Source organism: Seriola aureovittata, chromosome 16 (assembly GCF_021018895.1).
Source record: "Seriola aureovittata isolate HTS-2021-v1 ecotype China chromosome 16, ASM2101889v1, whole genome shotgun sequence".
NCBI lineage: Eukaryota > Metazoa > Chordata > Actinopteri > Carangiformes > Carangidae > Seriola > Seriola aureovittata.
The window spans coordinates 21,816,598-21,960,198 of NC_079379.1; the positions used below are offsets into that span (position 1 = coordinate 21,816,598).

At 40.4% G+C, this 143,601-nt stretch overlaps 4 protein-coding genes and 1 long non-coding RNA gene across 9 annotated transcripts; 3 read left to right on the top strand and 2 right to left on the bottom strand.

The window, feature by feature from the left end:
• Window positions 1-241: 241 nt before the first annotated feature.
• On the bottom strand, window positions 242-59,091 carry LOC130183882 (CMP-N-acetylneuraminate-beta-galactosamide-alpha-2,3-sialyltransferase 1-like). Of its 3 annotated transcripts, none has more exons than XM_056399623.1 (7): window positions 58,863-59,091; window positions 24,973-25,644; window positions 22,570-22,763; window positions 10,473-10,652; window positions 8,143-8,188; window positions 5,890-6,009; window positions 242-5,613 (listed from the first exon to the last, which is right to left on the bottom strand). In XM_056399623.1, the coding sequence occupies exons 2-7, from the start codon at window positions 25,261-25,263 to the stop codon at window positions 5,440-5,442; spliced, it is 1,005 nt and encodes a 334-aa protein (XP_056255598.1). In that variant the 5' UTR covers window positions 25,264-25,644; window positions 58,863-59,091; the 3' UTR covers window positions 242-5,439. The 3 variants fall into 3 exon arrangements, with proteins under 3 accessions (XP_056255598.1, XP_056255601.1, XP_056255599.1); XM_056399626.1 differs by lacking the exon at window positions 58,863-59,091 and adding an exon at window positions 37,176-37,251; XM_056399624.1 differs by lacking the exon at window positions 58,863-59,091 and having other exon boundaries at window positions 24,973-25,977.
• A 2,280-nt stretch (window positions 59,092-61,371) lies between these two features.
• Window positions 61,372-92,493, top strand: LOC130184239 (uncharacterized). 2 transcript variants are annotated; one of them, XR_008829949.1, is made up of 4 exons: window positions 61,372-61,456; window positions 62,087-62,125; window positions 70,255-70,440; window positions 92,420-92,493. It is a non-coding gene; the product is annotated as an uncharacterized LOC130184239 (long non-coding RNA). The 2 variants fall into 2 exon arrangements; XR_008829950.1 differs by lacking the exon at window positions 61,372-61,456 and adding an exon at window positions 61,784-61,871.
• On the bottom strand, window positions 87,381-98,244 carry LOC130184238 (CMP-N-acetylneuraminate-beta-galactosamide-alpha-2,3-sialyltransferase 1-like). Of its 2 annotated transcripts, XM_056400118.1 has the most exons (9): window positions 98,102-98,244; window positions 97,617-97,796; window positions 96,060-96,275; window positions 94,543-94,825; window positions 94,208-94,401; window positions 93,844-94,023; window positions 91,503-91,548; window positions 91,293-91,412; window positions 87,381-90,272 (listed from the first exon to the last, which is right to left on the bottom strand). In XM_056400118.1, the coding sequence occupies exons 4-9, from the start codon at window positions 94,783-94,785 to the stop codon at window positions 90,105-90,107; spliced, it is 951 nt and encodes a 316-aa protein (XP_056256093.1). In that variant the 5' UTR covers window positions 94,786-94,825; window positions 96,060-96,275; window positions 97,617-97,796; window positions 98,102-98,244; the 3' UTR covers window positions 87,381-90,104. The 2 variants fall into 2 exon arrangements, with proteins under 2 accessions (XP_056256093.1, XP_056256094.1); XM_056400119.1 differs by lacking the exons at window positions 96,060-96,275; window positions 97,617-97,796; window positions 98,102-98,244 and adding an exon at window positions 95,008-95,222.
• Window positions 98,245-110,599: 12,355 nt separating this feature from the next.
• Window positions 110,600-117,328, top strand: LOC130183795 (CMP-N-acetylneuraminate-beta-galactosamide-alpha-2,3-sialyltransferase 1-like). The gene is made up of 7 exons (XM_056399488.1): window positions 110,600-110,632; window positions 111,907-112,189; window positions 112,331-112,524; window positions 112,693-112,872; window positions 115,016-115,061; window positions 115,152-115,271; window positions 116,290-117,328. Exons 2-7 carry the CDS (start codon window positions 111,947-111,949, stop codon window positions 116,455-116,457), a joined length of 951 nt encoding a protein of 316 aa, XP_056255463.1. The 5' UTR covers window positions 110,600-110,632; window positions 111,907-111,946; the 3' UTR covers window positions 116,458-117,328.
• A 1,212-nt stretch (window positions 117,329-118,540) lies between these two features.
• LOC130183297 (CMP-N-acetylneuraminate-beta-galactosamide-alpha-2,3-sialyltransferase 1-like) lies at window positions 118,541-127,126 on the top strand. Its single transcript, XM_056398587.1, has 7 exons — window positions 118,541-118,949; window positions 120,017-120,296; window positions 121,928-122,124; window positions 122,378-122,545; window positions 123,391-123,436; window positions 123,605-123,724; window positions 124,775-127,126. Exons 2-7 carry the CDS (start codon window positions 120,048-120,050, stop codon window positions 124,940-124,942), a joined length of 948 nt encoding a protein of 315 aa, XP_056254562.1. The 5' UTR covers window positions 118,541-118,949; window positions 120,017-120,047; the 3' UTR covers window positions 124,943-127,126.
• Window positions 127,127-143,601: the final 16,475 nt, after the last annotated feature.

Below are 143,601 nucleotides of genomic sequence, written 5' to 3' on the forward strand. Positions count from 1 at the left end.
CTCAGGGATAACAACTGTAGCTTAAATAATCTCATTTCACTACACAATCATAAAACACATACATCCTGTCGAAACACGGTTCACCATTCAATATTTATGGCAGATGCTATTTCCCCATGGTGTCGCATCATGTCTTTATGTAATTATGTTGATTCTTACAGCACAACACTGATGTGAAAGCAGAGAGTCATTTTTATTTTTCATTAAATAGACAGAAGAAAGAAGAACCTCGGAAACCTGCTGGCATTCACTCATTTTTATTAGGTTTAGTCATTGTGGTCTGTAATGGCAGAATAAACAAACTTATTACTGACTCGAATGAACACCCCCCTCACTCACTAATTAAAGCTGACTAATGGCCGTGTTCCCAATTTCATCCTTTAAAAAGGAAAACAACTGAAATAATGGAAATGAAATGAGTATCTATAAAAGGGAAAAACAGAATCCTTCCAATAGTAGAAAAAGAAGAAATAAGTTCAAGGTTGTCGACCGCGGATATTCTTTAGAATAAAGTTAGTGTCTATGTACGTCAGAAACATCATGCATTCCTCTGCAAATGAGGGACATATTTTATTTATAATTATCTTGTTTTGCATCTGTCCAGTGCAATAAAGATTAATTCATTTAATCTGTCATCAATTTGTAATATCCTCCATGTGAAATAGATTTGGGATGCCATTTCACTTCGCCCACTATGCAAGCTCTACTTACCCATCTCAATTACAAACTCCCATCTCGAAATTTGGATAAAGCTTGTGAAATGTATTATTTATAAGTTATTAACCTCCTTGTTGTTTTCACACATTTCAGCAAAAAAATAGAAGCCGCAATTGTATTTTACAGTATTGTGGGAGTCCACAGATAACTGAATTACTGAATAATGCAAGGTTTTCATTATCCAGCTCTCCCACACAAGAAGTACCAAGCAGCAAGCCAGTGACCTGGACTTCTTCAGGCTGGAGAAAATATACAATGAATATAAAAATGTGATTTTTCAGACAGAGCTGCTTTAATGGGTTTTATATAACTATTATTATTATTATTGTTCTGTAGACCTCACCTGGATGTAAAAGCAAATCCATCTCAGGCATGTTGCAGGTTTTGTGAATAGGTTTAAACATTTTAAAAATGAATACAATTTCTAAAGTTTTAAGTCATTACATCAGTCCCTGGAAAGGACCAATCAAGCCATGTTAATGCTGATACGTGAGATCTTGTCCACTAGGTGACAGTGTCCCCTGCAGAACAAATGCACATCACTATTGTCTTATGTGGCAACTGATATGCATACAAGGTGAACAAATACTGTGGTTTTTCCTCTTCCTATCAGCCTGCTCTCACACAGAGAGGTAAAAGATCACTGACGACACTGACAGTGCAAATGTCCCACTATGGAACAAGGCACATGGAGCAAATCATAGCCTTTTAGAGAAGCACCGCCGAGCTCAGCTCCCGACAGATCTGAAACAACACTTACAGCATTTCAGATCCGACAGATTTTGTCAGCGACAATGAAAACGTGAGGGCAGGAGAAGTGCTTATGTGTTTTCTTGAAGCAATAAAACACAGAATTCAAACATCTACAAGTTCAGCAAGTGCAGTTAATAATTTCAAGCCTGGATAAAAACACACAGTGGCTTCACAAAGTATTCACACCACTTCACTTGGAAATGGATAACAATTTCCATTTTTACCCATCAGTCTACACTCAGTGACCCAGGTGAAAACATGTTTTTAGAGTTTTTTGAAAATGTATTAAAACTGCAACTTGAAGTCTGCCATTTACAAAAGTATTCAGACCCTTGATTCATTATTCAGTTTTAGATTTTTAATAAATTTTGCAGACAAATTCTAAAGCATGTTTTTCTACTTTGTCGTGATTGAAAGCTTGAGGGGAAAAAATGGCAGTTTTATTTATTTAAAATTAAATCTACAAGATATTAAAGTGTGCACAAAGAGAAGCGGTCTGAATACTTTCCGAAGCCACTGTGTCTCACTGCTAATCCAAAGGTTTTTCACATACCTACCCTACATGTACTGTATATACCCAACATTTTCTTCTGTGGCACAAACAAGAATCTCTTAAATGGCTATATTGTTGTATCTATCATGCATATAGTTCTTTCAAATTTACACTGTTTACACAACAATAACATAAATTTGTAAAGTTTACTGACAAATCAAGGAATAACAAAGATAATTACAATGCAGTTAAATTTAATGGTAAAATTAAGTCTTAAAAAACTCCAATTAAAGGCACTTGCATGTCACAGAGTACATTAAAAGTGTGCAGTACATTGTGGATTTTAATGCTAAGGCACCCCTGTGTAGGCTGTGTCATGTCAGCTGTCCATGATTTATGACTGTGCACAACTTGATGAAGAACCTGGTGTCTGTGTGACACCTCAAGCATTTAAAACCTTTCTATCATTTTTCTTCACACTGAGTGATGAAAATCTCATTGATTACTTCACTATGGCTGTCCTCTTAATCCACACCTTGGTTCAGGTCTTCAGTAAAGTCCTTTAAGGCCAAGACACTTAAAAAAAAAAAAAAATCAACCCCAAAACAACTCAGTTTGGAATGAGACATGCAGGTAAGAGAATAACACTGATATTCAATCTTAGATTTCTTGAACAGTTTTGATGCTAAAAGTGACACAGGCTCAGCTGCACTGTAACACTGAAAGCTAACGGGTCATAGTTAATGAGGGATAGGAGCTACCTTCGAGCTGTGGTCAGGTCCGCTCTACTTTTTCAGGAGATCTGTTGATTTTAACAACCTGGAGGGAGTTTACATCATACAGACATGCTAGCAGCTCTATGAGTCTTTGAGCTAAATGCTAATGTTAGCATGCTAACATGCTCAAACTGACAACGCTAAATAAAGCACTGCAAAAATGATTTCTAAAATGTGGAAATTAGTTTGCATTTTAGCACTTCCAGTTCCCTCGTCTCGTAGTCAATGGGTTTTTTTTTTTTTTAAATGCGTTTTTGGTTAGATGGCTGAAATAAAGTCTGTAGTTAACACACAAGGTTTCTGACGAGTGGCTAAATGAGATGCTAACTACAAAATTACATCATCCTTGCAGCACTCTATATGGTAAATTGTTTACCATGTTTACTATCTTAATTTAGCTTATTAGAATGTGACTATTTGTTAATTAGTGCGAAACACAAAGTACATGTAAGACTGATTAGTTTTCAGGTATTTGGACATTTGTTTTGGGCAGTTCGTGGACAGAAAGGCCTTGTTGATGAGGGGAATGTCCAGGTGGTTAAAGCTGACATAAAGTCTATGGTAACTCAGACAATCACTCTTTACAACTGTGGTGAGCTTTTAGAAAAGCACAACATGTCAACTACAACAGCAGACGACCACATCGGGTTTCACTCCTGTCAGCCAAGAACATTTATCAGAGGCTGCAGTGGGCATGAATGTGGATTTCTGCTGAGACAGCAGATGGTGGGGTCAGGATTTGGTGTCAACAGCATGAATCCATAGATCCAACCCGTCTTGTGTCAATAGTCCAGGCTGGAGGCGGTGGTGTAACGGTGTGGGGAATGATTTCTTGGCACACCTTGGGCCCTTAATACAAATCAATCATCGTGTACTCCAGCGGCCGCCCCGGTCTCCAGACCTGAATCCAGCAGAAAAACCTCCGGGATGTGGTAGAACAGGGGATTGGCAGAATGAATGTGCAGCCGACAAATCCACAGAAATGACGTGACGCCATCATGTCAACGAGGAGCAGAATCTCAAAGAAAAGTTTCCAACATCTTGTGAAATCAACGACACGGAGAACTGAGGCTGTTTTGAGAGCAAAGGGAGGATCTACACGGTGGTGTTCCTAATAAAATGCTCGCTGAGTGTATATTCTTTGAGGCTTGTTTTGGTTTGATTTTACGTGTCCCTTGGCCTTGTTGAGCTTTCAGTCAAACAGATGCGTAGCTCTGTGGTGAGATTCAGAATCAGAGTGATGAAAGCAGAACTGATTTTTCTGATACATGCCGTTATTATAATGTAAGACACCGTCACTGCCATTTGGTGGGAATTTATACTGAAGGGATATTTACAGCACAGTCGATGATGTGTTTTGTTGTGAAGCCTGTCGCTTTGCACTTACTGTAAAAAGCTTTCAGTGCAGCCTACACCTTTTAGATCAGCAGACAGTGGTTATATTTCTCTGCATAAATGACAGTGATGAGTTTTGTACAAAAATCCCCTTCGCTAAGTCTATACATCAATGCAGCAATTATGGCACTTTGTCTGACTACAGCTGTCAGTGTGAGGGACCATTAACGCACAAAGCTTCAGGTGGCCACAATGGTCGCCAGTTAAAAGAAAAAAGAACATACAGAGTGTACACATACTAAAGCTTTTTATGTATAGCATGCTTGCCAACCAGACCATTGTCTCGTCTTCTTCTCTGGTCACTCCATGACGTTATTTGAGTGACGGGGCTTTGACACTGTAACGTACCCAAGCACGGATCCACTAAACATTCCCGGTCCCCGTGTGCACTGAGGCATGGTTCGTATCATGTGTGAAAACTACTGAACCAAAACACGGACGTGGACTATTATTTACCATCTGACTACCATCTGGCCCCGAAAGGATATGCTTGTTTGAAATTTGTGCAGACGAAAAACACACACATCCCTACGGGACGCTGCGCACACACACTTTAGGAGGAGGAGCGAGTCGTCCACTAATCGGAAGGTGAGCGGTTCGATCCCCGCCTCCTCCAGTCGCTGTGTCGATGTGTAAGGCCAAGACACTGGACCGCAGATTGCCCCTGATGGCTGTTCTATGACTGTGTGTATTGGTGTGAGTAAATGGGTGAATGTGGCAAGTATTGTAAAGCGCTTTGAGTGGTCTCTTAGACGAGAAAGGCGCTATAATAAGTGCAGTCCATTTACCACAAAAAGTCCAATATTTATGGAATAATTTGAGAGTATTTTCTGCCTTTCCACACCAGAGCGACAACATAAAGAAATGTTCTTTAGTTTAGTAACTCAAGTGTATTCTCCTTCTTCTTTGTGTTTATTGGCAGATTGCAAAACAACTAGGTGCACAACGCCACCTACTGTATCACAGCGTGCAGATACGCAAGTGTATTCGGGTACGGTACTCAGGCATGGTGCAAAGCAATTGTACCTAATATGAAAACGTCCTGAAACAAGTGGCAGTGGTTGTTTCTGTCTTGTCGCGGTCTGTGTCCGGGAACAAAGAAAAACTGTTGCTTTGTCAGTAGAAGTTTGATTTCTCAAACAGTAGCTTCAGTGAAGAACAGAAATCTGGACAGACAAGTAAAATGTTCTTGGAAATCATGGCGATGAAAAAGGTTCTTCCGGTGCGAGGTGAAGGAAAAATAAACATTAAAAGAGCTGCTCGGGTTCATTTGGGGTTCAGCCCACTGCACATACGGGCTGGGTATCATCTGCCTTTAAACATTCGGATTTTGTGCTTGTCTGCCAGCAGCAGGGTGACATTATATTCGTAATCTCCATCATGGACTCCCGTGTGACGGAAAGCTCCGGCCAAATGGTTTTCCTCCCAGTAGTGGTGCCAGTTTCCGTACTGATCAGCCCCGAATCCAAACACACTGACCTGGAGGAGACGAGAAACAGAACCCACTACTGTGTCACGACTGCAGTAAAACATCATCTGCACAAGCTTTATACATTTATTCGTCTATCGATTTTGTTCAGTTTTCCACATGTTTTTGATTCCCTCATTTTCCAAAACAAATTTTTTTATTCTGAAAATGCAATCTCATAAAACATCAAACAAGTTGTCCTTGTACAGTTATTCCACTTCGCTGAAGAATTCAAAGCAGCTCTTGTTTTGTGGAGGTCATGTACTGAATACCGCCGTCCACCTTACCTTGTCACATATGTGGATGGCGAGCAGTAAGCTAAGGAAGCCGGTTGAAGGATATCGTCCGTGACCCTCGAGCCAAGACTCGTACACGTATTTGAAAAATGTGGGACTGTAAATCAACACCTGCAAAAGAATTAATATGACGTTCAGCTTTTTGGTTCAAGTTTGGAATCTGCTTATTATTTTATACTTCCATAAAACACTTGGTAATTAAAAAGAAATAACAGAAAGAACACATGTTCAATATAAGCTTTATAATAATAATAATAATAATAATCTTTATTTAAGGAACACTTTTCTGAACCCATGTTACAATGTGCATTACAAAGAGCAGCAAAATAAGACAAGCAGGTCATACAAGGACACAGAGTCACCAACAAAAGGGCAATCAATAAAAAAATCAATGAATCCATAAATAATTTCGGACTCTAGCCAGTCAATAAAAACAGAACCAATTACAGTTTCACCGGCAAAGATCTATTCGAATCAAGAAATCTGTGCAGTCAATGAAATGAAGTCACCTCTAGTTTTCAGCCTCGGGAACAACTAAGAGACCTCTGCTCCAGGATCTCAGGCTACGAACTGGTTCATATGCAATTAAGAGGACAGATGTATAACATGGACAGAGGCCGTGAAGAGCTGTAAAAGTCAATAGTGTAGGATCTTAAAATCAATTCCAAAAAATGTACCGGGAGCCGGAGCAAGGAGGCTGAAAACGGTGTGATGTGGTCACTTTTCTCAGATCTTGTTAAAAGCCCGGCAGCTGAGTTCTGTACAGTCTGAAGCCGACTGAAAGCTTTTTCTTTTGTTGAGGCAGGTGTAGAGGTTGTTGCAACAGTTGAAAGTGTGAGACAACAGCATGTAAAATTGCTCTGTGTCTTTAAAAACATGAAATAGCATTTTATACTCCATATACCGACAGAAATGTAGTGCGCTTTGTTTTGAGAAGCTTGAGGCTGGAGCTGTTTTTTAATGGTTTGGACTGATCCCCTCGGTTCAAATTAAGGGACACACTTCACTTAGACTGAGATTGAAAAGTGGTCAATGGTGTGTCACTCCCGTTTAAGTGGCATCGGCTTATACAGCTGTTTTTTTTAACATACCGATTCCTAAGGGAACGTCACTTTGACATGTGGCCTGTTGCTGGTGTTCTACTGGCGGATACCTCTTCTTATGCCACTGCCCTCTGCTTCATTCAATGCATGAAATTGCTTTCTACTGCCTTTTATCTTCATAAATAAATGTATATATTTAGCTTCCAACAACATGATTTAATATTGAATCATATAACTAAATTAATCAAACACTAAAAAAAAGGAAAAGAAGAAAAAGAAAAGTGTAGTGTTCAACGACTCAGTAACAGCTGCCAACTATGAATAGATATCTTCCAGTATAACGTTATGACAGAAGTTTCCAGTTTTACACGGTACATGCTGTAACAGCTGTCAGTAGGAGACCAGTGGCATGAGATGTTTATGTGGCACACAGCAGCAACAGACCATAATCAGCAGTGACATGTAAGGCTGAGGAAGTGTCGTATACTGGCATGAGCGGTGAGTGTCAGTCAAACCAAGTGACACACTGTTCTGATGTGCCATACGCCCGTCAGACAGCAGCAACACAGCACTTGTCAAAGTGAAAAAGCCAGTGTTGGAAGCAGTCAGATTTTTATCTAAGAAAAAGTAGAATCATAGTCTTAAAAAGAAAAAAAAAAAAACTGCGTTCAAATAGCTCCTCAGGTAAAAGTATTATCAGATTCTATTATTAAATATTATTACTCAATGTTGTAATTTGTAAATGTGCAGCCAGTTTTTTAGCTACTTTTAATTTTAAGATCGTCACATATTTTGCATGTAAAATCATAATCTGAAAAGTAACTTGTGGCTAAAGATATAAAATAAAAGCAGAGGAATAAAAAATACAATATTTTCCTCTGCACATGTAAAATCTGAAAAAAATGAAAATACTCATAAGTACCTAAATTTTGTACTTGCAAGTTTCCACCACTGTTAATAGCACTATGAATCAGCATGTGATACTACTGCATATCGCTACTGCAAAAGCTGATACACACATCAGGCCATTTGCTTTGGAATGAGATGTTCAATAATCACATATAAGTGGTTCAGGTGTACACACACTTTTGGATTTCTTATTATCAAAAACATCATATTCAAACAAAAGTAATCTTATGTTATCTTTTTTTTTTTTGTTAAAGTTACAAATGTATGCAGGTATAATTCTTGTAAAACTTACCTTATCTTTGTTTGCTCTTATCCTGGACATGACAGGTAAATACGTGCTGTAACACAAAGAACACCAGGGACTTAAAATCTGGGCTTCAGCTGCCTTAAAAATAGCCTGAAATGTTGTTTTGCTGAACACAGTTCTGCGTGAGAGTCTGCAATCACTGGTACCACATCCACAATCACAGTACTGAGGGCATGTCTAAAAATATAATGCCCAGTGTCAGGAACATTACGACTGTCTCGGGAAAGCTGATTGAATATCACGGGCAGATTCCAAAGTCATGTCGAGCAAGTCAAAGTGCTGTTCAGTCGACACGCTCACTGTCTTATTTTTTGTATTTTGCATCATTCATCACATGGGGGACGTGCAGCGTGGACTCGTTCATCATTCCAGGTTGGTGAAGACGGTTCAAAGCTGAAACTTAAAAAAACTGGGAGAGGCTGTTTGAATAAAGGTGTGTGCAGCTCCCGTGAGGTGGCCATCCCAGTCTGCACATGAAAAGCTTCTTTCGAAGCCTCGCAACGGCGCATAACCGCAACAGGAAGCAGATATAGAGGCGGTTCTACATGCAAAACTTGTGTGAGCACCATTTTCATGAAAACAAATCGTATTGAGCTGATAAATTAAACATTTAAACATGCAAATTCTGCACTGCGCCTGTGCAGATTTCATTGACGCCATAATGGCTGAGATGAAATATTATGATTTCATAGGAAGATACAATTCAAACAAATGTTTCCAATTAAAGCAAGGTTAATCAAAGCTATTGCCTCTGCAGCAGTGTGGCTTATTTAAGTTGAAAGATGATATAGACTGTTTAACCAGTTCCTCTGTGATTTGTGTGGCATGACATAAAAATCACCTGTCTTGCCTCTGGTGTACGCTACAGTACATCCTGCAGCCTAATGTTAAAAAGGTGCATCCTTTCACACACGCAGGCTTGACATTGTTCCATAGAGAAGTGCTTTAATACCAGGACGGGTACTATTTAAAGTCAGGTGTGTGAACAGTTACCCCTGTGTCCCCTCACACGGGGGTCTGTCCTTTCATAGACCCCCGTGTTATTTAACAAGTCTAGAAAATGTAACAGAGTAATTCACAACAGCCAGTGAAGATCTAAATGGCTGCGGAGGTAATGCTGACAGTACTGCCAGTAAAGTGAAATTTAATGATGCAGAAAGATTGCTTTGGCAGAGTTGGAAGACAACTGCACATTTATAGGAAAAATTTGTTTGGACTTGCTCGTCCTTCCACCATCTAACACACTGGCGTGTTTCGGTTATTGGCAGCTGCATTAATTGGCAGAGGCTTAATTTTTTGCTCTGGATGTCCAGTAATCAAGCTAATGATTATGGGTCATTGAGAATGAAGCAGCTGAAGGTGAAATTTACTGAAAGATTAAAACGGAGTGATTATCCCTGTTATGGCAGTCTGACAAATATACTGAGTGAGTGTGATTGTTATGGCAATCTGGTATTTGAAATGAGTGTAAATGAATCTGGGAGGACAACACATGCACCATCATGGTGCATTGACGAGTCATTTTCTAGCACAGTGAAAGTTCTTGAACTCTGGTTTCATTGACAAATGGGGTGGTACAGGAAGCATCTCTGCTCCACACATTATTAATTACAATAAAAGCTCATTTATATTTGTTAGTTTTTCCCAATAATGATATTCTGGGAAAGCAACAATGACCATTATTTACAATTACATGAAATAAGATGGACCAAATGGAAATGAAAAACAAAAATATGTGTGTGAATTTTCTTAATTATCACGTCTTGAGTGATGAATTTGTATTGGACAAATTCATTTTATATCTTTCTAGTGTTTTTTCATGTAATTTTTTCATTTCTTTATCCTTTTTACTTTTTTAAATCAGTCTATTGTTTGTTCTTTCAAGATTTTGGTGTCAAAGTGCAACAGGTTGTAAACACAACATTGAGATATTTTCCCCTTATTACAATCATATGGCTAAAGTGCTACCAAACGTTAGCATTAGCGCAACATTAATTTATAGCCATGTTTCCAAGTCCAGTATTAATTTTCTTGTTAAGTCTGTCTTGCTTAGCTGCTAAATGTCTCGATACGTTCACCAGTTACTTGCTAACTTTGACTGTTGGTCGTGTGGTGCTGGGAAAGCTAGCAGACAGTGGCTGCAAATGAGACTGATGAAAAAGTGAAAGTGAACCAAAACCGAATAAAGGTGTGGGCTGTCAAACCAAAACAATGTGTGCGGATTCATCACTACGAACCCCTTTTTACACTTTTGACCCGTTCTTAATATAAAAACACTGACTATAGCAGCTTTAAAGCTGGATAAGTACACTTACTGTTTAATGGTGCCTGTGGTGAGAGCACTAATGATCCACTGCAGGTCCAGAGTCTTGAAGGGGATCAGCACCAGACTGGTGGTGTTGTCCAAGTCTATGGCACTCTCTGGATACATGACATGATGAGTTGTTCTGGCACCCACATCCCCCTCAAAGCCACTGGTGGGAGCCTGGTTCATTCTGCAGGGACATTTTGGTTACTGGGTTATTTTTCTCATGTCCTTCTTTCCTCTTATTTTTTTTACTTTGTCATCTTCATAATTTTCGAGGGACAGCTCAAATTGAGTTTTTTCACCCAGGTTACAAAAATGGCTTTTGTTATATCAATCCCCACAATCTACAAAGGTCACTGACACCGAGACGAGCAGAACCAGGCATGATCGCCATTTTGATGGGGAGGGGAAAAAAACAAAAATACAAAAAGCAATTTGTCCTGTTTTCACCGTGTTTTGGACATCCAATCAGCAATTCAGAACAATCCACTGTCCATTTAGAGCACAACAATTACTGCTTGGCAAGCTAGATGAGGAATCCCTATTATTATGTCCAACAATACTCACTCTGGCTGGAGCAGTAATTGGTGGGAACATCGTTTGACAGTGGCTTTTGGTTTCGTCAGGGGAAGGTGGTGACACAGAGGAGGAAAATCATGGAGTTGACCCCCCGTGTGAGTAGCATCACCTGTTTGGGAGCACTGGTCTGAGCAATGTTACCTTGCTCATTACCGACTCTTGAGATGACAGCTATAGAACAACTTGACATTTCCTGCCGGAGGCTGTCAGGACTGAAAACCACCTCCCACAAGAAGCATTTTGTAACTAGGAGAGAAGAGGCTCTGAGCCTCTCTTCTGATTGGCTGACTTTTTTCAGAGTGATCTAATAGAAATATAACAGATTTCAGGTAAAACACTGAGAGAAACCAAATCCTGCAAGGTTGGGTTGTGGGTCCGGGTGGGCGGAGCTTGGGGGTTTGGCTGTGGGCGGTGACTGCTTTGTTGTGACATCACAAAGTTACATACTCCTAGATGCTCCTCTGTGTTCAAAAGTTTGTCCCTAACTGTGTCTGCCTGCTGGTGAAGCTGAGCGCTGCGAAATCCAAAACAAAAAGAAAGAGCTGAAAGTTGCTAAGACGCTCTGTAGAGCTGAGGCAAATTGCAGAATCAGGTGCTTCATATTCGGCTTTCACAGCTTTTTCTATCCACCTTTCATCTTCAAAAACCAAAAATATTGAAGCCTGCGCCTGATTAAAAAAAAACACGAATTGAAGGTTGAATGAAAGAGAAACTGAATTAAAAACATACATTAAATCAGCTTATGAAAACAAGAGGGAAGTAGAGACATGATGCACAGCTGTCTTTAATGCGACATCAAACTAAAGCAATGGTACAGCTGTGAAGTGTTGGAAGGCCAGGCGGTCCCAGAAGAGAGAAGTGTTGTGTCAGCGGTAATGAAGCTGCCGCACCAGATGTGTCTGTGGGTATTATCGACACAGCACTGATCATTATGATATTGCATCATCACTTGTAGCATTATGGGGGGGGGGGGTGGGGGGGGTTGGTGGTAGGAAGAGCAGTTAGCACAATAATGATGTGTCGTTTTATACGATCGCATCTACAAAAACTCACAGCACAGCCTGTTTGGAAAAGGAAAGGAGGAGGAGAAAAAGAGCGATTGACCATTAACAAGCAATAAGTACTGTTCTTTCTGTCAGCTGTTCGGGGGAAGTAAAGCCGGCTCTGGCCACCGCTGGCAGTGGCTTTAAGAGATGAGCACACTCATCAAAACCAACCAGGTTCGTGGCTCTGACCGAGCTAAAAAAAAAAAAAAAAACTGCAATGTATGGAAGACGAAGATATTGGCAAGAGGTTTTTTACGGTGCAGTATCTCAGTAGGAAAGAACACTTTTTTGACAGCACTATGTTCTTGGGTTCCTCCCCTAATGGTAACTATGGGGGATGTGGGAATTGCTCAGCAAATGGATCCTTAGTGTCCAGAGCAAATGAAAAAGTACGGCAGTGAGGAATTCATCACTACTTCAGCACATTCAGGGATATTCTACTGTACCATCACGTTACTTTATGTCAGTGCTTAAAGGTAAGGTTGGTTTTTCTCGGCTCTTGATTTACGCCTCTGCTATTACACCCATACATTATTAATAACCATTGCGGTTAAATGTATTTGATCACTTGCAATGCTTCAGGGACACTCATCTGACTTCTTCTTCATGATACTGATATGTAAGTAATTACCACAATTTATGCAGGTGTACAGGAGACTAGGCTTTGATGGAACTTTATGTGATGTTCTTCTCAAGTTATACACAAAAGTAATAGACTTTCCCTTAAGTTTCTTATTTCTATTCCTTTTTTCAATCTCCCAAAAATGACCAAACCTAAATCCAATTTAATGTCGTCAAACACAAAACACTGAGGCACAAACTGTCATTGATTCCACACAACACAATGGACACATCTTTGATTTCAACTTCTTGGATTCGCCTCTCTTGAGATTTGAGAAGACTGTATAGGTCTTGCCATCACTCACTGTAGGGGTCAATGCTGCGATAATGCAAGTCTGTAAGGGGTCACTCAAGAAGTTAGCTTAAGTTGTTAAGTGGATTCAGTGAGCTGCTCTCTTCACTTAATCTTGTGGAGGCGTGTGGTGTCAACTGCTCTAAGGAGGCGAACATTTCAGATTGGTCTCATCAATATTCAACTTCTGCTGTAACTCCCTCAACCCTCCTGTCTAGGCGCTGGAAATTTGTACCAGATGGACTTGAAACAAACTGGAGCAGATGTATTGAGAATTTGAAAAGCCCATTTCGCCAACAAGATGGTTTGCTGGAGGCATTTTACCTGGTGTACACAACCGCTCAGGATAACGCAGACCACGACAGTGTCAGGCGGAGGTTGCTTCTTAGATTTTAAAGTGGAATAATTAGGATCAACCCTCGAACGTTAGCTCGTGTAAAGATTTTGATGTGGCTCTCGTATAGCTTAGAGACGAGTACAGGTCTGTGACACCGCTCTGGAGAAAGCAGGACTCACTGTCAGTGGAAGAGGGAAATTCAGAGTGTTCACTTTTTACTAATGACAGATCTCTCAACCAGTGATTTAGAGCAGAACGATACGGGGGCTGCAAGTCTTAAGCTTCAATCAACTTCACTCACTTTTAAGTGACTCTTAAAGGCTTAAATATACAAGTCAGGTTGAACTGTATGAAGGTCTAAAGCAATGATTAAAGTTTTTCAGAGAAAAGTGTTTCACTGCAAACAGGCAAACAGTAATGTCTGCTTGTATTTTCAGACACGGCTTGACCAAAGACTGGGTGAATACCACCAAGAACCTGCGTCAGATCAGATGGACTGCACGGAAAACATTGATGACTTCACTTCAGATGAAATGCATGAATGAAACATCACTGACTGCAGAAGTTTTAATTGTTTATTCCATTTCACATCAATGTATCGTTGCTCAGCTTGGTGTCATTCCTGCGTAAGGAGGTGCGGGTGTAATTTATCAGTGCACCTGCTAGTGTGGATTTTAGGCTGCAGCTTGTGCAAGGCTCGATTACCTTTATACTCTCTCTTAATATCATGGCTCAGTGCTTGGTTATTTACAGATAATATAAAACAGGGGAATCAGGGGTGGGCTGGGGTGGAGGGGTGGAGGTGATCAATTATCAACCATTATCTCAAAGCATTTCCAATGCTGCAATCAATGACAACATTAAAGAAATAATTCTAGTTGATTTAAAATGTAATGTTCCTTAAACTGTAATTTCAAACGTGTGCCCGCTTTTATCTTTTGTTTCATGCCCCTGTGTGTAAATCATTTGTGGATTTGATGGCAGGCAGATCAGTGATTAGCAGCGGCCGGGCTGCAGCGATTGGTCACCAGCATGCAAATATGTTTTCAGACAAGAAGTTCCCCGCTGCCGACTCCTGCCTGAGCGAGCAATAAGCCAAAGCTTTACTGCTCCCAAAAACACATCTCTGATCAGCCACAAAAACTCATTTTCTTTAAAAGTCCCATATTTGACACTTTTCCTGTGTTTCATTTGAAGTGTTGATACATGAGAAGATATATTTGTCGTTTAAAGCACAAACCTCCATGTTGGCTTCATTTTTCAGCCCTGGAGGTTGAGGCTCGGCAATTGCTTTCACTGAATATTGTCCTCTTTTGAATTTTTAACTCAGTGTATTTCTATATATCTCGACATCATTGCAAATGAGGGAAACCGCAATGAGGCTTGAATTAAACAATGAGAGAAATAGGAGAGATTCTGTGTCGACTCCACATGACAGTGGCTGGCTGGATATGTCACTTGCTACTGATTGGTTAGGGCAAAACAAACAAAACAAAAAAAAACCCAACACAATATCAGCTAACATGAACACTAAATGTCAAGCTGAATAATTGAAGACAAAAAAATGACAATGCACTCTGATTATTAGGCTATCGATCAGAGAGTGCAGAGATTCTGTCAGTGTTGGTTAACTAATTAATGGAAACTACTGTTTATGTCTTCATATTCACAGTCATTTGTCACTTTTGACATTAAAGCATCAATGAGATCATCGTGGATTTAGGCCATCTTTGATTTTGCAGTTAGGTCTGATGTCTCAGACTTTTCTCTCTGGGAATCGTCTGTTTTTTTTTTTTTCGTTTTGTGATGCTAATAATGATTAATATCATGTTTAATGTCAGGGCTGTTTGCCTGCCAGCAGATTGTTGGACATTATTTGCCTGATAATTATTCATTTGCCCTCAAAATGCTGAAAGCGAAGAACCACGGTACTCTCTATAACACAGCCCTGTGCTTCACGGTGCAGCCGGATCACGCAGCATGTAATAGCCAACTAACACTTTAAAGGTCAGTGGTGTTTCAGTCCTGTCTCATTTCTTCACATGCTCACCGCACTTCTCTGCTGTTACCACCACTCTCCTCTCTAAGCCGGAGTGTGTCTACGCGGTTCCAGCCGACTGATAATCATGATGAGGAATGAACACTGTATACATTTTTATGAGGTGGGGCCAGAATGAGGCAACAGATGAGATGAAGGCGCAGGGTCTCAGGTGTGGTTTTGAAGCTTGAGGCTTTGTGATTAACAGGATGAATACTAAAGTTGCACTCAATGTGGCGCTGAGTGTCGAACGGTGCCTGTTAGCTACAGATGGCTTACAGTTGTCCTCGAACCACAGCTTACGTTATCCACTCTCTTAAGATGTGGACTGATGTAGACCGAGACAAGAGAAAGGCTGTGTAATGAACTGTAAGTCCTTTAGGTATATAGCAGGATGTTGCAATCGATTCTTGATCTATTAGGTATCCACTATAGAGTTTTGGGTGTAAAACTCATTGCAGGTTTAGCTCTATGCCAGACTGCCAACAACAATGAATGTTTCTTACTGACTGCCTGATTCCCTATATAGGTAAACCCACTAGTGAAACCCTCACCATACCTCACCTCACAGCTCGTTAAAGAAGCCCTCATCTGTTACAATGTGGGAACTCCCTTAACGAGTCTAAGTGCTCGTTACTTAGTATTTCAAACTCATTAAGATTTCATGTGCAAGTCTTTCCTGCGGTGACCTACCTTTGGTTTCACTTTGAAAAAAGTGCAGTGTGGTTTATACAATACAACTAAACTGGGTTCTGTGACATCTTGTGTTTTTTTGAAGAGATGTCACGATCAAGTTTTCTGGCCTCAGTCCGAGTCGTTTAATACTGGGTATATGTCGATTTTAAATGTATTTAAATGTTGATTAAATATGTATCTGACACACTGAAATAACAGCTGGAGCCCATTTATACTGACAACACTGGTTCAGAAATATAAAATTTAAATTACTGATACAATAAATGAAAGTTTAACTGCAGAGTAAGACTTCTGAGATTGACCTGCAGCAATCAGCTAGAGAGAAGACATTAGATTTGATGCATTAATAAACACAAAGCTGATTGTACAGTGGTGTTAAAGAGTTGATCTTCTTTCTGGCTGAGAACTAACAGAGAGGACTTTAACCAGCCAACAGACATGTTTAATTAATGCTAATTTCCTCATGAAATTCACAGCAGTTAGTGACAGCTATGATGTGCCGTGGGCGATGTTTGTCATTTTATCTGGTGAAAGAGACGGTCATTGTTGGCTAAAAACAATTAGCTGCTAGCCTACATGAATGTTTTGTACCCTGCCCTTTGCTAATGGCAATTAGCGACAGAGTTAAGTGAATTCATGTACTTTGCCAACCTCAGTGTTTTGACTCAGACTCTCACCACTCATACAATCTGACTTTCACTTGGATGTGAATGCTGCACTGTGGAGCCCGTCTGTCATAAAGGAGAGCTACACACTGCAACACTAACAGGCCGAGGTGGGCAAAACACAGATTACAGTCAGGAAAGAAGTCGATACCAATCCACTAAAAAATGCCTGGATCAGCCCAGATACAGATCCTTCTCTTTATTACTTTGCGATGCTGGGCTCACTTGTAGCTGTATCTTCAGTAAAACGAAGAATGATTGCCAGAGTTATTCAAAAGCAATATGCCCTAGTTTAAGTAAACTTTCCTTGAACAAATAGTTGATTTTTCAAATTCTGTGCCTGCTAGAAATCTGACAGGCTAATGAAGCAAAGCAGCAAATTGCAGCATAATATGTTAAAGATTGGATTTTTAGTTGTGCATTAGCTACGGGTTGCAGCATAGCTTCAGGTAGCCCCTGTAGCTACACTGTAGCTCGAGTACAGCGCGATACTACCTGATCACGTATGATACAGTTGTTTAGTGCTCCAGTGGTACGATCCATGTAGTAAGTCTACCCTCGACATACCATAGCATCAAGAATGAATCCACCTTAAAGGGGCTATTTGTACGTTTTGCTATCATACGTAGCCAATGTTAGCATTAACAGCTGTTTACTTACCAGTCTTGCTGAGAGCTTCGGCCATCGATGTTTTTACATGACAAGAGCTTATAATACGTCACCTGAACAACTCTACTTCTTCAGGTCAGACTGGACGCTACAGTGACTCGGTATCGGAAAGAGATGAGGCTGGCCAGATCCGAGCTAGCTGGTTAGCATGCTAACTTCAGTAGAAGAAAAAAAGTGATTGAAATAGAAGCAAAACAAAAGGGTGGCTTTGAAGTTTGATGGTCAGCTCACAACATTTCTTCTAGACTGGTAAGTAAACAGCTGTTAATGCTAACGTTGGCTATATAGCAATAGCAAAATCTACAAATAGCTCCTTTAGGTGTCTACATGCTCTTCTCCTTAACATACCTACCTGCTTACTTTGCACTTAAATGATCAAGGCTGATTCAATTTCCTGCAGAAGGAAACATTAACTGCCACTGATGTCGGGGTTTCTGTTTTATTCTTGCTCCGCTCTGTGCACTTATAAACTAATTTCAATTCACGTCACAAAATGGACGTTTGATGGATGGCCTTTGTTTCTTACAGTGCCCTGGTGACACACGTGTGCAGCCCAAGAGGCAATCAAGCTCCTGAACTCCATTGTTCTTTGTGTCACAATAACAAATAGGTTCACTGAGCAAACGACAGATGTGATTGCAGCATTGACCGGGCTCACATGAAAATGAAGTAATTAATTCGAAATTTTTATTAAGGTCTTTTATTGCCCTGCTCCAATTTGATAGAACAATAATAATAAGCAGGAGGAATAATGCAAAAACAAGCTTTGAGGACTTGACTTTTGTTCGAGCTTCAGGGCACTGATTACAAACACAGAGAGCAGCCTATCTGTCCTTAGTCAGAGGTTGTTGGTGAGTAAGAGGCACTTGTGAGGCGTATTGTGGTCATTCGTGGGCCCTCGGGAACATATGATTATGGTAACAACACTCTCACTGAGAAAGGAAAAAGTGCACTCTCTGAATCGTGTAAACAGGTTTAAAGATCATCATTACTAGTTGTGGGGCAAACTCAGAAGACGGCTAAAGCTGGAAAGCTTGCACATTAGTTGTGTGAAAATCCGTGTTTAAAAGCCAATTTCAAACAGGGATTTTGAGTCACAAATGTGATGTGCCTACCTATTACATCTGCTGGCTTTAAGATCCATCTTAATGAAGTTATTTGCAGGGGCTTACATCATCGTGTAGAATATAAGCTTGACTGATCCTCAATTCAGCAGAGTAAATATGAATGATGAGACAATCACACATCCAAGACAGGCTACTTCTTTTCATACGAAATACGCTGGTGTGCCCATAGAGCATACAGACGTACTGAGAGAATGTAATTGCATATGATCATTTATTCCGTGTTCAGAAGAGATGTGAGTGATTTGACTTTCTGAAAAACCTATTCTGGGCAGAGTATTGCCCTCAAATATGATGCCCATGTTTTGTGAAATGTGTATTCTACACCTTAGTCGTGCACTGATTGTTCCAGTGTAGCTAGGGTGACCTTTTGGCTCGGCACCATGCCTTCCAACCAAGCACGACTGCAAATGTGAAGCTCGGGCTATGACAAAGACAGAGAAATCAGCATATTTACATGGCATGCTTCTGCGGGAAACTACTCTGCTAATACCAAAGTAATAACTCTTGTCTCGGTAGTGTCCCTATCATCTGATAATTGAATTGGTAGACAATGCCATGCTGCTGTCACAGTGGAGGCTGGCAAAGAAGATAAGTGCAGTAATGTGGCTTTACACAGAGGCAACATGTCACGGCAGGTTGACAAAGTCATGCCGTGATAAATTAAGAGCCAAGCTAGAATGCTTTGTGAATTTTGCTTTCGGATATTTAAGCAGCGCTTTGGTTACTCTTGATAAGATCTTTGTATCAGCCACATCGTCATGAAGCCATCAATCTTACGACAGTCCTCATTTCACCCAGAATATCTGATAGGCTGGTGATTGTCTCAGCCTCCTCTAAAGCATCCACGCCTTTATTCCACAGACCCAAACTACTTTTCGACTGTGTCTGAAATGAGTACGCTATATTCATTTCATTTCATTTACTATATAACATGTCTGTTATATAGGAAGTAGTAAATGAATGAACAAGGGAGTTCTCTTAGTCAACAAATACTTAAAGGAGCTACTTGTAAGTTTTGCTATAGCTACACAGCTAAGGTTAGCATTAACAACTGTTTACGTCTAGAAGAACCGTTGCAACGTCATTCCTTTACTCTGTCCCTATCGGTGGAAAGCAACATCAGTGTTGACTCTTGTCTCTATCACATATTTGCTTCTACTGAAGTTAGCACGCTAACCAACTAGCTCCTCTTGTCACTTTCCGATTAGTGACTCACTGCAGCCTCCAATCTGCCCTGAAAATGTAGTGCTGCTCAGAGGGCGGCAATCACCACCGCCTGCTCCCAGCAACAAACCTGGCAAAACTTGTAATAAAAGGTTTTTATAATTTTAATTACAGTTTTTCTTGATGAAATTAACACTGACTATATTATTCAATTCATGCAAGAATAGCAACAGCAAATGTCAACACTGTGTCAGCAACACAAGTCCAGCCTACACACTATAACTGACATCTTCTTTCAAAAGTTATTTGCATGTGTTTTCATGTTTATGAAAAGGGTGCCTATAGAAATCTTATATGTGACATGTACAAGTGTTTAAAGGATTCAGTATGAAGAGTGAATCACATATTTCTTTTTATCTCCACTTCTTTTTGTTTCCACTGTTGCAGTATTAAACTGAGTCTCATTTGTTTTCACTGTTTTATTCATGCAAGTACTTATACACAATTATAGAGTGGTTGTGTTCCTCACCTTTATGGTCAACTTTCCAGTACAATTAACTGATCATGATTCGAGACAAGCGTCTCCCGAGCCAGTTTTGTTTGTTGTTTGGTCCAAATTGTTCTCCCTTATCTCGTCTATGTGTCCGAGCTACAGGAGAGATGAAGTGTGATTCCACTATCTCTGTGTCTTCAACTCCATAAAGTTAGCTGCATTTTCACATTTACTAGATAAAAGCATCGACTTTATGTCTAAAATGTACTTTTTTTTTATCTGCAATCAGATACAAACTGGAAATGGGTATGTTGTGTGCTGAGTTTTAAGATAAGATGTCTGAAAAATTTTAGCGAGCATGAGCTTCGGTCTGTCAATTAATATATTTTAGATGAATAAAAAGCATAATTTGAATCCAATCTTAATAGCTTTGATGGCTTGGTTGTGCGTCAAACAACATATCCTTTATACATTTTCATTATTCAAAAGCCACAGAGCTTATTTCTGTCGGTCAAAGGCAGATGCAAAGGCTCCTCTTATGACTCAAATCTATTTTACCACCGCAATCTGCTAAACAAACAAGAGGCTCTAGCCGATAGGCCATTGCCGTTCAATATTCATAATAGTCTATAAAGAAGGGCTTTAGAGGATCTGGGTGAATTGCATTGTGGATATCTGAAAGGCACTGGTTTTCAGTCTCTGGTTACAGCCACTGGACTGTTTTCCTCTTTAGGAATTTGCATATTCCGCCCCTGCAGCCTTCGGCTCCATCTACAGATCAGTATTTATTCTGAGTCTTAACCAAACCTGCAAAAAGACGGCCAAGCCTCAGATCTGTGATTTGTCCAGCCTGGAGATATTGCATGAACACTGAAGTCTTAAATCTGAAAGAGAAGGGTTTTTTTCCCCAGTTAGCTTAATTTTATCATGAAATTAACAGTTTTGCAGCAGATAGCACACCCACACCTCCCCCCAGAGAAAATCTTGTCATGTTTTCCATCTTTTCCAATTCATTCTCTGCAGAGCTGCAATTAGTGTGACAGATTACAGGGAGCGACAAACTCCTCTCTTGTTTCCTGCCGCCCTGAGGCAGGGAACAAACATTTAAATACTCATACTCCATTGTTTTCATCTGATGCTTTGTTAAGATAATTTTTTCAAATATTTATAGTTATATCCGAGTGCAGAATGAAGATGTGTGAAGTCAAACCTCAAACCACACCTCTGAGCTGAGAGCAGGCTGGGACACAGCACAAATGAATGTGACAGTGAGAGATGGGAGCGCTACACTAAAAGCAAAATGAAGGCTTTGTCTAGTGTTTGTCTGCCAGTGAATAAACTAATTATATATAAAAAACATTGTTGTACGCATATAATATGATGGATATGATGCAGCTAGTTTGATTACATATTTGTCTCGGGACTCATCAGTGTTACACACAACAACCAACGGCCTAGACCTTCTCACTAAAACCTGAAGTCAACTGAATGAAAAATGAAAACCAACTTGAGTTAGGTCCAGTCCAGTGAAAGCTCGGTATATGGGGCCAAGTGGTTAACAGCAGCAACCCAAGTTCAATTATTCATGGCTGTATGTCTTCGCCCTCATTTCCCGTCACCTCTGTACTGTCTGCCTTTGAATAAAGGCACAAATGTCCCCAAAGTGAAAAATAGAAAGCCCAGTAAAGAGAACAGAAGCATCAGCATTACAGCTGGAACAGCATAAATGTTGAAGGATAATTGGGGCTATTAGCAGATAGAAAATCTGCATATACTGTGTTTTGATCATTTAAATCATTTTCTAAGTAAAAATGCTGGATGACTTATGACTGTGATACTAAACTGAACATCATTGAATGTTTATCTGGCAATGCAAACACTTTTAGTATGACATATATATACAGTATATTGAGTCTAAGAAATATCTGATAAAAGTATTTTTTTTAAAAACATGTAATTTATGCATTACTGCAAAATGTGAACCCTTCAAGTTGTTGAAATCCCCAAAATTCCCACTCAAAAAAATAAAGATAGCATGACCTTGACAGCTATTGCTCTGACTGAAGGAGTGGTGCCAACATTTCTGCAGCGAACTTCAGGTTTTATCTCCAAATCGAGTGGGTTAGATAATCTGGTTAAACTGTTGAAAATTGTCATTAACTGTGGTGGGAACAGTGTCGTCACAATCGACAGAAATTTGAGCCGAAGCTACAAAAATAAGACTCAGTGTGAAAGAAAATGGAAATGAGAGTTCAGTCCAAGAGCGTAAAAGGATTCTATTGTCAGTGACAAAAATGAGTAAATACCACTGCAAATGTCAAGAGTGTGTGGCTGTGTTATTTTTGCAACCACACCAAAGACTGAAGCACTAACTGACCTTATGATGAAATCACTGGAGTCGATGAGGCTGCCGTACTGGGACCCTTTAAGGTTCCCAGAGTTCCCCACCACAGCGCAGGACCTGCAGCGCTCGGGGCTGGCGTCCATGTAGAGCACCTCATCAGGGATGACTTGGAACAGCTCCTCCACCACTTCACTGAAGTTGGCCGGCTGCCTCTCTGACTGCAACCACTGGTGACACAGCAGAGACAGGCCTCAGAGACAGCCGTGGCTCTAGGGCCACTTTAAGTAGAAGTGATTGAACAAGGGCAGCGGAGCTCGAGACACCAAGCACATTTCTGAAATAACCTCAGGGGCAGCTTAGCTCCGTCTGTGGGGGCTCTTTTGGCCTGGCCTTCTTCGGGTGGCTTTGAACTCGGAGAGACAGTAAATAAATGCAGGAATGTGTGCGCTCCGTATGCTGTTACATATTGTGCTGTGGCGGCTGGAAACGGAACGGATACAGAATGTTCTGCTACAATCTCACACGAGCTTTAATGCAGTTTTGGTGACTCATGGGCTAAATATTTTTATTGCGCCTTTTCCACCGTGCCAAGTCTGGAGAAATCCTATAACAATTTATGAATTTTATTTGATATTGAATATGGTTAATACTTGCTGAAATACAGCTTTTAAAACTCTACTGAAACCCAGATTACTTGATGTACATCAGACATGTTTCGCGTCTGATGAGCTTCTCTTCCTTTACAGCCATTACACTTAGCTGTGGAACGTGTAAGCTTTGACATCTTACTGGAACAAAGAGCCCGGTACACCTGGAGGTCGTGCCCTTGCCTTGCAGCAGCACAGCCCGAGCCATCTGGCTGGACTCGCGTTGATTCGTGACACTTGCCTCATCAAGCTCCCTGTGAGGAGCATTTCTTGAAATGAATAGTGACAGGAGGCAACCTTGCAGTAATTTTTCTATTCTTGCCTCTAATTGGACACGGTGTGAGGTGAATGTGGGAACACCGAAGGCACTGGATGGCTTCCAGACAAAGGTAGTATAATTGTGTGACATACAATTTGTCAATGGGCTTTTCTAATTTAGAGAGCTGTACTTTAATAATTGGATGTACAGAAAGTACAGTATATATTGATTTGACAGAATTAAATTAGCGCTGGTGCCTAATTAGTTCTATAGCTGACGTGAATTCTAATTTACAAGAAAGGGGATTTAAAAAAAGAAATCCTCCACAAAACATTTTAACAACTATTGTATCTATAAATAATTATGGGTTAGATTTTTTATGTGTTGTACTTGGCATTACATCCATTTAGATATTTCCTGTGGAGCTGGACCTGGAGTCTGACATGAGGAAGTAACAGTAAACATCTGTCACTGCAGATGAGCAGTCATTTAACACTCACAGCAATCACACAGGTGACAAAATCCATCACACGGGAGGGAGGCAGAGATAACGACTGCAGTGTCAGGTCGTAGTCAAAACTGAAAACTAGAGTAAAGTTAGTGGATTTTCATGGATATTCATTTTAACTAACTTCAATGAATTTCGAAATCAAAGAGTGAAAATCCTTTATCTCGTTAGCTCTAATTGGAAAGAAACAATTTACTGCGTGTTTTCTTTATCTAAATAAAACCATGAGGTGACCGTTAAAGAAGCACTCCAGCAAATTAGTATTACACCTCCGGAAAATTGAATTTGTACTTGAGAAGCTGATTAAAAAAAGGAATGGGAATCAAAGCAGCACACTGGCTTTCAGTTCCTTACATGAGTCAGACTTTACAAACTACACTTCCTATAAAACAACTCAATCGCATCTTCTGTGAGAGAGAAACTTACATACTTTATGTATTGTTTTAATGTTTAAAGGTATTGAAGGCTACATTTTTTTCCCCTTAATAAGCTGTTGGGAAAAACTGTGGTCAAAACATATTCATGAACAGCGGCATGTTTGCATAATATTTGCAACGTTTGTGTTATTACTGTCGGACTGAAGGAGGCAGGTTGCAGGGGGCCGAGCTAAGGGTTGTGCTATCAGCTATACATTGAAGTTATAATGGTATAAACATCTATCGCTCGCCGCCTCGTCCACAGATTTGGGAGAGATGCTGGGAGAAAACAACAATTTCCATATCCACCGCCTCACTTGTTAAATGTGAACAAATTGTGCGTGGGAGTTTGCTTCACAACTTGATCCTGGTGAAAATCCCTTGGATTTGAAACAATCAATGTGGCGAAAAACAAACACTCCTTGGGAGCTTTACAGCAGCGTGCGTGATCTTGGTTTTTTTATTTTTATATTATTCATGCACAGGCTTTGTTCTCAGCACCTCATCTGCTCTCAGAGGCTGAATGTGGATGTTTCTCTCAGTCCTCTATAGGATCACAATGCAAATCCCCTTAAAACGAACAAAAAAACTCCCAAGAATCCTTACCTGCCACCATTTAAAGGTGTCATCAGAGAGGACGCTGTTCTCTCTGGTCATCAGCGGGTGGACGGACTGATTGAAGTGCTCAGCGAACCAGGGGTCGTCCTCCAGCTCCGTCATGCACTGCTGACAGGCGCATGGCCCTTTGGAGAAAAAGTTGTCCGACAGGTGAAAGGCGTACTTGAAGAAGTAGAGCGAGGGGTCTCGGAAAGTGTAACTGAACAGGAACGTCGTGAAGGTAATAATGCAAAAGAGCACGGCAAAAGTCCTGATTCTCCTCCGCTTGGGTAGAGACATGTCGTCACAGTCAGAATCAGTTGGCCGGGAACTTTGGGAGGGCGACGGACGAAAATAGCATCATGATAAATCTCGAGTCCCGAAGGTGTGAGAAAAAAAGCGACCCTGTTGACCACATCTCTCTGTGGTGGATTGAGCGTAACCTGTTGTTCTTATCCTCCAGAAAACACAGCATGTGGATGGGAACCAATATCCTCAATAAAATCCATCCATGTGTTTCCTTCTTAGATTTTACATAAACCAAAGGAAGGTAAATCCACAGCCGGGGTCTGTCAGCTTGATGCCTCCTGCTTAATCAGATTCAGCCACTTTTGCTGACTGTCGGGATGTTGACTCTGTGAGGTCAGTGACTGATGTGTCATCCATTCTTTAATGATCCATCTAGAAGGCAAATAAAAGGACATTTCTGTGACACTGGGAAACATTAAGGGAAAAACAACCTGTGAACCCTGAATACTGTTTAACCATAAGCAGACAGTGGATGTAAATTCTGCACTGCTCAGAGTTCTTGTAATTTCACAGTACAAATAGTTACAAAATGAAACTGTCACATCAACCCTACAATTTCTTTGCATGGCAGTGTTTCATTTTCAGGGTTTTGTTTATTGCTCTGTTTTTTTTTCTTCTCCTTTTTCTTCTTCTTCTTCATCTTCAAATTACACAGGATGCGTCGCAGTCTCTCAGCTCTTAAAAAGACCGTCAAACACCAGAAATGCCTCCATTGATTGTGAGGATTATTACAGCTCTGGAACAAACAGGCACCAACCTTAATCACCAATCCCACTGTTAGGAATCTGTCAATAACTGGAAACAGCCTTTGTTATCCGAGGTAAAATGAAAGTCCAAATGCACAAATCTTTTTTACTAACTGGGATAATACCAAAATGAGTCACTGGTACAGTGCCCACATTCACAAATACAATTTCAGATAGTGTACATTAGGGAAACAGTTTCCTGTGATTTCGCTCTTTTTTCTGCTGGTCTTCTCCATTCTGCCACTTTAAAGGCATAAAATTTTAAACGTTTTTTTATTTCCCCCCACGCCAGTTGTAGGTGATATCATTTAAACCAGTGATTCCTAACCAGGGGGCACTTCAGCAGTTGCCATATGGAAAGATTGTGCTGATCTAATGTGAAAAACAGACATTTCAATTAGATTTAGGAAAATTACGTATACTGATTCTGCTGCGAGCAGCAACCTCCAGGGCTGGAAACTGAAGCCAACGAAGAACCGCAGTTCCTCGAATGGCCACATGGGGCGAGTCAATCCCCATAGACTCCCATTTTAAAAAAGACATGTCGCAAAAAGTCTCATCAGTCACGACTAGCAGACGGCGGTGAATCCAACATGGACAGCCAAAGGTAACGCCACCAATTTGTCTAACCACTTGGACACAGTCACACTGCTGAATATGAAAAGTGCGTGGCTCAAAAAAGAAGAGAGAAAGTCCGATAAGTGCCAAAGTAATCGTTCATTAATGGTAAATGAGGTAAATGTTTGAAATAATCATGACATTGATTTGAAGTCCTATCACCGAGCCCCGCTGCAGAGCCTGTACAGTCTGTTAGAAACATACTTGTGACCAAGCTCCCAGGATAAAATAGAACAGAGGAATGTTTTTTTCAGACCCCGGCTTTTTCACATCTGACAAAGCAGGCGCACCTCCTGGGGTTTCATATTCAACATTTTTCAAAAGGCCACCTCTCCCTTTAACAGAGCCCGGGTTTAATTCTGATGTGCAGTTGCGTTTAGGCTTCCACATATAGTGCTATATTTAGGTAACAGCAGATCCACGTTGCAGATGAAGTGCTATCATCACCGCACACAGGGTGAGAAATACATCTGAAAAATTAGCCCTACAAAACACTCTACCTGCCCTTTGCTCTTAACAATTTCTGAGCCAGGTCTCCAAACAGAAGATTTGTGGGGAAACTCCATTATGATGAGAGAAAGGCTGCGGGTCTTTTCCTGATTAGAAATTGATCAGGTCATTCAAATTCCACCCTGGAGGGAAGCAAAGAGGATTGTGTTTAAGACGGGGGCGACACAGCTTGCCTGTTGATTTCATTCTGGCCATCGGAGCAGAAAAACAAACTGTACAGCCATTTATCAGCAGCACTGACACAGGCCAATGCACAGGAAGGCTTATAAGTGATCCCGTCTGCTGTTCGCAGCTCCGTAACTCACAGCGGACTGAGGATTTGCATACAGCCCAAGGTTGGTTATTGTCTAAGGCAGCGAGTTTGACAAGGATACCTGGGGACACTTATAATGGACACTTCAATGACTACGCCTACTTCTATAAAGCAGGCTGTTGACTCCACTCAGTTTGAAGCCCGCTGGCAATAAGGGACCAGGTAGATGTGAGCTCAAGCTGAATATATTCTCAAACAGGTGGCGGCGACTCCCCCCCCGCCTTTTTCGACAACACACCAACCGTCATCTCGTTCCCCTGACCTTGTCCGACTGAAGGCTGGCAACCCTGCGCTGATCAAAGTTCGCCAAGCTGAGACAGCAAAGCGTCTGTTCACACTTCAGAAGGGAGAGAGAAGGGGGGGGGGCAGAAAGAGAGGGGGTGGCAAGCAGCAGTGTGTGAGCTTAGATTTTCACCCTAATCTTCAGTTTTGAGAAGTCATCAACTTTTGCAGGGTGTAGTTACAGTAAAGTGTTTTCAGTTTGTGCTCTGTGGAGATTGTCTCTCTCCCCCAGCTTACCTCTGCTACTAGCGGGCAATTTAAGAAGACAAAAATCTGCAGTTTTAAAGGGCTCATATGTCTCGTACAGTTCAGAGAGGTATCTCTGCTGCTGTTGAACCAAGCCTCTCAGTGGGAGTTATCTCAGCAGCAGCAGCTTTGTCTGTAATACACGCACCTCGTTAGATAAATGAACATGTCAGCGTCATGTCTCTTACACAAAAGTCACAATGGCAATCTGACTAGGTCGGCCCTAGAAACATTTTCCAAACACTGCAAATCCGACTTGAATGCTGTCACATCAACGATGAAAGCTGCAGCAGCACGAAGCGCACGCACACATAGAAATTAAACACACAGCTTAAATGATAACACTTCAGCCAATTAGCACGTCGCCCCAAATCATGTGGCAGCAGATACTGTCCTCCTGCAGATACAGGTCAGGAGCTTCAAGTTAATGTTCACACCAAATGTCAAAATAGAGAGAAAGAAAATGTGATCTCAGTGACTGTGGCGTGATGATGGGGTTGGTTTGAGCTTTTCTGAAACTGCTGATCTCCTGGGATTTTTACACACAACAGTCTCTAGAGTCTTTACTCAGAACGGAGCCAAAAAAAAAAAAAAAAACTAGGCTCATCAAAACTGGACAGTTGAAGACTGGGAAAAAAAAAACGTAGGCTGGTCTGATGAATGTGGATTTCTGCTTAGGCAGCAGATGTTCGGGTCAGAACGTGGCTTCAACAGCGTGAATCCATGGACCCAACCTGACTTGTGTCAACAGTCCAGGCTGGTGGTGGTGTAATGGTGTGGGGAATGATTTCTTGCCACACTTTGATCCCTTAATACCAATCAATCATGGTTAGAAACAACTGTGGGAGGGATGTGGCAGAAACAGGAGATTGGTTGATGAATGTGCAGCTGAAAAATCTGCAGAAATGATGTGCTGCCATCATGTCAACACGGAGCAGAATCTGAAAGTCTCCAAACATCCTGTGGAATCAGTGACAGGAAGAACTGAGGCCCGAGGCTCTACCTAGTGTTAGTGTGGGGTTCCTAATAAAGTGCTCAGTGAGTGTATATCCCAAGTATTCAAGAGAATAAAATCACTATTAAACCACGAAAAAGTAATAATGTTCTCATTTTAGAGCCTTGCACTGCAGGGCAAGAGATCATACCAGCTGTCCCCTTCCTTATATTTTAAATCATCGTTCGTAGGTAAATTTATGAATATCAAGCAAATGTGAGTCCTGCGCTGTCGTGCTTAAAGAAATCTGCAGCAATACTCTCTATCTAATAAACAATGAAACGGATGAGGAGATGTAACCTTGATCCGTAACCAAGAGAGAAACGAGGGTGAACGCCCACCGCGCTCAGAATAGTCATTGATCGAGGCTTTAACAGTAGAATAGGTTTTAAAATCTGTCACTGATGCAGCTAGTCGGAGAGAGAGAACACACTGTTTTAATGATACCATTACTCGTAAGGCCAGTGCCGTGATGCGGAGGTTCCTACTGCGTCCCTGCTGCGTTAACAAAGTGGCAAAAGTTGGTCTTGACGTGGCTTGAAGGAGCGAGGGAAGTTTCCCATAACAGACATCGACTGTATGTCTGACTGACAAAAAGGCCATTGCTTAACCAGACAGATGAACGATGTTATGTTTTCCGCGTCTGAGAAAAGGGGCTTCAGAAAGCCTTCATGTATAAATAAAGTAGCCTAACTGCCCAGTTTCTTAATATGAATATTATTATGCGACAGCTGGAAATAAGAAAAACCCGAATGTCTGCTTTCATCAACTTTCAGTATCTGAAACTGCACCAGATGGGACGAATAAGAAGGAGATGTTAAAGGCAAGCGAGAAGAAATCCAGAGGGATCCTCTGTGAAATTCCTGCCCCATAACTAATAATATCACTCAGAGAATAAAAAATGAAAAAGCTCCAGATTTTACATTTGATGGCATCACATCTATGAGTCTTCATGCTCTAGTCTCTGGCTTTGGTGGAGAGTATTTCATTTTCACAGCTATTGACTTTCAGTCAGTGCTTTATTTTAATAAAAACGGAGGCATGGTTATGTTTGCTGCTCAAGCACATAAAGAGGATTTGAGGGGCACGGAGAGACTGAAAGGTCTTCTCACAAGATTTGAATAAAGGAAGAAATTGTTCTGAAATCCGTCCACAGATATGGAAGTAATACCAGGTCAGCTGTCGGATGTACTTAATTAAACTCAAGGAGAACAGTGTGAAAAGACGTACAGTATAAAAATCTTTTCTTTTAGTGTTTCTCAAAGCCTTAAATCTAAAACCATGTTTGCTGTAAGAAAAAGCATCTGACTTCAATCTTTTTTATTTTCATGCTTCTAAAGAGGGTTTGTGTGGCTCTCGCTGGGCTGGAAATAGTCTCCGACCCCTGGTTTCATGAAACTCTTTCAAAATCCAGCGGAGTGCAAAGTGGTCGAATTTAAAATGCAGCTGTTTATCTAGCCCCTGACTTTTTGAAGGTGAGAGGTTTATTATATATATATATATTTTTTTTTTGTCCAACAGCAATGTGTTATTTTAAGCATTTTCAAACTGCAGTGAGTGTGTGCTCTTCTAGCTATTGATGTTTACACATCCTGATTTGTGTGTGTGAACATATACAGGTTCCTACGAGGGAACAAACTACACATCATCATCAAAAACAGTGACATTCAAAAGTGACCGTTTGCTGCTTCACAGACTAATACCATCTATAAACAGTCTGTGTCCTAACCCTAACTAAAGCCTGATTTATCTTATTCCTTCATGAACACGGACACTGCAGTTTAACTTAAGTCAGTCACACATACACCATCCTGCTACTGCTGCACTAAATATGTATCAATCCACATATGAAAATAGTTCCCAACAAATACATTATTTACTCCTGTCTGTTGAAAACTGCAGTGTCCAGCTGTTTTAGGAAACTATTGAGCTGTTTTTGAAAATGAAATTTTGTCTTCCATAGAAACTAGGGAAGTGCAGATCGCAGTTCTATCCGTGGACACTGCGGTAATTCCCCGGACCAGGCGGGCCTGGTCATAAAAATTAACATTCTGATTAACAGCGGATGGGTTGCAGGTGGGTGAAATAATATATGATGTATGAGGAAAATATTAATTACATTCTCTAAGACGTGAACATTTTTTTAAGCTTCATTTTGCATCAATTAGACTCTATTTAGATTGCTGAACTAGTTATGATTTATCATTTATTTTGGGCAGCAACCAAACATCATTATTAATTTGTTTGTGATCAGGAAGTAGCAGTGGCATTGAGAATTTTAATGTCAGACTGTGTTCAGGCTTTTGTAGAAATACCTGTTGCCTTTTTCTACTTCAGTGTAACATGTCACAATATCATCACATGTAATATCCCACTGAAAAATGATGGTAATGTGTGATTGGGTGTGGGTCTCTAAATAACAGGGCTGACGTCACAGCCGATCTGCGCATCACTGGTAGGAACCGGGACAAACCGCCCAGTGAATTGTTGGTTTTGAGATTTGTTGACAATTAGAAGAATATATAAAAATACCACGAAACTGCTCTGCGAAGCTTCAAGGCCTCTGGACCTAAAAGTTTAATTAAGTAGGCTTTATAGTTAATTTTTTCACTGGTGTCAATACACCTTTCGAAAAGGAAAACTGGGAGAAATGTACTTTAACTCTTTAATATACTCTTCAATACTGAAGCGTTTTGATGCCGAAGAAACCTTTTGGAACCGTTCAAAACAGAGCTGATCCTTGTCCGTCATAGAAACTCAGGCAGCAGGCTCTCAGCCTATTGGCCCTGCCTCTGAAGTGCCCACCCCCTTACTTTGCTCTGACTGGTCAGAGGAGATGTCTATCCACAAACTAGCATCAGTTAGAAAAGCTGTAGAAAAAAACAGGCTTTTCCTGACTGGGAGAACACGTCATTACGTCTCACTCTCTTCCGGATACAAATCGCTCTGTTGTCTTCTTTGGACTTCTCATTACGATATTCACAGCCTGGAATACTTTTATAAGGAACCCTTTTGATTTTTGTGACCTGTGGACCGTTACGGACGAAAGGAATACAAACAACGGATGAATGGAGAGAGAATCGGAGTTCTACACGTCTAAACGGTAAGCAGTCACCACACTCTGCTGGTACACCATGCTGGGAGACATTAATAAATTAAATTTATGTAGGCCTACTCATAGTTAGCACAAAATAAACCAAATATTTGAATTCTACAGCCTCTAACCGATCTAAGGAGGCGCAGCCTGTCTATATTGACAAATGCTAACAGGTTTACTCCATCAGAACATGTTCAGAACCTCACAATGGGCCCGTTGACGGGCCTGCGGGCCGTATGACGTTAATCTGACAGTTACTTGGCAGCATAAGCAAAAAGCTGTCATCTAGTTTTAATTCAAATATGGGGAAAAAAAAAAAAAAACTTATTTGTGCTTGTAAGTACATGACATCACCTTTATTGATTTTAGCACTCATTTGTGTTGCTGTTATTAGCGATCATAAGATTGTGGTTTGTCTCTGGCAGTCTGTTCTTGCTGAAAGATAGTGATCTTTCCATTTACACCATGTACCCCCTGCTTCTTCTATGCCCTTGTTGCTGTTAGGTTTACTGTTATTAACATAACTCTAACGGACCTTTACTCATTTTGCCCTGGCTCAGCGGCTGATTATAACTCTTAATTTTATTATCCCAAAATTGTATTACTCACTTAGACATTCTCTCATTGCATTGCCTCTGATTACTGCAGACTCTTATTAGTCACGTCCTTCACACCCATCCATGTACCTGCAGTTGCCAGGAGCAATAAAGTTTCCCCGGTGTGTTAACTCCCTGTGAGTCTGCCTCGTTCACCTCGGGCTCATGTCACTGAATATAAGCACAGAGAAGTGCAGATGAGATGAACCTTCACACTATGACTCTGAGCATTTCCCTTAGCTCAGGCTTACCATTTAAGCCCCTTAAGACCCCCCCCCCCCCCCTTATGTAAAAAAATAACCCCATTCGCCTCTGTCTGATAGTATGGTATATTGTATATCACCTTGTTTCCACTCCAGCTATATTATGTTGAGTGAAATATTCAAAACCTGCGCTCAGTGTTTTTGTTCTGTCAAGTGAAAATATGCTGCATGTCTTATGGGTTTACTTTACATTTCCCCAAAATTCAGTCTGACATGTTTGGTATCTTTGGATACTTTTTGCATCTGCGTTAGAATTTAAAATGAATTTCTGTCACTTTTGAACAGTGTTTACATGCACAGCACAAGTTTGTAAATGGCTGACCCACTGGAGGATCACTCGGGCTTAAAATGTATTACTAACATCCAAGCTATAATATATGCTGATCTATAATTATACGTTTAATTAATGCAGTTAAAGCTGAATTCACGTACTATATGTCTGGGAAATTATACAAAAATGGCATGTAGATGATAAATAATTCAAATTGCACTTACAAAGTCTCAAGGAAATGAAGCTCTGAGGAAGCTGCAATCTGAAAGAGTACAATTTTCAAATCACAAGAGCTGCTTTTGAAATGGTAACTTACCCAGCCTGATATAAAACAAGCTGACAGTATCTTAGAAGCTGTAGCAAGTGACCATTTAAGACACCATCTGTTGCTTTTTCATGCTATAAAAGAAAAACTACACGGGGCTGGTAGCACATCTATGCTCACTTCCTTATTGAGAAATTCCTTGTGCCCCGCCGCTTGCGCTATAGATTGACTGGTGAGAGTATCAAGATGGTTAGAGGAGGAAACATCAGAGAGACTCAGACACATGTTTCAGCCTCAGTCAGACCCAGACTCAGAGGAGTTTGTTGCTGATTCTGTTTTGCACCGCAACTAGGAGACCGGAACAGTTCGTGTAGGTAACATCTTGTATGTTTGTTTGTTAGTTTATAACTGGCAGTGGCTGACACAGTGTTTGTGGGTTTGCTAATGCAAACTCTCGCTCTCTTTACTGACAAAAACTGTCCCAATTCAGGGGCTGCATCCTCCAAGGGCTGCATTTGAAGACCGATTGCATCACGGCTCGGCTGTCCCATACGGAAGGCTCCCTCAATTGTTGTATTATTTAAACATCATATATGTACATTTGATTTTCGTCCGAGGGGATCTTTAACTGTAGTTATTTAACATCAACTATGTGAGTTAACAAAACAACAACAAAAAAATCTTAATTAACATACTGCATGCAGGTGAACATTTACACTCGGCTAAATAATTAGTTTAGTGGATGAAAGAATCTGAATGATTTTTTTACATTTGGGAAAAAAAAAGAGTGGGCTTTGTTTTTCAACTTTAGATGAACTACCAGGTAGCTCAGGAAACTCCTGATTAAACTTTATGATACTTCTCATCATACCATTTTGAGCTCATCACCTTAAAAGCTCTACATTTGGACAAATGCATGAATATGGTAATGAAATGAATAAATGTATATAACACACGATATGAGGTATAGGGCCACAGTTTGTACAAGCCAATTGCTTTTCCCAGCTCAGTATCCGCCGGCTGATGATTCTCAGATTGGAAAAGCCCCTGTTGCAGTAAAACCAAACACAGGTAAAGGTAGCTGCAGCTCCAGCTTCCCCCTGAAAATTGGTTTTGATGTTTACTCTCAAACGGAAAAATCTCCCAACCATTTTGCATGCAGTCGAATGTTTTGTTTTTTTTCCTGCACTTCGACTGATAGCAAGGTGGACAGAATGTAAAGCAGCTGAGATTATTGATGTGTGTTGTCAGGCACGTCCTCTGTCCAAAATGAGACGTCTGCTTCATTAATCATTAACAAAGCGGAAGATGTGGGATGCCTCATCGAAGTCGATTTGCACGTTTGTCAACAAAAAAATCCGTGTTCCCAGGATACTGGTGACCCAGCTCCCATATATCGCCTATATTTTTTTATCTCTGTGTGGTGATGAGGCCATTTTGCATGCAGGCCAATTTTTTTCCTGCACTTTCACTGATAGCTAGATCCAGCCAGGAAAAAGAATGTAAAACAGGCCTCAGTATTAATGTGTTTTGTCAAGGAAGTTCTCCATCCAACAGGCAATGTCTGTCCCATTAATCATGAGCACAGGGGAGGGTGAGGGAAGCCCTGAATTAAATAAACCGGTCCATTTGCATTTTTGTTAACATAAATATGTCTACCATGATGCTGATGGCTCTTTATGTTCAGGGTTTGTGATCGGTTTTCTTTTCTCGTTTTTTTTTTTTTTTTAGAGCAGCTTCACACCAGAGGGTTACATTTTCCTGTTCATGTAGATGTGAAAAATGTGAGCCACAAAATGAGATCAGAGGCCAAGGCAGTATGTCTACTGGGGACTGACGACACATTGAAACAAGTAGCCTACAGTGAGGAAGAATCCTCCAAGGATTTCAACAGATTTGGCTCACAACAAGGAGACATGTTTGAAATGGCGTGCTTTCAAGTGCAAGCGGTCCTATTCAACTGCATGGCACAAGGATGCTGTCTTTGTTTAATTTCTGACAATCATCATTCAGACATCAGGCGGGGATGACAGATCTGTCACTACAGTACAACAACAAGGCCGATATAAATTTTTTTTTCTTCTCTTTTCCAAATCGAGTGATTTCTCTATCAGTGTGTCAGTCAGATCCACTGAGGAGTTCAGTCTGTGTATGATCTCGTTCCAGATCCACTTCTGCATTTGGAAAAAATTCACTTCTGTCAGGAAGAACATGAAAAGCAGACTGTCCTCTCCAGAGATCGACAGCATTGGTTGTTTGTTCATACTTGAAAGAACCTATGTTTATGTTCAGAAGCATAACGCAGCAGGAAGTGCTGTGAAGTCCTTCTAGAGGATTGGATTGAAGGGTGGATGGTTCAAAGTGTCTGACTCAGAAAACGATGATTGGCATCAAGTCTTTTTCCAACAGTCAGTAATGGTTTCCTTTAACTAGGATTTTCCCCTGGAACACTAACGAAGGAGATCTCGTTGCCTAAATGTACCAAAAGTCTAACATGGACTGAACAGTATATTCTGTTGTTCAGGTTTAAGCACCTGTCAGAAAGCTGACTGCAACCCTCCAGCCCAGGGGCCATATTAGTTTACCTGCAGGAAATTTGATATATCTTTGTTGATCAATAGCAGTGATTTGATGATTGTGTTTCTGAGTGCTGACATTTTAAGCATTCACTGCTCACTTTCTAGCCTGCAGTCTTGTTCTGGAACAAAGACTCCCTGCCCCTGATGATCCCAATTTTCTCTCCTAACCCACAGTACTAGCAGCTCCACAGTGGAACACAGTGCCATAAGTAAGTAACGCGTTAAAGCTCGTTTGATTTAATATTGAAATCAGGAAATATGACAGGGTTGGTAATACTACTGAATCCACTTAGAATCAACCCCCCCCCTCGAACATAATGAACCTGCAAAACATCTGCATTTTAGGATTGTCATTGTGTGCTTGTCAGCATGCTGATGTTAGCATTTAGCTCAGACCACCACTGTGCCTAAGTTCAGCCCCACGGAGCTGCTTGCATGACTAAAGACTCATAGTCCTGGTGAAGTCAATATCAATACTGAATCAAGTCACTCCTCTACTAATACTATTGAACCAACCGAGAATCAACACCATGCAGCTCTATGCAGATTCCAGCTACTCTGATCGGTAAGGAACTTGTGCTGCATTTGCATTGTTCTGTAGAAGTAAGTCCAACAGGAGCTGTCTAAAAGGACTGCCAATTAAAAGTCAGTGGCAGAATAAAACCTCGATCTGTTTGAGCAAATGCAAATCAGCCCCATGCAAAAATTAAGCAAAAATTGTAAATTCAAATAATCTGAATTTGCTTTTTAACTCATACCTGATTTATTTATACTCTTTAATCAATCTGGTTGTTCCATGCTATATTAATATTCAGCTGCTTCATTTCCTGCAGATGTTTCACAACAAAAGACTTCCAGAGAAGTGTCCGTATTCTGCCAGCTGAACAGCTTTTAATATGAAACAGATTAGAGAAGCATTCAGTTTTCATTATTGGCAACAGCAACAGCGGCAACAGCAAATTGACAGAGAAAACTGGAGCAGTTCAGAAAACTGCTTTTTTTTTTTTTAAATAAAATATTTAACAGGAGGAATTCAAAATAAAAGCTACAGAGCTCTAATAAATAGTCTGATAAAATAAACTCTATTTAAGTATTTATAGTTTACATTTTCAAAGTAACTCACCAACCAGCTTTCCTTGGTGGTCTCACTGTCTGGGTGGTCTCCACATGAAGCGAGCTGCCAATTAAAATGACTGACTTCCTGTTACTTATGGATCTGTAGCAGTGCTGTAGATATGTGTGTCTGTGAAAAAGCTCTTGAGCCAAAACAGTTGCAGTATTTTGCACGCCGTTAACTAGCTTCCTCGTTATGACAATGTGTGCCAGTAACAGAGGAGGGAGCGATGGAGGAGACAGTGTAGATGCTCGTGTAGGAGGAGATATTTTCTATTAGTGTTTTTACAAATTGTTCTGGTCCCCATGAGAACTTGATGAAAACCATACAATAGTTCCACTTTGTAGATTTCGACATACAGTATACTGACTATATGCTTTGGGAGTTAATGCCCAAATGTTTGTCACTTCACTGTAGAGCCGGTAAAGATATACGGCTCTACAGTGAAGTAACAATCACAGATGGTCTTTTTTTTATAGTCCCATTCAAAATCAACCACGACATGAAAGGACCCCAAAAACTTTTTAAAACTTTCAGAAGTTTATATATTCGAGGAGCCTATATGCAGGGAACAGATGGACTTTTTTGGCAGACCTTTCAGTTACAGTGTGTGGGATTAAGACAGGCTGCATTAAATAACCTGAACCTCCTCAGGAAGAACAGCCAGCTCTGGCCTGTCTAATCTACTGCAACAGTGTTATCGGACCACTGCAGGTTGTTAATAATGTGAGCCCCCCCCCCCCCCCCACTGCCCACCCCACCCCACGTAGTCGGTACTGGGCCACCGTGTGGACTGTTGGCTGGACTCGGAGCTTTCTGGCTGTGTCAGAAACCCACAGACAGCTAGTTTGTTTCTGTATGTATCAGCAGTGCTGGGATCAGTACGTGGTGGAATTTGTCCGTGTCGACCACTAATAAAATCAGTCGAGGTCTAAAGAACAGTGTATTAACTTTCAGTGTGACATCTGTTGACCTTTATGGACCACCTCAAATCACGGCAACAATATGTAATATAGTAGAAAATAAAGTCACAAAATGAGATTTTAAATAAAAGCTGCTCCGGACCATCTCGTCACTTTCTGATAGCGACTCACTGTAACTTCCAATCTTCCCTGAAGATGTAGCGCAGCTCAGAGGGAAATGTTATATTATATATTATTATAGAGGGGATTATAACATCTTGCCTTGTAAAGGCAACGATGGCTGAAGCTCTTGTTAAGTGGAAATCACCCCCGCCCGCTCCCAGCAAGGAACCACGTTCGGCGGCAGAGAAAACTTCAAATAGCCCCTTTAAAATTTTACCTCATAAAAGTATAAAACTATTATCAGCAATTCTTTTTCTAATTGTCATTATGTGGAAGTGGGCCTTTCAGAGTGTTATCATCTGCCTTGGAAAATACTGTCTGACTCCAGAAAGTCTCATCGTCAGGGAGGATTTATTGATAGTGGCTGTTACCATGTGCATGTGAATGTAAATTCCGACATTATTTTCATTTTGTAATTTCAGTTATTAGTAATCAGTGACTTCCAGACATGCTGCACAAGCATTGATGAAAACATGACAGTCGAACAAACAAATAACCACATACACAGGGACACATGCAAAATAAAAACATACAAGATGCTTCTCCAAACTTCACAAGCCACAGCCCACCACTTCAACCTAAAACCGTTTTGTGCTTACACATGTGAAATGTATAAAGCCACTCCAGTTAGTTGTTACTCAAAAGTCCTGACACATCAATAAACTGGCCTCAAATGGACACAAGAAGGAACGATGCTGCCTCTCTGAAAACCTACGAAGTTACAGTGTCAGTACTTTAAGGAAGATTAACTCACACCGACTGAAACATGCGTAATTACTGCATGAATCATTATGCAGGTGTGTGTGCAATTTGGAAAAGTGCACAAGGAAAAGATCATGGCCGCTAATGAGCATGATTACTGAGGGCTTTTATTCTTCCATCTAGGCGACGAATGAAATATCATTGACAGACATATTCATTATTTTGAGCTCTCCTCTAAATGAAACATGTTGTCTCATGTAAAATGTAAAATTCACACTTTCACATTCACATTTCTTGTTTAAGTTCAGCTGCTAGCAAAGACCTGATGCCGACGTGTTGCTCAGGAAACGGTGCACAAAAGAAACTAACTTGCGAGTATCGGCTGCAGTCATGGATGGATTATTGACCTTGCTTACCGGGCACAGACTCAAGGGGCCCGAGGGTCTCGGGGGGCCAATAGGCCAGAAACTCCATCGAAGTTACTGTTAAAACTTCTTTTTTTTTTAGAAAGTCACAGAGCTCAGTTCAAAGACAAAAAAAGAACCACAAAGAGTCACAGAACTACAAAGAGACGCAGAACAACTACAAAGAGATGCAAAACACAGAGAAGCACAAAACGAATAACAGATCGAAGAGAAAACATTATTGGAAGTACAAGTGTGGTATTGATGCGAGATGAAGGCTTCATGTGATATACAGCCAATAGTCAAATAATGTCAGCAAAAAAAAGAGAGACTTTTGGAAAACTTTAAACTCATTTGACAGGATTATTGCTGTTGTTAAATATGACAATCCGCCTCAGTTATAACTCACTGGACTGAACCTGCTATAAGCCATTAGAAGTCAGAGAAAATACCAAACCAAGCAGGATGCCACTGAAGGATAAGATCATATGGAAAGTCACACACTGCGGCTCCTTACTCCTGTGTTGTGGTGCTAAGTGGATATCTGTGGTAAAGGAGCTTTGTAGTGCATCTTTTTAATTTGCTACAAAGTCCTTTACCACTGTATTCTCACTGTCTGAATGATGTTGACTCCCCCTCACATACCTCCTTCTCTCTCTTCACGTCTGATCCGTCTACATAACCTCAGCGCATTCCTTCAGTAAACAAGGACAAATGCACTTGATCGCTATAAAGTGACTCCTTCCTCAAACACGTCCTCGTTCATCAGGAGGCCTGGTGCCTCCACGGAGACAAACGCAGAGGAATTTCAGCTGACAGCAGACTTTAAGAAGCCATTCAGCCATTTAGTAACGACCCCACTGGATTGTTTTAAACTATGTTTGACATCTCACTACCTGGATGATTAATATGAATCCATACAGACACCACCTGAAGCCATCCCTGTTCTCATCAGTGTTCAATCCTGTAACTGACGTTTCATAGGAGTCTTTCTTTAACTTGGGACGACGTGAAGCTCAAATTGGAGATAAGAAGACAAATGAGAGATAACAGGACGGCGCCTTGAGGTGGCCCCTGGAATCATACCAACCGCGGGCTGTTGGCAAGATAGTTTGTAATCCAGGACACAACAGGAGCCTCTGCATGGCAGCAGTACGCTGTTAGAGGCGCAGTGCTATCAGAGTCATCTAAATGGGAGGGCGGACTGTGGAGCAGCTGGGTGATGGCCTCATCCACCAGGGGATGAGCCTGGAAGGGGGTCCAGAGGGAGACTCAGGACGGGTCTGGGATGATACAGGAGAAATGAACCAGTGCTTAGTCACTGGGTGGAGGTACATACACTCAAATAATCAATATTAACCTAATAAAGGACTGCGATATTATCATTTAGATTTCTTTATCTGATTAGCCTCATTACAGTAAGAGTATAATCACAACTAAATGTCTCTCTGTCTTTACATACGTCTGAGTGAGTGAGTGAGTGAGTAAGTAAAGGAGTTTTTGTCCTCTCAGACCTTTTGGATCAATTACATGAAGCCATTAGAAAATGGATTAGAAATCACATTGATCACACTGATTCCCACTAATCCAATGTTGTGTTTGTACTGGAGGGCTCAGCACAGCTGGCTGGCTCACTGGAGATGTTCGATATCTCTGTTTACAGAGCAGTGTGTTTACAGTACAAAGTTCACAACCGTTAAGTTTACAGAATAGTTATCGTTGGTAACAGTGTCAATATTGCTTCTGTTTCCTTCCAATGAAACCATGCAAAGTATTTTCAATAATCTACTGATGCATGTACCATCTGTTTTGGATTTAGTATCTACTAGACATTTCTCCATCAGTGGCGTCTTCAAGCACAGGGTGTATTTTTGCTGGAACAACTGGTGTCCCTGAAATAAAAATGCAGATATTTATTGACAACTGGCATAAAGCTAATATTTAATGATGCATTTCACCCGTTACTGACTTCTTACAAACTAGATTTTCTATTTTGCATGAATAAGGAGAAGATTTCCAATATTATATTCTTATCAGTAAATACAGAAACAAAATGAAGGTAAAGTGTTGTGCTACAGTAATTAAAATCGGTTAAGTACGGTTACAAAGTATCAGTTACTACGTTGATAATGAATTAAATGCAAACTTGCTAATTAGCACAAAACACAAACTACAGCTGAGGCTGATGGGAATGTTAATGTTTTAGCAAATGTTTGATCCCAAACCAAAGTATAAAAGGACAAACTGAAATTTTGATCTGATGATGGCACAAGATGAAATGTTAAAGGTCCCATATTGTATAAAGGTAGATGTCCATGTCCTTCTTTGATTATAAATCAGGTCTAGGTTCTATATTAATACTGTGAAAGTATCAAAGCCTCAGTCCACAGAGAAATCTACACAACCTGTATTCAGAAACTGAGCCTTAAAACGAGCCGTCAGGACTTCCTGTAACTTTGTGATGTCACAACAAAACAGTCACCACCCTCAGCCAAGCCCCAAGCTACATCCCTTTAAGGGATCCAATCTGATAACAGTTGAAGGGGACTTGAATATGTGTAACATATTTCATGACAATCAATCCAACAGCTGTTTAGACATTATACCCGCAACCAACTGGAAGAACGAGAGGAAAGGTCTAAAGTCAGGAAGCTACAGTACATCATGTGGGAACCATGTACAGTATATGTGCATCCATCCAATAGTTTTTGATAAATTCAGTATGGACCAAAGGCATGGGCTGATTACCAACCCACGGCTACAGATAAATCAAGGTTGATGCCTTAATAAGTTCCGAATTGGGGAATAGTGTGTGCAAAAGTAAATAAGCTACACCTGTTATTTCAGCATGTCAGATTCATATTTAATCAACATGTCATGTCTTCGGCTGAAAAATTAATTTTCAGCGTCTGGTTGTGAACATAAACCACTGCGCTCTCATCTGATGAAATACAGAACACAACTGATGTTTCACATTCTGACAAATGTTGAAAGCTTTTACTAAGTGGATGTGACAAGAGAAAAACGAAGATTCAGACAGGATAAGTGGGCTCAGTACTAGATTCAGATTATCAAACTGAACCCCAACAATTAAAAGGCTGAATTTTATCATCTACAAGTGACGATATTTCACGTTGCCTGAATTGAATGAAAACAGAAACTCACTACATTTATAATTCCTTAAACTGAGTAACATTTTATAGGCACAACAAAGGTAAGAGCAGCCTTGGAAAGATACTAAGTCCATCTTATTATAAACTACAGATGGAGAATGATCGGCGAGCGCTACAAAGCGATTTGCCAGCAAGTCACTTCAGCCCATGTGGAGTGGACGAATGTTTCTGCCCACACTTTTCTCCTCTCACCTAAATTTCCCTGAATGCCTCACTCAGCTCAGATGGAGTACTTTGCATAAATATCAAACCAAAAGTCAAATAAATGAATTTCATTCTGTAGCACAAGAAAATGTGCAAACAGAACATTTTTTTTTTTTTTTCCCGGCTGAGCTTGGGGATTGTAAGCAGAGGTTACAGGATACATTTTCACCCATTTGATTTCTCCAGAGCTTTTTTCTTTTTTTGGCAGAGCATATTTGTCATAAAGTTGGGAGGGTGGGGGGGGTGGGGGGGGGGCGATCAGGACAGGGCTGATACCTTTAAAGGGCAGAAATCTAAACGTTGTATGTGGTGAAGACTAGTGTGCTCTTTACACTTTCATCCTCTAACAAAATTATTCATGATAAACAGTGTGAGTGTGTTCGTGTTATTTGGTTTTGGCTAAGCAATATTTGAATGTCTTCTCCTCACAAATGTGCTGGATTCTCTTTAAAGTGTCAACGCGAGAGGCTTCGTGATGATTCTGTGCACTTTTTACTCAAAAGAAAAATCTGCATATTGTTTTGCTACTCTTTTTTTTGCATTAAAGCTGTCAGCCTGTTCTGTGTGTAATTAAATCTGATAACACCAATGTTAATAATTATGAAATATAATGAATCACATGAATATTCAAAACTGGGTTAATAATAACTGGGAATTGTCTTGTAAGTGTCATTAAATGATGAACTCTTTGAATAGCTGCGTAAGTTTGACACTGTGACTCTTGCAAATGTCAGTCAGTGTGAGTCAATTTATACGAACCAAATAAAATCTATAAACAGCCGGCGGTCACATTTTAAAGTCACCAATATAAAAGCCCTAAACAAATAGACAAGGAAATAAACAGAATCACCTGTGTCTGTTGCTCAGTTCTGCTTTTTCAACTAAAGTCTTTCCATGTCTTATCAAATGGACAAATAAGCACATTTCCAAGTATTAGCTGTGCTCTAATCCCTCTGGATAATTGCCTTCCTTGTGCACCAAATCCTACGACGTGTCCTCATCACACACCTTGGATCAGCTGTAATTTAGCTGTCGCATAAAAACTGCTCCAGCATGTTCAAACTCTGCACTAACAATTACTTACAGCAACATGACAAATGCCACCATTTTAACTTAATATAAACACTATTTTTCACATTCATCAAGTGATTATTATTTTCACATTCTTCCTACTCTGTATATAAACACCTTCAAGTGCCCAGTCCGCACAGTCGACTGCACACGGCAGCTTCATTATATATTGCCTTCGGCCCCAGAAATGAACCAAGACTCCTGTGAATACTACCTGGCCGCAGGTTTTCTGTGTGTCAGTTGGTCACTTTGATTAACCTCAAACTCATGTGAGAATTACACCATGTAAAAACAATGTCAACTGAAATACGCAAAGTTTGAAAAGTAGATTTTGACACCGAGCTCCTGTACAAGAAATGGTCTGAAGATACAGGACGCACAAATATTTTTGATAATGATTCCTTAAATTTCTTGAAAGAATTGTGACTGTGATGCAGCTATTTTACAGTTGCTAGCATCTTTCTAAGGCCGTTCTTAAGTAGAATTTAGCTTAGAGCTAATGCTAAAGTCAGCATGCTAACACACTGTACGCAGAATAACAAGGGTAGCATGTTGAGGTTTAGCCAGTGTAAGGGTTACTTTGTTCACTATATTAACTGATCATGCTAACATTTGCTAATTAGCAGTAAAGACAAAGTCCAGCTGAGGTTGATGTTAATGACATTAGACAAATATTGGCAACGTGAGAAGTCATTACAATTTATCTTCACGAGTGTTTCTACCAGATTCATGGCAATCCATGCAAAATAGCTCTCAAGAAATATCCCTGAAAGCCTCAAATTTCAACCCGCAGGTGGCACTAAATCAAATGTCATTACGATTCATGCTCTGGGAACCATGAACGTCTGTCCTTTTTGTAATAAATGTATTCAACAGAAAGGTGAAAATGTTGACGTCATGGTTGCACTAGTGGAAAAGTTGAGGGATCGCTTAAGTCAGTAGACTTCATCCTCTTGGGACCGTGACTGCTGTACAAAATTTCATGGCAATCCATCAGCAGACAAAAATTAATATATATATATATATATATATATATATATGTTAAATGATTGAAATATTTCAGTCTGGATGAAAGTGGTGGACTGACAGATGACAACAGTTGTTTCTATCCCTAAGGCCACGCTGCTAACAAGGAAAAAAAATAAACTTGTCAGAACTCTCTACAAACTATAACAGGGTGAGACTCTTATTAAATATCAGCTGACGTGTACACTGGTAATGGCATATTTCCAATAAGCGACATATTAGTGATATATAAGACTAAGGTACACTGTGAGAGTTTATTGGTGCAATGACGCAGATGTTGACATCTTACAGACAGCTTTCTGTTGCTATTGTGCAGCTACTGCTATAGTCGCAGGATAATACTGTGATTTTCTTTTGCAGAGTAATTTGTGGTTGAGACATCCGTAGCCGAAGTCTTGGGTGTGGGGTGTATTTATTTTGCCTCCTGCATCCTGTCCTTTAGATAAATGTAGAGCACAGAGTGGGAGGCCGTCTTTGTTTTGATTCGTCACTCTTTGCTGTGCCTGCAGGGGGTGCTCTTTTACATAAATCTTACATAATCTACCTTTGAGCTGAAAAGGGGAATTTCTGGGGATTTCTCTCAGCAACAAAATATCAGCTCGAGGTGCAGGCCTTATCCTCGGGAGGTAGACAGTTTTAATATTAAGCAGGAAATGTTTTTTTTTTTTCCATTTTCTGTCAGCAATCTCTGTTTGGCATGCCGCACCTTCCTGGAGCTCATATACTCTGAGTCAACGTATCCCTCACTGTAAATAAGTAGGGTGCTTTTTAGGGCGCTTCAAAGGTTTTTTTTGGGGGGGGGGCTGTGAAGGTTTCAACAGGAACCCTCTGAGGCTGCTCTGCAGGTGTTTGAAGAATAGTTTGCCTTTCTGCTTACCTTTCCACTCACATTAACTTTTAATACAGCTCCACAAGGCATCGGGAATACTTTTAAAATATATAGTCTACACTTTATTTGTATGGGATTTCAGTCCCATGCAGCCTCAGTGATGTACGCTGCTGTATGACAGTCTCACATAAAACTTGTACCTCCTCTGTGTGTTGGGCTCTTGTCAGGGATCCTGTCCGTCTAAAATATTAAGCAGACTGATGCATATTGTGATCTCATACTATGAATCAGCCTGGAAAGGTGAGAAACTGGATTCAGCAGATAAAACACTGGGTTAATTTCAGTTTATAGCGCAGTAGCTTCATTTTATGCTTTCCACTGACAACACTTCAAGCCACTCTGATGTGAAGCCATGCACGTCCCATACCACTGATCAATAAGTAGTCATGGGCAACAGGAAGCCTTTGATCATGTTGTAGTAGTTGTGATCATGCCTCATGTGTGTGAAAATTGAGGATCAAAACAGCAACAAACAGTGTGTGTGTGTGTGTGTGTGTGTGTGTGTGTGTGTGTGTGTGTGGTGTGTGTGTGTGTGTGTGTGTGTGTGTGTGTGTTTGTGTGTGTGTGTGTGTGTGTTGTGTCTGGCGGCGACCGCGGGTATTTGAGGGATTGTGATGGATGTAAACACTGTTCATTAGTTTAGCACAGTCTGTATTAATGAGAAAATGGAGAAGCAATTTATATTTTGGTGCTTAGATGAATCAATTTGCATCAGTTCCTTTTTCAGTTTCTCTACATTGAGCTTTCTCTGAAATCAAAGATGAAGAGGTTGAGTCTCGATTAATGTCTCTCGCTCTCGCCTCTTCAACATCCGACCTCCCTGTGTTGATTAGACTGATTAGCAGCACCACTTGATATGTCTGTTTTTAATTGCGCTTTAATGAATTTTAAAAAGAACGTGTGCTTATGAAACACAGCATCTTAAACATGGCAGACAGTACGATTTCATTAATCTTGCCCATTAGATCGGTGATATTCTCTATTTTTCTTTCTATGAAAATACCAAAACACACAATGTATTTATGCTGCCAATAAGTGTGGATACGTAAGTCTGTGTATCCACAGCCTGATATAATACCTCATCAGGGAGTCACACCTCTGCACTGTGACACGTTTATCCATTGCAATAAACATGTGCACAGTGGTATATTTTATATCAGCCCCTCACATATGTAGTATATATGTCTAACTGCTAAAAAAAAAGAAAAAAGATTAATGTCCTCACAAGGAACCAATGGATTTGGGGCTGAGTGCCTATTAAGAGACAGAGTAACACATTGTTGGTTTTGGACTTTTCATGGGAATTGTTGACAATAACAAAAATGTACAACATTTAACATAGAAAGCAAGTAAAAAGAAAACAGAAGACTGTGGGCAAAAAAAAAAAAAAGAAGCAGGACAGACAAAGACAGGAAGGTTTGTTCTGCAGTGAAGTTCAGATCTATTTGTTCCACAGCAGTCTCAGTCAAGGCTATACTGCTGCAATAATATTCAAACAAGCTCACCATAGCTTATAAAAACCCTGTGGCCAAACAAAAAGGTCAGTGTTCTGCAAAAACCTGAACATTCATTTGTTTGCCATCGGTCTGTCAAACAGTTTTAAAGTTGTTGCTTTCTACAAAAGCTGCGCACGGCACCTGCAGTGTCGTTAAGGTTATGGAAAGATTGTGGTTATATCAAAAAAAAAGCGATAGCCATGGTGTAATTAGGGTTAGTCAATTAAAACATACCTACAGTTACTAAAAAACCTCCCCACCTTCGCTTTTCATTACAGTACATCAAGGACATGCTGCTTCCTGCATTGGCACTGAGTGTTTCCATTGGACGTATAAATGGTGAGGTGTGGCACTGCCCAGTATGGACGGGATTCAAAGGGATACTGGGCTGAGTTCATAATGTGGGAACTGCTCAAACTGCAAGTTTCTAACTTGCTAGAAACTCATCTGTCCAACAGCCAGCGTGTTGTTCGTTCAGGCAATAATCCATAGTGTCTCGCCAGCGTTATGCAACCATTTATAGTTTCTTGTTTTTTAAAGAATCCTCCGAACTAAATGACAAAACAGATTATTGCCTTTTAAAATTCTCCATACTAGTGTCCTCTGATCTCTTAAAAGCATTAGAGGGGCAACACCATCTGTCGATACCTTTCTGATCTGGTTAAGGTTTAGGTCAAGATCAAACTCAGGTGGTTAAAAGAGAACAATGTCGACTATTGGTAGGAGACAAGAAACACAGTCTTCCTTCCTTCCAAACTCTGCTTTAACCCATCCATCCACCTAGTTCACACTGCCACAAGAAGTCCTTGTCGGGATAAATACAGCAGGTTGTTTCACAAAAGATTCAAAACTCAAGGTCCTCTTACTTCCTTTTTTTCTGGTATTTATAAGCAATAGGTGTTTGGTGGGTTGTAAGGGAGATGGATGTGTTTACATGTGAGCTCAGTAGCTGTTATGATTTCATGCATGAGTTGGGACTGCTTCGTAACGTTACTAGTTTCAAGGTCAAAAATGAAAGGAATTGACCAACGCTGTGGTTTCTCTGGTGCTGGCGGCCTTGTTTTCGATTTATTGTTGTTGTGGTTACCATAGTGATCAAAAGGATATGATCAAATGTGGGGATTTTAAGATTTAAAGGAGGAAAAACCTGATTGTACTGACAGATAAGCACATGTGGATAACAGGCTTTTATTTTATATATATATATATATATATATATATATATATATATATATGCATATGTAAGATTTTGAGAGATGCTCTCTGCGTATGCCGCAATAAAAAACACAAATGGCATTCGTTCCATTCATTCAGCAACAAACATCCTCTGCATGTCGATGATTCAGGCCTGATTCCATCAATGACAATATATTAATTGCCACAGTTATTACTATAAATCACGAAACAGCGACTCAGCCCTCAGGTCATGTTTAAACGTGAAAGCATCTTTCATGAGGGGGAAGTGAGAACATCAGCGCCGCGTGGTCAAGAAAAGCCTGAGTGACTGCTGATTTTCATTTTGCTTACTTTCATCACATTCACTGGTGGATAACTACAAAATATTAAGTCAGAGCCTTTTGATGGACTCAGGAGGCAACGAGAGGAATAAAATAAGTTAAATTCAAATTTGTAGATAGCAGTGTGAAATCGTCAGGGGCGGATACAGAAGATCACTAGCCACTGGAGATAAGGAAAAACTCAATAATGGTGGTATTATCCTTTAAGCTGATTACTAGTCCCTATGAGATGACTTGGCCTAATCAGACAAAGAGGCTGCGTGTGTTTACTTGCATGATGAGAAAATTATATTTGATTTATTATTTACTGGATCCAACAGTGTAAAGTAACTTTTTTTCTTTTCTTTTCATGGACTCAGGTCATTTGATTAGCTGGAGGTGAAGATCTGTCTGTTTCATTTCCGCTGCTCTGTGTTCTTCTCCACAGCTCGGCTTTGATAGTAACATCTGTGACACGAGCTTCACAGGCGAATTTAGCTGTTTGATCAATGAAAATGAAAACTACACAGTTTGAAAGCCACACAGGCGCTAGTTTGTGCTTCCATTTGTAAGAAATGAGATGAAGTCTGACACGCTGTGAAACTCAGTGGGTGAGTCCAGCACAACAGTGAATCAAAAGGTGCAGAAAAAAGCCACCAGCTGCAAATTCACCCGCTCCCTCGGTGGATACGAGTTTTAAAGCAAAAACCGGATTTCCAGCAGCAGGCTACTGTTTACATGTTGACATTTTGTATCTCAGGAAACGAGGGAACTTTTAAAATCATGCCTCAAACTGATTTTGCCGTCACTATAATTATATATAATTAGCTATTATTATTATTATTCTATACACGATCCAGTAATAGTTTAGATCACAGCTTTGTCATTTTGTTATAGCTACTGTATAGAGGGAAAAATAAAAATTCTGCCTGCTACCAGAAAAACTGTAAAAATAAGAAGGAGGGAGGCGACTACTAATAGATAGAGACTACATTATATTAATGTGAAAAGGTGCAATAACATTCATCCACATCTGATTTTGATTCTCAGGATTGGCCTTCATTGATCAGAGCGAACATGCTAATACTAACTGAGGCAAGGTAATAGTCATTAATCATTAAAAGTGTAATATATGGGATCTTTAAACAGGGTGGCATTACCTGTTGGTTCTCTCTAGCCCTGAGGTGAATAAAGATCCCATAATACACCAAAAATACACTGTAATTTGCTGTCTGTAATATTAAGCATTACCAGCGGTGCTAAATACTAAAATAAAAAAAGTAAAACCATGACTTCACAGATGTTAGGCTGAGATTAAAAGAAGGAAATTAAGATTTCTAAGTCCGTTAACACAGCCTGAAACACAATGGAAACTGTAATCACATACAGTGACAGGATCTCGCCAAGATCAGGAGGTTCCTCTGAGATGAATGACTGTGCATAGAGAAGCTCATCAGTGAAGCAAAGAGGCCAAAAGCAATATTAACAACAGTGCTTATTCTGCGCGCTGCAGTCTTCTCATTTTGTGGGTAGAACCGTTCATTTGCATCTTTGCAAGGTTTCTGGGCTGCGTGGTCAGGTGGCAAGACAGACACCATTGCCTCCTAAAAATAACATCCAGTTCATCTTAATTATGCAAGAGGATGCACTCAGTGTCTCAAAATGATGAGGAGAGGCGTGTTAGGGTCGCCCAAAACAAGTTTTAACTTCTTGGTTTTAATTCCCGAAAGATTTGATGGTGAAGACGACGTTGCCCTTCACCTAAAAAAACATCCAGGCCAATGTTAAGCACTGAATAATATATTATTCAATTTGTATTCTATTCTGTGTCTTTGTGTTGTGTTTTTCTTCCATTTATTTTTTAAATCTTATTTTGTACGTCAGTATCTTTTTGTGTCATTTTTTAAAATGCAAAATCAAACCATTTGATAACTTAAAAAGTAAAAAGTCCACTTCTAAGTGCAGAAAAAATATTGTGAATAGCTCACATTAATTAAGACATCACAACAGTGGCTTTATTGTATAACAGTTACTTATTAATATTGAGTGAAATAGTGACGTTGTAAAGTTGTGATATATATTTATTGACAACAGCTGCACAGCTGGAGAGTAATTCTCTTAACGACTTCCGTTAAGTCACATCTGAAAACGTTTTTATAGCAGTTAATGATACTGCTGACATCTCTGCAGAGCAGCTGCTCGAGCTAACGTTAATATTAACATCACAGGGTGACAAGACAGACTGCTTCACAGCTCTGGATCATGGGGGGGGGGGGTCTGCATTTAAATATAAAGGAGATAAATTTGAACAGATATGATGTGTTTATGATATGATACTTGAGCATTTTGGGGAAGTACACTCATTCTTGCCAAGAGTTAGTTAACAGAATCCCAGCACCTTAAAACTCACTGACTGACACGTCCAAAAACTGAAGTGTAAAAACAAAACATTGTGGTCGTCTGCCAACTCACGTAATTAGCGCTAATTAACTGCAGCTGAGTGAATGTTCAGGGGACAGTTGTTGGTGGTGAAATCAGCAGCCGCCGTTTAAAACTTGCAAAGTTGCTAAGACATTGTTAGCTTGTTAATTATGTCAGTCCTGATTAAAATTGTGGCTTTTGTGATTTGAAAATTGCACATTGGATGTAAATACAATTAATTATTCTTCCATGAGGCTTCTGTTGGTTTGACGTCGTCTTTTAAACACAATGAAAAACGAAGAAACAGTGAACAAGGACACACAATGCCACAGACGCCAATAACCCTACACAGTTCAGCAGTGTTGCAAGGAGAAGCTGAGTGAAAGACCCTCGTTCGATGTGTCATCCGTGGACATTTCAGTGCCTCCAAGGACCCCGAGGACACGGTGATGGAAAAGCAGTGGGTGAACAAACCCACTGAATGATAACATGCAGAGCTATTCTAAAAAAAAAAGCATGCATTCGGAAATGATTGGGGCGTAAGTACACTTCAGTCAGCGGTAACAATCTATAACTGCAGCTTAAATGACACTGGCGTGCGTCTTTAAGTGCACTGCTGCTGCATCATGCTACAAGGCTGGACGGGGGGTCTGGTCAGGGTAGAGGGGAAGATAAATGGCTCCATATATAGTTTTTGGTGGAAAAATCTGCTGCCCTCTGGAACAAAAACACAATGCTCAAGTCAAAGAAGAACTCCATCTTTCAACTTGATAGCAAACCAGAGCGCAAAGCCAAATCAACCACCAGCTGAGAAAAAAGAAAGATCTTTATCCCGGATTTTTGAACAAAGTGTGGATTGATCCAACGAGGAGTCTGCATAGAGAAATCTCTTTCAGTCTGAAGGAAGCAATTCCTCGATTCAGATGGTAGAAACTTATCCAGAAAGGTCACGGGTGTTATCAAAGCTGAAAGTGCAGGGTGTTCATCATTGTATAACCAAAGAGTTTTCATTTCCAGTTTTTAATACATCGTCAGAAATTAGCTGCTTCTCATTTTTACCTTTTGCTCGTTATGTCACCACATCCAAATGAAAAGGGAAAAATCAACTTTGCTTTAATAGGTTTTCATTTCAGCCTTCAAGGCAATAAAAACTAGAAAATTAGACAGAGTCTGTAGACTTCTGATATCCGTGGTCATATCCACACAGAAGCCAGCCAGATGCACTTCCAATACTGATTACAGAATTACTGAAGACAGTAATTATTCATAACCATTATAGAAGCCAACTAGCATGTGTGTTGTGCTCTGATGAAGACCTACAACAGTTCTGACGGGTTTCAAGGACTGTCTGTAGAAGTTTTGGCAGCGTATAGCCAGCTAGACTGCAGACAGAAACATTGTTCAGCCAATTAAAAGTCACTCGGTTAACAGGCAGTTCTGAGTAGTTTGGAGCAATGATTCATTCTCAGTGTTATTAGGAATTATCTGAAGACCATTCCCTCAAGGGAACGTGTATATACAGGATGTGTGCGGAGGAGGAACAGTTAAAGCATTTTGGGAACCGAGAAAAAAATCAATATCAAACTAATGTCCGTGCATTAAAGCAGCTATAATCAATATTTTCATTTTAACAATGGACCGTGCGACTACTTATAAATGAAAGCTGTGAAGAATCCGCAGAGAATTATTACCCAGCTCTGCATTTTCCTTCAGCTCTGCAGAACATTATAGTGTCTGTCAACTCATTGTTTTGGTTTTTCAGCTGAAAAACTTCAGTGTTTTAGTTCACGCTCCTCTGCTGTCATCAGAGCTATTTCATTAAATCGAAATGTCTAAACTTTTGCTTGCATTTCCCTCCCAAAACTACAGAAAAAAATGTGCCGTTGAAACCTGCATTCGCCCATAGCCTACAGCACTTGTAAAAAATTTTTTTTTTTTTTTTTAACATAGCATAAAAGCCTCATTTTCACCCCACCAGTCCTGGTTGTATTAAAATAAGCAGCTCATTATCAGGCTAAATCTCAAATTTGGCTTGTCTCAGGTATTCTAAGTGCCCCGGCAGTTAAGCAAAGAGGAGTATTTACATTTCTCCTGCTCATTATTCCTGAAATGACCTCCAGAGCAAAATTAAGCCTCACTCAGTAACTCTGTGGGTCCAGTCAAGGAGAAGTCCTTTTCACAGACCAGAGCTGCTGTTTTCCATAGTATGTTTAATTAATGAACTGTTATTAACGACGGTAGCAGTGGAGCATTAGGGGAAGTAATGATTCTACTGTCAGTAATTATAGCAGTGATAGGCCTGTTTATTATGATTAGTCTGTATAAGCCAGTGATATACTATTTTTGTTATACTTTTCGGCTTCTCTATCACTCTCTATAATTTTTTAATTGACGTTTGCAACTTTGTTAACACTTAATATTGTTGCTTCCACAGACTCGCTGATAAAACACATGCTGTATAATGTAGAAATGCTTATTTTCTCCTGGGTAATGTACTATGCATGTGTGTATTCAGACAGATAACAAATCAAAGCAAACGCCTAGGCTTGAGGCTTGTGTTTTACTTTCATTTCATTCACCACGTTATTTACAGAATCTTAAGAAGGTCATAGGGGTCCTTTACAAGGTTCTAGTAGTTTATGATGGGAAGGTTCAGGTACTTAAGGTTGCTCTAGGGGTGGTTACTGAAGAGGTTCTACGAATGTTTTTTTTTGCAGGATTTAGTGGTCACTAAGAAGGTTCTTGTGGACCTTAAGGAGGTCTTTTAAGTGGTTGCTGTGGTAAGTGAGGAGGTTCTAGAGTTCCTCTAGGAGTCTTTATTGGGTCTTTTTGGAGGTTCCAACGGTCACTTAGAAGGTTCTACATGTCGTTTTGGAAGTTTTAATGATCGATGACAAGGTTCTAGTGGTCCTTTAGAAGGTTAAGGGGGGAGTCAGGAGGTTGTAATTGTCCATTGTAGAGGTTCTACAGGTCCCCTAGGTATTTCTAGGGGTCTTTTTTGAAGGTTTCACTTTAAGGGGTCCTAGTAGTCCTAGTAGTGGGCATTTAAGAGGTTCTGGTAGTCAAGCAGGGGGTTCTACAGGTCCTTTAGGAACTTATAGGGATCATTGAGATGACAGAGATGGTTCTAGTGGTCATTGAGGAGGTTCTATGAGTAGTTAAGCTGTTTTTACTAGTCATGAGAAGGTTGTCGAGAACCTTCAGAAGGTTCAGCTTCAGGTTCCTTTAGGGGATTGTAGGAGTCCTCTAGGTGGTTAAATCCTTATGGGAGATTTTGCAGTGATGCATTAAACAGCGTTCCCCAGCACCGTCAGCAAAACACCCAACGAGGGACTTTTGTAAGAACGCTGTTCATCCCTCCAGTCACGTTTAATACGAATCTATGTCGAGGAGAACTGAAGATGGTCTGGAGGCTCGTAGGGGAACATCACATTACTAACACACACTTTTCCTTGAATTTATTCTCAGCCTGTATGTACCTATATGTATATGGTACTGTATATACCATTGTGGGTTGAAATAAGAAAACACATGCCGCTAATCCTCTGGGCCTGAACACAACAGTTCCTGGAGAGATAAATGGCAACAACAAATCCACACAGATCTAGATCATCCTCTGCTCTACAACGTTAACACATTCTGCCTTAGGCTGCGAACACAACACAGTTACAACACACTTTAAAGCGCCACTCTCTGCTCTACCCATCAACCTTCTATCACATTGTCTTACTTTTGTCTGTGCATTTCGAATTCCCATTGTGATTAGAGAACAATGGGACGGCACATTTGAGACTTTGTGTGAACTTTAAATGCAGGAGCAGCGAGACAAAACAAACCTATTGACTTTGTGGAATGAGAAGACAAAGCTCTTCTGTCCTCATGAGCACAGTGATGCAAGGCACATTTTATGTGAGGTTTGTTTGTTTAGGAAAAAACATTATGATTCCCATGGTCTTGGGTCAAGATTTGTGAGGGTCATGGGTGAGTTTTCTCCCACAGTGGAGACACAGTACGACTCTCAATCACGCACATGTAGAAGAATCTCTCGCTATTCAGATTACCCCGTGAGTTTCTGGTGTGAGTTTCCAATTCATTGTGAAAAGCAGCTGCACTATCTCTTGATTAAATCACTGCCTTTTCTCCACAGTTTTCAGCTCAGCACTGAATAAAAGACATAATGTGCATTCACTTTTAGGGGGGAAAATCTTTTCCTTCAATCGATTTCAACATCCATCCAGCGTCATGAATGTCAAATAGACTTAATCACGTGATTGACCCACTATCCTTAATTTACCCTGTATACACAAATAATGAAACAAACACTTAGCACCTTTCCAACGCCATGCTATTGTTCACATTCACAAACCTGCACAGGCTCTTCGGAGGGTTGATGTGCTGCCACCCCACATCCCCACATCAGCATCGGAAATTTAAAACAAAAGAGGTGTGATGTATGCGACAACATGTGCATCAAAAGATTACACTAATTTCTCTGAACCCCCTTTTTTTTCCATGCCGGCTTCAAAAGGATTGTATTGCTACGTAGCATGAAATAACCTTTTCACTGCTGTCATTTTTTATTTTTTGCTGCACCGCCATTTTAGAAAAAGTTGGCCAGCATGTCGCACACATTCTTCAGTGTCTTTTCTTCTCCTTTCCTGCCTCTTTCTCTCTTCTTCTCTCGCTCTTCTTTTAAGAGGCCATAGCCACATAATGCCAAGGCCGACGGTTTTGCTGGGAGCACCTGGTGAGTTAAAGGCTAGGCCAGGTGGTACACAGCTTTGACTGCCAATTAGAGCGGTGACCATGTGAGAGCTGCCCGAGATAATTTCTAATTAACAATGGACCTCTGAGGCATAACAATTAGCCTTCCCTTCAAATAAACCCACAGAAAGGATGCATGTCAGGCCCACTGACAGGATCTTTTTTTTTTTTCCTTTTCAGCTGCTAAATAAAACCCTGCTGAAGACAGACGCATCAACTAAGAAAAAACATGCAGGAAGTGACGACAATACTGGGCAAAGCCTTGCAGAATGAGGACATACATGTTGTATAGCGGAGTCTATTCTAGTAAAGAATGAAGGCAGCTTTCCTGACAAGGTCGTAGATGCTGCAGTCCTGTCAACATGACCGAAAGGAGAATAAAGGGTACAGAAGATGCTTTACATTGATGATGACACTGAAGGAGTGACACACCCTCTCAGCCTAAACGACTGCACCAGAAAAACTATTAGGACAGCGCGGGGACAATTTGTTTTCACAACAAAAATGATGAAAGTCAAGGACACCGCCTGTGTCCATCAAAATGGACCAAAAGAAGAAGAAAAAAAATAAAAACCTCCGAAGGACATTGTGATATGGAGATATATGGATGTGCAGCTAGAGAGAAACATCTGCTGCACAGTACAGTATGGTTTTACATAATGCATCCATCCCTGTTGAAATGCACCAGCTGTGGATTCCCTTCCTCTGCTCCTCCAAAGGAACATGCCAATAAGCATTATCAAACACGTAGTTAAAGATAAAAGCCACGCAGCAATTTGACAAGCCTAATTGCAGGAGTGATGTGTAGTCTCGACGTTCCTGATTGCACTGGGGAAAGATTACGACAGCAATCACAGGATGGCTTTCTTTGTTGCGGAGGCGGTCGTGTTTAAGTTGTCATTCTATAATCATCTGCAATAACCTCCCAAGTGGAGAAAATACAGTAAGATGTTGTTTTGGAAATGCTCAGATGCAAAAAAAAACCAAAACAAAACGCCATATATTCTCTGCGTCTGCCCACGGTTGAAGAAGTCTGCTTAAGCTTAAAGAAAAAAATAAAAAGGAGAAAATGGTGCTGAGGTGTTCCTTGGAAAATAGCCAGAACTGTTAAGTGGAAACAGAGGGCAAATCAAAAAACCAGGAGAAGTCCAAGGGGAATACAGTGAGGGAAGAAGACAGAGCGTGTGACCAACCCGAGAGGCCTGAACAAAAGACACTTACTATTAGTGAAATATACTTGTACACGCTGCAGAGACATGCAGACCACCACCACCACCACCCGAGGGACCGGACAGTTCTGCTGTTTGCTGCTGCAGCCTTGGTCGCAGAGCCTGTTGTAAAGCTGTATACTTAAAGGGTCTGATTGGGTCTGTGGTGAGCCACGGGGATTCCTCTGTCTGGAGTCTGAATGCCAGAGCTGAATAACTGATTACTCTAAAGCCTGCACTGACTTAACTCAGCCTCCGTGCCGCGGAAAGCTAAAGACCAGAGGAAATACCTCGCAAGGAAAGACCTTAAAAAAAAACTGGAAGCCGGATCGTTAAGAGGAAACTCGCACAAACTTTGAATGAGATGTTAGCGGCCCTCGTGGAGCGGCTATACGTTTCTGTTGAGCGCGGCGTGCTTTGAAGTGGAAACAAACAGCACAACTGCGACTGCAATTTCATCAGACTTTTCCTTGCAGCATGTCTTCATCTGGTTGGCAGCTGGTGAGAGTTGCCATGTTTCACAGTGAATCACTGCTGCTTCCATTCTCCATTGTTAAAGGGAGCCCACAAAGGACTTCCATCCGGAGGAACCGCGCAGATCTTTTAAATGACAAAGTATGTACAGATGAGAAAGCCCCCGCTGAAGACAGATTGAAGCGCACATTATCAGGACGATCCATATTTCTCTGAAAATAGCTCCTCCATGCTATGTGGTGTAACAAATGGCAATTGCTTATGGCAACTACAATTTCCAAATGTAATTGGGTTCCTTAATAATGGATGCCACCAAAGCACCCCCATCTCCATCTCTGCCACCCTCCTCTCTAAATGCTGCAGCGCAGTCCCCCAAGGTCACGCCATCCAATCTGATCGGAGGCGTGATGAGGAACTGACTGAGCTAATGTATTCTACTTGCTTATTATTTATAATGGCGAGGGGAGGTTTCAGTGGGAAATTGACCAGCGTCGCTGTAGACACCTTCATTAGTAAATGAGGTGACATCTCATACAAAACACACAGCAGAGGGGATCATTACAAAACTCATAACCCATAAACCTGGTGTTCACTCACACTGGGATATTCAGGCGACAATGAAACGCAGATTGATTAATGTTTACAGCAAATTAAAAGGATTTCTGTCAGAGGAAATTGTTGTTTTTACTTAATGAGGCTGCTTCCAGGACACAAGACATTTTACTGTAACGTGTCCAGCACAGACATCTCTCTGCTGTACATTCAACAGTTGCTCAGGCTTGGTCCACATGCTGCACATAGTGGACGGTATATGGTCCTTTTGAAGTCTGAAAGCTGAGCAGTGCATGAGTTTGCCAGCAGCCCCCCAACCAAAGAATCTAAAGCCGAGAAATCAAAACCAGACCTCAAAATGGAAGAAGTTGCTCTTGAAAACATAAAAGAAACTGAAGAGAAATGGACTCAAACATGCGCATATTAAGACCTTATGAATGGTATAGGTAGGGATTGTAAAATAAATCATAAGCAATGATATCTGCAGGAATCTGCATGTGTGATTTTTAACATCAAGAACAAAGGCAACAATAAAAGCATGCAGCTGCTTTCTATTAGTGTTGATGGTTGTGTGGATTTTTGCAGAAGAAAGTTACAGTGCAACACTTTAAGACTTTAATCCTGCATGTGTTTAAAGGACTGAGATTAAAAGCTATTATTAGAATATAAGGTTATCGCTACAGGGTTAAAAAAATTTTTTTAAAAATCATGCGTTGTGTTTCGGTACTCACTTAAAGTCAAGCCCGGGCTGCTGAGTGAAGTCTCGTTATTTCCGTGCGGTGTAGCGGCGGCGGCTCCGCGGAGGACGAGGAGCGAGAGAGTCAGCGCAGTCTCAGCTTGAAGGCTCCAATTTAAGGGGAAAACAGGCTCCAAACTGGCAACCTCACACCGCTGCCTGTTTGAATATGAAAACACCGGGAGCAGGTTTACACCCCTCGTGGAGCAAGCACGTCCATGCGTTTTTTTTTTTTCCTGCGAAGGAGGAGGAAGAAGAGGAGGAGGAGGAGGAGGAGGAGGAGGAGGAGGATGGGAACAGTTTCCTCGCGTATACCGTTACTCGCTCCAAGGCAATAAGAGCCATGCATTTTAATTCCTGAGCGCTGACCATGAGGGGCATAACACTGCTACGCCCCATCAGCATCCCCACACACACGCGCGTGCGTGCGCGCAAACACACACACACACATCAGGATGTTTTGGCATGCGTGACCAGGTCCTGCTGTTTGCCTCCAGCTTATTGCTGCTGGAATGAACAATAAGTTCCCATATAGTAATGAAGAATGTATTTATGGGCCTCCTTATATTTTACTGTAATTGCACCGGTTTTATTTTATTAAACACAAACTGGGGATAATTAGACTTTTATTACAGGCTTTGATTGATAAAAGATAATATTCCTCATGCCCTCTGTAATATTCCTATAATTTCCCTAATGGGGCTCATCCATCAAACGTCTACAGGCTGTTTGCAGTCTTTCCGTCTAAATTTGCTTACAGGATCACTACAGCTTGTTTCCATAAGTGTGGCAGACTAATAGGATAATAGAGGTGACTGGTAGCTTAACTGCAGTGAGTCTAAAGCGGGGTGAACTCACTCGAGCTAAAGTTCACTCAGCCATAATAGCCTCAGGCCTGCAGAGACATGTTGGTCAGACTGAAGCCCTCGGCCAGAAGACTGCTTACCTTCACCCCCCGAGGCCACGGGAAAAAAGCATTTAGTTCTTCAAATATAATGTGGTTGCTTCATGAAAACTGGCAACATTCACACTAAATCCTCCACAGGGGTTTTTTTTTTAAATGTCACAAATTCTTTTTTATCAGCGTTTACAGTATAAGCCACCTTTATTTTACACTAAAAGGTGTTTCAAAGCCTGTGAGAACGGTTTTTGTTCCCAACACAGAGTTGTCAAGTGTGAGTGGCAAGAAACACACTCCTCCTGTGTCATCACAAAGCTCATAATTGAAGTTGAAACACGAGATACAATTGCTTGGGAAAAAAAAAACAAAAACAAACCTGCAGTTTGAGATATTTTCTGAATGCACACAGGAACAAACTGGATTAACCCTTGTTCGCAATTCGAGCCAATTACCATAAAAGCATACTTTACTTAGATGAAAATAGCAATGTATTTAGTTGAAAGGAAATGCATGATTTGCTCAACCAAGGGCAAGACTGTAGCCTGTGTTACATCAGCGTAACTTTGTATTGCAATGAGATGCCTGTGCGTGGATCTCTGCAGCTTGCCCTGGGGCCCTGGACCCCAGAGGCCCTGGAAAGTCACTGTTTGCATGCAGATAAGTTCATCATTTGATAGAACATTTCCTCTCTTGGTTGGGATTTGCATGCTGTCTTAGGCTCAACAGATGGGTGGGCACTTGGCTGGATGGGGACTTGACAGGCCAGCTGAACATACAGGGAGGAATGATGGCTGCTGGCAGTGTGTGTGTGTGTGTGTGTGTGTGTGTGTGTGTGTGTGTGTGTGAGTGTCGGGGGCTAGTGGGAATGGAGTGTGCGAGTGGGGAGGTGCAGACAACATGGTTACAGCGGGAGCAGAGTAGTAGAAATAGAGCTGGCTTCAGAGTGCTGCACTGTAAAATCTGGTCTCTTCTCGCTACTGGCGTGATATCTGTGGTGATGATGGTGGTGATATGGTGGCATTTGTTGCCATGGTTTTCGCACCAGATTCAGCCACTGGCTCAAAATACTGTGTTTAACATTTTAATGACTCTGTCTTGTACCTCTACATTCAATTGTTATATTCATGATAAAAAATGAAATAAAGAGTAGACAGGAACCTCTTACATGGCGCTGTGAGGACACGACAAAACTGATTAAGGTCTGATGGCTACACGCATGATGTTGCACTAAAAGACTGAGGTTACATCTGTATATCTGAGGAAAACAGTTAGCATCCTTATCAGTGGTTGATCTATGGCCTTTTGTTGCAGTCATAGTCTGTAAATAGAGATGGACGTAGCCTCCCTGACGTCTCCCATATTATGCATAATTCTCAGAGTTAAAGAACAAAAGTGAACGGCTGACTTAGATATGTCAACACCCTCACCTCTCCGTCACACAGCAAGGAGTAACAGCCCACACACAGCTCACACACAGCTCACACACAGCTCACACACTGCTCACACACTGGCCCACTGGCTGGGCTCCCTCCCTCCACTCCTGCTGATTAGTGAGTGGAAGCAGCTGCGTGCACCTAACCTGCTCCACTGGAGGAGGGGCGACACCTGGAGCAGAAGGGAGAGAGAGCAACAACAACAAAACACAACCACAGCACTAGGGCTGTAACACCTTAACAAAATTCAGACAGGTCAGCTGTATAACAATTAAATTGTAGGAAAATTCGCTATAGAGACCTAAACTGTTTTTTTTGTATCAGGCTGTAAACATGTTTATTTCTGCTTGGGCATTTTAACATGGGGAGTTTATGGCGATTGACTCACTTTTGGAGTCAGTCTTAAGTGGCAGGAAGGTCAGTTTTTGAGATTCGACTTTTATTTCAGTCTAACTTATTAAGTCTGTTTAACTGTGTAGCTTTGCATGTGTTCATAAACAGCCAGTTTTCACTTTAAGGCTAACGTGGACTAATGTGTGTGGCAAACATAACTTGGCTTGTGTTACTGAGGTGTAAACTTACCAAAAATCCAAACGAACAGGACAGAGATGCTAATGTTTTAGCAGCTAACGTTAGCCAAAACACAGATGCCTCGCACAGCTTCCACACGGTAGGGAAATACTAGTACAATATGGATGTTTCTGTTGTAACGTCTAACCCAACAAATGAATGTAGTGATGTGATGTGTGTTGGAAGTAATGTCTGTTCACTATTGTATGTGTTATTCAGGTGGACATGCTAAAGTTTGCAGCTCACATCAGAGCAGAAAACCACACTGTTTAATCAGTTTCTTACACTTTTGCTTTTGTGTTTTTGGGGTAAAAGAAGAAGAAGTAAGACACCACCCTCCAGACTCTTTACGAGGTGAGTTTTACTCTCACTCCATCACCACGTGGAGAAATCCAAAGCTTGACAGACCCAACGTGCCCTGCTATAGTTGCTAAGCTAAGAGTGTCGCTGTTCAGGGATTCAGTTAGCTGTCAGTTAGAAACTTTATCTATGTGGCAAAGTCGCTTTGAAGGTTACTTTTTCTAAAGTTTTTAGAATTTAGCTCAACCGTTTCATTCTTCGATTGACAGCCTCGACTGATTTATTTTTCTGTGGCATGCCTTTGTCCCCAGGTCATGAAATTTTAATGTAGTGGATAATGTCAGCTCGTAATTACAAAAAAAAAAAAAGGGACAAGATTGGATTTGTGCACGTTCTGCAGCACTGCCAGTGTTAGTCTGAATTGGTCCGGGCCAATCAATACTGTGAACATTAACAATTCTCTTTTCACATGCTAGCCTGGAGATGTTCAATTAACAATGAATGGAAGATAGATTTTGTGGTCTCAAACTTCAGGATTTGTACCTTCAAATGAGTTTTATTTTTTATTGTGTCTATTGGTTGTGAATTGGGACGCGCGCTTGCCACAGAAACAGCTTGCAGTCAGCATTTTCATGATTATTTATTTTGCCATTACACATCATAGATTAGCAGCCAGGACAATATTTTTTATTCTTGTCTCAAGTCACTTATGCGGACCAATGTATCCCAAGGCACAGGAATATATCAAATCTACAATGTATTGGTTTTGCAATAAGTCAGTGTAGTGGAAGCCTTGTGCGACCAATCCCAAGGAAAGCCGAACATATATTCAGAAGAGTCGCAGGAAAAAAAAAGGTACAAGGTGCTCAATCAGTTCATAATGCTAGCAATTTTTCCATGTCTGAAGTTGGTACAGTGTCTGGCAGGTTGACGAAGCATAAGTTAATTAATTTCAAAATCTGGGGTTGTAGTTTTGGCTCACATGGGTTTTGAACATCCTCAGAGTGGAGGAAATCTGTTCTGTTTCAACTATGAGAGAAAGATAACAGATGGATCATTTCCACTGAAATAACATAAAGAAAAAAAAAAAAAATATATATATATTTATAAAAGACGCTCTGTGCTGTATACAGTGTGCAACACCAGACGAAAAGACCTTTATTTTGTTTTATTTTTTTTTTTACACAGAGTAACATTCACGCTGGGTTTTAGCTGCAGTGTCTGTGCGCCAAAGAGCAATATCTCCCAGCATGAGGCGTACGGCCCTCTGGCAATATCCTTCTCACATGGAGCCAAGGTCACTTGGCTAACTACAGTATCTCATCTCACAATGCAAAAGGATTACCAGTTTGTTGCGCTACTCTCCGGTGGGGAAGCTTCCTCACTATCGCTCTTCCTCAACAGATCCTTCATGGTGAAGGAGCTGTCGACTCCGAGGTTGTGCGCCCTTCGTTATTCGGTGTGTGTAAAGTGTTGCTCTCATTCTCGTGTGTTCTGCATACACTCCTAATTACACCTGTGAAAAAAAATGAACCGGGATGCTTTTTGGCTCTTCTCCAAGGATGGGTGTCTCACCTCCTCCTACTCATTCTTTTTTTTTCTCCTTCACTTCTCCAACAGCGAACATTAAACTTGTCGGCTACTGAACTCATGTATATTGCTTCTTCTCAGTAGTTTATGCTTAAATTTTTCCTCCAGTACAGTCAAGCAGAATGATCAGCCTTGGAGCTGGGATGATAAAATGGTCTCTAAGGAGAAGAATCCACATGACAACCTGCGGAGACAAATAAGCTTTACTGTCATGAAAGTGCAACATCATAAAACTCTCAGATTATCAAGCGAAAACTTTTGGAGTCAGCCTCGCAGTGGAAAACTACTCAAGATTTGTGGATACTGTAACAAATAAATTAGAGTTCGTGTCATGTAATTAATTGCTTTATTTGCATGTTGCTGTTTTGTGGCTGTGCAGCTATTAGCCATTAGGATTAGAGGGGGTGCGATATGGAGAATTGAGTGTTGCGGCCCTGAATGCCGCCTCTACCAATTCAGCAGCAGCTCCACATGAGAGCGAGGACCCCAGGAGGATTTCACAGAGCAGATTATCAATTCGCTGCTGCCAGGAGAAAAACTATCTCTCCACTGGGAGATGCCATTATTTCAAATCTTTGTCCAATTATATTATGCTCGTAGGGGCAATCGGTTGTATGTGTACGTGTATGTGTGTGTGCATGTGTTTGTGCATACATGCAAGACATGTGGATTGATTGGACAGGCTCAAGAGGAGAACACTGAGTACTGGGGATGTAATCAAAGGTAGCAAGTGTTCTCAGTCAGTAAAAATAGTTGCAGAGCTACACGGCTTCTGAGGAGAGATGAGAAGCAGGGTCTCTGAGGACGGCGTCTGAATCTGTCTTGTTGATGGAAAAAATCATTATCAAAAGTGTTGAGAGCTGCGAGAGTGAAGACAAAAAAAAAAATGCAGCCTGTAGATCTCGGCTAAAGCAGCAGTTGTGTCTTTTGTGTCGCCTTGTGAAAATTGATTTCGGAGGAACCTTTGCTTTTGATCTCGGAGTAGTTTTTGTTCCTGAGGACCTATGGTGTCGATCCTTGACACCCACAGCGCGGGGCGTCACATGGGTTACTGGCGTGGTGTGACACTTGCCACGTCTCAAGCCCCTCTGAGTCCAAATTGATCGTGGGGTGTTGTTTATTATCGTGCAGAGCTAAGTTCATGAAAACAGTGCAGAGACTTTATTGAAAGCAATGTTGAAAAGTGTGAAAAATTCCCGTTAGGTCTGTACAGGCTTATTGGTAATGGAGCTAAAATGTCCCTCAGGTTGGAGCTAAAGTAGGAAATTCACGCTCCCATGTGGATAAACCACAAGGGTTTATCCACATGGGAGCGTGAATTTGCTCAGACCAAGGAAAACTGCCTGTTAGCTTATGATTATAATTGTGTGAGAGGGGGACGTGTTTGACTGATGGTGGTGCAAGAGGAAAGATCATGGAGAGTATAAAATGGAAAAGATTGGATGGAAGATTAGATGGTTGTACGCCTCCGCCACTCAGACTAGTTTCAGGTTGTGGGAAATTTTTGTCATGATTGTTGTGTGAAAGTCTTAAGTAATGGCTAAAAAGTGTTTCATGAGGTCACGCTGACCTTGACCTTTGACCTTTAGCCACCAAAATCTAATCAGTTTGTCCTGTGAATGTGTTTGTGCTGAATTTGAAGAAGTTATGTGAAGGTGTTGCGAGAACGGGACGGATGGACAAACATATGGACGGACAACCCGAAAACAGTCGCCGGTGCGGAGGTTTAAAAAACGAAATCAAGAGAAGAGTCTGCAGCCGGCTGTGTGAAGCTGTAGTACTCAAACTTAAACGAGCAATGGCAGTGCCAACATACTCATTTTAAACAGGCATGCTTACCGTGTTCACCATCTCAGTTTAGCACATTAGCGTGCTAACATTTGCTAATTAGCACCAAACACAAAGCACAGTCGGTACTGACGTGAAAATCACGAGGTTTGCAGTTATGTAGTGAACAAAGCTGCATGTTGACCTGATGGCACCAGAGGAAAAGTCAGAGCATCACAAAGTCACTAAAGTTCAGAGTAATGTGCCAGATGGTTTTTGTTTTTAGCACATTGTGTTAGCGTGTTAGTTTAAGGTCAGTGGACAACCTAAAATGAATAATCTTTACCCAATTTGCCTTTGACAGGTCATATCAATAGCACCCCACCTCCCCCATAGCTAGACAGATTACCAGGCGTCTGTAGCCCGCTGCTCATCTCTGTTTGAGGCTTGAAGCCCAAGGCTACATTAGCCGCCTCTGCTGTAGCACGTCCAAATCATATATCGCACTGCTGGTGGTCGAGTTGTGGCACCAGGTTTTGACAGGGTCTCTGATTCTGCTGCATTGATTTTTCAGCCTCTTTTCTTCAACTGTCCATCGAGAGTCCAACAATGTTAAAATGTTCTGTTTTAATGATAGAAAGGAGGAGTTCGCTTTCTACAATAATATACTGACCTACACGTGTTGGTTTTATTAAAACTGATTCTAGTATTTTCTGAAACAGTAACGTAGGGAGGTAAAATTTACAGAAAAAGTTACAGAGCTGTTAAATGAATATGTAATATGTAAAAAACATCTTGGATACCCCGGACATGCAATACACAATAATGAATTTCAGAAATGAGGGAATACTTTCTAAGCAAAGATTTAGAGATTAAGCATCTGTGCGTTATTCACACCTCGTTATATCGTATTACATTTACTATCACATCTGTCTCATGGAAGTTTGTCCAACTTGTAGTATATACACAGACGCTTACAGTGACGGAACAAAACAAAACCTCTGTAACACGCACACACACAAACGCACACACACACACAACATATACCTGAGGATCAAAACAACTTTGTGGGGATTCTGGGACCAGATGCCGCCGCAGTCTCCCATCCCCTTCACTCATGTCTCCTCTTCCTCCTGTGGGTTTTTTTTTTTTTTTTTGTCTTTACTTTCTTTCCTTTCTCCCCAGCCTGTTTTCCGTTTCATTCTCTCAACTTCTTAGCCGGAGTGCAGCGGTGTTGCCGAGGTACTAACAGGCTCTTTTGCCAGATTGTTAAGAACTTCAAAGTGTGTTTGACATGTAGACTTGGGAGGCCCGCACTGGGAGCGAGTGTGTGTCTCACGCAGAGACCTGAGGACGGGTCTTAAAAGCACCGTGTGTATCTACAGTATTAACATTCAAAGGAGATCGTACTGTGCTGACTTTTACACAGCTCCTTTGAATTAACTATGTGTCATCTCTGTCACTGCAGCTCCATTAATATACTGTAGGTAATATTGCAGCGTCTGGCTGACGGGCAGTGTTAAGACAAAAGTCACGTGGCCTACATTTGAATTAAGGGACTCTTTCTGGCATTTCGCTTGACATTTGACACACTGGAGGCACCTTTTGGTCCCGGCTGCCATGTTTGTAGCTGTGCTTTTTAATTTGAAGTGCCTTTTTCTTGCGGGAGAGGCAGTGAGAGGGCAAGATTTAATTTTTCCTGACAGCGGATGTTTTAAAGAGGGGATGTCTTTTCAGTATTTAATTTAGCACTTCGTCCACAGAACATGACAAGTCTGCGCAGAAAAAAGCTTTCAATCCTCTCAGTGCACTCGAGATCTTTTTATGTCGTCGTGATACACCGGGGTTTTTGCTGCCTTGTCTTTTTATCTTTGCAGCCCCCACACTGACTAGTCACAACACTCAATTTACAACAATACTCGAGAGGGCTCTGAAATATGAAAAGCGCAGAGAAACGGATTGAAAAACATGAATGAGGAACGCATTCACTAAACAGCGGTTTATTACTTAAGGAAAAATAAATCTGTTGGTGTTATGTTTTTGAGAAACAGAGATTGAACCTGAAGATGATGGATGAATGTTACGGAAAAAGTCAGACGTATAGCCTTTATAGACCTATATATTGTCATGGTTACAGTCGCGGTTAAAATAAACAATGTTGACTATCAGTTTGTAACTACTGGGAAACAAACAATGGTCTCAGGCGTCCAGTGTTTCGTTGTCGTCATCCCGACCTTCTCCCTGTAGAGACTCTATATAACAATGTCACCTGACTTCCTTTTACTCCTGTTATAATTGCTACGGCCACTAGAGGGCTTTGTCACGTAAATACTGTTTTGGGGCATTCTCAGTACATTCAGTTTGTTGCTGCTTCAAGCTGTAACATTCAGTTCACTACAAAACTAGAAAAATAAAATAAAAATATCTAAATTATAAATGCTCAACTGTGTTTAATAGCTAGTTGCTAGAGTTTCTTTTTTTTTTTTTTTCTCAAAGCGGCTTTGAGTGGAAACGAAGATGATGAGCGCGATGAGACCGAACCGAAACAGAAAGGTTGTGAGCTCTAAAACCTGTAAAACGTCCTTTTAAAAAGTCACTTTTTTTTTTGTTACTACAAGCAATACACAGTGGCTCTCAACCTGTTGGCTACCCCTGGTGGGCTTTGAAGGTATTGCAAGTGGGCTGGCAAATCAATTCCTTAACAGTATAACTTTGGTAAAAATAAAAAAATAAAAAATATATAATAAATAATGTTTTTAAATGTTTTCAAAAATATAAATTCAGTATTCAGTTCAGTCCTGAATTGTTTTCATTAAAATAAAAAAGGATTATTTGGCCTCTGTATTGTTATGGACACCAACATCGCTGAGGTTTTCTAGTTGGCCATGAGTTTGAAAAGGTTTGGAGCCGCTGCCCTATTACATTACACACAGTCATTTGATCTGTTGTTAATATGAAAATGAAAAATTGCTGTTCAACTACATTGTAGAATTTAAAAAACATTTAACATTTAAAAAATGCCAGCACTAAATATATTTTTAAAAAACCCATTGTGACACAGTGATCAATTTTGTTGTTTTTTTGGACCATCACCATACTCCAAATGCCTGCAATGCCATCGGGGACAGCTGGCTAATATAAAGCAATGCTCATCATTCTTGGATGTGAAGGATGTGTCAGTGTTTCATAAATGTTAGATTAAAACATAAAAATTAAAGTACCGAACAAAAACATGGTCTTTCAGCACACAATGGGACACAAGGCTGTTGTGAGTGTGTTTTGTGAGCATGTCCCTGGCAGGAGAGCACTGTAGTCTGAGCAGTTTTCCGCCTCATCCAGTCGTCATTATTTCCCATGTTGAACACCTGGCTTTGGAGGACAAACACTGCAGGGAAAATGGTCAACAGACGATTTCGCCTGATCCTCTTTTCATCCCCCTAAACGTAAACATAACAAGGACAAAACTCTTTGAGCAAAGCTTTTAGCAGTGGGATTACTGCAGGTTTCAGCGGCCAATGGCCGTCAATTGGTTTGGCAATGAAGCAGTGTCAAACATCAGGATTAAAATCCGCTAGTCAAACATGTGAAAGCTGCTGAAATAACGAGAGTTTCGGTGTGTATTTGTTTACAGATTTCACAGTTACTGTTGAAGCATCTACTGTGCGATTGCCATCTGAAAAGGTTTTTGGGAAATAAACAGACGGAGATCTTCAGTGAGGAGGCCCCCGCCTGGTCTCTGCTCACCAGCCTCACCGGATGAGATTTGCATAGGAGCTAATAATGTGTGCATCGCCCCGGGTGTCTCATGACGTCGTAATAGCATTACACAAGGGATTGGGCTACCTGATGGCTGCTGGTCATAATGTGTTTGGACCAGTGTGTCAACCTGATCCCCTCCCACCTAACAAGATGTGAAAAACCAGCGGGGGTGATGCACAGGTTTCCCTCAGCATGTGGGAAGACGACTGGAATATATTCTATATTAGAGATACATTTTCATTACAGCGCGTGGGGGGTTAGTAACATAATTTTCTTGTCAGCAGATCCCATAAAAAGACCCAACAATGAAATGATGCGACTAACAAGTATTGTGTGTGTTTCCAAAGCCAGATATATCTTATTCCTCTGTGCCACACAGCTCCATTGTTGTCCAAAAACTATTAAATCACATCAGTGAACCACATTGTTGCACTGGGTGACATGTTCCTTCATTACCATGAACACACACACACACACACACACACACACACACACACACACACACTGTAGTTTATTTTGACTCAATTTTGACTCCTGCTGCCAGAAATACTCACAAGTGAACCAAATGTTTGTGAATCCACTGCTGAAAATTGTCACCAGTAAATAAATTCAAACTATTTCCAACTGTTGGAGTAAAGTTTGTGCAGTGCCCAGCTTTCCTTAGCAATAGTTTGGTGAGGAGCTGGTGCGTTGGGGCTGAGTGCCACGTACAAGGTAGAGAATGTTTCCCCTTTAATGGCAGGGGCCTTGTGGGTAACCTGTGTGTGATGTAGTCATCGGGTGGGATGACGTATTTTTGTAGTTTTTAACTTATTATAGTGAGAGAGAGAGAGACAGAATAGTCAGAGAGAGGGAGGATGATACGCTGCAAAGGGCCACAGGTCGGACTTGAACCCGGGCCGCTGCAGTTAGGGCTGAGCCTTCATGGTACCCGCCACCGGGGCTCAACCCAGATGTTAGCGTAGCCCTGGTTCCCTCGACAGAAAGACAATGGGATTTTTACCTGGGCTTTTGTATTACTGAAGAAAAATAAAAGTTCATGATATTTACATGTTTTTATTTTTCAGCAGGACCAAACCCAAACAGAAAAACCCGTCGACTTCAGGATGAGGGAACCAGAAATTAATCCGAACGCCACTTCAACGCCTCGTCATTCCTCAGCAGAGAGGACCGGACCAGCAGCTCGACACGAGCCAGGCTAAACGAACCCGAGCGCTCCCAACTACGGCTCGGACAATAACTGTGGCAAGAAGGTAATCTTTCAAACTTTCAAACTTTTATCGACCCTCTTAGGAGTACATTATAATTAAAATAACCCAAAGGTGCACAATAATTAAGGTTACAGTGTCTTTAAGCCACGGTAGCAGGTTTTCAGGGTCGGTCAGTTAATCCACCACTTTGGTCCAATCATTAATATCTCAACGACCATTGGACGTTTCCATGACAGTTACACAGACACCCACGCCCCCCTCAGGATGAACTGCAATAACTTTGGTGATCCCTTCACTTCTCATCCAACGCCTGAATCTGGGTAAATCTTTCAGCGTAAACACGATTCTCTTTTATATATTGTAGTCTGAAATGTGGAGAAGACCAGTTGGGTAGATACATTTTTTTGGCTCTGGCCAAAGTGTCTGACTGACAAGTGACCTCTGGATGACGCAGTGTTAAAATGCCACAACAGTAAACACAAAGATACTGTGAAGATACAGAGGATAATAATAGTGATTTTAAAAAAAATAAAATAAAAACTTCAACAGTTCAATTTCTCACCACAGCTGAGCTGCTGCTTAAGAGCTGTTAGAAATTTGCATGCTTCGTCACCTTGGAAGTGTCTCTATGTAAACACCGCCACAGTAGTTAAGAGCAGGCTTTGGGAGGATTCAAGATACTTCTGTCGTGGGCATGCCCATTAGAGGTAATTGGATTATTTCTACTCTGTTTATCTCTTAATTCCCCACATCTGTAGTTGGGGGGAAGTGGATTGGATGACGGGATCTCACCGAGGGTTTATGGGAGCATTCCCACAGCGGGATTTCATCCCTTCCTTCTGTCGGTGTCTGGGGAGCTGGGGCTGAATATGTGAAAACAGAACCAAGCCGAGGGAAGACGAGGGCTTATCCAGCCTCTATTTTACGCCACAAGCCGGGACAACTTCACGCCTTAATGTGTCCATTTGATTGCTGTGACATTAACACAAATGCTACCAGACATCATTACCCTCCGATCCAACCAGAGGTTTTAATTTTTGTATCTCAGACAGTAGCCTGCAGATCAATAAACTGTATATTGTGAGAGAACGCAATCGGCAGCCATTGATTTTTCTCTGTATTACATTGATTTGTGTGGCTTAAAATAGTTTTAGCTTTAGCATATCGCCGCTAAAATCCATCAATTTTTTTTCTCTCTCTTTTATATATTTATTTTAGTGTCACTCATGACGGGACACAGAATGTGACTTCTTCTTTCTTTGTCTTCTTCTTTTCTGTGGGTTGGGGTTTTTTTTTTTGTGTACCAGCATATTTCAGCTTCAGGTTCCACAAGTGTGAAAAGCAATCCCCTCCAACCGTGTAATCTCGTCATGCTACTTGACTTCCCTTTTTTTTTACTGGAGAGGAGACTATGAAGCAAGACCTTGGCTTGCAAATAAATCGTGGCTAAAATAAATTTACACACTCACGCAGGCGTGATGTTCACCTTTTCTCCTCCTCCTCACTTCCCCCTTGCTATTTGATTTCAATACTGTTTATACGTCCTTTGTCTCTCATTAGTCTAAATTTTCCTGCAGTACTTCAGTGCCGGTGATTAATTATGCATTTAGACACAACTGCAAAAGCAGCCTCCACATCACAATAATGAATTAATGATCTGCATTTGCAAGATTGTCATGTGCGACCTACATTTTTTTTTACTGTGATTGTTTCTTTCTGTTTGAAGCTTGAGAGAATAATTATGCTTCTTACTGTACATTAAAATTGATCCTCGGTGTGTGATGTGCGCCGTCGCTTGAAGGGAAAACTGTGCTTTGGGGGCTTGTTACAAAAAAAAATCCTTGCACAACTTTACACAAAACAGTCCTTTTACACAACCGTGAAATAAACAGGAGTCACCACCTCCCTCCCTCCCTCCCTCCCTCTCCTTCTCCTCCTCCTCCTCCTCCACCCATTTCATTACTTAGCTTGATGTCATTGTCACTTAGAATAAAGATCCAGATCTGTGCACATCACAGGCTGCTCCGGTGACCTTTTCTCAAGAGTGTGTGTGAGTGTGTGACACATCCAGTGCTGCATGATTTCTTCGTGCAGCCCTGATCTACCCGTTTGTAATTGTGAAATTAAAGGAGACTGCAAGGTTATACACATTGTCAAGAGCAACAAAAGAAGTGCGTGAGAGGCTTCTCACATCGGCAACATCTTTCGCTTTCAACCTTGGCAGACCTTGAAGTATTTCCCCTGCATGACTGGCAGCAAGAAAATAGTCTTTGGTTTGGGATGACAGTCTCAAAAGAGATGTGAAAGTGGGTGGTATTTTCTTCTTTTTTTGCATAGTGATGTAAAACCTCGTGAGTCACAATGAAAGCTCAGGCCATGCATTGTTCATTCAAGGGCAAACATGAACATGCAAATAAAAGTGATTTCTTCTTGGATAATATGACGATATAAACTCCAGCCCACGGCCACAGGCTGCACCTCTCTGAAAGCAGAGGCAGTTCAATCCAACGCTGTAATGTCATTCTCACTTATTATAAATAGCTTCTTCGTCGGTTCACCAGTCAACTGATTGTATGAATTACATTCCCAGGAGTAATAAAGTCATTTGCATCGCCCTGGTTTACACAGCCATGAAGAAGGACGTCCATTTTTTTTCTCTCTCTCTCTCTCTCTCTCTCTCTGTCTTTCTGTGGCAGCAGTGAACTGCCTGAGCGCTTCCCATCAGTCCTCGCTCCCTTCATCCTCGGGCGCCAACAGCTGTCCCTGTCCCCACCTCCACTTTGTCAATGCACTAATTCAGCACCCAAGAGTTGACGTCTGTCTACTGTCGTACGTCTCCTAACCCCCCCCCCCCCCACCCCCCCTCCACCCAACTCGTGAAATCTCATTAGCTATCAAAACACTCGATAAACAATCTGAAACTTCATCCAATGTGTGTCTTCGGCTGTGTTTTTGTATTTGCTCCTGAAATGGGTTTCACAGATGGAGAGCACCAAGGTGCATCAGCGACTGTCTTTGACTTTTAACTCAGCACTGGAACAAACATAAGACCGGAGGCGACGACGACGACCATTAGCATATCCAATCTGACGCGTAGTGTTTGTGTGTGTGAATGAAATATATAATTCATGGCACGTATTAAGGTGGGCATTCCCACTGCATGCTTGTATTGTTTTTTCCACTTTTCTGATATAAATGAGATTCACCTTCAGTTCATTTCTCGCCTTCCCCCGTGCGTGGCTATTTTTAGAGCATATACCTGCAATTAGAAAATCCTAATGAAGAAAGTAAACTCTTTTTTTTTTCTTTCAAAATGTCTCCAGATGTCAGAGAGAAATCGCTCTGCCTCATGTTTATTAATTATAGGCAATATATCCTTGAGCTACGAGAGGAAAGAAAAAAAAAATACAATTTGCTGCACCACAGGACAAGAAATTCATCCTTGTGGGTGCTGTGGGGTTCAGTCTTGTTTGTGGATTCAACGTGTGTCTTTCATTTTTACAGAGAGAAAACCGGGAGGGAGGAGGATCTGAGATTCAATTTACGGACAAGATGGAAAGCCAACACAGATGTCAGGAGTGAAAAATAGTTTCAATTGACAAGTGAAAGAAGTTTGTGGCGTTGAGCCGTGATGCTTGCGGCAGATGGGTTTCTGTCCTTGCCACTGTGTTTACAGGTGAAATGCAAGGCGCCCTGTCTGGTGAAATCCTGAATCTCCAGATTGTTTACTGCGAGGTGGTGTGTTTTTTTTTTTTGTTGTTGTTGTTTTTTTTGGGTTTTTTTTGGTGCTTGAAAATCCTTCGGCACAACAGGTTGGAGGGACAAGAGGAATAATTGATGTGTAGCATGTGCATAATTTATTTCCCAGCCATGGTGATCAAAGCAGCCCCTTGCCACGCTGTTTTCCCTCTGCAGCGCGAGGCGACGACGAATGTCCTACCTGTAGCAGGGGTCTGTGACTGACACAGCAGCTGTAATCCACGTCTGGAATCACTGCATGGAAAAGCACTGATATTCACGGCTATTGCATAATCTGCGCTTGTTCAGCAGGAAATGAATAGCGCGGCCTTCTTTTCGTTCGAGAGGGAACCAAATACGCCGTGAACGATTTTCCATAAATGAGACAAACATTCTTAGGCATGCAGTACCCAAGGTTTGTTTATTTTTAATCTCCTTTGTTATCTGTCATTTCTAAACCCCCCCCCTGCCCCCCCGCGCGCCCCCCCCCATCTCTGGTGGAGGCGGGACATGTTTACCAGACTTAATAACTCAGTTGCTCACCTGAGAATACAGTGGAGTGGCAGGAGGCGGTGAAGAAGTGATACATAAAGATGAAGCGAGGAAAAGTGCCTTTTAAAGACAAAACCAATTACTGGAGCAATTTCAGGTGTCAGACAATGGACACAGGTCATTTCATATCATTTCACGCCGATTCTCCAGGAAATAAAGCTTATAATATCGGATATGGCCACTGCTGGTGAAGGCACAGAGCGGAGAGAGCAGGAAGCATAAACTAGCACAACATCAGTGTATTTTTTTTATGGATTGTCTTGCATCATTGAATGCAGCACACGGCGGCAGGACCTCAGCATCAACATGTGTGCTTGGTGCTTGGCGGTCTGTTTACAACTGACAGCTGTGTTGCTATTCTGGTATTTAGGATTACATGATGCATTTCTGTTGGATCTCTGGTGTCATTTTACACGTCTTTAGTGTGGAAATTGTGACCGTAACTGACACGTGGGAGGCCTGTGAATGTCCAAAAAAATATTTATTACCTCAGACAGCATTAACTGATTCTTTTGGCCACTTTGGGGCAGCAGAGCACAACACAACACAACATCTGACAACATTATCACATTATGAGGTTTTTATGGCAAACAGATTTTCCTATTTACACACCCAGCTGATACATTACAATTCATTTAGACTCGCGTTTCAGGTTGACAGAGTGAATAGAAGTTCAATTATGACTTTCCTCTTTCTGCGCTGTCGTGGTTTCCGTCAACTCCTGAGGGAAATATCAACCTGTTTAGCTGCTAAATGCGCCAATATGCTCACCATCAAAGTTTCTGACTTTGTCTTCCTGCTGTTTGGTGTTGTGCAATACAACAGGGTTTTTCCACTGAAAACAGTTGACTGCTGCTGACAGTGATGTGGAGCCGTGAGAGTGAAACAAACAGTAGATTTGTGGGGAAATAAAACTGAAACCAAGCTGAGAGCTATGAGGAACTGTGGAGTCTGGTGATCTTTCTTTCTGGGTAAGCGAATGTGAGGGCCAATTCTCACTCTCCTTAAAGCTCCATTTAGTCTCCACTTTCACTCCTGATAAAAAAATATATCTGCTACAAATTTCTCCACCAGCTAGTTGCGAACTTTGTCTTCTGCGTCTGGCGTTCGGCCGGTCGAGCTGTTTTGCTGAAAACTTTTTGAAAGCTTTTCGCTGTGTTGGGAAATAGAACTGCCAAGAGTGGAATTCTCTGTGGATTCTTCCCTTTCACATTAGACATTTGGCCCATTGTTAATATAGAAAATACTGATTAATGCAGCTTTAACGTCTCCTTAGACTGTTTGAATCAGCCCAATAAGTGATGCTTTCCACATACTTTCCACATGCCCGCAGATAGTATTAACAAAGATTCAGGATCTGATAATGCCATGCGTATCCTCCCACGCACTCCTGGTGTGAATCCTGTTGCAATCGTTCTACAACCTACTGTATGTTATTGGGCTTTGCCCTTCACTGTCTTAAGTGATGGCCGCATTCTGGCAAAGCAAGTCAGTGGAACATTAATCATCTATCAGACGGGACTTGGCTGGTATGTAAGGTTATAAAAAACGTGGTCCTGAATGGCTAAAGGGTGAAAAAAAAAAAAAAAACAACCCATATCTCCCTTCATCAGTACATACAGTGCTCTCAAAAGTTCATAAGATGCTCAAGGACTGAGGGTAGCTGTGTGTTCTCTCTGTCGTGATTCTGGAGCTTGTTCAACGGTCGTATGCTATAACATGCTGTTGTGCAGCTGCTACTTTTGTCATGATTTCATATAGAAAGGGCAAAATGCTTTCATAGATTTGGTACTTACCTCTGGAGGAGCGAATGTTCAATTAAACACTTCACAGTCCGGAGGATTTCACAATTTATTGTTTGAGAACTTTGCCGTAAGGACTATAGTTTGCAACATGAAGATGACTGGATATTTCCTTTAGCTATTTATTGAGATTTGCTGAAACAATGTCATCAAAACAGATTTTAATGAGGGTACGTATGGGCTGTTTTGGAATGCATAATATGGGGTTTGAAGTCTGTGAGCAAACAGGAACGAATGCTTTACATCTAGAAGGAAAAGAAGCTGACCACAGGCAGAGAAAGAAGTTGATGTCATATCAGGAGGAGGTCAATGAAAAGTAAAGATCCAGTCCTAAAGAGTAAAGGCAACGTTAAAACACTATCTGATATATAATGTGGATGATATGTGACTCTTAATTTTAAGAGTGCAGTTATAAATAATAGGCGACGGGAAGACAGGAGCGCTTTAAATGTCCCTTGAGCCTGGAATTAAACTTGCTCTCTTAATGACCTGATGATTAACACATTCATAAGGCCTGACTGCAGGCTCCTCGCAGCTACGCAGCACATTCATAAATACTGATTAATGACTCGTGCCAGCCTCATCACAAATGAAATGATCATTTGTGACGGACCACGGAACAATGTGTCAAAACTGTTTGGCTAAATGAAAGAGTAAAGGTCTTCCTGTCACTTAACATTTCCAACAGAATAACATGGGTTCAATCTAAGTTTGTTTTTTAAATGAATTCTCTCCTCATCCTCCTCTCTGATCTTAGACTGACCGAACCGTTCATCTTAAATTTTTGCAACTGTGGACAAGCCGGTCGGTTTTCCCTTCAATCTCCTTAAACATGTCCTGACAGCGAATGTAACTAACACTGTGTTCACCATTGTTTACGAACGGTTCTCCACTTTTATTTGCCGTTGTTTGTGGGTTCATTATCTAAAGGAGAAAGAAAAACATTCTGGGTTTTTTACTGAAGAATCTGATGTTTTCAGCTCAGGACACTTCCATACGTGGACTGACAGCGAATGACACATATTTGATTTGTATCAATGTGACCTCAGTCTGAATGACACGGCCCGCACTTCTAAGTTAAAAGTAGCCCTTGACATCCTGAAATTCTGGATTAATTCCATTTCTGTAAAGCCATTGATGTAACGGTCACAGCGCTCCTGGCTCTGACCTTGCATCAAGTGTCTCTCCGCACACAAGTAGCCTCTGCTGCAGCTCCACAGTTATTAAAATCTTGGCTCTCTTTTGCCTCCTCAGCCTCAGTAACCTTCATGGAGTATGGCCATTAATGTACAGATGACACAGTGTACAGTGGCATTAGTGAGTGATGGCTCCTTTTCATTTATATAAATATATACAGTATGTATGACCATTCTGAGCGTGATGTCTTTGTTATTCTTCTTTTCCATGCGAGTGTCCTAACATCACTTTCCTTTTATAGTATTGCATGTTTCCCCCTTTGTACCAATCAGAGACAGAGCACAGCAGACTGCACTACTGTACATTGTTCTCCTCAAATTAAGCAGAGCCACCAACCTGCACTTCCTTAATACTACTGTTCCTCTAGGTGTGCTTTGTGCCAATTTGTTTGTGGTAAGTTGATACCGTATAGGCATAATATCCAACCATGTGCAACAGAAAGTGCCTTCTTGTGCATGTTTTAACTTGCAATCTTATGATAGAAATGTTCTGTTGCCATAGTTGTGTAAATAAACGTGTCTGTCATGTTGCAGAACGTTGATGCTAAACCCACAGTGACTGCAAAATGTTGACTGGCATTCATTTGTTTTCACGGAAAGTGAAGTTGACCGGTGAAATGAAGCGAGTGTGAGACGGGCCATGTTTGCTTTATTAACATTTACTCGTAACCGTGACCTTTCCCTAACCTTGACAAAGAGCTTATTTGCTGCCCACGTGTAATCGCACGTGAGACTCTGGTTTGCATACTGAGTCTTGCTTCCTGTTTTGTACCCCCTCGCTATCTACTCCAACCACCTCCCTATAACAGTCAGTACAAGTACGTAGCATATGTTTCCTCCAACATAATCAAACACAGCAATTACATTTCTACAAACTAGCAAAACAAATAAATAATATATACATTTAATTTGTAGAAACATGTCAGTAAAATTAACTGAACCACTGTGGTAAAGGTGTTAAAAGATTGGCTAACAAGGCTAACAGTCTACAGCCATGCTAGCTACTTTGCTTTGAGCTAAATGCTAATGTGAGCATGCTAACTCGCTAAAAATGACAACATGCTAATGTTTAGCAGGTAATGTTTATCATGTTCACCATCTTAGATTAGCTTGTTAACATAGCCTACTAACATTTGCTATTTAGCACTAAACACAAAGTAGAGCCGAGGCTGATGGGAATGTTGTTCGTGTTGAAGGTGTTTGTGTTGGAGAAATGGCAGCTAGATGTGAACCTCATGGTGGCGCTAGAGGAGAAGTCAGGGCATCATGAAAATCATTAGGATTAATTCTCTTATTCTACTAAATTTTGTGCCAATCCATCCGGTGGTTGTAGAGATATTTCAGGCTGTTGGGCCAAAGTGGCGGATAAACTGACCGACCAACAGAGCAACGTTTTTCCTAGAGGAGCCACCACGCTGCCTGAAGGCTGTTATCATTTCAGCTGATATTGTGCTTTTAGTAGTGCATATTCCATGAATTTGCAGTTAATCAAATTACCACATACTAATTGCCATCTACTGAACCTGGGGACTTCAGTGCCTCTGAGGGTCTGGATCCCGTGGGCTGTTGCCTACTTTGCCTGATTGATAATCCGGCTTTGTCAGCAATAAACCGCTGCAGAATAAATTACATGCAGCTGGACAGATCTCCCTGAACTTTTCTCGACCAAAATAACAACTGAGAGACATTTGATGAATGGCGTATGTTCAGGCTTGTCTCAGTGACAGAAATCCTTTCAGCTGGTGCATATAGGCTCAGTTCGTCGACTGAGTAAGTCTGAGCGGGATGGAAAGTACACGAAGCATCAGATGCTTCAGTACATGGATGTCCATCATAAATGTATTCGTGTTGAGATCTCACTTTTTAATGAATATATTCAGTCTTACAAGCAACTCTCAGTTAAATGAGATGAAATTAGAAACGTGTTCAGTCAGAATGATGAAATCAGCCTTGCAAAGACTCATCGCTGTGATGCTTGAATTAAACAGGCACCTAAGTACATTGCAAGTCTCCTTGATTGTTCGCTTGATTGTTTCTTAATAAAACAGGAAGGAGCGGCCTATGTAATAATTTTCATGTCTTTTTTTTTGTCTCCATTTCTGCTTGTCATCACCTTGACTACAAAAGAGGAAAAAAAAAACTATTAAACATTAGTATGATGAGTTCCTGACTGCTATTTAATTAAACTCATCCAGGGTTTAACTGGAGACTTGCACTTTAATAGTGGCAATGGTAAAAGTTCCAGTGCTTTGTAATTCGAAGACAACACTATCAGCGCTGCCTCACACCACTTTAATTAGAAATTTAACTATTTACACGCCGCAGATGGGCCACCTGTTTACGCCTGAAGGAACACTACCTGCTTAGTGCAGAGACAACGCAGCAGCAGGAGACCATATTGTCGTTGTCATTAGTAAAGGTTATTATATGTTGTGACAAATGTACATGTTGTGAAGCCACAGATATCTTTGTGAGATCATGATAACACTCCATGAGAGAATCTCCTTGAAACATCTCCTGAGGTCTCAAGCGCTCCAGTGCATGTATCCACCCCAGAGAATAAACTGCATGATTGGTTGACATTTGGGAGGTAAATACCATGTCAAATATCATAAATCTTACATGTGCATCCAGGCTCATCAGCGAAACGCCACTGATTATTAAAGATGCGAGAATAAATTCACCAAAAATAAAGAAAATGCCAACCCTTGGAAACATTTTATGATTAACTGTGTTTACCCAGAATGCCTTTTAAAAGAAAAAGAAAAAAACCCTGCAGAAAGGAGCAGGAACAATTAGGTGTCACAGCATAGTCATAAAAATCTAGGTAGTGGTTAAACCAGAGGGAGTGTTGCTGTGAGTCTCTAGAAAAGCTTTATTGTTGTGTGTTGATGTGGGAAGCATTTAATTAAAACGGCACTGTGTTGCTGTTTCTGCCAAACACCACCAGAGGGCAGTGCAAGCAACGCCAGCCATCACAACCTGCACCATTTGTATCACAGAGACTCCATTTAAAAGGAGAAATATTTAATGTTGAAATAATAAAATATATATATATATATGTAAAAAAAAAAATACATAACAGACTCTTAGGTTTATATTTCATTAAAAATGACAGTGATTCTCAATGGCTCATAAAAGGCACTGTTATTGTAAACTGTTCACTGTAACAGTCGTACCCACACACATCTGCTGCTTATATACCCTGTTTTATACGATTACTGTAGCTAATGTTAGTAGCATTGGAGGTAATTTTGTCTGTATATAGTGTATAATGTTACACAACATGAAATGAATTTGTCTTCATCAAGTCCCAAGTGACAGTGTGGAGTATAACATGTTTTGTGTTTAACATTTAACATTTAAAAAAAAAACTATTTATTGATGAAGGTTGCAGCTGATGATTTTCTGTGAATTAGTATTTCAGTATATGAAGATAACGTATACATAGTGTGTATATATATATATATATATATATATATTATATATATATATATATATATATATATATATATGGGTTACATATATGAATGTGCGCGCTGTCAGGGTACATACCAGCCCTGCCTTTCATTTCAACACAGCTTATGACAATATACCTTCCTGTGATTATCAATACAGTGCATTCAGAAACTTTTCAGACCCTTTACTCAGTGCTTAGTTGAAGCTCCTCTGGCAGAGATTACAGCCTTGAGTTTTCTTGGGTGTGACGGGATGAGCTTTTCTCACCTGGATTTGAGGATTTTCTGCCTTTTCCTCTCTGCAGATCCACTCAACTGGGTTCAAGTCAGATCTCTGGTGGGACCACTCACGGACATTCACAGAGTTGTCCCTAAGCCACTCCTGTGCTGTCTTAGCCGTGTGCTTAGGGTCGTCGTCCTGTTGAAAGGTGAACTTTAGGTCCAGTCTGAGGTCCCGAGCGCTCCCGACCAGGTTTTCATTGTGGGTATCGCTGTACTTTGCTCTGTTCAGCTTTCCCTCAACCCTGCCGCTGAAAAACACCCCCCACAGCCTGATGCTGCCACCACCATGCACCATATTGGGCAGGTGATGCAGTGCCTGGTCTCCTTCAGACATGACATTTAGAATTGAGGCCAAACATTTCAACCTTGGTTTCCTTTAGGTGCTTTCATGTGTCTGTCTCTGAGGAGAGGCTTCTGTCTGGACACTCTGCCATAAAGCCCAGATCAGTGCAGTACTGCAGTGAGGTTGTGCTTCTGGAAGTTTCTTGCTTTCGTGCTTCGACACAATCCTGCCTCTGAGCTCTGCGGACACTTCCCTCCACCTCATGGCTTGGTTTTTATGCTTTGTCAGCTGTGAGGCCTTACGTCCAGTCAACTGACCTGACCACAGATGATCATGTGACATTTGAAACTCATTAAACTACACACCAATCAGCTACATCATTAAAACCAAAAACTAGTTGCAGGATGAGGAATGCAGTTTGAAGATGACGGTTGTCAGATCATAGTCAAATATCCCTCATATCCAAATCTTTCACTCTTTATGATGACGACCAACGTTTTGCAGTAAAAAAACACACCTGACAACTCTGCACGGACTGGCACCTGCACGCTGAAATTAAAATAGCAAGATCATTTGAGACCGGTGCAAACAGTGGTAGGCACATTTGACCATCTGGTAGGGAAATGTCCCTACTGTCAAATTAAAATTTGAATATCCAAATCTTTACTCAAATGAATGCCGATGGTGAAAAAATAGCTGTGTTATTTAATTATTTTAAACTTTTATTTAAACTAAAAAAAAAAAAAAATTTTTAACACAGTGTAATTTATGAAATTCAAATCTCAGCCATGATGATCATGTTATATCAAATCCAAGGATGGACAGTATGACATAAATGTAAACTTAAGTGTAGGAAGCTTTGTTACATTCATATTGTTTTGCATCACGGTGCCATAACATCAGATAACTGCTGCGCCTCAAACACTTTGATTTGAAAAACCTTTCCTATTGCCTGGAAATTCTTGCTAACAATTTATCAGTTTAAGACAGCAGACCGGGGGAACCTAAACCCATCTCTTTATCAGTTTATCTCGGAGCCAGAAAACACTGCTATACAGAATGATAAAGACTGACTCAGCAGGCAAACACATCACTCAGCGGGGATGATGGAGACTTAGCCGCTCAGAAGCCAAACTCTGAATAAGGATACGTGTTCATGTGGAATGGTGGAGAATGACAATTCATTTCTTCAGAAAAGTTGGTCTCCCATAACACACATAACTGCATTGTATAGTTAGTCGGCAGCGGCACGCACAAACAAAGCAGGTATGAGTCAGGTTTGAAAAGAGGGAACGCTGCTGTTCTATCACATCAGAAGGAATGAAACAATACAATGCCGCCTTGTACGTAGAAGCTGAGAGCGTCAACATCACCTTACAGTAGGTGTGTTTTTTGTTTTTTTCCTGGTTAAAGATAACAGTTGAATGCCAGTCATGGCAGTTGAATTGCAGTTGGTGTCAATAAATAATTTCTTCCAACAATAGACACATGGGCCCAGGATTTAGCAAACACTGAGATAAGGTTTGACTGGGTGTTTTATTTATAAGTGCCTTTTTAAGACATCCAAGGACACTTCGGATTGAATACGACATTGAGAACAAAAAGAAGATAAAAAATAACAGTAAAATAATTCTCTATACATATAATAAAACAATAAATACATTTCACGATGGACCAGGAAAGGACAGCCTAAACAAGAAAAAGAAACAACAGATGTGCAGCGGCGCAGACCCTGGGGAAGACTGTTCCAGATGTTAGGACCAGCTACACTAAGAGCCATGGTGCTCAGTCTGGAGGAGGGGGTGGGGTGGAATAAATGGACATCAAGAGAACGGAGTGATCGAGTAGGTTTACAGGGATGGAGAAGAATTGGATAGGTCGGGAGATACCAAGCCACGGAGACATTTGTAAAAGAGAGAAGTATTGTAAAATAAGCGCAATGATGTGCTCCCATCAAGAGCGCGTGAGACAGAGAAGTCTCGCGGCCAATTTTTGGACATACTGAAGTCTATTTAACCCCCAGGTGGGCACACAGAGGACATACTGAAGTCTATTTAACCCCCAGGTGGGCACACACAGGAGAGGAGCATTACGGCAATCAAGCCAAGATGTAATAAAGGCATGGATGACAGTCTCTGCAACGCACCAATCAGCTACATCATTAAAACCAAAAACTAGTTGCAGGATGAGGAATGCAGTTTGAAGATGACGGTTGTCAGATCATAGTCAAATATCCCTCATATCCAAATCTTTCACTCTTTATGATGACGACCAACGTTTTGCAGTAAAAAAACACACCTGACAACTCTGCACGGACTGGCACCTGCACGCTGAAATTAAAATAGCAAGATCATTTGAGACCGGTGCAAACAGTGGTAGGCACATTTGACCATCTGGTAGGGAAATGTCCCTACTGTCAAATTAAAATTTGAATATCCAAATCTTTACTCAAATGAATGCCGATGGCGAAAAAATAGCTGTGTTATTTAATTATCTTAAACTTTTATTTAAACTAAAAAAAAACAAAATTTTTAACACAGTGTAATTTATGAAATTCAAATCTCAGCCATGATGATCATGTTATATCAAATCCAAGGATGGACAGTATGACATAAATGTAAACTTAAATGTAGGAAGCTTTGTTACATTCATATTGTTTTGCATCACGGTGCCATAACATCAGATAACTGCTGCGCCTCAAACACTTTGATTTGAAAAACCTTTCCTATTGCCTGGAAATTCTTGCTAACAATTTATCAGTTTAAGACAGCAGACCGGGGGAACCTAAACCCATCTCTTTATCAGTTTATCTCGGAGCCAGAAAACACTGCTATACAGAATGATAAAGACTGACTCAGCAGGCAAACACATCACTCAGCGGGGATGATGGAGACTTAGCCGCTCAGAAGCCAAACTCTGAATAAGGATACGTGTTCATGTGGAATGGTGGAGAATGACAATTCATTACGTCAGAAAAGTTGGTCTCCCATAACACACATAACTGCATTGTATAGTTAGTCGGCAGCGGCACGCACAAACAAAGCAGGTATGAGTCAGTTTTGAAAAGAGGGAACGCTGCTGTTCTATCACATCAGAAGGAATGAAACAATACAATGCCGCCTTGTACGTAGAAGCTGAGAGCGTCAACATCACCTTACAGTAGGTGTGTTTTTTGTTTTTTTCCTGGTTAAAGATAACAGTTGAATGTGCCAGTCATGGCAGTTGAATTGCAGTTGGTGTCAATAAATAATTTCTTCCAACAATAGACACATGGGCCCAGGATTTAGCAAACACTGAGATAAGGTTTGACTGGGTGTTTTATTTATAAGTGCCTTTTTAAGACATCCAAGGACACTTCGGATTGAATACGACATTGAGAACAAAAAGAAGATAAAAAATAACAGTAAAATAATTCTCTATACATATAATAAAACAGATGTGCAGCGGCGCAGACCCTGGGGAAGACTGTTCCAGATGTTAGGACCAGCTACACTAAGAGCCATGGTGCTCAGTCTGGAGGAGGGGGTGGGGTGGAATAAATGGACATCAAGAGAACGGAGTGATCAAGTAGGTTTACAGGGATGGAGAAGAATTGGATAGGTCGGGAGATACCAAGCCACGGAGACATTTGTAAAAGAGAGAAGTATTGTAAAATAAGCGCAATGATGTGCTCCCATCAAGAGCGCGTGAGACAGAGAAGTCTCGCGGCCAATTTTTGGACATACTGAAGTCTATTTAACCCCCAGGTGGGCACACAGAGGACATACTGAAGTCTATTTAACCCCCAGGTGGGCACACAGAGGACATACTGAAGTCTATTTAACCCCCAGGTGGGCACACACAGGAGAGGAGCATTACGGCAATCAAGCCAAGATGTAATAAAGGCATGGATGACAGTCTCTGCAACGGATTGAGGAAGAGAGGAGCGTAATCTAGAAATGTTATAGGTGATGTTTTTGACATGTGTGGAGTCTAGAATTACTTCAGCAACAGAGGATGTAATAAACCCAGGGATATTAAACCAAAACAGATTGTTTTTGTTATTTTACTTCAGGACAGGAAATTGAAAGTAATTGAAAGAAAGGAAACGGCTCTGCCTTTGACCTTTGCAGGAATGGCAGTGTCCTTAATGTTATTATTTGTCTGTGGATATCAGGAATACGAGCAACACACTTCTTTGACATCATCATTTCCCATATAGCAACTGTATCTACTGTGGACTGCATTTCAACCTTAAATATAATCAGTCAACTCAAATGTTGCAAATATATCAATAACAATACTCGAAAAAAACAAAACAAAAAACCTCCACTGTGCAAAACACAATCTGTGATAAATTCAGATTTGCGAGCAGCGTTGTGAGATGAGAGGTTTACAAAGGCAATCAGAGGGCCATTATATACACTATAGTCCACAAATGGACTTCACTGGGGTTTCAGAGTAATTAGCCCAAGAACTTCCTTTAACCAGAGCCATGCTGTGTAATTCCTTTGTCCACGGAGAACAGAACTGGTGAGGCAGCCTAATTTCAAAAGCAATCTCACAGTCCCATCATGAGCATGGGATTTTCATTAGCATCTTGTTACTGCTCAAACTCCAATTACCTCTTAATTGGAGCTCATTTTGCACTTATTTATGGAATAATAATCAACACTGCATGCCGCTGAGCCCAGAATTAGGTGGAAGCGGGTATGAAGTTGAATACCAATAGAGGCTGACAGAAACGATAGACATGTATGCAACTTTTCAAGACGTGCGTCACACTAAATGCTCACGATGTCAGTGCACACAATGTCAGGTAATAACACTTGTTAATTAGCACTCAACACAAAGTACAGTTGAAGGTGACGGCAATGTCATTAGTTTTGCAGCAATTTTGTCATGAACCAAAGAGTTGGACAAATTCAAATTTGTCAACAAAGTTATTACAATTCATCCTGTGAGTAGTGGGGGTGGTGACGGTGATGCAGCAACCCCAGCCCCCACCTCCAGGTGTATGTTATTATGTGCCTGCAATGCAATAGGACAGTACAACAGTAAATACGGAAGCAGACATATTGAATTTACTTTGAGCTCTGAGCTACAGGAACTGTTCAACCACCATAGTAGCTCTCCCATAGACAGCTGATAACCAACAGCAGGTTCTCAGGTGCTACTAACACAGTATCCGGGCAGAAATGGACAAAGCTGATTCTTATTGGCTAATTGGACTCATTAACTCTTATCCCTTGCACTCTCAAGTATGAGAGCATGTATAAGGCAAACCAGATTTGGGGCAGGTGATGGATGGGTAGATGGAGGTTCTAAAAAGAATATCGGCCTTTATTTTTTTTAAAACGGAACAATTGAACATGAACATTTTGGTATATATATATATATATATATATATACACATACATATATATATATACATATATTACTGTAATTTTACATAGATTTGTATGTAATTTAAGAAAGCAGAAAAAAATGTTTTGTTACTGTCCTCATTATGATGTTGTTTCATGTTGTTTTCTTTGTTTTTTTTCTTAATGTGTAGTTTGTCTTGCACTAGTTACATCAAGTAACCTGAACTATCACATTAATACTTCTTCAATGTTGGGGAACAATAATCCACAGTTCTTATTCTGTGCAGAAATTAATTGCATGAAGTTAATATGATGCTTCAGTAGTCTGAGATTGACAAATCAAGTCTTTATTGTACAAAATATCTTCATTGTGTTACGGCAGCTCAGCAAAGAAACCCCAGGTAACCAAAAAGAGGGAGTATTGTACAAAAGCACACAGACGGTCACTTTGGAAGATATCCATTTGATTTGATTATTTCAGGCTGGTGGAGTCTCATAATAGCTTCTGCTGAACTTTAGAATTCATTTCTGCATAGATAATGACAATAAAAAAAATAGATAATAGCCTGCATGAAAAGGAGGAATTATAACAGCAAGAAAAACAACAATTTTAATTTAAATATGGTCACTGTGACTGTTGCAGTTGATGTCTGTAAATGGAGAAATAGTTCTCCAATATGTGCACAACAGCAAGCACATTTTAAACTTTAAACAATGGAGTGTGCATTTTGGACACTGTGTGAAAATGAGGATGTCCTGCTGTTGCCTTTTCAAGGATGTACATCACATACTTCCCTGTTTGTGAAATACAGCGGAGAGGCACAGCAGTTCTCCCAATAAGATCTCAAATGGTTCAGGTTATGGTAATCTGCAGGTTACAGATCATTAAATTAAAATTAAAGTAGAAAAGAGTTATATGATGGTGGCCGCCCTTATCCATCTCCTGTCTTTTGTTATTGTTCAGTAGTTTGATTTGTTGTGTGTGTTACTTTTTTGCTTATTTCTATAACAGACATGTTGATCAAACCCCCTTAACCAAGTCAACAACTAACAGCACTTTCTGTATGCACACACGTTAGGAAAGATCTAATAGTTAATACCTTAATATTTGGTCATTCTTTCCTTGTGTCAGACATTATAAAGCAGGCAGCAGAATTTCCTAATAAATGATGAAATTAATGAGGTAATTCGTTTAGGGATTCATCAGAGAATCACTAGAGAAATTAAGGCTTCCAGGCCAAAATAAGTTTAAAAGCCACCAGACGCCTGATGCTAAATAGACTGCACACATGCAGCCCTTTCCATAAATGTCCTGTTGTGTCTGAATAAAGCTGTAAGGAACATTTAAATTTGTCAATATCCAAACAACAAAAAGCCATCACTGTTATGAATTCCCTGTTTAACAACTTTAGTTTCCTCCCAGGGAGCAGTTTGAATGCCTCGCCCCTCTAGTGAAACCAGTCCCATAAGTTACAGTCTGGTTGTGTGCCCATCAATGTCAAGAGTTTTATTAATTTTTTTACAAAATATGGCAAAGCATAAAAATCTGAGTTCCTGGCACAGTACATGCCTAAGGGCATGACACACCTAAATTAAGCTAATTAGCAGCCGCTAATATATTAATCTGACACATTTTGTTTGTTTAACTCGCATTGGCCAGCAACAACAATCAAACAGGATGCGGCATTCGAGCCGCGATTGATTGGTAATAAAATGGCCTGAAGTGTGCCAAGAAAAATATTCCCAAGAACATTACACCACCACCAGCCTGGATTGTTGACACAAGGTGTGTCCATGGATTCATGCTGTTGACGCCAGTTTCTGTCAGCTCCAACCAGCCTGGTCGTTCTCCTCCGACCTCTCTTCTCATACCATTCTGAATGTTCTCTGTTGCCTTGACACATGTCATGCATTGCACAGCTGTCACATGATTGGCTGCGTACAGGTGTCCTATTAAAGTCAAACTAGAAAAAGTAAAACATATGGGGGAAGAGAAAAAATCCCCCAGCATATTCCACAAATATAATTCCACATTAAAGGAGAGTGTACATTATCCAAAGTATTAAATGAAGCTTGTTTTGATCAAGTTCAATCAAGAAGACTAACTTTGTCATTTTCATTCACAATTCTTTTTCCTTCTCTCACCCCACTTATTGTAATCGGCTTACTTCAGGTGTTTCCAGTAACCAAATCGTATTTCGCCACAACCTAAACCAGCCGGTCGTTGCGTTGTCACTGTCAAACTTTAAAATCCATTCTGCCCTCTTCCGCTGGCAGCTGTCAGTTCATATTGCTGCGACCCTCCTCCACCCCATCCACCTCCAGTCTTTATATCCAGTGCCAGGTCGAGCTCATCAGAGTCCTCATCACACCCAGAACTCCAGCTTCTCTTCTTCCCACCACCACCAGTGTCTAGACCCCGGGGGGTTTCCTATACTTCACACAGCCTCATCCCCTTTTCACATATCATGACATCACGATGGGGTCTAGTCGCCAAAGACTCTCACATCTCTCACTTTTCCTCTCGCAACACAAGTTTATTTGTCGATTCAGAATGAATTCTCTCCTGATTGAAATATTACTTTATAATAATACACTATAATTCAGAAACTACAAACAAACCATGACCTTTCCCTAACCTTGACTCTTATTCCTTAATAAAATACTCTGCCTCTGAACATAATCCAGCCAGAGATTACATTTTCAACAAAACCTATTTGCCACTGCGGTCGAGGATCGCAGCGAGGAGATAAAAAAAAAAGGAGTCAACTGATACAATAACCAAACTGAAGTTCACAAAATGCTCTCTAAAAATATTAACAATGTTACTTTGCCATGCATTTTTTATTTTTTCATATCTTCACCAATGTGGATGATGTGTAAAATGAGTCTATGCCAATGTACCATTCATGCATGATGGCGATATACACATATATACAGTATGTAACGCCATGGTATAATTCGCACACTGGTTAAAGTACACAGTGCTGCTCATGTTAATGCAATTGACATAAATAGAAAGAGACACAAACAAAAAGAGAAACAAAAAATTACCATCCTTTAAAAAAATGGATTATCTGATTTTTGTGTAGTTGCTGAATAACGTCATATTCATGCGTTCCAGCATGAGGTCCAGTTCTCAGGTGTTTGTTTTTGAGTATTTCAAAGTAATGACTCCAGTTTCCATCTTTGTCCACTCCATAGCCGAACACACTGACCTAGGATAACAAAAAATGAATATATGATAAAACCATCAAACTATACACAAGCAGCGTTGGCAGAGTGGCTCATCTCATTCAGACAAAACAACCTATCAAGCCAGTTGGGTCAGTCAGTCAGTCAGTGTGGGTTAAACTAAGCAGATACAGATATGCAGATATAACACACTGACGTCCAACAACATTATTTAACATAAACAACAATGCTCACCCAACTTTTAACACATTTCAGGATGTGCGTTACTAAAACCGAGTAAACTGCTGCCCGATGCAACAGACTGGTACCCAGTTTTGTTAATCTCCCATCTCAACATTAACTCTTTGAGAAGAAAGCTCTATCGAATCGTCTGAATCTGACCTGAGCTGGTACTAAATTGGCAGGAGAAACGGAAACGTGGCCACATGTTGAAAAGCAATCAGAGGCATCATTCGGAGGAGACTGTCCTCACCAGCACAATGACAGCACTGTTTGTTCAAGTGTCTAAAACAACCTCTCCCTGACGAGAGCCTCTCATGACTATTGTGAATTATGTCTGTTGTTTCTCAGAATCCAAGGCGGAGGTATGGTAATGTGTGTTTTGTTACAGCACTGACAAAAAACCTCTTGCAGAGGAGGTCAGGGTGGATGAACTTTACATTCTTCCTCTCTTTTTCTTACAGTGAAGTCGCATTAGGAAGTCATCGCTCCATGGCCAGTATGCACAGGAGGAATAATTACAACGTGCATGTGTGAATAAATATAAACTTTTATAAAACGTTTGTGTGAAAACCTGAACTAACCTTTATCATGGAGGTGGTTTTTGTACTGGTCATTCATAAAACACTCATATGTTGTTTTGGAAGGCTACAAGCATATTTTGTCATTTACTTTGGAGGACTTATTCATTAACTGAGAACGCAGGAAAAACCTTCGTAAAATGCTGCGAAATGGCACAAGGTTACTTGTTTTTTTCTATCCTTCATCATTTATTTGCAACAACTTGTCAATCATTAGTTTGTTAAATCTAAAGATTAACTTACCTCGTCACAAATGTGCAGGGCGAGGACCAAAGCCATGAAGCCAGTGGACGGATACCTGCCCTTTTTTTCCAGCCATGTGTCGTGAACATACCTCATGAAAGCTGGATTGACCACCATCACCTGTCACACATCAGAATTAGCCTTGAAACTTGTTGTTTATGAACCATCACCTTTGCAGCCAACGAAGTTGACATTCAAAACAATTCTCACCAAGTCCTTGTTGGCTTTGATGTGTGATTTTACTGGCATGTAGGACCTGGAGGAAATAACATGGAATGTCAAAATCAAACTAAAGCACAGATGCTTTTCCTTCATTATGTCTTGAACAAAAGGAAAATTCATGGTTATGGTTTAACGAAGCCGACGAGAGACAGTACAGTCTGTACAGTAAATGAAGGGCTCACGACTTACTGCACTTGGCACTGAATGTTTGCATTGGATGTAAATTGTGCGCTGCAGGTCGATCTAATATAAATGTTAATCTTTAACAACAAAATGAACAATCGGTTGTCACAGACGAGGGGGCTCTTTAGTGATACACTGAAAACCTACAGAATCCTTCAGAGCAGACATCTAGAAACCAGATTACAGTATATGTGTAACAGAGAATGTGTTGACATGCTCTGTAGTAACCTGGTTACTGGAAATCTGCGTATACATTGCAACAGCTCAGTAATCAGATTTCTCCCCCTGCCCCTGACCTTTCGCTGAAAGCCGTTCTTACTTATTTTAACTGTAGTCGTGACAGAAGACGCCGTCTCTGTCCCAGAGTTTAACAAGTAGTCAAATGTTCTGCATGGAGACAGACTTGTTTACATATCTAGAGGCAACTTTGTGCTGGTTTCTCATTTCATCCGGCGGCTCTGCTGTTACGTTTCCTGTCTGCAGTCTTTTGACATGAACATGCATACTTGTAAAGAGCCGATTAGAAACCTGGTTATCTGCTGTAAAACAAAAAACAGTGTTCTCCTGAGGAACTCTACCGGCGTCTCGTTTACATGACATTTAAGAAATAATCGTACTGGAAAAAGCAGACTGTGAGGCATTACTTAGGTGTATGGAAATGCTCTGATATCCTGCTCAACTAGACTAAATTTACATCTTCACATCTTGTTCTCTGCTCACAGGTTGAGCCCTTTAACCTGGATTCCCCGGGCATCTATCTGTCATCCAACAGAGCGTAGCACATCGGACAGAAGGGAAGCGTAAACATCACGGTACACACCCACTGCTGTGTGATTTTCTTTCTTTCTCTCTCTCTCTCTCTCTCTCTCTCTCACACACACACACACACACACACACACACACACACACACACACACACACACACACACACACACACAAAAAGTGACACCTTATTCTTCAGTTCATCTGGAAAAAAATCTATAATTCCAGATATGAAAATACAGGGTTTTCACCTATGGAAGATTTATTTTTTGTAAGAATTCAGACTTTAATCCCAGAGTTCTGACTTTACTTAGGTGCATGGAAATGCTCTGATAACCTGCTCAACTAGAATTGAAATTTTACATCTTAACATCTTGTTCTCTGTTCACAGGTTGAGCCCTTTAACCTGGATTCCCCGGGCACATATGGGTTTCAAGACAATCTTGCAAAGGTTTCTTTGAATTAACAGTAATGTCCAATAAGCTGTGGGCCAGCAGTCATAGCCAAGGAAAGACACTGATTAATGCAATGGTTGTGGGCACAGAGGAAGAGCCTGAGTATATATGTGAGTAGAGTAGTTTGCCCTGAAATGACTGGGCTGCCATGTTTGGAGATTTTGTCCTCCTTTAGAAAGGGAGACCTAAGCTACAAAACGTCCTGCCACGACAGCCAGACTGACATTCCTCAGTGTGTTACCTTTGCCTTCATTTGCAGAGGCTGCAAAGTCCTGTTTAACACACAAACCTAACAATGGGATATAGCACCAACAGATAATAAAGCACCTGTTAGGTTTCCATGGTATCCAAGGTAAATGTGTCGTGACGGAAAGGTGATCACTGACTGACTCACTCACTGACTCATTGTGTTCATAGAAAACATATCAAAACGTACAAAAATGACATTTCCACCTAAACATGTTTGCTGATTCAGTCTAGTTGTATAGAAACATCATTTCTGGGAGAGAAAAGTTGAATCTAAACATACAGTACAGAGCAGGTATGTGATTGGCTCTTGTTTCAGCCTGAACGAGCCAATCACATGTAGCAACTGTTGTGTTTGCCTTGATATGAAGAAATGAAATGGTAATTTGGGAAATAAAAACTAACGGAATTGAATAATAATGGCATACATAACATTTCATATTCTTGTTATATATTTTGTTCCATATTTACACTTTTCCTGTGTTTTATTTGAACCAAAAACCATCTGAATGTAGTTTTACATATCCCCTCTCCGGCTTCTGTCTGGAACAGGTCAGAGAGCCACAGAGAAGGGAGAATCTGAGCGTCATTATCCGATTTGTTTACTTAGTATTTAATACTTTACGTCTACATACAGATGGAAACTGCCAATCACATGCATAGTCGATAAAAATATGACTCACGCTCCAGAAAACCCCGTAGTGAAGGCTTTAATGAGCCACTCCAGGTCCTGTATCTTGAATGGAACCAACACAAGATGAGTGGTGTTGTCCAAGTCCACGGCGCTCTCTGGATACATGACATGATGAGTCGTTCTTTTCCCAACATCTGCTTCGTAGCCTTTGGTACGGCCACTGTTGATTCTAAATTTCACAGAGGAATATATATCATCACATGTTACTGTCATTGGCAGAAACAGATGAAGCGGCTGCTTGAATTTGAACTTTTAGTTTCTGACACAGAGGAGGAAATTTGCAGTGTGTGTCCAACGGGGTCGCTAATAATTGCTCAAAAGATTAAAACAGCTTCCTTCAGATAAAAATGTACCTTATGATAACATCATGGAAGTCTATCAGAGGTCCATAACGTGATCCATTCAAATTACCAGAGTTCCCCACCACAGCACAAGTCCTGCAGCGGTCAGAGCTGGCCTCTACATCTGGAGTGGCTGGGAACGTCTTAAACAGGTTGTCCACTGTTGCACTGTAGTAAATGAAGTTGCGTTTTTCAAGCTGTATGCCCTAACACAGCAAAACATAAAATACTGTCAGACAAGTTGTGAACTGTATTACATAGGGGAAAAAAGTCAGTGAAGCTGTGTCAATATATGCTCATATTTCATTTCCTGATGGGTCACTTTTTCTTGCAAGTTGTCAACTTACTTTCCACCACCTGAACGCCGCCTCAGAGAGACTGTGCTTTGCTGACAAAAATGGCTCAACAGATTTGTTGAAACGCTGCATGAACCACACATCATCCTCTGATAAACATTTCCCACAGGCACAGGGGCTTGTGTTGTGGAAAGGGGAGAAATTCTCCAAAGACACTTCCGCCACACGTTCCCTCAAAACCACAAAGACACCGACGCAGAGCAGCAAAATGAACACCCTCACTTTTGACACCATCTCGGCTGCTTGATGCTTGTTACTGGGAATCTGTTTGCATCTGTAAGCAAAGTGAGCAGTAAAATACAAAGTGAGTCTACATTCAGGAGCCAGGAACAAATTACCATATCATCTTTATTTAGTTACAGTAGGCAAAACAAACGAGTCAGTTTGGTACTGGAGCAGTCACTGACTAAGGGTCATATGTGGGTTACATGCACGTGACGTGACGCCACACCTCACCTCTCCCTCCCTCCTGCCAGTTCTGGTGAAGCAATCGGCACAATTCGCTATTATTCCTCCTCCCTTCACTGTTTAGTGACGTGATCACAGGTGAAAACTTGGCTGTTGTACTGATATTTACGTGTACATTCACATACACACAGATACATTTACCGATGTGTTGCTTACACTTTGTCAGAGCGCGTGGCATAGCGCGCGCCTCGCCTCGCCGGCTTTCATGTGAGGTCGGCAAAACAGGGGCGAAACATTTTCCTTTGTTAAATAGTTCGATTTCGCGCGCTTAGGGGTCACGTGATAACACTAATTTGTTTCCTGTTTGCAATATTGATTTAAATACATTTTTATTTTTATTATTAACTATGGGAGCTTTATCTAGCCAGTGAATTTGCTTTATCGATATATCTTCTTTATTTATTTATTTATTTTTGTTGTAAATATTAAGCCTGGTGGGAGGGGCTATGGGTTTATGACGGGATGCCTGGCCTGGAGTCAGTCTGAACGCTTACATACAGAGTGCTTTACCTTTGTTAGCCTATTCACTATTTTTTATTTATTTCAATTTATTTATTGTAAATAATTGCATAATTTGCACTTTGGGAGGTCAGCAAATGTATAAGACCCAAACTGTCTTTGACCTTGCCTGTATTTTTTTCCCATTGAGGAGGAGTTTGAGACAGAACTGGCGACAGCTCATAAAATCCATATAAAATAAATCTCTACATAAACTCATCTTCACATCAGTAAAATACAGCTGACAGTTAAATCACACAGTGCATTTTGTCTTTGATGAGAACTCCTTCAGACTTTTTTATTATATAACACATTATCATTATTATTGTCAACAAAGCTACTACTAATACTAATAATAATAATGCTAAATAATAACAATAATATGCTAATACATCGTTTCTGGTGGCAGTATTGTTACTTGATTCTTCGTCCATTATTTTATGAGTCAGAATTTACCTTAAATCTATGAAAGTCCAGTCATTATTATTGTTATTATTATTATCATTTAAAATGTATTTATCATGAATTGATTTATCTCTTACCTGATGGGAGTAAATCCTCTTATAGTCCACTTATATTTGGCCAGTGTTCACACCAGTGAAGTTGATGGCAGGTAATGCCAAACTTTCAGTGGAGAGGATTTAAAAATAGAAAGGTGTGGCTTCCAAGTCTTCCTCCTGCTCCACAGTTTGACAGAGACAGTTCAAACGGAGACAGGAATCCGTGTACATTAATAACTCCTGCAGGTGTATCACAACCTGCAAATACAGGATCCCCAAGTTAATTAAACTCCTTCGTTCATCTTCATCCTCCTCCTCATTCTTTATAAGATTAAAGCTCCAGAGGAAAGAAACAGCGGCGTAAAGTTGGTGTCCCGTGACCCGCTTCAATCCAGATTTTACGAGATAAAAACAAAACAAAACCAAAAAAAACACAATGTCCGTCACCCAACAGACCATAGCATGTCGAACAGAAGGGAAGCGTAAACACCATGGTACACACCAACTGCTGTGTGATTCTCTCTCACACACACTCACACACACACACACACACACACACACACACACACACACACACACACAAATAGCCTGCATAGGTGTGTTCTGAAATATGAGCATATTACATGGCTTCTCAGTGTAAAAAAAGTGACACCTTATTCTTCAGTTCATCTGAAAAAAAAACTATATTTCCAGATATGAAAATACAGGGTTTTCACCTATGGAAGATTTATTTTTTGCAAGAATTCAGACTTTAATCCCAGAGTTCTGACTTTACTTAGGTGCATGGAAATGCTCTGATAGCCTGCTCAACTAGAAAAGAAATTTTACATCTTAACACTTGTTCTCTGTTCACAGGTTGAGCCCTTTAACCTGGATTCCCCGGGCACATATGGGTTTCAAGACAATCTTGCAAAGGTTTCTTTGAATTAACAGTAATGTCCAATAAGCTGTGGGCCAGCAGTCATAGCCAAGGAAAGACACTGATTAATGCAATGGTTGTGGGCACAGAGGAAGAGCCTGAGTATATATGTGAGTAGAGTAGTTTGCCCTTTAATGACTGGGCTGCCATGTTTGGAGATTTTGTCCTCCTTTAGAAAGGGAGACCTAAGCTACAAAACGTCCTGCCACGACAGCCAGACTGACATTCCTCAGTGTGTTACCTTTGCCTTCATTTGCAGAGGCTGCAAAGTCCTGTTTAACACACCAACCTAACAATGGGATATAGCACCAACAGATAATAAAGCACCTGTTAGGTTTCCATGGTATCCAAGGTAAATGTGTCGTGACGGAAAGGTGATCACTGACTGACTCACTCACTGACTCGTTGTGTTCATAGAAAACATATCAAAACGTACAAAAATGACATTTCCAGCTAAACATGTTTGCTGATTCAGTCTAGTTGTATAGAAACATTATTTCTGGGAGAGAAAAGTTGAATCTAAACATACAGTACAGAGCAGGTATGTGATTGGCTCTTGTTTCAGCCTGAACGAGCCAATCACATGTAGCAACTGTTGTGTTTGCCTTGATATGAAGAAATGAAATGGTAATTTGGGAAAATTTGACAATCACATGCATAGTCAATAAAATATGACTCACGCTCCAGAAAACCCCGTAGTGAAGGCTTTAATGAGCCACTCCAGGTCCTGTATCTTGAATGGAACCAACACAAGATGAGTGGTGTTGTCCAAGTCCACGGCGCTCTCTGGATACATGACATGATGAGTCGTTCTTTTCCCAACATCTGCTTCGTAGCCTTTGGTACGGCCAGTGTTCATTCTAAATAGCGCAGAGGAATATATATCATCACGTTACTGTCATTGGCAGAAACAGATAAAGTCAGTCTTACTTACTTTCCACCACCTGAACGCCGCCTCAGAGAGACTGTGCTTTGCTGACAAAAATGGCTCAACAGATTTGTTGAAACGCTGCATGAACCACACATCATCCTCTGATAAACATTTCCCACAGGCACAGGGGCTTGTGTCGTGGAAAGGGGAGAAATTCTCCAAAGACACTTCCGCCACACGTTCCCTCAAAACCACAAAGACACTGACGCAGAGCAGCAAAATGAACATCCTCACTTTTGACACCATCTCGGCTGCTTGATGCTTGTTACTGGGAATCTGTTTGCATCTGTAAGCAAAGTGAGCAGTAAAATACAAAGTGAGTCTACATTCAGGAGCCAGGAACAAATTACCACATCATCTTTATTTAGTTACGGTAGGCAAAACAAACGAGTCAGTTTGGTACTGGAGCAGTCACTGACTAAGGGTCATATGCGGGTTACATGCACGCGACACCACACCTCACCTCACCTCTCCCTCCCTCCTCCCAGTTCTGGTGAAGCAATCGGCACAATTCGCTGTTATTCCTCCTCCCTTCACTGTTTAGTGACGTGATCACAGGTGAAAACTTGGCTGTTGTACTGATATTTACGTGTACATTCACATACACACAGATACATTTACCGATGTGTTGCTTACACTTTGTCAGGGCGCGTGGCATAGCGCGCGCCTCGCCTCGCCGGCTTTCATGTGAGGTCGGCAAAACAGGGGCGAAGCATTTTCCTTTGTTAAATAGTTCGATTTCGCGCGCTTAGGGGTCACGTGATAACACTAATTTGTTTCCTGTTTGCAATATTAATTTAAATACGTTTTTATTTCATAAACTATGACAACTTTATCTAGCCAGAGAATTTGCTTTATCGATATATCTTCTTTTTTGTTGTTGTAAATATTAAGCCTGGTGGGAGGGGCTATGGGTTTATGATGGGATGCCTGGCCTGGAGTCAGTCTTTCAGTCAAATTTGATTCGATTTTTCTTTTTCAGATTGTGCCATTTGACTTTTTAGAGGCATGAAAAGATCAAATCAACAAAGACTGGAGAATTTTGTTTTGTACAAGTTTCTACCACATAATGTAAATCATCTCACAATTAACCCCTTAGATTCATTTTGCAACCCCTTTTAGGTGCCCCAACTCCCAGGGTGGAAGCTACAGCACTAAACCCTTTATTAGTTGGTAAATTTATATACATTTATTACATTTTTCCTTTTTCAATTCTGACTTCTGTCTACAGGTTTCCCACACTGCAGGATATCTGTCGTTTCTGCTTCATTTTACTGTGAGTTTTTGAAGAACTGATACTCAATCAACCCTTTTCTACACCACACTTGATCTTACTCCCATTTCACAGATGCCATAGACTTCGTACTGTGATGTGGGAACAACTATGAAAATGTTCATGAATAAAAAACAATGACTGTGCTACACAACACACTCTGACAGTGTGAAGTATTAAAGGTCCCATATTGTATAAAGGTAGATGTCCATATGTTGTTTGATTATAAAGCAGGTCTAGGTTCTATATTAATACTGTGAAAGTATCAAAGCGCTATAGTCTAAGTCTATATATCCTGATATGTCAGTGGCACCCTGATGGATAGAGATCAAACTGTACTGTGTGCCTCCATTTCTGTCATTATCCTGAAACCTGCTCCTAAAACAATGCCAATGGGCCACATGTCTTTGCATATGAATCTTGCCAGCCCATCAGTGATGGTGTTTTTATGAGCTGCTGGCGAGGAGCCTGAGGCTGAGTGTGTACGATGTTGTACAGTTGACGTTTCTGTACTTGTCTCTGGTGCTTCTGCTGCCTCACTTGGATTTGCTGTTGGCAGGTTTCATTGTCATTGATTGTCATTGTAAAATAAGGCAGGTGCTAAGTCAGCAGACGGCCTTTTGGCTCTTTTGCCAACGACAGTGAAGAACCCCAAAGTACTTCCACTTACTGCCTCTCAGATGCTTCAGTGTTGTGAGTATCCGATCAGCACGAATAATAACATGAAATGTGTGAAAGGACGTGGCTTACTGCAGAAATGTGTGAAAGTAAAAGAGCGTAGATCATCTGGGCTGCTGCAGTTTGCAAAGTGCATCGACTCAGTAATTGATGTGGTATCTACCGTCTACAGCAGCTTATTTATAAAAGTAATGGAAGTAATGACTAATGACTCCGACTGATGCGGATGAACAGTGTGAGCTGTTGGATCCCTTCCAGGAGGCGACAGATGCTGACATCTTTGCATAGTACAAGTTTGATATTATTATCCTGAGGGGAAAATATATTTAAAAAAAAAAAAAAATACATTTTGCTTTTTCTTCCAAAGCAGCATATGAAGATAAAGATAGATATACTCATGTCCTGGATAAAATGGGAGATTATGGAGAGGAGGAGACCTCCGTGGATAATTTAGCAGCCATTAAAAACCTCCCATGATGCCATTCTACTTCAGGACATTATCGAACGCTGTCATTTGCTACTGTAGGGGTCTCTAGTGGCAGAGGTTACATACTGTGCGTTTAAATGCAAATTTTATGTTAATACTTTAATACTTTTTTTTACCTACTTTAATTTCTTTTAATAAAGATGCGACAATGCATCCAAAAAAGTTGTACCATTTTGAGGCATTCACTTAGAGAAGACACGGTTTTTAAAGAATTATTTCCCGTCTAATCTGCTCTGTTACACGAGTCTCAGATTTTATGTTTTATGTTTTGTTTTTTTGTTTTTTTTTGTCAATAATAAAAGAAACAAATTGAAGGTTGAGAGATTTTGCTCCGGTCATTCAGCTGTAAGTTAGGAAACTAAGACAGGCTATCTAAATTTTCCACTTTTCATCCTCATCATTTGTTTATCTCATCAGCCACAGCAGGACGCTGCCACAAAAACAGTTTCCTCAGGCGCCGCTGTCATGTCAGCGCCACACTGGTGCGACTGCGCGCAGGTCCTGGTCATGGATGATAAACGAAGCTGCTACTTGAATGAGTGGTAATATAATTTCTTTGGTGAGATGAATGATAAGGTAATTGTTCTCTGCTGATGGATGGTGATGCAATCGCCGACGACTGATGGAGTTGTCACTGTGGTTGAGTGAACACAGCCATCTGTCAGCCCACCGCAGCAGAGCTCATTCTTCACACACATACAATGACAACTTTTTATTAGGTGATAAACAAGCTTTTCACTGTGTTTTACTGGAGATTTCCTGCAGAGAGGCATGGGCTGCACAATGCTGGCCAGATTAGTTTCTGAGTAGGTAAAGATGCATGGATCACAAGGAAAGTGTCTCTAACCAGTTCGGTCATGTTGTGGCCATGTGATCAAATTCAAAGAAAAGTCCAGTCTGTAACAGTGGAAATCAGAAAGATAAAGACAAAGCATATTGTAATTTAAATGTAAACAAGACTGAGTCAAAACCTACATGGCGGGATAGCGTATGGTCAGTGTGCGAAGTTGAGGGTGTAGTTGAAAACTGTGGTGGAGCTGCTGTTAATGGAGAATCTGATGCATTTATTGTGGTTGTGTCCTGGTATTATTGCCTTGTGGGTGGAAATCAAGAGATGTCTAGCCTTGTATTAGTTTGTGCCCACAAACAATAATACTTGGTGACACGGTGTTGTCTTTGCACTGTGCTTAGTGTCAATAGGTTTCAGCCCTTTATCTGTTTCTCCTACTCTCTGTGCTCACATATAAAGTCTTTTAATACAGTGGAATTCACAATAAAGCTGTTCTCATCCACTACATGTTCTTCTGTGTCTGTTGTCAGAAAACAGAGCGAGTTTGAAATAGTGACTGATCCACGGCCCATTATGACTAAATGTTAACCAGCAGTCACTTCTGAGCCATTTACAATTATGAAATCCTGATTTTACAGCCACAACATAGTCTCACAAAATACATAAATTAGAGCCAAAAACTGCTGCTCTGCCTCTCTGCCAATCACTGAGCGGAGTAGACATAAGAGCGTTATTGATGGGCAGGAGAGCGAGGTGTGCTGGGTGCTGTAAGGTTGGTGTACTTGTTCCCAGACTCAGCACACTGGTAGAACTTACTCTATTCTTTACAGGCACAATGCAGGGTCTCAATTTTCACTTTTTAATAATGGTTAAAGAAAAGGCTTATCCTACTAATCTACATTACCATCAAAAATGTGTTGGCATACAACACTTTGAACTACTCAGCTTCAAACCAGTTAGCTCGCATTACACAAACAGGACTCTCTCTCCAACACCATGACTGCAGGCTGTCATCGTCTGCCCTCTGCCTGACATATCCTAATGTAACTACAAATAACAGAGCCGTGCGCGGTAACACGGGTGTCAGATTGGGACATGCCTTGGCAGCACCTGACCTGAAGTCAGCATTTCCATTGAAAAGTGGCACCAAACGCCCACAGGAATACTATGACAAAGGGGACACGTAGACAGACATCAGGAACACAGTGTTTCAGAGGGCAGGAAATGACATCAGTTTAAAGTGAAAATTAATGTTACACAAAGTCCTTTGATCCATCGTTACCATACAAATATTGATTGATTGGTTTGATGTATTCTATTGGTAATTACACATATTGTAGATAACAACGCTGAAACAAAGGGATGGCGATGTCAGTCTCAACAACTATTGAATGGATTGCCAGAAAATTTTCTTCACAATGGAATAATTTGTTTATGACCATTATGGTGATTTTATAATACTTTTATTTTTTATATATTTTTTTTTATTTCAAATTTAACATAATCTCTCAGTTAATATGTATACACAAAGGTCCCTGTTGTGTTATCCTGGTTTAAATCAGGTTATGACATAGAACAGAAGCTTATTATTCATATCCCTGTATGATTCTAACATTATCCAGGTTACTGTTCATCTGTGGAGGAGTGTCTTTGATGCCTCCACATCACAGACAGTCTCTCTCATTTCTGTACTAATGAAAATGAGGCTTTCACTTATGAATGTCCTGACCGGGTTTTATGATCCAATATTCATTTTAATTCTACTTTTTCCTTCATCACACAAATTACAGTGCGCACTTTAAGCCTATATAGATTAGTAAAGCAGTTCAGATACGTTCTGGAGCTGAACAGTTCAGCTTCGTAGAAATATAATATCTATAATATCTATTGAGAAAGTATCAGTGTGAATATGTTGTGGCAGACGCTCAGTGACAGTCTTTTTAAAGAAAAATATTCCTTCCTCATGTTATTTTGCATCACTCCAGCTGGTGGCTCCACCCAGCTCCCGTAGGACTTTTGGTTTATTATCACCTGAAAAACTAGTGTAGTAGAGTAGTGTACTACCAGTAGAGTAAAATGTTGTCTTTGTAATTATAGTATGGAGAATATGATGCATTTGTTGTGAAATTCGAAAATTCAGCTGTCCTCCTGCAGCTCTCCACTCCACACAAGCAATTCAGCCGTGAGCCAAATGCATCTCTCTCTCTCTCTCTCTCTCTCTCTATCTCTCTCTCTCTCTCTCTATGAAAAGGCCTGTGATTGGCCAAAGTTTCCCGTCACAGTAAATAAGCAGCTGTTAAAGCTAATGTTGGCTTTGTAGCGATAGCAAAACTTACAAATAGCTCCTTTAAATACTAATGCTGTTGACTAAGAAAAAGCATGTTTGATGTGAAGACAAAAGAAAATTAGATTTTTGTGGCTTTACATTCACTTTTTTGGGAATGCAAGAGAAAGCAGAATGATGATCTGTTTGTTGTTTTACTGATATTATGAGCATATCTGGGATATCTGATGACAGAAGTCGTGCTGGGTGAAATACTGAGCCGTCCCTGAGGAGTTCTGCGACTGGAAACTTGCCCAGGTTGTTCACCAGCTCTTTGCATGAGAATCCACAACCACCTTGAAAAAGAAATGCAGAGTAGGACTAAATCCTTCTCCACTCTGCAACTCTTTGCCTCTGGAGGTTAGGACCTGCATTTTGATGTACTGCTAATCTGATCTTAATCACTCACAAACCCATTTGCAGCAGATATTGGACTGTTGCTGCAGTTAGTTTTGCATGGTTTGCTATTCAATGTTTTTTTTTAATAACAACATGACCACATTTTAAACCTATTATCAGTTTATATGCTCAGGTTGGTAACAATGAAAATGCCATTTACTGTAACTCAGACGACATGAAACTCAGTCCCTTGTGTTCCTTTAATGAACTTGACCTAGTTATGGGAATTCAGGATTTTGCCACAGGGTTGAATATGTTATCTGACAATAAATTATTTTAATACATCTACAAGCTGCTGGGCTTATTGTTGCAGAGTAGTTATGAAAACATGGGACTACCGTTAAGTACTGTTACCCTATTGTCTTTAGTGAGCCTGATGACTTAATGCATGGTGTCGTTGATGAATCTCTGACATAATATTGACTCATTTTAAGGTAAACTCTTGTTAATGGCACCTTTCATGAATTGGTGATATCATTATAACATAGTTGAATTTTAAATCACCACTTTGCCCCAAATTAAAATATCTCAAAACCTACTGGATGGATTTGTTGGAAGTTTTGCAGAGACATTCATGGTCCCCAGAGGATGAATCCAATTCATTTCAGTGATGCTCTAGCACCACGATCAGGTCAAAACTTCAATATTCCAGGATTAATTGTAAATGTGTAATTGTAATTATTAGCATTAATCAGATTTTCTGATAATTAGGTTAAAATTTGCGCTACATATGCATGGAAACCTTTTCTATTGTGATTGTGAACATGTTGACATGCTGATGTCAGCATTTAGCTCAAGTCATGAGAACGGCTATAGATTCTCTAAAGTCCTCATGAAGTTACGTCCATATTGTTTTTTTTTTAATGACAGACTGTTTAAATCCTGTTTTTATATTTACCTTGTCTGGATAACGTTTATACAGCAGATTCTGTCAAACAGATAAATATGGTTTGTCATCGTTGGGTACTCATGAAAAAATACCCGTGATCGCAGTTGAATTAATTAATATTAAATCAGTGGATTAGACGGCAGAGCTCCGTTATCAAGGCCTGACTGCTGTCTCAGCAGGTAAACACTCATACCAGGAAATCAAGGCAGAGATTTGAACATTTCTTCAGTGAAATGATTAGAGGAGCACCTCATTGTGTGTTTTCCCCCTCAGCAGAATTGCATTTATTTATTAATTCGTTTCTTAATATTTACATATTCATACTTTTCTTCGAGTTGAGAGTGCGGTCCCACAGATATAATTAGGCAGAGTGATAGTAGCAGAAGGGCCAGGCGCTTCCTCTCAGACACATCCATCAGTCATGCAGGGGGAATCGCCCAAAGTCCAGCAGGAGAACCAGCCGTGCTCAATTACTCGTTGCTCCAGCTCTGTCTACCTGATCTATGGGACGCATTTAGAAACAGAGCCCAGTGAAAACCTCGTCATTTCTTCCTGCCTCCCTAACTGCACCAGTACGACCGCATTATTACTGCCTTATTATAAGCGGCGCATTGCGTTTAGGTGAGTCAGAAAATTCCTCGCCAGGGGGCTGTGGGTGACGAACAGGATGTGATTAATCTTTTCACAGCGCGGTGTCGTGCCATACACAATCATCTCCGAGGAGAAAGAGACGCAGGTAACTACACCTGAGGGCAGCAGAAGTCTGTACATGTGAGTGACAGAGCTGCTTGAGCTGGCTGCAGCTCAGGGGAAAACTGCCTTACACTGATCCATACAACATTCACAAGATTCTTTCAATGTGATTTTAACTCGCTGAACCAATTCACGCAGTGTTTTACGTTACAGTTGCACTTAAGTCACATTTTCATGCAAAGAAACTTTTCATAGTGCCCTTGAAATACAGTAAATCACACATCACAACATGACATCCGTGGAACAGTATGTAGTTATAATACAGTTTAATACAGAAGAAATGAAGGCACAGACTACAGTTAAACACTGTATACACAGTACAGTCCATGTTGTCCTGCCAACGAGGTTACGGTAAACTTTCTGAAAACCACTGCATCTCTCTAACTCTGTTATTCACTCCACATGAGTGTCCAGGCTGTGCCTCTCTCTCTATCTCCTCCTGTTGCTCTTAGTAGGTGTTTCTGCCTCTGGAGCTGTAGAGTTTTGAATGTTCCTGCTGCTCGGTGCGTGAACTTCACTCCTCACGTTTCAATCTGCACAAAGGACGTTGCTTCCAGTTTCATTCATGTCGTAGACTTATCCTGACACTGACCTCAGGTGTCCCTTAAAAAAGCCTTTTGAAGCTGTCACGACTGGCCAAAATAACCTCACACTGATAGTTTCAAACCCAAATTTGTCCCCACAACCACAGCAAGACAAACTGATGAAACTGATGATCTCTGTCCAGGGCTCCTCACCCTGTGATAGCGAGTCGTGTGATGACCTTAGTTTTCTCAACCGATGCCCATCCATCCCCTGTACCTCAGCACACGATGTAAGCTGCAAGAATAAAAGAAAGCACAAATTACAAATTAATTCCTACATGCAGTAACAGCATTGTGCACAATGGAAACTATTTACAACATTTTTACCAGGGAAACAGCAGATGTCCGGTCTTTGCACTGCACTCATTTTAACTTTCTATCTTGGTTATGTAGCGGTTTCAACAGCTGAAACTGAAGAGTTTTTAAGAGCTTTTTAAGGCCATCGTGAATGTAATTTAAGAATATAATTCAAAAGAAAAAAGAACTGTGCAGTAAAATAATAATTATTCAGTTACCGTCTTTGCCATCTTTGAATATATATATATATATATATATATATATATACACTTTTTCTGCCGTCTTCACCCAGTGGCCATGTGGTCCAGAGCGACCGTGAGGACTCGGTGGTAATTTGCTCTCAAAGATTATGTGGCCATTAGAGAGACAGTGCTGGCCGGCCAGAGGTTGATGGCTCAGAACCAACATCCAGCTCTTTGAATTGACTCAGTGGTAAGAGTTTGTCATAAAGCTGTTGGTGTGTAGTAATCTGTTCTGTGATTTATCTTTTAATGGAAGCTGAAAGTCCTAAACCAGTCTGTTTGTGTTTGTGTTCCAGGTGGGACAAGGACAGCCCTTTAACTTCAGTGTCCTGGAGGAGCAGCCTGGGCCCTCCAGCAGGGGTCTGCCTCCTCCTCCTCCAGACAATGAACAGCACGGCCCCTCATCCAGTGCTGTTGGTCCCCCCCCCCCCCCCTCACTCCAGCGCCACTCCCTGCTTCTGTTCGGCCACCTCCTCTGCCTGGACTACCTAACCTACAAATGTTTGTACATCACAAATTGAATGTAAGTATAAGGGAAAAGCATGATTGTATTTTATATTCCAAGCATAGATTTATATACTGTCAAAGCAAATCAAAATGTTTTGTATGCATCAAATGTGTCAATATCAGTCAAGTTAAGCTCAATGTCTTTGTTTTAACTTAAGTGTCAAAACTAAGTTAGTTTGCAATGTGGGCAAAGAACATGTAGCTTTACTTTTAAATGTGATCTTTGGTGGTTGTGCTGTAAAGGTGCAATATAAGATCTGGCCAGAACATTAGTTTAAAAAGTTCAAAAATGAATTAACACTATCAACAGCGTGTGAAGCAGCTACAGTGACGATGTCATGATCAAGACCTCCATCTGTTCTTTTTCAGTTATCTACTGAAACGAGGATGGTCACCAGCCAGCACCGACCTTTCCTGTGTTGTAATACCACTTTGTGACACTAGAGGCTGTGTGAGTCAGTGGCGCGTCAAGTCTTCCCTCAGTCCCACGAAGAACAACTTCCGGCAGAGCTTGAAGTTAGCGTCACAGAAACGCAGGAATGGCTGAACCTCCTAAAAGGTAATATTCATCTGTTTCCCGCAGGACCGCTCCCGACAAGAAACCACGTTTAACAGCAGAGAAAAGAAGCAACACGAGTAAATCTCGGTGTGGCTTTCCACCGCTGGAGACGGCTCCTGAGAGTAAAGAGATGCGATTTGATGCCGAGCTTGAGATTGTATGGACCCAGTAGACCGACTGAATACACGTCGATCAGTTCAACACTTTACATTACTGTTACTCCGGAGATTTCAGCATACCTGTCTTCATCAGGACCTGAGCCAGTACAGATGCAATATCGCCTCCACCTGTCTCACCAACGGCAGAGAGTCCAGACACAGTGAGGAGGATCTAGGTGAGTAACATGCTGTCGTTCACTTTTATAAGTAAGACTTTTATACCACTGATTAAATCACCCCCCCCCCCAGTGTATATACACGTCCATACTGTTGATTCTTAATAATGAATATACCACTGACTATATTGGTTATGTATTTTACAGTATATCCATATTTGTACTACTGAATATGTTGGTTATATAGTGTGTGTACATTGAATTCTTATCATACCTCTAGTTGTTTACCCTTCATTTACATTTCATAATATTCATACTTTTACTAGTGTTCACATTGTAATATATCTCAGAATATTCATACTGTCTTTATTTTCTTGCATATTCATATCTATCTTCACAATTTAATATACACACACAACAGATCTAAGATGTTTGATTATAAAGAACTTGTATGATCTAAAGGAATTGTCCTATCACATGTTTGTCTGTATCAGGACCAGAAGTCCGGTCTAATCATCACCAATGATGGACCAGCACCTGCCTTTTCTTCTGCATCTGGCCTCATCAATCAACCCCATTACATCAACACCTTGAGGTATTATCCCTGCACATGACGGATATTGTCTATACTGTGATCTTTTGCACATCCCCTAATCAATACCTTTTGCACATCCCCTAATCAATACCTTTTGCACATCTTGCCCAGCAGGAGTTTTGTCATTCTAAAACACTTTAGTACATAGTTTTGTAGGATTGTTTTCATTGTTTAAATTTTTTTTTCTGTAATATATGTATATTTATGTTTGACTCTTGCAGTATTTTACTTTATTTTATTTCCTCTGAATACGTTAATTGGATACTACACCAAGCCAAATATCTTGTAAGTGAAAACCTGCTTGGCAATAAACCTTATTTGTGTTTGGCTTACAGTGTGGCTGGCTGACAGATTGACATCGCCATCTCTGTCTTTCAGTGATGTTATCTACAATATGTGTAATTACCAATAGAATACGTCAAACCAATCAATCAATATTTTGATGAATCAGAGGACTTTGTGTAACATTAATTTTCACTTTAAACTGATGTCATTTCCTGCCCTCTGAAACACTGTGTTCCCGATGTCTGTCTACGTGTCCCCTTTGTCATAGTATTCCTGTGGGCGTTTGGCGCCACTTTTCAATGGAAATGCTGACTTCAGGTCAGGTGCTGCCAAGGCATGTCCCAATCTGACACCCGTGTTACCGCGCACAGCTCTGTTATTTGTAATCATATTATTAGGAGAAACAGATAAAGGGCTGAAACCTATTGAAACTAAGCACAGTGCAAAGACAACACCGTGTCACCAAGTATTATTGTTTGTGGGCACAAACTAATACAAGGCTAGACATCTCTTGATTTCCACCCACAAGGCAATAATACCAGGACACAACCACAATAAATGCATCAGATTCTCCATTAACAGCGGCTCCACCACAGTTTTCAACTACACCCTCAACTTCGCACATTGACCATACGCTGTCCAACCATGCAGGTTTTGACCTGGTCTTGTTTCTGTTTAATTCATGTTACACTGTTACCGACTGGACTTTTTATTCATGAACATTTTCATAGTTGTTCCCACATCACAGTACGAAGTCTATGGCATCTGTGAAATGGCAGTAAGATCAAGTGTGGTGTAGAAAAGGGTTGATTGGGTATCAATTCTTCAAAAACTCACAGTAAAATGAAGCAGAAACAACAGATATCCTGGAGTGTGGGAAACCTATAGTCAGAATTGAAAAAGGAGAAAATTAGAAAGATAATAAAATCTCTCAGTACAGGGAGCACTGTCTGTCCATCTTTTCCCTCTATCTTCAGCATGAGGTGCATGTGGCTGGATATTGATCCAGTTTTCTTGTAGTGTTGGTGAAATGTCTCTATATTGCTTTTCATGTTATATCACCATCTGCACATTAAACAGCTGAAGAGTTACCACTCTTGACTGAGGTGAGTTCATTATGTTCATTATATTAATTGCTTGCAACCTCATATTTTCTTTTGCTACCAAACAGGTGGGGACGTATCTCACCCAGTCTGCAGTGAGTACTAAGAAAGGCGCCCCATTTTTTTAAGAACGTATAGATGTAAATGTAATGAATTCATATAAATTTACCAACTGATAAAGGGTTTAGTGCTGTAGCTTCCACCCTGGGAGTTGGGGCACCTAAAAGGGGTTGCAAAATGAATCTAAGGGGTTAATTGTGAGATGATTTACATTATGTGGTAGAAACTTGTACAAAACAAAAACAGTTTCAGACTAATGCACACAAGAAATAAAAATAATGGAAATGTAATAATGACGACCCAAAAGTGAAAATCTGAGACCTGAAAGACTTTAAATTAGTTTAAAGTCTGAACTCTGAGATTAAAGTCTGAATTCTTACAAAAAAATAAATCTTACATAGGTGAAGATATATTTTCATATCTGGAAATATATATATTTTTTCAGATGAATTGAAGGATTAGTTCCTTTTTGTACACTGAGAAGCCATTTAATATCCTCATATATTCTAGAACAAACATCTGCGCAAGCTTTGTGTGTCCGTGTGTGTGAATCACACCGCAGTGGGTGTGTAACATGGTGTGTACCCTTCCCTTCTGTCCGACGTGCTACAGTTTGTTGGATGACAGACAAATATAAGTGGACTATAAGAGGATTTACTCCCATCAGGTAAGAGATAAATCAATTCATGATAAATAAATTTTAAATGATAATAATAATAACAATAATAATAACTGGACGTTCATAGATTTAAGGTAAATTTTGACTCATAAAATAATGGACGAAGAATCAAGTAACAATACTGCCACCAGAAACGATGTATTAGCATATTATTGTTATTATTTAGCATTATTATTATTAGTATTAGTAGTAGCTTTGTTGACAATAATAATGATAATGTGTTATATAATAAAATAGTCTGAAGGAGTTCTCATCAAAGACAAAATGCACTGTGATTTAACTGTCAGCTGTATTTTACTGATGTGAAGATGAGTTTATGTAGAGATTTATTTTATTATTATTATTATTATTATTATTATATTATTTTTATTATTTTAGATTTTATGAGCTGTCGCCAGTTCTGTCTCAAACTCCTCCTCAATGGGAAAAAAATACAGGCAAGGTCAAAGACAGTGTGGGTCTTATTCATTTGCTTACCTCCCAAAGTGCAAAGTATGCAATTATTTACAATAAATAAATTGAAATAAATAAAAAATAGTGAATAGGCTAACAAAGGTAAAGCACTCTGTATGTAAGCGTTCAGACTGACTCCAGGCCAGGCATCCCGTCATAAACCCATAGCCCCTCCCACCAGGTTTAATATTTACAACAAAAATAAATAAATAAATAAAGAAGATATATCGATAAAGCAAATTCACTGGCTAGATAAAGCTCCCATAGTTAATAAGAAAAAAAAATGTATTTAAATTAATATTGCAAACAGGAAATTGGTGTTATCACGTGACCCCTAAGCGCGCGAAATCGAACTATTTAACAAAGGAAAATGTTTCGCCCCTGTTTTGCCGACCTCACATGAAAGCCGGCGAGGCGAGGCGCGCGCCATGCCACGCGCCCTGACAAAGTGTAAGCAACACATCGGTAAATGTATCTGTGTGTATGTGAATGTACACGTAAATATCAGTACAACAGCCAAGTTTTCACCTGTGATCACGTCACTAAACAGTGAAGGGAGGAGGAATAATAGCGAATTGTGCCGATTGCTTCACCAGAACTGGAGGAGGGAGGGAGAGGTGAGGTGTGGCGTGGCGTGGCGTGGCGTCACGTGCATGTAACCCGCATATGACCCTTAGTCAGTGACTGCTCCAGTACCAAACTGACTCGTTTGTTTTGCCTACCGTAACTAAATAAAGATGATGTGGTAATTTGTTCCTGGCTCCTGAATGTAGACTCACTTTGTATTTCACTGCTCACTTTGCTTACAGATGCAAACAGATTCCCAGTAACAAGCATCAAGCAGCCGAGATGGTGTCAAAAGTGAGGATGTTCATTTTGCTGCTCTGCGTCAGTGTCTTTGTGGTTTTGAGGGAACGTGTGGCGGAAGTGTCTTTGGAGAATTTCTCCCCTTTCCACAACACAAGCCCCTGTGCCTGTGGGAAATGTTTATCAGAGGATGATGTGTGGTTCATGCAGCGTTTCAACAAATCTGTTGAGCCATTTTTGTCAGCAAAGCACAGTCTCTCTGAGGCGGCGTTCAGGTGGTGGAAAGTAAGTTGACAACTTGCAAGAAAAAGTGACCCATCAGGAAATGAAATATGAGCATATATTGACACAGCTTCACTGACTTTTTCCCCCTATGTAATACAGTTCACAACTTGTCTGACAGTATTTTATGTTTTGCTGTGTTAGGGCATACAGCTTGAAAAACGCAACTTCACTTACTACAGTGCAACAGTGGACAACCTGTTTAAGACGTTCCCAGCCACTCCAGATGTAGAGGCCAGCTCTGACCGCTGCAGGACTTGTGCTGTGGTGGGGAACTCTGGTAATTTGAATGGATCACGTTATGGACCTCTGATAGACTTCCATGATGTTATCATAAGGTACATTTTTATCTGAAGGAAGCTGTTTTAATCTTTTGAGCAATTATTAGCGACCCCGTTGGACACACACTGCAAATTTCCTCCTCTGTGTCAGAAACTAAAAGTTCAAATTCTGTTTCTGCCAATGACAGTAACATGTGATGATATATATTCCTCTGCGCTATTTAGAATGAACACTGGCCGTACCAAAGGCTACGAAGCAGATGTTGGGAAAAGAACGACTCATCATGTCATGTATCCAGAGAGCGCCGTGGACTTGGACAACACCACTCATCTTGTGTTGGTTCCATTCAAGATACTGGACCTGGAGTGGCTCATTAAAGCCTTCACTACGGGGTTTTCTGGAGCGTGAGTCATATTTTTATTGACTATGCATGTGATTGTCAAATTTTCCCAAATTACCATTTCATTTCTTCATATCAAGGCAAACACAACAGTTGCTACATGTGATTGGCTCGTTCAGGCTGAAACAAGAGCCAATCACATACCTGCTCTGTACTGTATGTTTAGATTCAACTTTTCTCTCCCAGAAATGATGTTTCTATACAACTAGACTGAAACAGCAAACATGTTTAGGTGGAAATGTCATTTTTGTACGTTTTGATATGTTTTCTATGAACACAACGAGTCAGTGAGTGAGTCAGTCAGTGATCACCTTTCCGTCACGACACATTTACCTTGGATACCATGGAAACCTAACAGGTGCTTTATTATCTATATCCCATTGTTAGGTTTGTGTGTTAAACAGGACTTTGCAGCCTCTGCAAATGAAGGCAAAGGTAACACACTGAGGAATGTCAGTCTGGCTGTTGTGGCAGGATGTTTTGTAGCTTAGGTCTCCCTTTCTAAAGGAGGACAAAATCTCCAAACATGGCAGCCCAGTCATTTCAGGGCAAACTACTCTACTCACATATATACTCAGGCTCTTCCTCTGTGCCCACAACCATTGCATTAATCAGTGTCTTTCCTTGGCTATGACTGCTGGCCCACAGCTTATTGGACATTACTGTTAATTCAAAGAAACCTTTGCAAGATTGTCTTGAAACCCATATGTGCCCGGGGAATCCAGGTTAAAGGGCTCAACCTGTGAACAGAGAACAAGATGTTAAGATGTAAAATTTCTTTTCTAGTTGAGCAGGTTATCAGAGCATTTCCATGCACCTAAGTAAAGTCAGAACTCTGGGATTAAAGTCTGAATTCTTACAAAAAATAAATCTTCCATAGGTGAAAACCCTGTATTTTCATATCTGGAAATATAGATTTTTTTTTTTTTCAGATGAACTGAAGAATAAGGTGTCCCTTTTTTTTTTTTACACTGAGAAGCCATGTAATATGCTCATATTTCAGAACACACCTATGCAGGCTATTTGTGTGTGTGTGTGTGTGTGTGTGTGTGTGTGTGTGTGTGTGTGTGTGTGTGTGTGTGTGTGTGTGTGTGTGTGTGTGTGTGTGTGTGTGTGTGTGTGTGTGTGTGTGTGTGTGTGTGTGTGTGTGTGTGTGTGTGAGAATCACACAGCAGTGGGTGTGTACCGTGATGTTTACGCTTCCCTTCTGTCCGATGTGCTACGCTCTGTTGGATGACAGATAGATGCCCGGGGAATCCAGGTTAAAGGGCTCAACCTGTGAACAGAGAACAAGATGTGAAGATGTAAATTTAGTCTAGTTGAGCAGGATATCAGAGCATTTCCATACACCTAAGTAATGCCTCACAGTCTGCTTTTTCCAGTACGATTATTTCTTAAATGTCATGTAAATGAGACGCCGGTAGAGTTCCTCAGGAGAACACTGTTTTTTGTTTTGCAGCAGATAACCAGGTTTCTAATCGGCTCTTTACAAGTATGCATGTTCATGTCAAAAGACTGCAGACAGGAAACGTAACAGCAGAGCCGCCGGATGAAAATAGAAACCAGCACAAAGTTGCCTCTAGATATGTAAACAAGTCTGTCTCCATGCAGAACATTTGACTACTTGTTAAACTCTGGGACAGAGACGGCGTCTTCTGTCACGACTACAGTTAAAATAAGTAAGAACGGCTTTCAGCGAAAGGTCAGGGGCAGGGGGAGAAATCTGATTACTGAGCTGCTGCAATGTATACGCAGATTTCCAGTAACCAGGTTACTACAGAGCATGTCAACACATTCTCTGTTACACATATACTGTAATCTGGTTTCTAGATGTCTGCTCTGAAGGATTCTGTAGGTTTTCAGTGTATCACTAAAGAGCCCCCTCGTCTGTGACAACCGATTGTTCATTTTGTTGTTAAAGATTAACATTTATATTAGATCGACCTGCAGCGCACAATTTACATCCAATGCAAACATTCAGTGCCAAGTGCAGTAAGTCGTGAGCCCTTCATTTACTGTACAGACTGTACTGTCTCTCGTCGGCTTCGTTAAACCATAACCATGAATTTTCCTTTTGTTCAAGACATAATGAAGGAAAAGCATCTGTGCTTTAGTTTGATTTTGACATTCCATGTTATTTCCTCCAGGTCCTACATGCCAGTAAAATCACACATCAAAGCCAACAAGGACTTGGTGAGAATTGTTTTGAATGTCAACTTCGTTGGCTGCAAAGGTGATGGTTCATAAACAACAAGTTTCAAGGCTAATTCTGATGTGTGACAGGTGATGGTGGTCAATCCAGCTTTCATGAGGTATGTTCACGACACATGGCTGGAAAAAAAGGGCAGGTATCCGTCCACTGGCTTCATGGCTTTGGTCCTCGCCCTGCACATTTGTGACGAGGTAAGTTAATCTTTAGATTTAACAAACTAATGATTGACAAGTTGTTGCAAATAAATGATGACGGATAGAAAAAAACAAGTAACCTTGTGCCATTTCGCAGCATTTTACGAAGGTTTTTCCTGCGTTCTCAGTTAATGAATAAGTCCTCCAAAGTAAATGACAAAATATGCTTGTAGCCTTCCAAAACAACATGAGTGTTTTATGAATGACCAGTACAAAAACCACCTCCATGATAAAGGTTAGTTCAGGTTTTCACACAAACGTTTTATAAAAGTTTATATTTATTCACACATGCACGTTGTAATTATTCCTCCTGTGCATACTGGCCATGGAGCGATGACTTCCTAATGCGACTTCACTGTAAGAAAAAGAGAGGAAGAATGTAAAGTTCATCCACCCTGACCTCCTCTGCAAGAGGTTTTTTGTCAGTGCCGTAACAAAACACACATTACCATACCTCCGCCTTGGATTCTGAGAAACAACAGACATAATTCACAATAGTCATGAGAGGCTCTCGTCAGGGAGAGGTTGTTTTAGACACTTGAACAAACAGTGCTGTCATTGTGCTGGTGAGGACAGTCTCCTCCGAATGATGCCTCTGATTGCTTTTCAACATGTGGCCACGTTTCCGTTTCTCCTGCCAATTTAGTACCAGCTCAGGTCAGATTCAGACGATTCGATAGAGCTTTCTTCTCAAAGAGTTAATGTTGGGATGGGGGATTAACAAAACTGGGTACCAGTCTGTTGCATCGGGCAGCAATTTACTCGGTTTTAGTAACGCACATCCTGAAATGTGCTAAAAGTTGGGTGAGCATTGTTGTTTATGTTAAATAATGTTGTTGGACGTCAGTGTGTTATATCTGCATATCTGTATCTGCTTAGTTTAACCCACACTGACTGACTGACTGACCCAACTGGCTTGATAGGTTGTTTTGTCTGAATGAGATGAGCCACTCTGCCAACGCTGCTTGTGTATAGTTTGATGGTTTTATCATATATTCATTTTTTGTTATCCTAGGTCAGTGTGTTTGGCTATGGAGCGGACAAAGATGGAAACTGGAGTCATTACTGGGAAAAACTGAAAAAACTAAAGTTAAAAACTGGAGTACATCCTGGATCTCATGAGTATGACATCATTAAGCAGCTAGCTGAGAATCAGACAGTCGGGTTTTATACAGGGTGGTGATCTGTCTGTCAGCTTTGATAGAAAATTTTTGTAAAGCAAAACAAGACAAAGGAGAACGGCCCTTTCAACTCAAGTGACAGCTCTGCTCCTCTTCCTCCCTAACAATGCTAACTTTTAGTAGATTAATCCTGTGTCGAAGAAAAGTACAGAACCACATGGTAAAAGAATAGACTCATTCTGTGACAAAAAAAAAAAAGTTTGTTGAGTCTGTTAAATAATTGAAGTATAGGAAACATTTCTTCCGTGACTTCCTCCGTTTGCCCACAGTTTCAGGGAATAGATAAACACATTTCTGTGGCTCGCATTTCTCAGGCAGAGGTCACCTTTGAAAGAATGAATATTTAAATGTGTTGCGGACCAGTCATGGTATCCAACACAAATCTGTGAGATCCACATTATTTTATGGATCTGCACCAAATTGTACAGATTCATTGATCTCGACTGCATAGATAAGTCAGATTTTTTTCTGACTTAAGGGGTAGATTCCTGGACCTGCCCCTGTACTGGCACCAGCACTAAAATTTAATGGATTCTTCCCTGTGCCACATCCCTCCGCCAAGTTCACTGCAAATCGGGTCGGAACTTTTTGTGTAATCCTGCTGACGAAACAAACAGTATGGAGGATCGTCCTTGTTGGATGTAATGAAGATTTTCTCCCTGACAAGACATTTTTTTAATGTTGCTTTATTTATACTTCTATCCTCAAATGAAAAAATGTACAGACCCCTTTTGTTTTTGCCTTTTTTCTTCTTTTTTTTTGTACAAAGCAAACTACAATTGTAATATTAGTTTCTTAATTTATATGACTTTTTATCATCTGGCAAATAATAAAGTATGATTAAATTGTCATCATGATTTTTTTTCTTGGATTTTAAACGTATGTTTTACACTTTTTTTTTTTTTTTTTTTAATGAATAGAATAGGTGATGTGCTACTCTGTTTGAACCCACTATCCAAACTCACCTGAGAGCCTGCAGCTCACCTGTCTGAAAGGTCAATTAATTTAGTGAGGACGTTTTCAGTTCTGTGGCATTTGAAACCTTTAAAGTATTTCTTAACTCAAGTGTTTTATTTTTGCTACATTTGATGTCGAAGTCGTTACTGAGTAAAAGAGTCACGCTAAATGCTAAAATACTGAGGAGCGCAGTGAGACAGATTGGACTGGTTATAATTTGCATGAGGAGAGGCTTGATGTTCACACAGATGTGTGTGCGCAACACTGTGCAGCATCAACAACCACTGTGTTGCCGAGCAACGTACAGCGTCTTGTCTGTGTTCTGCAGCCCGTGTGGCGTTCACGGTAGGTATGTATATTTATACATCTCTGCTTTATTCCGCTGTTAATTCTACAAGAAGTAGCAGCTGTTTGGTTTATGAAGTTGAATGTTGCCACATAAAGTTTATGGACACCTGCTGTGTCCTGGGTGTTTCTACTGTTAATAAATAACAAACACCTGTCTTTATAAGGTAATAAAGCTCAACTAAACCACTTCCTCCAACATGATCCCACAGTTGACTCAACAACAGTTCATAATATTAAAATGTGTATAGCAGCGCCTGTAGCCTGAAGATGTTATTTGATTTAACAGTTTTATCATGTTATTGTGATGACCATATATATTTATATTTTTACCCCTCCTCTTCCCCCATTTAAAAATGTAACGCAGTAACATTTACTCAGATACAGATGCGTACTTTGTACTTGTATCTGAGTACATTGTTACACAAGTAATTTTACTTATGTATGTTGACACAATTAAGGTGCTGTTTTACTTCTTACTATGACAACTGAAAGGCAAGACATTGGACGTGTGCAGTTGTTGTTGTAGCTGTTGCTGTTTTTCTATTTTCAGAAACTTATTTCAGTTGAGATTTTAAGTTCAATTTCTACCAAATAGTGAGACTAATTCTAATTAAAAAAATAATAATACTTTATTTGTGATGACTGATTCGATCTATCCTGGGCATGGATGATACCAGTCAATTGTTCACAGATGATCCTTTTTTAGTTTAAGGGGTTGTGTTGCTCTACCTTCTACTTTACAATACTCCAGGTGTTCTATGTTGTTCCACTGCAGCCAAACTAGACGGTCATTGGATAAATGCTGGGCTTTGTCCCGCCCATCGGACGCTCAGCGTCTCTGGGGGTCTATGGGACAGTGGGCTGGCCCGGACGCTCGGCTTCTGCATGATGATTGGATGGTCTGTCTGAGGCTGAGTCCCTTTTTGATTGACAGCGAAATGAGCGAATCAGCGATCTTGAAGTATAAGCATCCACCGGAGCAGTTTTCAAGTTTTTCATTCCGTTGTTCGGAGTTGATCTGGAGACGTTACTGATCCTCATCGACTTTGTCTTTGTTAAAAACGACTAGCATTGTGTTTGGCGACTCTCTTCTGTCACTCTGCGAATTTACATATAAATAAACTGACACATTTTATGATGTAGGGTGAAAATGAGCTTCCCCTCCTTATAGGACCAGCAGCCGCCACTGGTGAGTACAGTGATGGCTTTGTCATTTGGATATTGGTGAATTTAAATGTTTCCTGCGGCTTTATTCAGACATAAAGTGACATTTATGGAAAGAGCTTCATGCGTGCAACAGGTTTAAAACTGATTTAGCCTTAAATGAGTGGACACTAAATAATATATGTAAATAATTCACTGACTGTAAATTTGACCCAAATTAACATATATTGTGCGGTGTATTGGGTAAGAACAAGCCATTCTGCTGGTGGATTTTTAGACAAGAGACGTAGAGATAAAAAATCACACAAAATGAAAGTGAACTAAAATTTGAAAAACAAAGTCATCACTTAGTGTCATCGCTGATATCTCACAGGTGTTTTAACAGCAGGTTTTGTTTCATCTCTTGCGAGGTAAGAGAGAAATAAAATAAATTTCACATTTCAATTGATGGTGGTATTTTGTAATTAATATCTATCTACTACTTACTACCAATATTTTTTAATGACTATTATTATTATGAATTAAGTCCTATTACGCAATCAGTCAGTCTGGATTCTGAATGTTTTATTTCTTGTTTTTTTTTACCTTTTTATTTTGACAGTGAGAGAGTTACAGGAAAGTAGGGGGTAGAGAGGGGATGACATGCAGGGCCCTGTTCAGACCTGGTATTAACATCCGTCTCGGGCGATCCGATCACAAGAGGTCAGCTTTAAGTTCAGGTGTGAACGCACCCAAGACACATTTGAGATCCGATCACTCAGACCACATTCAGAGGTGGTCTGGTCCACACATGGCCGCTCTCTTTTAGCAGTGTGAATGTAAATGGGTCCTGGGTCACACTGAAGGCTCCTTGCTGAATACACTTGTGCATTACAGGTGTAACATGAGCCAACAATGTACCAACAGGTTTACACCTGTAAATGCTCAGTGTGGCTTCACCGTTGTTCTCAGCGGATGTTGTTTTCACCCTCTTCTGTTGTCCAGGGTTATGCTGTCTCAACAACCAGGCTGAGTTTTTAGTTGCACTTGATAGCTTTTCCCGCTTTCATATATCAACTCACCTGCATATTTCACTATTCATTGTGTCAACAGATTGGATATTTTCCTCATTCACATTGCCAAGATGCTTCCTGGATTGAGAAAAATCTCGGTTCTCACTTCCCTGCTGTGCATCGCTGCAATTGCTGTGTTTTTTAACTCTTCACGGAATTTATCTGTATTTTCCCTCGGATCTCACAAGTCAAGTCTTTGTTCCTGTCACAAGTGTTTAACAGATGGCGATCCGCGGTTTACGGAAATAAACACTTCATCTCCCAAGCCTTTTTTGTCGAGAAAAATTATGATCTCAGAGGATGATTTCAATTGGTGGAAGGTAAATGTCAGATTATCTTTAAGATGCTGCAAAAATATTCTGCTTCTGTTTCACTGTTGATTATTTTGGAGACTGAATGATCTTTGGCAAAATCAGGAACTGTTTTGGGTTTTAATCTGTTTATTCTTCAGACCAAATGATTAGCATTGTTAATTAAAAATGAAATTCAATTCGGTGACAGCATTTTAGCTAACATTGTAGCCGGCCACTAATGAAAATAGAGATGTAAAATTATGTTGCGATCAAGTTTTTTTACACATTGAGGAGAAGAAAAAAACAGCTCTGAGGCACAATGGAGCCCTTAAGCAGCACGTAGTGTTTTCTCTCTCAGTTAAAGTCAGACCAGTAGTGGCTCGATGGTCAGACTGGGAAAGAAATTCAGCCTGCGATTTATCTGCTGAGACCGGCCACATGAATAGGGATGGGTATAATGGTACTACTACTCTTACTAATACTGCTTATCAATCTGGTACTTTAACGGTACTCTTATCGATACTTTTTGAGGAAGAAAAAAGAACTTGAACAAACACAACATTAGTCACACTTGTGACAATGGGCTGTGTTTGCATCAACTCTGGTAAAGTACAGCCACACTTTGGACCGTTTTGTTCTCTCCGCCGTCGTTATCTATCTAAATGTAGGATACGAGCGTAGCGTTTGTGTGTGCGCTGTCTGGTGTGTGTGTGTGTGTGTGTGTGTGTGTGTGTGTGTGTGTGTGTGTGTGTGTGTGTGTGTGTGTGTGTGTGTGTGTGTGTGTGTGTGTGTGTGTGTGTGTGTGTGTGTGTGTGTGTTTCACTGGAAAAACAGCCCCGCCCCCCTGCCTTCTGCTCACACAAACAGCAGGCAGGCTGAGCGAGAGACAGATCTGTTGTCATCTGTGAGAATAGCGGAAATTTATCATACATAGACGGATATTAGTATTAGAGTATTAGATATTAGATAGTTGGTGAAACAAATGAAAAAAAGCTGCTCCAGTACCGATAGCGAAACCGTTAAGGTCAGAAGTTATTGATACTGCGGTCTTGAATAATGTTGCCCCGGGGCCCGTTTAATACTGGGGCTCTGTACCCATCCCTACACATGAATGAAACTAACAGAGCCGGTAAAAACCTTTTGGATGTTAGCCAGTAGTCCCCATGGCAAGTCCAACTGTGCTCTGGTCACATCTCTTTTTTTTTTTTTTGTCTGAGGTCTTTTTAGCCCAAAAAGTGGTTTCTTCAGTGGAGCAAATTTAGGAAAGTCGCTTTCCTCTGAACACTGCATGCTGCACTGTGCCACCTCGCATGTTGGTGGTCCCGGTGTGGTTTTAAACATAGGTCCAAGATTACAACACACATTCAGGGGGTGTGTGACTTCGCTCTCTGCTCAGGACGCAATTACATCACTATATTATTGTTTAAAATCTTGTTTTACAGAACCTTTAACAGCTCATTGAGTGTTTCATTACTCCCTTGAATATTTAAGAATGATGCCAATAATGACGGTTGTCTTTTTATTATTTAACGACTGCGGTCAGTGCCAACCTTAGTAACAAATTGCAATTGCATTACAATTTATGTGAGTTCTTCATGATAAAAGCCACCCCTGTGTTTTGCCTCTTAAATAATATTCTTTTTCTGTTTGTGTGTCAGCGCATATATTCGGAAAGGTACAACTTCAGTTTCTACAATGCAACAGTGGTGAACATCTTCAAGACTTTCCCACCCGTTCCTGATGTTGTAGAAGCCAGCCCTGACCGCTGCAGGACTTGTGCTGTGGTGGGGAATTCTGGTAATTTGAAGGGATCACATTATGGACCTCTGATAGACTTCCATGATGTCATAATAAGGTAAATCCTCAGACTTTATTAAAAGTCTTTGTGTTATCTCATTCTTATCAAATCATACAAACATTGGTGCCTCCTAAAACAATTCTAGTTTAATGATGATGTTGACAAAGAACACAATTCTGAAAAATGTTCCTTTGTATTTCTCTCCCAATATAAAGCAGGCAATTTTTTTATTTGGGATTTCCATTTAATGTGAGCTTCAGTCACCATATAATGACATGATATAAAATATGTATCCCCCTGTACTATACAGAATAAACCGTGGCCGTACCAAAGGCTTTGAAGCAGATGTTGGGAAAAGAACAACCCATCATGTCATGTACCCAGAGAGCGCTGTTCCTTTGGACAACACCACTCATCTTGTGCTGGTTCCATTCAAGATAAAGGACTTACTCTGGCTTCTCCAGAAATTCAATCAAGGGTAAGAGTGCAAAGCTACTCTCTGTATCTGTGTTCATTTATGTGAATGAAAAACCTGCGGCGGGTGAAAGTAACTGCATTGCATAGACTTGTTTGTATGAAATTACTGGTTTTAACAACTAACAGACATCTTTGACGAAGCTTTTGTTGACGTGTGTGAAAGGTCATGAATAGTTCCTCCACTGAGCACTGAATGCTATCAAATTAAACCATTATTGCAATCCAGTTTTAGATTAGCTGTCAAAGCGCCTATTCTCAAAAATAACATTCATTTGTAATTGCCTCTAAATGTCCTGTTCCTATTATAAACACAACAACACTGTCAATACAGACTGGTGAGACTCGGTTTTCGTGTTTGCCGTGATAGCATTGAAAGCGTAAAACGTCATAGGTGGGTTATTTATATTGTAGAATACAACATGAAAATGTCTCGCGCTTGTGTCATCTAACCAAAAACCCAAAGACTTTGGGGCGAGGGAACCGGAAGTGCTAAAATGCTAACTAATATCCGCGTGGTAGGACTCATTCCTGCAGCCCTCTAGTCTTTGGTGTGTATGTTGTGGTTTGGTTAGTCTCAGGAGTTTAAGATTTTTACCTGGTTGGGTAGTTGAACAATATTAAAATACAAAACACATGTACATTTACTCTAAGTACTGTAGTCCTTGGTACCATTTTATGCTACTTACATCCACTCCACTACATTTCCGAGGGAAAATTGTATAATTCACTCTGACCATGACAATGCAAAATTTTAATCGGACATACTAGTCTCATGTAATTATTGCTAAACAATACTTAATCTGCACATTTTCCACTAAATTTAACCATTAATATTACTTTCAACAGGGAAAATAGTGCAGTGAACTCAAAGAGGATGGCTAACAAGGATCTGGTGAGTATTTTTAAATGATCTTGAATGACACTGACATACAGTGGGGTGCAAAAGTCTCAAACTGTAGATATGATAATCCAGCGATACAACGGTATTATATCATGCATTCGTGGCAGAAAGGAATGGTTCATAAATGTCAGATTGAGGCCTAAGTCTGATTCATAACAGGTGATGATCCTCAGTCCAGCTTTCATGAAATATGTTCATGAGATTTGGCTCAGCAAGAACGGCAGTTATCCATCCACTGGCTTTCTGACTTTCGCTCTCAGCATGTTCATTTGCGATGAGGTAGGTTCCCTTTACACATTCTGCCAACAATTTCATGCTATTTACTAACTGACTGACAGTAAGAAATCATCAAGTTAGAAGAAGACTGATAGACAACACATTGTCAAAACATTCATCCTTGCAAATGTTTGATGAAAAAAGAAATGCATTTTTCTTTATGAGATGTCTGCAGATGCTTTTAGTTATCAGCCACCGAAATGGTTAGAAGAGCTATTTTTAAGTTTTGCTACCACTACATAGCTAACGTTAGCATTAGCAGCTGTTTAGTCACCAGTCAAGAAGAAACATTGTGAGTTCAGCATCAAACGTCATTCCTTTACTCACCAAGAGCTATCCTCAGCAATAGAAAGCAATACCGATGATAACTCTTGTCTCTATCACGTCTTTTGTTTTAAAGTGAAGTTAGCCACCAGCTAGCCCTGGCCCGTTTTGTCACTTTCCGACAGCGACTCACTGTAGCCTCCAATCTGCCTGAAGATGTAGCGCTGCTCAGAAAGCATATTATAACCTCGATGGCTGAAGATCTTGTCACATCTTCACCTCCTTGCCAAGAGTTAGATGATAAGATCAATACCACTCTTATGTCTGTATGGCAAGTATGTAGCTGGAGCCAGCAGCCGGTTAGCTTAGCTTAGCATAGCATAAAGACTGGAGAAGGGGAAACAGCTAACCTGACTCTGTCCAAAAGAAAACAAAATTGGCCCACCATTAACTCTACAGTTTACGTACTAACACAGTCTGTCTGGTTCGTGTGTTCTGTACAACTAAAGTGTGAAAATGACAGTTCGCTACGTTAGCTGTTTTATCCCTGTTTTCAGATGAATGCTAAGCTAAGTGTCTCATGCCTCCAACCTGATATTCACCGTACAGATGTGAGAGTGGTGTCAATCTTCTTATCTAACTTACTAAAATAATACCGATAGTAGATATATGAAGACATAGATATTTAAAGAATGAATATATTACGGAGCATGTTTTTGTGTGTACTACTTTGTGGAAACAATACCTTAAATTCAGCTGAGATTCAAGGTATAATATTTGTTTTTGCAGGTCAGTGTGTTTGGGTTTGGAGCAAACAAAGATGGAAACTGGGATCATTACTTTGAAACACTCAAAAACAAACACCTGAGAACTGGAGCTCATGCTGGATCGCATGAATATGACGTTATTCAGCAACTACACAAGAAGCAGAAAATCCAGTTTTTTAAAGGATGGTAATGTTTTGCTTCTCTCTTTTTGTTTGTGTTTCTTTCTATTTCTGTCAATTGCCTAGAGAGCATTAGAAAGCATTTTTCATTGAGTGTGTTCATGCTTAGGGCAGTCATTTTGTGAACTTCAGTTTGGGTTATTGTATCAGTTGACTCCTTTTTTTATCTCCTCGCTGCGATCCTCGACCGCAGTGGCAAATAGGTTTTGTTGAAAATGTAATCTCTGGCTGGATTATGTTCAGAGGCAGAGTATTTTATTAAGGAATAAGAGTCAAGGTTAGGGAAAGGTCATGGTTTTGTTTGTAATTTCTGAATTATAGTGTATTAATATAAAGTAATATTTCAATCAGGAGAGAATTCATTCTGAATCGACAAATAAACTTGTGTTGCGAGAGGAAAAGTGAGAGATGTGAGAGTCTTTGGCGACTAGACCCCATTGTGATGTCATGATATGTGAAAAGGGGATGAGGCTGTGTGAAGTATAGGAAACCCCCCGGGGTCTAGACACTGGTGGTGGTGGGAAGAAGAGAAGCTGGAGTTCTGGGTGTGATGAGGACTCTGATGAGCTCGACCTGGCACTGGATATAAAGACTGGAGGTGGATGGGGTGGAGGAGGGTCGCAGCAATATGAACTGACAGCTGCCAGCGGAAGAGGGCAGAATGGATTTTAAAGTTTGACAGTGACAACGCAACGTCCGGCTGGTTTAGGTTGTGGCGAAATACGATTTGGTCACTGGAAACACCTGAAGTAAGCCGATTACAATAAGTGGGGTGAGAGAAGGAAAGAGAATTGTGAATGAAAATGACAAAGTTAGTCTTCTTGATTGAACTTGATCAAAACAAGCTTCATTTCATAGTTTGTATAATGTACACTCTCCTTTAATGTGGAATTATATTTGTGGAATATGCTGGAGGATTTTTTCTCTTCCCCCATATGTTTTACTTTTTCTAGTTTTACTTTAATAGGACACCTGTACGCAGCCAATCATGTGACAGCTGTGCAATGCATGACATGTGTCAAGGCAACAGAGAACATTCAGAATGGTATGAGAAGAGAGGTCGGAGGAGAATGACCAGGCTGGTTGGAGCTGACAGAAACTGGCGTCAACAGCATGAATCCATGGACACACCTTGTGTCAACAATCCAGGCTGGTGGTGGTGTAATGTTCTTGGGAATATTTTTCTTGGCACACTTCAGGCCATTTTATCACCAATTAATCACGGCTTGAATGCCGCATCCTGTTTGATTGTTGTTGCTGGCCAATGTGAGTTAAACATTTATTTATCTCTGCACTTATTATCTGTTGTAAAGCACTTTGGTACACCGAAAGGATTGTTGTAAAGGGCTTTATAAATAAAGTACATTTACATTTACAAACAAACAAAATGTGTCAGATAAATATATTAGCGGCTGCTAATTAGCTTAATTTAGGTGTGTCATGCCCTTCAGCATGTACTGTGCCAGGAACTCTGATTTTTATGCTTTGCCATATTTTGTAAAAAATTAATAAAACTCTTGACATTGATGGGCACACAACCAGACTGTAAGTTATGGGACTGGTTTCACTAGAAGGGCGAGGCATTCAAACTGCTCCCTGGGAGGAAACTAAAGTTGTTAAACAGGGAATTCATAACAGTGATGGCTTTTTGTCGTTTGGATATTGACAAATTTAAATGTTCCTTACAGCTTTATTCAGACACAACAGGACATTTATGGAAAGGGCTGCATGTGTGCAGTCTATTTAGCATCAGGCGTCTGGTGGCTTTTAAACTTATTTTGGCCTGGAAGCCTTAATTTCTCTAGTGATTCTCTGATGATTTCCTAAACGAATTACCTCATTAATTTCATCATTTATTAGGAAATTCTGCTGCCTGCTTTATAATGTCTGACACAAGGACAGAATGACCAAATATTAAGGTATTAACTGTTAGATCTTTCCTAACGTGTGTGCATACAGAAAGTGCTGTTAGTTGTTGACTTGGTTAAGGGGGTTTGATCAACACATGTCTGTTATAGAAATAAGCAAAAAAGTAACACACACAACAAATCAAACTACTGAACAATAACAAAAGACAGGAGATGGATAAGGGCGGCCACCATCATATAACTCTTTTCTACTTTAATTTTAATTTAATGATCTGTAACCTGCAGATTACCATAACCTGAACCGTTTGAGATCTTATTGGGAGAACTGCTGTGCCTCTCCGCTGTATTTCACAAACGGAAGTATGTGATGTACATCCTTGAAAAGGCAACAGCAGGACGTCCTCATTTTCACACAGTGTCCAAAATGCACACTCCATTGTTTAAAGTTTAAAATGTGCTTGCTGTTGTGCACACATTGGAGAACTATTTCTCCATTTACAGACATCAACTGCAACAGTCACAGTGACCATATTTAAATTAAAATTGTTGTTTTTCTTGCTGTTGTAATTCCTCCTTTTCATGCAGGCTATTATCTATTTTTTTTATTGTCATTATCTATGCAGAAATGAATTCTAAAGTTCAGCAGAAGCTATTATGAAACTCCACCAGCCTGAAATAATCAAATCAAATGGATATCTTCCAAAGTGACCGTCTGTGTGCTTTTGTACAATACTCCCTGTTTTTGGTTACCTGGGGTTTCTTTGCTGAGCTGCCGTAACACAATGAAGAAACACAACCATGTCTTTGCTGACCCCGTCCACAGCAGTTCATCATTCAGCTTTTGTGCTGATGCTCCTGCTGCTTCTCTAAACTGGCAGCGTGCTGATCTGAATCCGCTGCAGGTAATAACACTGTCTCTAGACAGCTTACACAAGCCCACGTCAAATATCCCAAACTATCACTTTAAGAACAAGCAAGCAAGTTTTACAGCAAGTAAAATGTGTTTACTTGTCCTTTAATGTTGTCCCAGGTTGGTTCAGTCAGGTTAAACTCTCCTTTTTCTTTTTGAGTTTGCAGAGTTGAGCTTCAAACAAGTTTTTATCCCTTTCCATATGAATTAACCATATGAATTTCAACAGTTTCAGATTGGACATGAAAAAAAAAAGACATAAATTAAGCTGTGCATATATCTTCACAACCCATCCATGGAACAAGAGAGCGATACTCCGAGAGAACTTCACACACTTTTTATGTGCGGGATGAAATGTTCCTTTTACCTTGATTAACCTCTCCGGATTCATCCCTTGCCAAATCAGCGCCTCACCTCATCTCTGCAGCAGCTTCGCTAATGAGGCTTTCCCAGTGAGGGCAGGAGTCGGTGCTGATGTTCTCAGTGGCAGTTATACTTTGCAAATGTGTTTTATGGCACTGATGTCAGAACATGTCTCTTTTACGTCTGACACAAGTTTCACACATAATTGTATTCACGATTCATATGGCGTTTCATTAAGAGTTACCAAGACATTTGTTTAGTCAATGAATATAGTTTATATATTTTTATGCATTAAGGCATTACAGTATGTTTTCATCCATCCCATATCTCAGGAGTCACATGAGGGAATTTCTTAAAACTTGCAACAAACATTCACTTGGGACTCAAGGATGAACTGATTAGATTTTGGTGGTCAAAGGTCAAAACGCATTGGCTATAACTCAAGAATTCATATGACACCGTTTAACAGAAATGTCTAATAGGATGAAATTAGGAAGTGATGACATTTTATATCCAAATGGTCAAAGGTCAACTTCACTGTGACGGTATAATGTTCTGCAAAAACACTTCTGGCCATTATTGAATGCTGCAACTTCTGGCAGGAGAGACTGTGACCATATGTTCTGGCTGCACATGGTCAGTCATAATGTAAATATTGTTTTCTCTACATTTATGTCTTTTTTTCCCCATGTGAAAATATTTAGTGTAAATTCTGAAAGGTTTTTTTTTTTAAAATCATCTTAATCATCCACTCAGTTATTTAAAACGTGAGGCCTATCTGAAAACGTTATTTCTGATTGAACAATTTCTTTCCCACTAGCATGTTATATCCACACATATGAAGTTAATGACCTCAGATAATGGAAATGATGCTTAAATAATCTCATTACAAGCCAGTATATTTTCCTTCCATTTTTCAGTGTTTGTGTTGATCCTGGATAGGGAAGTAAATTACACCTTTGACACATTTATGAATAAAAGTGATTTTTTAGAGATAACAGCTGCAGCTCAAGGTCGACATCTGCTGACAGGTTTGTGTGTTACAGTTACCACTTCATCATGCTCACTAATGCATTTTCCCTCAAAATAATGATGAAGTTCAATTGCAATGCATTTAACTAACCCTCGTGTTAATGTACAAGAGTATATTTTAAATTTTCGAAACTGAAAATTAAAAGTTTTTTTTAATAAAAAGCTGAAGTACTGGGGGAGAGTGAAGTAAGTAGACATCTGCTGTTAAATAGGTTTGTTTTCCCTCTGTTAGTATTAGTTGTCTATACTGGGTAGTACATCAGCCCCAGACAGAGAACAACTGACCGTCCCCAGGCCTGTACCAGGATTTGTGTAGTATAATGGTATTTTTTTTAATTTGGTTTTGAATGTTCCTGGCAGGGTGGAGCTGGAGAGACGTTAGTCAGACTTGTTAATGGATAATGGTAATGGTTTGAAGGTTACTGCCATTGAAAGCCACTAAAAAAAATCACTTATTCACTTATTAATCAGCCTGTTTAACAGGATACTGTGATAGTAGACATAGTTTTACCAGGTGCAAGAATAGCTTCCTTCCGCAATGACAATTAAAAAGGTAAACTGACTGTATACAAATGTAAATGTTTGACATTTGATTGTAGTTGTATTGTTTTTGGTTTGTCAGTGATTGGGAGTTTTATCAAGTATAATACTGATCAATCAGAAGCACAAGTCTGACATCTAGTGGTGAACTTTTAGACTGTGCCACAGTTACACAGTGAATGTTGAAATATTTAACCTTCAGTTTTCGACATGTGCAAGTCTGTTTAGCCAAATCTGATTGTGTTGGTTTGTGCAGAAATTTACAGAAAATAATTAAATATTTAAAGATTTTAGGAATTCACTGATAATTGTCTGTTCAAAAATCTGAAAGCTCTTTGAGGAAATAAGATGACAAACAAATTAACCATATTAATAGTTTTATTAATTTCAACATTTCCAGATTAATTCAGTGGGTGCCACACATCAAATCTTGAGTTAATGTATTTCGAGCTTTTTAAAAATGTAGCTCCTATACAAACAATCAGTATCTACCCATCAATTCCACTCAATAAGTAAGATAATGAAGTGTTGTTCCATTGCCACGGCAGCACAAAATGACACACAGCAATGTGATGACACAACACTGACCACATCTATTGTGTATCACAGTCAACAATTAAGCGATGCACTGCAGTGATACAAACTGTGGTAAAAATAAACTCATCTTCTCACTAACCTACCTTCTCTTGCTGATTAATGGATGAATCCAGAAATTAGACTGCTCCGTTAGGCCCTACACCAGGATCTCTATTTATAGAACTGTGTTTAAGAGGTCAAAATGAAAGCAGGAACTGTGATGGAGCTGAAACTCAGCTCATCCACTGCAAACCAACCTCTTACCATCTTTGACCCTTTACTCCTATGCTGTTCTCTGTTTCTAGTGATAACATTGGACCTGAATATCTATGAGTGCATTTCATAAAATTATGTTTTCATATCTTTCACCTGCAATACACCTCATGTTACCTGATGTCCAATCACCTTGTGCCACATTGACAGGGACGCTGTATTTACATAAGATACAATCTGTCAGACAACCACATCTTTAAACACGTCTGTAGTTTTCATGCCAACGTTAACATTCAACACCATTACATAACATTATTGTTTGTCTTTTATATCATCTGCATATTGCTTGTATATTTTGTATTATGTATAAATAATATGTACACTGTCTGTATGTTGTCTCTATTACTGGAGAGTCACAGCAGCCGGAACCAAGTTCCTTGTGTGTGTTAACATAGTTGTAATAAATCTGATTTTGATAACAGGCAACCTCTCACTTTAGCAAGGCTCACTGCACTGCACCAAGGAAACAAGATAATGATTATAGTCTATACTTGTCACATCTACATTCGTTTTTCCATTATCATTCAACTGTGTATTAGGGCTGCAGCTAATGATTGTATTCATTATTAATTATGATATTAAGCTTGATTAATCATTTAGCATACAAACATAAATATCATAAAGTGTCTGTGACAAGTTCTCAAAGCCCAAAGTGATGTCTTCAAATTGCACAGTCCAAAAACCTGTAAGTACTAATTTTACTGGTATGATATGAAGTACACAAATATAAGTTTGAGAGGTTTTACTTAATGAGATATCAAAATTATTGATTTGTCAATCCACATTTTAAACCTATGATGTATGACCTTGATGTGAATGCTCGGCGCTCAGCTCGCTTTAGGTCCAAGTGTCACTTCCAGCCAGTTCAAGTAAACAACCTTCTCTCAGCCTCTGCTGCAACTGATTACAGCTGAGTGTAGGATGTTTACACGAACTGAGTCTGAACAACTGTTATTTAAGACAAAGGCCACCAAAATACAAAGTAACGGGTTAATACGACGTTCCCAAACAAATACATTTGGACATTAAAAGAGCCGGTCAGATAAATGGACAAAGCACATTTGTCCTTTTCTGTGTAGCTGGAGGCAGTCGGCAGCAGCAAACATCAGACTGAAAGCTCTTCGGATAGACAGCTTCCAGTCGGGGATGTTTACAGCCCCAAACTACCAAGTGCATTTGTAACCTCGGCCCCTGACAGCGAAGTGCACAGCCAGAGACAAAGGCACAATGTTGACAAGTCATGGAAAATCCGGACAGCAGGAACAGGACTCACAAGTTGATGGCTTCCTCTCATATTTTCTAAGTTGTGATGTCACTGTCAAACATGTTTCTACCTGCAGGTGTCACTTTCATGGGGGCAGGAAACAGTATGGGAAATGATCATCTGACCAGCGTGACACACTGACTGCTGCTGTAGATGATGAATCCAGATTCCAGCATCAAAGGCATTATTGTCTTGTATGCTTGTATTTCCTTGTATTTCAATACAATAACACCGGGGAAAAAGAAAAGTTAGCCTGACCTCATTTCCATTGTACTATAAGTCTGACTGGCTTTTCATACTGATGCTGAAGGCACCTTTCAATGACAACACATAAAAGATATCCAACTGCAAACTCACTGCCAAGCACCTCTTTAGTCTAATAATTTATCAACAACAACTGCTATATGTTCCTTTGTATAATAAGTCGAATTTGTAATATACAACTTCCTTAATCTATACCTTTATCAAAACTCACTAAATTGCTTTACAAAGACTAATTCGTTAGCTTGCTGTGTCCTATTAAGTTGAGCACAGGTTAAATTATATTAGCGAGCAACACACAGTTATTACACACCGTGTTGCTGTATATAACGGTAGTGTAATGTCAGTGAAGTTGCACAGCTGGGAAACATACTCTGTTGCAAGGCCAGCTACTGTGTCCTATCCTGACAGACTGCAACACTGAAAAAGCTAACTTAAATAGCGAAACAGCCTTTAGTAACACGCGTCAAATGCCGTAAGTACATTGGTATCGTCAGCGAATCGCTTAAAGTAACTTTGACTTGTAAGGCAGCCGGCCAAAGCAAACAATATAATGTGGTAACTGTTAGCACTAGCTCCTGTTAGCCAACGACCTAGGCTATAGCTAGCTCGTTGACATAGCTAGCTTCTGTTAGCTTGTCTGTGACCCTAACCTTCTGCTGTCTGACGTTTCCTTACCGGCGATTAAAACGATTATCCCCAGACACCGTGAAGTCGACACCTACTGCAGTGAATTTGTTTGAAGTTTGAGGCGATTTTGTCATGTTCTGAGCTATTCTGAGCAGCCTGTTAAGTTTCCTTCCGTTTTCATTCACTTGTCTTTATTTTGACCTTTGGTTACTCGACACCAACATTGACGTCATTGTCATAGCAACAGAGCCCCGCCTACCCAGAGCCTTGGACAGAGGGCAATAATTGCATTTACATTTAACACCGGGCATTTAGCCTTTAACAAACGCTCATGAGCTGAATGGATGCAGTGCTCCTATATATAGAGTTAAACGCTTAAAAGGCAAGCAAATACAAAGCTTTAAGAGTTTTCTGCAGCTACCAAATTAGGAACTCCAGTTGGCTTTGAGCAATGGTGAAAAAAGTACTGAGATCATGTACTTAAATAAGTGTACAATTAATCAATTGCGAGTAAGAGAAAATACTGCATTCAAAATAATACTTAAGTAGAAGTCAAAAACATCATGAGCAAAATGTACTTAAAGTACGATATCGAAAGTAAAAGTATTTATAATGCAGTAGAAGAGTTCCTGCCTGTGTTACTGGGCTATTATTGAAGCATTAACATAATCATGTAATGATTAATGGCAGTTGAGGTGGAGCTAATTTTATTTACTTTATGTACTGTACTTTGTGTATTTAATGTAATTTGTATTAGTGCATTATATATTTATTTATGCATATATATGTATATATATGTGTGTGTGTGTGAATATATATATGCACATTTGATGCTTTTGTTATTTTATCTATTTGATACTTTCATATTGATTGTTATCTCTGAATGACCTGGCATTCAATTCGCTATAACTTTGTTGTCAGAGACATAAAAAAAAAAAAAGCTACAGCCCTACATAAAAATAAAAACTTAATATTATTTGTTTTCCTTTCAGATTCTTTAAGGTTGGACAAGTCAAGGAATCTGAAGAAACCATGTTGGGCCCTGGGAGATTGTTGGTATTTTCCACTCTTTTCTGACATTTTATGACTAAATGATTAATCAGTTGATCAAGACAATAGTTGGTAGATTCATCGATAAATTGGTAGAATTATTAATAAAGAAAACAATTGTTAGGTGCAGCCCTATGTTATGTTATATATGGCAAAAAATTAAATATATAATCAATAAATTATTCATTAATTTAAAAAAATACTGTTCTTTGGAGCCTTAAGTCAATTCTCACCATTGCGTGTCCTGAAACATAGGTGCATTCAAACTTTGTCAGAGGGTACATGGTGATGTGTATTTGCCCGGATTGCTTTAGCTTCCAGTACTTAACAAACCGAGTCCACGGCTTGGTTCAGTCAGTGCTTGAGGGGAATGTTCAGTCCAGTCCGACACAGTTATGTCAGTAGCCAGCTGACAGTCACTAGGAGTTAACGTCCGTCTGACATGTCACCTGTGTGAAAAGTTCTTTGGCAAATACCTTGTGGCTTTGAGCATTCACCAGCTGATATGCCTCTGCTTATGGCTGTCTCCTTGATGTTTTAAGGTATGGATGATGATAAGTATGTTGACATATTTGATAAGTCGACATTCATTAGCCTAATTAATGAACAAACGATCATGTTTTAAATATCAGGGTGATCAGTTTGGACAGTTTGTTTCTCTTGATGAACATGTTTACTTCATCTCAGGGGGCATTTCTTTTGCATGCTGCCTTGCTCAAAGACACACTAACACAATACTCTGAGGGCAAGAGGGTAATTTAACCTTTTGATATGATCAGATAAATACAGTAAGCAAGCCTTTATGTGGGCTGAGTTGTAGTTTTTGTAAACTGCTTTGAACAGTATCCTCCACATGAGGTCAGGCTGGTTCCATCTACTCACCATTATTTCCTTCTGAAGTGGAACCAAGTTAACTGTGAACTCTTGTGATGGATTACAGGACATTTATTCACTATTTAATATTCAGCACACATGAATGTGTTGCTACTGTAGATTACTCTAAGTGCCCGCTTTTTGGTCAGAAACATAAAGCAAGATCAGCAAATGCAAATTTCTAAAATTCTCTCTGAATATATAATACTAACAATATTCATTAGGTTTCAGAAAAGTGGTGTAGCCCTCGGTATGTAACACTGGTGAAGATTTCTTAATAATTCATATAACATATCTCAGTTATTTCTTATGAGAAGACCGGGCGAAGAAAATCCATCTATAACCTAACCAGGAAAATTGATTCCCTTGTCATTCTGTGTGGTCTGAAATTGCCCAGAGCTATTATGAGAGAGACTGATTTTCTCTGTGCAGTGGAGTGGAACATTCTCTCCTTGTAGAGCTTTTTGCGAGATGTGAACAGATTCATAAGCAAGAGCACTTCTAAAGAGGTATGTTGTCATGTGCTTTCAGGTAGATTCCTAAACATGTTAAAGTCCATGGAGTAATTTAAGCATGTTAACTCTGATTATATATGTTTGTTTAATCAGAGATAACATAGCTGTAAAAAGAAAAACCAACATTGAGTGTGTTAGTAAGGCGTCGGGCCACCGCGTGGAACCGGAAAAGCTTCAATGCAGCATTTTAGTTCAATGTGTCTAATAAACTGCAAATTGAGGGGGGGGGGGGCTTGCTTGCTTGATTGACAGGTCTCAAGCTCGAACACTAAGCTGTGGTGGTTGCTGCTCGCTTAAACCAAGGTGTGTTTCACCTTGAAAGACAATGGAGAAGTTTGGAAGTGTGTTTACTAAACATCATCAATAACTATTATATGTATGAAAAGGAGCAGGAAGTAAATACTTCTCTGGTCCGTCAATCCATCACTTATAAACTTACAGTAAAATTGTTTGATACAACAACATTATCTTCAGTGAGCATCACATTCTTCAGATAAACGAGGCCCCCTCCTCATCTCTGTGCCTCTCTAAAATATTTATTCATATTTCTACTTTTATTTTGACTTTTATTTTCATGAAATTGTCCTCTCACGTTATAAATAAACAGCGGGGAGGAGAGTCCAAAATGGAGGAAGCTAACGCCGCTGCTGTGTTGCACCATTCATTTTTATCTAATGTCTTTTCAGAATAAAAAAAATACTCTACAAAAGAAAAATGGTTTTGCAGATATTTATGAAACAGACTTCGATCGTACAAATCCTTTTCTTTTGAATAAACTGTGAACTCATTGTCCCATTGGAGAACAAGATAAGCTAACAAGTTAAATTCACAAATTACCATTAGCAAGCGTGTTAGCATGGAGAGCTTTATTTTCCCTTTCCCCACTTCAACTGCCAGGGGAGTAAACAAAGAGACGGAGAGAAATTAGAGGGAAATTGCAGGATTGTGACCGACTAGTGCGAGTTAGCGGTTAGCTTACCAGCTACAGCGGTTCACCCAGTAGCCTTGTGTTGTGAGTGGTATTGCTGTTGCAGCACTTGATGCAAGTGTCATCACCTCAGGACAAAATCCACCAATGCCTTTCTCCAGGAAAGACAGAGGGACTTCTGCTGAACTCTTTTCTGTGAGGAAACCAAAGAGATTTATAGTCTTATAGTCTCGTGTTTATCAGCATTTATAGACCAAGATTCAAAAGTAAGGTCACTTAGTATTCAGGGACAGTTGAGAGGATTGGGAGGAATTTGTTATAATAATTCACAAAGCCTAAAAATAATTGAAGCTCACTCACAACTCATAATTTCAGGGGTTGTTTTCCCCAAGATTTATGAACACACAGAGTGTAATTGTTTCCTCAGTAAGATTGCATATTTGCTCTCGACTGACTTTAAGCTGTGCTCATTCAGTCAATAGTACCTGTTGGTTTACATGATTAAATAGAATAATGTTGTTTTGCTGACACTGTCTTACATCTCGGTAACAGCCTTTGGATTTAAGCTTTTTCCTCGTCCTCTTAAAAAAGTGAAGAAATATTGCTTTAGATGTTTTTTTTCTTCTTCTTGTCATTAAAAAAATAAGTTTTGGTTTAGCTACTCCAACTATCCCCCAGGTGCTTTCCATGTGTTTAGAGTGCAAGTGCAATTCAATAATATCTGAAGAATTTATAAACCCTTCATCCACCTTCTATATCCTGTTCAGTGTGTCGGGATCAGGCCTATTCCAACATGCTATAAGTAATGGACAAGCCAGTCTGTCGCACACATGAAGAGAGGAATCCAGCACATTCATAGTTATGGGACATGTGGGGGGGGGCTGAGGGGGCGGGGCTGAGGGGGCGGGGCTGACCACTGAGCAGCTGTTCTGCCTGAACAACGGTCCTCAGCAGTCACACAGTGGTGACGAACCGACCTGCTAAATATACATACAATGCAAATCTCTTAGTGTTCATTCTAGCTACCATGGAAACAACACTTACATTTACATTTTGTCTTATGTCATAATAGTCGTTTGCCGTTGCAGTTTTTTCGAGCCACAGCGTCAACACCAGATGAACACAAATGTTTTCAGACACTTTACTTCTACAATCACACCCAAAGTTTTCTGAGCTTTTTACACCGTGTGCAGTTTCAAACATTCAATGTGATCGGTTAACACACACACACACACACACACACACACACGCAGACACACACACACACACACACACACACACAGACACACACACACACACACAGACACACACACACACACACACACACACACACACACACACACACACAGACACACACACACACACACACACACACACACACACACACACATGCACGCATCAGTTACCGGTTTAAATACTGTGGCCGATCAGTGTATCAGTCATGGTATTCGTTCTCTTACCTCCATGTCACTTTCGCTCTCCTTCATAGAAAGTGGGTTAGTTGGGGGTGGGGGGTAGCTGGGTGGGGGGGAGGGGGGAGGGGGGGTATTCAGGGAAAAGGGAGTTACAGTATACATCCACTCCCAATAGAATCCCGCTCACAGACCTTGTTACCCAGCAGACGTAATAGTGCACAGAGGCCTCATGTAGGTGTTTGGTGCAGTGCTGGCAAAAAAAAAAACCTCTCTACTTGTGTCTTTTTCAAGTTCAGTAAGTACTGCATCCAGGAAATAGCACAGACACTGACAAAACTTTCACCTTCTGATGCCTACTCAACTACTTTCAGGCTAAACTCCAGTGGCCGAGATAGAAGCATTACAACCGTAAACAGTGCTCCGACAAATGTGGCTTATTTTAAACCCGAATTGTTGAGTTTTTTACTTCTTTAGAAAAACACAACACTGACATGCTATCACCTCATTAAGTTGTTACAGTGAATGTGTTTGCACTTAGTATTCATCCGGAGTTAGGTTTCTGGCCACCAATATTTTCCTTTTTGCTTTTCACCCGCTCCTGAGGGAAATACCTGGTTCTTTAGCTGCTGAATTCTCCACTATGTTGAGAACTATTTACTAGTTTGTCGCTAACATTGTCTGTGTGGCTTTTGATGCTGGACAGATAACGCACATTTGGTGCATCAGAGCTTTGTGTTGCCTGCTGCTGGAAAAGAGGTTGATGGGAGCAGTGAGAGAGAACTGGAACAGTAAAGTTGCAGGACATAAACCAAAATAATTTGATGGAAGACGCTGAAACACTGCGGAGCTGAGGGAAAGTTGACCCCTTGCTATATATGTGTATACATATATATATATATATATAAAGTGACTGTAACCTATATACATATACAGTATATATATATAGGTTACAGTCACTTTAAGGTAAATAACATACTTGGTTGAGGTTGGAGTATTATTAAGCCCAGTTCAGAGCTGTCTCATCCACTGCGTGGGAAGTAAGCGTTGCCTCACTGTGGTGCGCCAAGTCATAATAGATTCATTACTGCCAAAAACACCCCCTGCAACTTGACAACAAAACATAAAAATTGCTGAGAAAGATGTGATTATAGTTGATTTAAAAAAAAAAGAAGCTAATTCTGATTGCAGGACGTGAACTCTGACCTACTATATGAAAGTCAGCTGTGATACATTTACCATTCTCCACCCTTACCTCCACATCCTCATTTTTACCCTTGTATATAAAATCGTAAAGTGAAGTGGACATAACTCCTCTGGGATGCTGAGCCGGACTGTGTGTGTGCAAAAGACTCACGCTTTTAGAGCATCCCGACAGCGGTGGGTGACAAAAGCCTAAGGTCAGAACAGTACTGGCCACCAGGTACCAGGAACAGTATACAGTATGTACATATATGCTTCACTGTGGCGAATTTGGTAAGTGATGGACCCACCCGGAGGTCTCTTATTCTTTCGTTTGGATGTCAGTTTAAAGTTGATCAGTCATTTTACAGCACACCAGAGCCTGTCAAATCTGAAAGTTCAAAGTGGGCTTAGACAGTGCGCTGTGACAGCTCGTACCAAGGATCAAGTGGATTACGCCCCAGGTTTTAGGTAGAGTGCACCTTTCATGAACTGAGTGACAGGGTGATATTTTCCAACCGGCAATATGAAAATGTATTTTGCAGGTGTAGTAAACAGATTTTTTTTACCTAAAAGTCTCACAATGGAGCAATATCACGACTTTGCCGAAGCATCATGTGGGCAATGAAAAAAACAGCACTCAGTCATACGGTGAAGGCTCCATTTTTAAACATGAGTATATTTTCATTTTGCTTTTAAGCACCTTTATCCATTCAATAGAATAGGAGATTGATTGGCACGATTTTTAAGCAGAGAATAACAAGGTCTAGTGGCTTATTTTCTCTGTTCTCGGCTCTACCTGCCCTCTCCCCTACACACTCCTCTTCACAGAATGGTGTGTGCCACTTTACTGTTCAATTGTCAAGAAAGCGAAACTCCCTAAACGAAACCACATTTTCTAAAATAGCTCAGTATTTATTCAACACTTGTCTGAACAAAATTTGTTCTGAGAATCATAATGCTGTGTGGTGGTATTATTCACATCATATCAAATGAATTTGTCTGTATTGTACTTTGCCTAAAAGCTTGAAATAACTCACTGCCCCTGCTGCTCCTCCTCTTTGGCCTTGGAGGATTTATGTTTTGTGTTAAGTAAGGCTGAAGCTACTCATGTTATCTCACTCCATCAATAGCAAATACATTAACAATATCTAGTCGCTGCAAGCACACTATTAATTTACCACGACCTGTCCCTACAGGGGCAGAATGATTGTTGGAGGCAACGAGGTGTATCTGCTTACCCCTCCCTGGGACACGGTGTCGCTGCTGGGGGATCAATGTCCATTGAGTACGGAGGAAGAGGGGCAGGCAGGCAGCCAAGCAGCCGGCTGGAGGAAGCCCTCAACCTCAGCTCGAGTGACGCTGTCACCTAAGAGGTCCCAGCAGGCCTTGCAGAGACAGAGAGGGATGTGCCGCCTGATGCTGGAGCCATGTCCTTTCACACAGAAACATGGGCCATCGTTCCTCAAAGGTTGAAGAGGACAGAGGTAATGGATATTGCGAGCTCCGGTTCATGACAGGAAAAACCCAGACCGCCGCTGACAGTTAATTGTCACTCAGACTTTATGACATCTATCATTTGCAGAAGTGCAGTTGCTCTAAAATTGAGAAAACCTAAGTAACATTTGAAATAGGGAATAACACAGTCTTCCTTTTAAAGGTTGAATTCATAAACAATAAAAAAAAAAAAGCACTTTTTCACTTCAATAGATTTAAAGGTCCCGTATTTCACACTTTCCCAGTGTTTTATTTGAAGTTGTGATATCAATAAGAAGATATGTTTGTGGTTTAAAATACAAAAACCCAGTTCAGTGTAGTTTTAAATCTCCTCTCTCGGGCTTCTCTTTGGAGCTCATTATCAACATCACAAAGTTACAGAAGTCCTGACAGCTCGTTTTAAGGCACAGTTTCTGAATACAGGCTGTGGTTTCACATTGTATAAAGGTAGATTTCCATGTCTCCTTTGATTATAAAGCAGGTCTAGCTTCTATATTAATACAGTGAAAGTATCAAAGCCTCAGTCCACAGAGAAATGCGCACAGCCTGTATTCAGAAACTGAGCCTTCAAACATGCCTTCAGGACTTCTGTAACTTTGTGATGTCACAACAAAACAGTCACTGCCCTCAGCCATGACCCATGCCCCGCCCACCTTGCAGCCAATCAGAAGAGAGGCTCAAAGCCTCACAGAGCCTTACACATTTAAATATAAAACAGGAAAAAATAAACTTCCACCGACCAAGTGATAACATATGCAATAAAAGCAGCCTATTAATGGCTCTTAACAGGTCAAAGAGTTCATGTTGTGTTCAAAACCAATGGTCAATTCATATTCATGTTTACTGTAAAAAAAAAAAAAAAAAAAAAAAACTGGATTAGTGATGTAATTTAACACCCAGTTAACCCGGATAACGTCTTGGCTCCTCAACATACAAACCTCCCCTCTGACCTCTCCATTTCAAAAGAAGACCAAAGCAAGTTTTCCACCCTGCTGCTATAAATAAGAGAGTGTATGTTGGAGATGATATCCTCTGGAGAAAAACTAGTGCATCAGCGAGTTCCTCCACCTCATGACTGTTGCCCTCAGTGAGGGTTAAAGGTCAATAATAGAGCAATCGCAAGCAGAACATGTAACACGGGGGTTTGGGGTGGCGCCTTGGTTGGAATTCACTCTGTGGAAGTGTATAAATATAGGATAGAGGATGATATAAATCCCGGGAAGAAGACACCGGGATTTACAGCAACTGTTCATCTGCAGCAAACATCGGTGTGGGCAGATAGTTATTCTGGTGGGTGGTCAGCTTGCAAGAGCGGGTGAAACAAAGCTCCCCCGGCAAATAGTTTTGACATTGAAATATCAGACAAGCAGAAAATCGAGTCTTTGATCGGCTCCATCACGAGGGATCACTCGGTCATATCAACATCATGGCTCAGAGGATGCGTTAGGCGTCACGAATCAAAGGAGGGATACTTGCGCTGTGTTGATAGGAGCAGTCAAACTCAATGCGATTTTACAGTAATAAATTCTGATTCTTTCATCTCCTCTCATTTAGCTGTTTCACACCAAAACTGTCTCGCACTTTTTCTCTGAAAAGTCACAATTCCCTGCACGTGAGGCTCCCAGCTGCCAGCCTGCAAACGCTTTGGCGAGGCCTGGCTTGATGTGCCTTTGTCTTCTCTGTCGCTCTGCAAGTGGCTTGAAATTCCTTGTGTGAAATGATATTTGAAGTGATTAAAGAGAGTCATTCAGTGGAGCTGACAGCTCTAATGGAGAGCAGAAGCCACTCGTCCGGCCCTAATATCCAGACAGGCGTCCTGACAGCCGCCGGAGGAGCTCAGAAACACTCTGCTGTGGGACAAAGTGCCAAGAGGGGCATGTTCTGTGATTTTATTCACAAAGACGCTGTTTGTTCAGTTGCTCATACACAATGAAGTCAGAGCTTTTTAGTGGTTTTGGCACCACGAGCTTTAGAAATCTTGGTTGTCTACCAACACAAAGCTGATGGTCACACACTTTTGGTTTGAAATGTGTTCTTCCCTTGAGTCTAAAAATGTTCTTTGGTGGTTCTTTATTTCAGTTCATTTATTTTCTCGTCCTCTGTTCTTGATCAGTACCAACTCAGAAAAACTGGCAACTGCCTGCGGACCCCCGACCTCAAAGGATCCCAGAAGCCTCAGGTTTTACTGCATTCCAATAACTTTTGGTAGTTGGATTAATTAGAAATTTGATGATTAATTGGGAATTCACACAATATTGTTTCATGTCCAAGCAGGTCCAACATTATTAGCTCATTTTATGGTCCTTTCTTTGTAGAGCGATACTGCATCAAATCTGTTATTAGGAGCTTTATTAGTCTAGATTAGATTGTGTTTACATGGTGCATTTTCCTAATTTGGAATACCATTTGTAATGGACTTAATGTAGATGAAAGTCAGGGTACACACACATTGCACGGTCGGTAGGTGTCAATAAAGGCCCAACAGAAAACGTTTGACCCAGGGCCCCATGACAGTGTTTTTAAAATTTTGCTGATCATGTTTTGCTCATTTTAAGAGTTTTAAATTCAAAAACACCCTCCCTCCACCTTCCCTCCTACTAAAAACCAGTGACTGGTATTTTAATCCTCACACACTCAGCTCAAGTGGAACCCAATTGTGTATTTTACACTCCTTCAATCACTTGACAGTGTCACACCGACACACAGTTTTCACTGACACTGAATGAGAAGATGATCTGCAACAACACCAAAAAAGGAAACGGTGCAGAAACACATTCGTCTTGTGTTGTTTGTTAAAGTTGGCTGATGACGTGCACTGCACACCCACACTGGTGTTTGCATTCATCCTGGATAATTAGACTCATTCTCGTGCAGGTAGAAGGTGGGTGGATCCAACTGGACGTTACTAAAGTCCCTTTACTTTTCCCAGCAGGTGCAGCAAAGCTCGCGGGACGGTCAGGGAGGTGTCACTCCAGCACAGCACTGTAGGTGAAAACACCTGTGTGGGTGTCCCAGGTACTTGTATAGTGACTTTAGTTGACAAAGTTTGGATTGAAATCAATATTTAAACAGTTATACAGTATGCTTCATGTCCTTGATTTCCCTCCAACACTTTCCCTCAAGACTAAACATTACAGATTCCAACCCATCCACAAATGAGCAAACAAATGAGTGCTGAGGCTTACAGGAAGTGCTGCATGTCAGAAATGAGAAGAAAATATTCATGCAGAAAGAGGCAGTGGGAAGGAAGAGTATATATAATTGTAATCCTTTTTTCCTGCTGTAAACTCAGATGCTTTTCATTTTTTTAATGTAACAATAACAAAACTTACAAATAAAACCTTTTAATGAATGATATTGCACATGAAAGTTAATGTCTATGTGACATGGCTTTTCTTTTGGTGAGTCTAATTTTTTCCTGCAAGGAAAACACAGAATAAATAATATAATATATAACATTTTCTAATAGTTGAGCTTCCTAATCTACACAAAAACA

Coding starts and splice junctions, on each gene's coding strand:
- LOC130183882 (XM_056399623.1), bottom strand. CDS start 25,263: ATGTCTCTACCCAAGCGGAGGAGAATCAGGACTTTTGCCGTGCTCTTT. Junction 22,764..24,972: donor ACACCTTTAAATGGTGGCAG/GTAAGGATTCTT, acceptor CTGTGTCACCAG/TGGTTGCAGTCAGAGAGGCA. Junction 6,010..8,142: donor TAAGAGCAAACAAAGATAAG/GTAAGTTTTACA, acceptor ATTCTTTTGCAG/GTGTTGATTTACAGTCCCAC.
- LOC130184238 (XM_056400118.1), bottom strand. CDS start 94,785: ATGGTGTCAAAAGTGAGGGTGTTCATTTTGCTGCTCTGCGTCGGTGTC. Junction 91,413..91,502: donor TCAAAGCCAACAAGGACTTG/GTGAGAATTGTT, acceptor GATGTGTGACAG/GTGATGGTGGTCAATCCAGC. Junction 90,273..91,292: donor CCCTGCACATTTGTGACGAG/GTAAGTTAATCT, acceptor TTGTTATCCTAG/GTCAGTGTGTTCGGCTATGG.
- LOC130183795 (XM_056399488.1), top strand. CDS start 111,947: ATGGTGTCAAAAGTGAGGATGTTCATTTTGCTGCTCTGCGTCAGTGTC. Junction 112,190..112,330: donor CGGCGTTCAGGTGGTGGAAA/GTAAGTTGACAA, acceptor TTGCTGTGTTAG/GGCATACAGCTTGAAAAACG. Junction 115,062..115,151: donor TCAAAGCCAACAAGGACTTG/GTGAGAATTGTT, acceptor GATGTGTGACAG/GTGATGGTGGTCAATCCAGC.
- LOC130183297 (XM_056398587.1), top strand. CDS start 120,048: ATGCTTCCTGGATTGAGAAAAATCTCGGTTCTCACTTCCCTGCTGTGC. Junction 123,437..123,604: donor GGATGGCTAACAAGGATCTG/GTGAGTATTTTT, acceptor GATTCATAACAG/GTGATGATCCTCAGTCCAGC. Junction 123,725..124,774: donor GCATGTTCATTTGCGATGAG/GTAGGTTCCCTT, acceptor TTGTTTTTGCAG/GTCAGTGTGTTTGGGTTTGG.